Source organism: Littorina saxatilis, linkage group LG1 (assembly GCF_037325665.1).
Source record: "Littorina saxatilis isolate snail1 linkage group LG1, US_GU_Lsax_2.0, whole genome shotgun sequence".
NCBI lineage: Eukaryota > Metazoa > Mollusca > Gastropoda > Littorinimorpha > Littorinidae > Littorina > Littorina saxatilis.
The window spans coordinates 79,080,041-79,208,690 of record NC_090245.1 but is presented as its reverse complement, the minus strand read 5'-3'; the positions used below and the strand labels follow the sequence as shown (position 1 = coordinate 79,208,690).

General features: G+C 42.0%; 7 protein-coding genes and 1 non-coding gene across 8 annotated transcripts; 1 reads left to right on the top strand and 7 right to left on the bottom strand.

Moving 5' to 3' along the window:
• Positions 1–7,070: 7,070 nt before the first annotated feature.
• On the bottom strand, positions 7,071–16,884 carry LOC138980613 (uncharacterized). Its single transcript, XM_070353538.1, has 6 exons — positions 16,803–16,884; positions 16,056–16,250; positions 13,012–13,371; positions 12,589–12,795; positions 11,270–11,514; positions 7,071–10,797 (listed from the first exon to the last, which is right to left on the bottom strand). The coding sequence occupies exons 1-6, from the start codon at positions 16,827–16,829 to the stop codon at positions 8,664–8,666; spliced, it is 3,168 nt and encodes a 1,055-aa protein (XP_070209639.1). The 5' UTR covers positions 16,830–16,884; the 3' UTR covers positions 7,071–8,663.
• A 3,277-nt stretch (positions 16,885–20,161) lies between these two features.
• On the bottom strand, positions 20,162–33,887 carry LOC138980622 (uncharacterized). Its single transcript, XM_070353549.1, has 6 exons — positions 33,716–33,887; positions 32,969–33,163; positions 29,918–30,277; positions 29,495–29,701; positions 28,198–28,442; positions 20,162–27,726 (listed from the first exon to the last, which is right to left on the bottom strand). The coding sequence occupies exons 1-6, from the start codon at positions 33,740–33,742 to the stop codon at positions 25,575–25,577; spliced, it is 3,186 nt and encodes a 1,061-aa protein (XP_070209650.1). The 5' UTR covers positions 33,743–33,887; the 3' UTR covers positions 20,162–25,574.
• Positions 33,888–36,800: 2,913 nt separating this feature from the next.
• LOC138980606 (uncharacterized) lies at positions 36,801–51,509 on the bottom strand. The gene is made up of 6 exons (XM_070353525.1): positions 51,250–51,509; positions 50,026–50,220; positions 48,656–49,114; positions 48,135–48,341; positions 42,751–42,995; positions 36,801–41,868 (listed from the first exon to the last, which is right to left on the bottom strand). Exons 1-6 carry the CDS (start codon positions 51,274–51,276, stop codon positions 39,735–39,737), a joined length of 3,267 nt encoding a protein of 1,088 aa, XP_070209626.1. The 5' UTR covers positions 51,277–51,509; the 3' UTR covers positions 36,801–39,734.
• A 2,029-nt stretch (positions 51,510–53,538) lies between these two features.
• LOC138980600 (uncharacterized) lies at positions 53,539–77,226 on the bottom strand. Its single transcript, XM_070353513.1, has 6 exons — positions 76,134–77,226; positions 75,146–75,340; positions 70,763–71,224; positions 70,225–70,431; positions 66,759–67,003; positions 53,539–66,459 (listed from the first exon to the last, which is right to left on the bottom strand). Exons 1-6 carry the CDS (start codon positions 76,158–76,160, stop codon positions 64,659–64,661), a joined length of 2,937 nt encoding a protein of 978 aa, XP_070209614.1. The 5' UTR covers positions 76,161–77,226; the 3' UTR covers positions 53,539–64,658.
• Trnar-gcg (transfer RNA arginine (anticodon GCG)) lies at positions 54,954–55,027 on the bottom strand. The gene has a single exon. It is a non-coding gene; the product is annotated as a tRNA-Arg (tRNA).
• Positions 77,227–89,699: 12,473 nt separating the features above from the next.
• LOC138949087 (uncharacterized) lies at positions 89,700–104,798 on the bottom strand. Its single transcript, XM_070320863.1, has 6 exons — positions 104,657–104,798; positions 104,005–104,199; positions 95,175–95,543; positions 94,589–94,795; positions 94,052–94,296; positions 89,700–93,520 (listed from the first exon to the last, which is right to left on the bottom strand). Exons 1-6 carry the CDS (start codon positions 104,681–104,683, stop codon positions 91,492–91,494), a joined length of 3,072 nt encoding a protein of 1,023 aa, XP_070176964.1. The 5' UTR covers positions 104,684–104,798; the 3' UTR covers positions 89,700–91,491.
• A 2,386-nt stretch (positions 104,799–107,184) lies between these two features.
• On the bottom strand, positions 107,185–114,355 carry LOC138980592 (aquaporin-7-like). The gene is made up of 6 exons (XM_070353500.1): positions 114,160–114,355; positions 112,261–112,387; positions 109,840–109,977; positions 109,306–109,424; positions 108,474–108,691; positions 107,185–108,113 (listed from the first exon to the last, which is right to left on the bottom strand). Exons 1-6 carry the CDS (start codon positions 114,232–114,234, stop codon positions 107,879–107,881), a joined length of 912 nt encoding a protein of 303 aa, XP_070209601.1. The 5' UTR covers positions 114,235–114,355; the 3' UTR covers positions 107,185–107,878.
• A 3,967-nt stretch (positions 114,356–118,322) lies between these two features.
• On the top strand, positions 118,323–127,899 carry LOC138980585 (geranylgeranyl transferase type-1 subunit beta-like). Its single transcript, XM_070353487.1, has 9 exons — positions 118,323–118,506; positions 119,483–119,607; positions 120,250–120,317; positions 122,046–122,197; positions 122,893–123,025; positions 124,224–124,269; positions 124,735–124,919; positions 126,145–126,253; positions 127,469–127,899. The coding sequence occupies exons 1-9, from the start codon at positions 118,406–118,408 to the stop codon at positions 127,612–127,614; spliced, it is 1,065 nt and encodes a 354-aa protein (XP_070209588.1). The 5' UTR covers positions 118,323–118,405; the 3' UTR covers positions 127,615–127,899.
• The last annotated feature ends 751 nt before the right edge of the window (positions 127,900–128,650 follow it).

Genomic DNA, 128,650 nt, shown 5'->3' with positions numbered 1-128,650 from the left:
ATGCAGAGCAAAACGACGTCACAACTTCTGTTAGGTCCAAATTGGTTGGGGAGCTGTTCTTCTCGTGCACGAGCACTGTATATTATGAAATAAGCAAATGCAGTCGGACGTGAGTTCTATGCACGCTACACAGGTCCTCTGGCATTCATTCGGATTTCTCTTCCTTCTTTTCGTGTTGCGCATTCTACTTTAACAACAAAACAGTTAGCAGAAGGCGTAAGAAGTAACAACGAGCCATGCATTTTTACACGTATGTTTATTCTGGCAACTTGTCACACCGATACAAAAGGTAGCCAGTTCTATCGTGCTGAACCCAGTCAATCTGAATGAATGATGGACTATGACAGGCAATAACTATACACCCTGACTGCACATGTTCGCCTTGACCTACCATTTCCCTTTGTGCTTTATGGAACGATGTACTGAGAAATCATTGTTCAATTGTGAATTTCAAACGTGCTGACAAATAACAGCGTCCTATACAAATCACACTGTTATCGGACGGTAGGCGATGACCTTAAGGTGGTCAGAACATCCCTCGTACTTCACGTCGAACACTGCCACTTTGCGAATATTCAAGGGACATAATTCAAATAAAAACAGAATGGTTATCGAACTCACGCAGTGGTAAGACGTCGGCCTCCTAATCGGAAGGTCGCGAGTTCGAATCCCGACCGCGGCTGCCTGGTGGGTTAAGGGTGGAAATTTTTCCGATCTCCCAGGTCAACTTATGTGCATACCTGCTTGTGCCTTATCCCCCTCCGTGTGTACACGCAAGCACAAGCCCAAGTGCGCACGGAAAAGATCCTGTAATCCATGTCAAAGTTCGGTGGGTTATAGAAACACAAAAATACCAAGCATGCATCCTCCGAAAGCGGCGTATGGCTGCCTAAATGGCGGGGTTAAAAACGGTCATACACGTAAACCCTCAATCGTGCAAAAAAACACGAGTGTACGTGGCACACACACACACACACACATACACACACACACACATTTCGTCCAATATATGTTTATTGAAGCTTACAAAGACAATTGTTTTCAAACACAAATGAAGCACAAAGTGTAAAGCAGTTAAGGGGAGTTTTCTTTGAAAACAGCATTATATGTCAATTCCTGCATTTATACTTTTAAGGGCTATATTTATCATCAATACAAATACCTATGTACAATCGTCACACGAAACAATTCAGCTGCAGAGTATAACCTAGCCTTTGGCAGAAAGAACAGCAAATAGGCAACATTTACAGAGCACTCTCCCACAAATTAGTAAAATGAAGTACAATTGATGACTGACGTCGCCCTTCCCCCAAGCTACACACACTCCCGCTAAAGGTTTATTAACAACAGTGAGCACATTTGCATGCAACTAGCTGTTTGAAAATGTAATGCCACATCATGTACGGGTGGTTGCTTTCAGTGTTGCTGCATGGCGTAATGTGCCCTAAATAAAACGAACACAACAGCTCGGTAAAATCAAGTCAACATTGCGCTTATTAGAATTTACAGTCTGATATCAACTGACTGTAAACACTATTAGAAAACAATGAAATAATGAGATAATGTTGTGACAGTAACAGTATTGGCAAAAAGTAACAAACACTATACATTCTTTTCGTTCTAGAAATACAACTGGTACAGTCCTTCCGTACAAACAGTTCTGCTCGCTATCTCAGAGCCTGCCAAGCTTTTACATTAAAGGCACAGTAAGCCTCCCGTAAACCATCACAGATACTGTCAGGCTTTTACACACAGTACAAACACCCTTCCATTTCAACGCTCACCAAACGGGAACATCCTGGGTGCCCTACGTAAAGAGCGAGCAATTTTTAAAGAATTAATTTTGCGGATTGTGTCAGAGACAATCGGACCGTGGTGCGTTTTGGCGCTAGACCTAACTTTTAAAATCTAAATAATAAATTGACAGCTTGTTACACAAACATTCTTAAATCATAAAAGAAATCTTTTTTCATCAAAACAAGATCAGTACAATTCGAAGTTTGGAAAGTTTGAAAAAAGAAAAGCCCGGAAGCAGGGTCACGCAAGGTCGTGGTTCTCGAAGCAGACGACGGTTTATGCCTATCGCCAGTTCCTCTGAACAGTCAAAAGCCATCTCTGGAGTTCTTGTGAACCACAGCCGTTTGTTTCGTGCATATTCAGAGGTATTTAATAACGTGCTATTGCAGATAAGCTCACAGCGAGTCGCATTCAAATTACTAACTGACGACTACATTGTGAAAAAGGGAAACTTGATCACACGGGTTCACGATGGCTCAGGGGTAAGATAAACCACGCAAAAATACATTCTTTGAAAATTGCTCACTCTTTACGGAGGGCACCTAGGATGTTCTCAAGCGGTGAGTGTTTAAATGAAAGCGTGTGGTAGACTGAGGGCTATGGTTGCTAGAACGTCACGTTTCCGCAATTCTTTTGTTCCTAGAGCTATCCATGCTTTCAACCAATCACATGTTAGAGGCCTCTATCATGTTTCTCTGTCATAATTACTACTGTACTCTGTTGCTGGGTTATCTGTAATGTATGTATTTTTAGTAACTGTATTACCGTAGTTCAAATGTGCGGTGTTCTAGTCGACATGTGGTGCTTTGTATACCTTGTGTGTGCGTGGATGTGGAGGTGGACTCTTGGACGTCTTTTTGTTATCGGAATTATGGTTTTTGTTAAATTGTATTGCTGTTGCTGTTGTTGTTGTGTGAGTGAGTTGTGTGTTGGCAGACTTGACTTGACGGATGACTGTTTGCGTTAGTGAGACTGTCATCATACTCATAATAATCATACTCACTTATTTTCTTGTGATGTTTTTATTTTTATTATGCATTCTTATTCTTTTGATTGGAAATGAGTATTGTTACAATTTAATTTCCATATGGATTAATAAAATTGAGTTGAGTTGAGTTGAGTGTGTGTACTGTGTGTAAAAGCCTGACAGTATCTGTGATGGTTTACGGGAGGCTTACTGTGCCTTTAAATACAAGTCGCGTAAGGCATTTAGTCAATAAAACTGAACGCATTGCATTTTTTTCACCAAGACAAAACAGCTTCTTCAATCCCCACGGCAAGGAAGTCGCTCAATTTTCCCGTGCAACACGAATAGACTCGAAGTGAAACTGACATGCAAGAATAGCAAAATAGCGTAATGCGGTAAGCAGGGAAGCGCGCTTTTCTTTTAACTTTCTGAGCTTGTTTCGAATACAACATATTATATTTATATGTTTTTTGGAATCAGGAAATCATAAGGAAAAAGATGAAATAATTTTGGGATCGATTTCTTAAATAATAATCGAAGTACTTAACACAGTATGTTCGTTAATCGTGATCACATTTTAAGAGTAAACATGACATATGTATCTATATGTTTAGATTCACAATTTGATGAAGAATACGATGCAATCAATTTTAAATGTTTTCAATGTTTGCGAAAAATCGATTTTAATGACAACTTTAATGAGCAAACTCATTAATTAATTTTTAAGCCTCCAAGTTGAAATGCAATACCAGAGTCTGGGCTTCGTCGAAGATTACTTGACCAACATTAAAATCAAATTGGTTGAAAAATGAGAGCGTGACGGTGCCGCCTCAACTTTCACAAAACGCCGGATATGACGTCATCAAAGATATTTATCCAAAAACTGAAAAAAGGTCTGGAGATAATATTCAAGAACTCTCATGTAAAGTTTCATGAAGATCGGTCCAGTAGGTTCTCGGAATCGCGTTACACACACACACACACACACACACACACACATAAACCACACCCTCGTCTCGATTCCCCGTCTATGTTAAAACATTTAGTCAAAAACCATGCGTATCCCTCCACTTGAACTTATACCAGCAATCAATAGTTCTACTGCTTTCTGTGCAGAATCGGATGTTTTCTTAAAAAGCTGAATGGCTTTCCCAAACCAATTCATTCATCCATCCCCCCCACCCCACCCCCCCCCCCCAGCCCCCCAAAAAATGTGCACAGAAAGCATACATGAAGTTGGTGTTGTCATTTTCTACCGGGATACTAGACTAGCCAATCGCTAAGCTTTCTGTTCTGTAAAATTCTACCATCTCTCTGGCTTCCATTGGCTCAATTTATACCACTATTTTTAAGGGGGCCAATTAAGTGCAATGATACCGGTAGACTATGCTGGGATATAAAAAACATCCAGGCAAAAAGTCATCTATAGCGTACCATAGAAACCTATTGGTGATACGTACTTTGGAATACCTCGATCAATATGAAAAATTGCTACACTGTAAAATGTTTGATGAATAGGGGAAAGGATCTGCATGTACACAGCATAGTGTTAAAGCTCAAGTAACCATATAATGGAGCAATACATATTGACAGGCTAAAAAAACTCCAACTGTGGACAGCTCCACGATTCTCAAGTCACACATTTGGACAGCCCTCTTGTTGACAAACCCCCAAAGCTTAAGACTCACAATTCTCAAATCTCACAGTATCATAGCCTCACATTTTTATTGTCAAGAAATGCTATAGGATCACAGTAATTGAGTCGAAAAGTGCAACAGGCTCACAGTAATCACGTCACATAGTGCCAAAGACTCGTATTTTTTAAGTCACAAAGCACCCCCGACTCGCAGTTCACAAGTCCCAGAGTGCCACAGAATTACAGTATTTAAGCTAGTTACAAAGTAGCACACACCCATAGTTCTCAAGCAACAAAGCCCCAAACAGACGCGCAGTTCTCGAGTCACAAAGTGCCAGAGCACTAAAATTCAAAAATGCCAAAGTGCCACAGATGCCCAGTTCTCACGTGACAAAGCGCCACAGCCTTGCAAATCTCAAGTCACACAGCTCTTTGCACCACAGTCCCCAAGTCACAAACATCCACAGCTCTACAACTACTATATCCCAAAGATTTTCATCCCCACAGTTCCCAAGTCAAAAATCTCAAAATCCCTGCATTTTGCAGCTCTCACAGCAAAACAACACCAACAGTTCACAAGCCCGAAAGCTATACACCCCGACAGTTGTCAAGCCCAAATTCTACAACTCCACAGTACAAACCCACAGTTGTCAAGTCACAAAGCCCTACATTTTAAAGTGTGAAAAACGCTATGCACAGCCGCTCATGTCCCAAGTCCCAAAGCTGAAGCTCTGTTGAAAAATATCAGATTCGGCCTAACACTACATCACAAACAAGAACAAGACACAAATGGCAATTACAGTATCAAACAAGTCGCGCAAGGCGAAAATACAACATTTAGTCAAGCTCAGTCGAACTCACAGAATGAAACTGAACGCATTGCATTTTTTCCGCAAGACCGTACACTCGTAGCATCGTCTGTCCACCGCTCGGGGCAAAGGCAGTGAAATTAATAATCCAGAAAAGCGCGGTAGCGGTTGCGCTGAGGAGGATAGCACGCTTTTCTATATCTCTATTCTTTTTAACTCTCTGAACGTGTTTTTAATCCAAACATATCGTATCTCTATGTTTTTGGAATCAGGAATGGACAAGGAATAAGATGAAATTGTTTTTAAATCGATTTCGGAAACTTAATTTTAATCATAATTTTTATGTTTTTAATTTTCAGAGCTTGTTTTTAATCCGAATACAACATATTTATATGTTTTTGGAATCAGAACATGATGAAGAATACGGTAAACGTAATTTTAGATCGTTTTTTAAACAAATAATTGTAATTACAATTTTCAGATTTTTAATGACCAAAGTCATCAATTAATTTTTAAGCCTCCCAGCTGAAATGCAATACCAAAGTCCGGCCTTCGTCGAAGATTGCTTTACAAAAATTTCAATCAATTTGATTGAAAAATGAGGGTGTGACAGTACCGCCTCAACTTTTACAAAATGGCGGATATGACGTCATCAGACATTTATCGAAAAAATGAAAAAAAACGTCTCGGGATATCATACCCAGGAACTCTCATGAAAAATTTCATAAAGATCGGTCCAGTAGTTTACTCTGAATCGCTCTACACACACACACACACACACACACACACACACACACACACACACACACACACACACACACACACACACACACACACACACACATACACCACGACCCTCGTCTCGATTCCCCCCTCTATGTTAAAACATTTAGTCAAAACTTGACTAAATGTAAAAACAAGAAAGGTAGGTTGTTGGAACGTTTGTTATTGACAAAACAATACATTCAATAAAATACTGTAAAACGGGCATTTACAGTAGGTAGAGATGCCTAACACGTTGAACTGTATTGGACAAGAACTCGTCTATTGTTGTTGCTGACGTGTTTAGTATTTGCCTTTCTGGCAATGTTTATTGGATTTTAAGTTCTCAACCTTAGTGTTAAGTCCAGCCGAATTTGGAGACGTCCTGAGTTGAGAGAATGTCATTTGATGCTCATGGCAGCTATGGTAGAAAATAGAAAAGCTTCACTGTGAAATGTGAGCTGAATTTGGAAAACATGTGAATTTTGATCTTGTTAAAAGCTTTCATAAGACAACTACCGTTTGCATTTAAGCTACTCACAAAAAGTTAAGGATCACTTGCACACAAATTCATAACTTTCCAAATAAGAAAGCCAATGCGTTGGTATTTGGCAAACGTTTAATTCAATGCTTTAGTGATAACGATACAACATTTCCTTTAATTTCGAGCAATCGTTTGGTCTGTACATTTTATCAAAGTGTGTACGTATCGAAATTTAATTTCACAAAGTCGTTGAAATCACAAGACATGGCATTCAGATGCTTCCAAAAGTTCAGTAATGCGTGTAACCGCCCTGGCTGTTCTGGCACTCGACGCAGCGAGACCCCATAGAGTTGACCAGGATGGTGAAGATCCTGTGTAGAAGCGCCTGCCTCTCTGCCTGCAGCATCTGGTAGAGGTGCTGGACATCCCTGAGAGGGGAGTGGTTGCTCCTCACTTTGCGATCCAACTCATCCCAGAGGTTCTCAATCGGGTTGAGATCAGGACTGCATGCTGGCCACTCCATTCTGTTGACTCCAGACTGCTGCAGGAAGTCGTTGACCACCCTTGCCCTGTGGGGGCGAGCGTTGTCATCCCGGTAGACAGCCTGCGGTCCCATCTGCTGCAGTGTAGGCACAGCCAGCGATCGAAGGATCTCATCCCGGTATCGGAGGCCAGTCAGGTTACCCTGTACATGAAACAAGGGTGTTCTGTGGTGAAGGCTGAAGGCCCCCCAGACCATTACAGAACCTCCACCAAAGGCCACCTTTTCTTGGACAGTGGCGTCAATGTAGCGTTCCCCCTGGCGCCCCCAGACCCTCAGTCGGTCGTCGTTGTGGTTCAGGGTGAAGCGTGATTCATCACTGAACAGGACCTGGGACCATTGCTGACGTGTCCACCTCGCGTGACGTCTGCAGAAGGCGCGGCGTGCTGCCCAATGGGCTGGAGTTAAGCGTGGCCGTGCAGCTGGGCGACGAGAACGGAGGTTAAACCCATAAAGGCGATTCCGTATGGTCTGCTGGCTGATGTTGGTGTTAGTAGCCACCCTCAGTTGCCTTCGAATAATGCTGAAAGAGGCTGTTCTTGTTTGCAAGGCTAGTCGTTCAATGAGACGATCTTCACGTGGAGTTGTCTTCTTTGGTTGCCCAGGTCTGCGTCTTTCCTGGACCCTCCCAGTGGCTGTGAAACGTTGAATCAGTCTGACAATGACCGAGATGGACACGTGAAGTCGCCTGGCCACTTCTCGCTTGGGGACACCATCTTGGAACCTTGCAACAGCTCGTCCCTTCTCAAACTCGTTCAATTTTCGTCGTGGAGGCATTGTCAGATAATGCCTAATACTGGTGGTATGGCTTCTCAAAAAGCCAAGCAAGTGACAGCATCTCACACATAAACAGCAGTGCTTGCGCGTGCATAATGGTTTTTCCATGTGGCTTGTGCAATGTGTTCGGGCTGAACGGTCCAAAACAAGGTCCTTTTTCGCAAGTTTCCGCTTTTTCTTTTGCTACCAAGCTCAGTAGTAGAGAATCTCATGCAATGTTCCCACTAACACAACATCGCCCACTTACAGCTGAACAAGAATTCATAACAATTTGGTTTGACTGAGAAAGAAATAACAGTAGCGAACTGATTTTATTGAGCACCTGTTTTCTCTAAGTGATCCTTAACTTTTTGTGAGTAGTGTATATTCTGAGCTACATAAGTTGTCTACTGATTTCTGACAGATTTGACATTTGTAAGTCTGTTGAAACACAGAGCTACAGAAACATGGACACCATCACTCACGTGTGGGAGCATAGAGCTTTCCGGCGCGATGCGTTCCCAGGTCCAAGCTCTACAGTTCTCAGTTCCAAAGCTCCAGATCGCCTGAGCGCTCAAATTCTTTCTCTCAAAAACTCAAAAACTTACTCATTCTACCAGTAATTGTTTTCAAAGGCTTTCTTATCATTTGTCGCCAGGTCACTCTACAATTTTGATGTGATGTGTACGTAGTGTTAGACGAAAAATGGTTGGATACTGAATTTACTGTGAATTTCAAGTATGAATTAAGTGAGTACTCTTAGTAAAGAGAACAAGTGAATAGAAAAACAACCTCAATTACTTGAAAGTTACGAACTAATTCCGCAAAAACGATATCTTTCAAAACTCACTTAGCTTGAGCGTTCAAATCTCGCCTTCATCCTGTGGTATCCAGTAAAGGAGGGATGACTATCAATGAATGAACACTATAAGCTGTGAGAGACACCGCGAAGCCGCCAAAAATACCGAGTCTTGGTCATCCATAGACAGTGAGAACATGGCTTCTTGGATTCGATGCCGTTCGGCCAGCAGTAAAGTATCCATCTTTTCTCTCTCGCTTTCTCTGTCGAAACCCTTCTTCTTTTCGTCAGGCTGGCTACTTTCTTGTTGTATGCAGCTTTCTTTGATGCTCTCATCCTCATTTTCAGTCACTTGGGTCATGTGATCTGCCACTGTTTCGTTTTTGTGAAGCAACGCCTCATTTGTGAAACTTTTTCTTTCTCCGCACTCATCTGTGTGGTTAGATTCTTTCCTCTGTCTTTCTTCCTCAGCACACCTCTTTTCTTCGTCGCATTTCTGTCCATCCATATGACATTCTTTTGGCTCAAAGTCTGGCACTGAAAACAACGACTGGCTAGAGGTACTTCTTGGGCCATTTCTGGCTGAACAGGCGGGGGCATTTAATCCTATCGTCTTCTCTTGGTCTTTAAGAGCTGCCAAAAGCCCGGGTGAGTCTCCTCTAGCCTCCATTGCCCTTCTTATCTTAAGTCCAACTTTGTCTGTTGAGGATGGGGTGTTCGGAAAGTGCTTGCCCTCAAACCATTGAGCATTGGTTTTAACCTTCAAGTTACAAAAGATCTCCTTGATTGTCTGTCTAATGTCCTCCTTTGTGGCTTTAATGATGTTTGGGAATGCGATCCGACTTTGCTGCATAGCTAACAGAGAGTGCACCATATTCACTGCAGCATCTTCCATGGAGGTGTTCATTTCTTTTCTACCAGCTTGGTTATCTCCAGCATTGCTTGAATGGACCTCGTCTTTGCTGTTCGGCGAGGGGGCCGCATCAGTTTCTTTTCCGAACGTGTTTTGAAGGAGCTTGACTGCCATGCTGACAGACGTACTGCCCACCTCTTGGTCAGTGAATGCTTCCCCGCCCGACATGAAGATGACCACTTTTCGCTCAAGGCTAGGCACGGACAGCACGTCAGTGACGGTAATCTCGTCCTTGGTGGGCAGAGCAATGTCAGGTGACGTCATGTCCAGCGCAAACTTCATCGGGACACCCTGCTCCGACAGTCGCAGTAGAAACTTGCAGCGTAATTGGTACAGGATGCATTTGATCATGTCTGGAATATCCGTTTCCCACCGGTGTTCTCCTACTTGCTTCCAGTACGCAGGAGGGATGCTGTACAAAAAGAGCACGTCGCGGAAAGTTAAAGGAGCTGCATCTACAGACGTTGCTTTCTTAGCTCTTCTATGAGCTGTGGGAGGCTGCGCGTCTTGCGCTGATATCTCACAGGGAAACACAAGTCCCAGGTTGTGAAGGATATCCACTAGCCTGTCAGCACATTGCACGCAGTCGGAGGCCCGAACATCTGTGTTGTGGTCTTTGTGGTAAATGAAGATGCAGGGAGGACCGTCACATGGCAGACCTCGAACCGCGCTGCGCGTAGTGTACACCCCTTTGTTTAATGGGTTCAGGTCCAGTTCTTTTAACAGAAGCTGCACAGACGGAGGACAGCGAAGGCAGTCAGTGAGTCGGTACAGGCAAAATCCTTCAGGTACTCCACGGCAGTTCATGTTGCTGCACCAGATGGTAGCATTTGGGAATCGTTCTCTCAGCTCTGTGACAAGTCTAAAGGTATTGCGGGTCAGTTCGTCCAGGAGGAAGCCCAGGTTGTCAGTGGAGTCCAGTTTCAAATCAGCAGCAAAAGTTTCCATTTTAAAGTCATCAAGAGCATGGTCATACCGCTCGACGCTTCCACTCTGGACCTCTTCTGTGTGTCTTTTTATGGCCTCCTCCAGAAGGAAGCCAGTGGGTCGTCCCCTGGCCGAGTTCCTTACGTTGAGAATTATCACTCTCTTCCTCTCACTTGCCCACTGTCTGCCCTTCAGTTGCAGCATTAGTGTCTTCCCTGACCCCATTGGACCGGACAGCACCACGTGAGTGCTTGCCCTGTCGGCCAGGATGGCGGTCTGTGTCGGCGTGAGAACGACCTGAGAGAAGCATTCTCCTACCTGGCTGATGGCCTGGGCAGCTGTGCGAACCTCCACACGCGGCTTGGTCCATGTCCACACTCTCACTATTGAGAGCAAACCGCATGTTCTGGGAATAAAATAAATAGGAAAATAGAGTATTTGGTCAGTCTGTTTGTAAGATTGATAAAAACGGACTGAGAGGAACTAAAGCCTTATTTTATATCTTCCCAGTACAAAAATGAAAAAAAAATACAATTGATGATGAAGAGCTGTCTTCTCTCGAAATAAATCAAAAGTTTCCAACTCATTGAAAAATCACGAAGATATATCAACGAGAAATGATGTATTGGTTTTGGAGCACTGCCCATCTATGAGCAGATGATGATGACGACGTTCACCCAGTGGCAACTGTGATGAAATGACATCCTTGGGACGAGCCAAAAATGTCTCTGCATTGCAAGTGGCCTAATATGACAGGTATGTTATGGTAAAGATAATAGACAAAAGGACAAAACAAGTTGTCCTCAACAGAGGGCCTTGAAATCACAAGTACCACTGCAATGAACACAAATTTTCGATCTCAAGGCGAGGTGACATACCTTCCAACAATGGTTCTTATGTCCTTCAGCAGCAAATTCTTTTTGCTGTTCCCCAAATTCTTCATCCACCAGTCATACAGAGATGCTATCGATGCTTCCGTTGTGGGCATGTGCTTCGATGCTGCAGCAGTACCATAAACATATCGGTGTCCTTGTTTGCATCCTCCGTGCTGTTGCTCCTCCTCACTGAGGTCATTCTTGCAGAGAAACACGATGTCTTCACCGCTATGGTCACCTTCCAATGCCTGTGAAAAACAAAAAGATACACTGTTAGGTAGATAAGAAGATAAGGAAGACGAACTCAGTTTCCTATGATGGATGTTTTTAATAGCTTGCCTTTTTTTTGGGGGGAGGGGGGGGGGTGATAAGCGCTCAAACAAACCTATAATGATAAAATTGAACAACAGTTTGTTTTACGTAGGTTCTGAGAAATGTACAGCTCTCACAGACACTTTAAGTGTGTCATACAGGAAAAAGAGTCTTGACTTTGTTTGAATTTGATGCCATCTTTAGTGTGGGTATCAAAAAATGCAATTAGAGTATATATTCTTTTTTTCTACCTAATGCCTCCCAAAGCGCCGAATATCGACCGCTAGGGATTCCATATACAGATCCCAGAAACGCCCACAATGCACCATGCCTCTGACTTTTAGCTTTTCAGATTATAAATGTAAGATGCAAAATAACACATATCTGTTTCTATATCTTGCTATCCACTCTCCTGCTTGGTTAAAATGTCTTTAGTTTAAAGAAAACAAATTGCTCACTGTGGTTACTTTACTACGATTTTGTTAGAGTTTGACTTTGGCAGAGTTACTTCCCATGTGATGGGAACTGCGTGAAATACGGTGTCATTCTGTACGTGAGTTATAGTGTTAAGACACAATAACACAGTTCTGATAATACCCTGCCCTGTGGACACACACTCCGGCACTTTCAGTGGCATTCCCGAGAGCCAGATTTGCTAAGTGGTCAGCGCGAATTTCTTTCACAAAGGCGGACAAAGTTCACACCCCATGGCCCACCTTTGGCACAGGCGAACGCTCATTTTTGTGTGTGGGTGTTGTTTGTTGTGTTTTTGTGTGCTCTTCAATTCAGATAGACATGAATACCTAACTTTATTTAAAAACAACAAATGACAGGATACAGTCACCACCTCGAGGGAAGGTGAGATTTCTATCATTTTGATGCTCAGAAAATCAGAAGGCGTTTCGACAACCTTTACCTGTATCTAACATGCGCCCAAAAGACTCTCCATTTATTCAAGAAAGTATACATGTAATGATGTTGCATAAACAAATTATTTTCTATTACCCCACCATGAAAATCTCTTGCAGTTGTTGTCGGTCAATGTAGGGAAGGGCGACAACCAGTGTGACACACTGGGGAAGACAACTGAGGTCGGGCATGATCTTGTGAAACAGACGACTGCACTCCTTCACTTGCTGCATGGCCTGCTGCACTCTTCTGCGTTTTTCTTCTTCACTGGTTTGCCACTTGCTGTATGGTGACATAGTGGACTTTACCTGCGTGAAAGCCAGTTGATATTAAGGGCTACCATGTAACCAACACGAACACACTAAATGCGAACACACACAAACATCAGTTTACATAAATAGAAATATGGTATCAGAGATACTGACATGCATTTAAAGTGAAACATCAGATTCTGCGAGCACACTGAAAATTTCCATTCGCTCAATATTTGTGCGATAGCATTTGATCCCTTTACCAGGCCTTACCTCCATTAAAATGACTCCCCATTTCGGACTTAAGATGACAACGTCGATCTCTCCACGTTTCCCTGCTCTCGGGGGCTGCTGTTGTGACGGACAATCCTTTCTTCCTCCTCCTCCTCGTCCTCCCCTTCCTCTACCTCCTCTTCCTACACCTCCTGAAGTGGAACCCTCAGTCGCTGGTTCAGCTGCTTCGCTTTTCTGCCTTTTGCTCGAGGTTTGTGGCTTGGGGATCTTGGCCAGGTAGTTGTCAAAGTCCAGAGAGCTGATGATGAAGAGGGGTGTTCCATGGTGTTCTTGCAAGTGATGGCCCAGGCGTTCAAAGTGTTCCACAACTACCGTGTGGGCGAGATCGCCCTGTAGTGTCTGAGGAAACAGAACAGATGGATCACCTATTGACGTTAGCCAACACTACAATCGTGCATTCGACTACAGAGTGCGGGTGATGAGGGTCGTGGAAGACACACAATTTTGTGACTAAAAGAAAATATTAACGTAAAGGGGATAGGGGCCGTTCACGAACCACGCAATCTGAAAAGGAATTTAGCTTTTCTGCCACTTTTAGAGTTCTGCACAGTCCAAATTACCTCACAGTTCATTTTCTTTACCCGTTTGAGACATAGTCGGATGATATATTTACCAGCAGTTAGTATCGGGATGCCAACTGGATGTTGGTCGTGGGGTTTACGTAACAAGAGCAGATGTCAGCTATATGTTAGATTGCATGAAGTCTCACGAAAATATTCCAAATACAGTAGTTTCAGATATTTAGCCCCCTTCTACCTCGTACAGGACCCACCATGAACGTCTAAGGTTACTCAAAAGTGACTCTTTGTATCCAGGGTTAGTCTGTGCTTGCAGCAGCGCCAGCAGCTTTCACTCATTTATCGGCCTAAAATCGTATTTGTTTTAAATCTCTGTAGCACTGTTTCAATGTATACGTATCATCTTTTTGTGGCCCAAGCAGGGTTTTAATCATAAAGATGTTATCGTTCGTGCTTTAGAAAACATCATGGAAAAGTGAGGCACACTGGTATTTGCAAGAACTTTTTGATTGCATGGTCCCTGTTTGATTCATTGCGTTAGTGGCGAAAGAAAGCGTCGACCGTCTTCATATTCTTCGAAATCTCAAAGCGCATTTAAAATATTTCTGATGCTGTATCATCATTTGAAACAGGAAATTCTGTATCCGTGCATAAGTTTCGGTGACATGGAACTATACAACGAGAAATGTCCCAACATTCTGGATTTTCAATTGTGTGATAAAACTGCATAGCTTAAGAGATTAGTTCTTATTTCTAATTGAGCTTTTTTTGTATGTGTCAATAACGCGTTTTGAATGTGTCAAGTAGAAGAGGAAAGGGGGCCATGGGGCTGGTCGAATTAGTGTGATCAACAGGAAACTTCCTTGTATAATTATATTTCAAGGTCACTGGTTGCAACACGACACAGTTGATACTTTCCTGTTACATTGCAAACATTTGCATGACTGTAATAACAATCATATGTTGACAACAAAGAGTGGTAGCAGTAATGCAAGTAACTCTATTTTGAAAAACCTGCACACCTGCTAAGCCTGATCCAAAATGAAATCGCGGATTGTACTTAAAGAAAATGTGGAAAAGTGACAAAAACAACTTGCTCTGTCCATTCTCCATTTCTTGCAGGCTTCAGCCTATCCCCAATGAAACAAAAGACACTGACTGTCAAGCCTCATGAAATAAACAAAAACACATGTACACGCGTTAAAGAAAACGTTTATCATGCGTTTACAACAACAAATAATCGTAAATGTAGCATTACTGAAAATAGTCACTGTGCAAACCAACAGACGTTTTGTAAGTTTCTACAAGTAAAACGACGTGGGCTTGATATTAAACTTCGGTAAACAGAAACAAGCATAATTCTCAATATTGCTATTTCATATGTTACGTGGATTTCCATTGGTCAATTGGGCAAAACTGAGCTCATTGTAAAAGTGATATCGACGACATTTCCGTCGATATCAGTTTTGATATCGACGACCTCTTTATTGCTTCCCCACTTCAAAAACAAAAACACCTGAATTTAAAAACAAACAAATATATATGAAAATGTAATGATCCCAGAATTTAGTTGAGCAAGTGACTAAAGACTCTTTGAAAGAAAAGACATTTTTAAATACTGAAAAGTACAAGAAAAGAGTGAACAAAAAGAAATAATAATCAGAGGGAGGGATATGGAACAGCCAAAACTGAGACAAATACTTTTGTAATTTCTTTACAGTAAATACAAAATGTCCAGAGAATTAGCAATATATCTAACATTGACTGACTGTGTGATGATATCTTCTGCTATTGGTCTGTTTCGACAGTGATATCAAAATCTCGACCTCCTGTCTCGATTTTGATATCACTGTCTCAACAGACCATAGCAGAAGATATCATCACACAGTCCGTCAATATTGGGTAATGTCACCTGTCTCATTGATGTGTGACTGGTACACTTCAAAAAATATTATCACACAATACACTCATTTTAATGAGAGGCCCAACTCTAGCCTGCTTTGTAGACAAAATTAACAAATTCCAGAATGTGTGTTTGTAATGTTAAAAACTTGGAAATGAGGTTGTTGTTGTTTTTTTGCTTACTCGTTTATTTTGTCATTGTTTAGTTTGTTTGCTTGCTTGTTTGCTTTTTCGTTCGTTTGTTCACTTGTTTGTCCGATTGTTCCATTTGTTTATTATTTATTAGATTTTTCAACTGTATGTAAGGAAAGGTGTAGCCCTAAACCTCTATCCTTGTAAAATAAAGTTCCATCATCATCACCATTATCGTCTTCGTCATCATCATCATCATCATCATCATCATCATCATGAACACCTCTCTCTCTTTCTTTCTCTGATTCTCTCTCTCACACTCTCTCTCCCTGCCCCCGTCTCTCTCTCTCTCTCTCTCTCTCTCTCTCTCTCTCTCTCTCTCTCTCTCTCCCTGCCCCCGTCTCTCTCTCTCTCTCTCTCTCTCTCTCTCTCTCTCTCTCTCTCTCTCTCTCTCTCTCTCTCCAACCTTACAGGCTTTTCAAGGAGAGCCCCCTCGCCATGTGCTATCACACCCTTTGTGTTCAGCAGCTGCTGGTTTAAATGCAGGGCAGGTACGCGGTAGCAACGCTGGTGTAGGTCAGGGTAGTACCTGTCCACGAAATCTTCTGTCCACTCGGCGAATGTTCGGGTCACTCCGGAGATGGTCAGCTTGAAGTCATTGAATTCCTATGGACAGAAAAATATCAACCAGAGCCGTGTTGGAAAATAATGTATAATCAGATGTTTTTTTGTGAGAGTGAGCATGTTAGCAGAATCTGTAGCAGTATTAGCATTCGTGGCTGTACCATCAGAATCAACAGGAGCAACAGAAGAAGTAGCAATAGTAGTCATATTTGTGGAGTAGAAGGGGTTTGGAGGGGTGGGTTGGCAGACGTAGCAGTTGAAGCAGAAGCCACCGACATAGTAGTGAATGGTAAGTTGTAGCCAAAAGCAACAGTAGTTAGGCCTATACACAAGACCACCTCAAGAATGAAGACCTCACAAGCGCAAAGACGCATGATTTTAAGAAATTATTGGAAAAGCAGCCGACAGTAGAGTTGGCATCTGTGAGTACATTTACAAGCTGTCTAGATTAAAATAACTCCAAACAAAGACAGTGCTTGTTTGTTCGTCCAAATTTCCTTCTTTCCCTAAAGCAACCTCAGCGAGTACATTTCATTGTATTTCTCCATCAGTGAGTCAAGTAATCTAATATGAAAATATAACTGTCATACTTACCCCAGCCTCTGCTTGTGGATTGGCCATTTTACCGCAGTTGCGACATGCCCAGACATTACCAACCCCGCAGCAGAGCTGACTTGTTTTTAGTTGAATGACAAATGGGAAACTAGGACCATTCCACTTCCTTGTTTGTGCGTGTGTGGAAATCCCATTCAGCCGTGAATGGCTGCGTAGCGCAAGCCGAACAAAATCGTTGAAAAGAGAGAGGAATTAATTAAGTGGCAGTGAGAATGTTGACAAGTAAGCAATGTCAGCTATTGCTATTCATATCCTGTCCGCTGTAGCAGGTTTCAGGAAGTCGATGTGATTAACAGCGTTTGGAAAACAGGGACATAAGTCGAGCTACACACTTTTGAGTTACGTTCTAAAACAGTGGGCAGATAAAAAAGAAATTACAAATATTTATATGTTGACCTTCTTGTACTCTACGGGATGAAACCTTTGTAGTAACAAAAATTGTTTAACTGAACAGGTTTATTTGCTTGCAATTGTGTACTGCTTACAACTCTATATTCCTACGCACAGTTTCTGTAAATCCTACTCGTTCTGAGTTAAATTCCCAGGAACCCTGGTGCTGGCCGATGTGCATTCGAAGCCTTAAACTGTCTAAAGCAAGGAAGAATGAATCTGTTTTGTGCATCTTTTCCTCTACTGGCTCTAGTTCACGATATAATAACGCTCATTGTATCAAAAGAAAAGAATATGCACTTTTTTCTTGTGCACTGTCGCCTAACTTCAAACCAGATTGCATTTAGCTCAATCAGACCTAAACATTCATTGCTCTCACATTGCTTCTTTTTTAATGTATTTAAAGCTTTCGGCTGGTAATCATCGGCATGCATTTGACAATTTCGTAAACTGTTCTTTAATTCACGCTATCAAAAGGCAGTTCATGGCCATAGCTTGATTTTCCCATATTTCTTTGACTGCAAAGAAAACTCTTCTTGCTGATCTGAGAGGAGAACTAATGTTTGGAATATGATGTGACAGTGTGTCAAGATTATGTAGTTTTGGTATTTGTTTAGTTTATTTAATGTCTCCAAGATAAATGTATGTTTCTGATTTGTTTGTAACATATGACGTCGTTTAGTATTTATCGATGATGTCACGTGTAAGGTTATACCTTTTGTCTTAATTTGTTTCCTTTGTATGGTGGTATGTTCTTCATATTGACTCTTTATCCAATTTACCATGTACGTAGATTGCATTTGTTTAATTTGTGCATGCTGTGAGAATAGACGAATTACAGTGGAAGATATTACACAATATATACCCAACCAATATTCTCCTCTTAAAAATGGGACTCGCAAATAATGATAAATGTCCATACTGTATTGAACAAGTTGATTATATTGAACATTTCTTTTTCTATTGCAGTAAAATTCACCATTTGTGGAAGCATGTTGAAACATTGTTCTACAATCGATATAACATAGCAATTATTTTACAAGCAACAGATGTGCTGATTTATGTGCGAGATAAGAATGGTTTGACACATGAAATGTTTAAGTATCTTACCCATTTAATCTTGATTGGAAAAATGTGTATAAGTAAATTTAGATATGGGACACCCCTTGAAATATTATTTATTTTTCAAAGGGACTTAACTCTCAGGGGTCTGGTATAAGTTGAGTGTTAAAAAAGATTTGGTGTATTGGAAACTGAGCTGAACATTAGGAATAAATTTATGTTATGATTATTTTTGTTTATTTATTTATCTGAACATATTAGTTTACTGATAAGGTTTATTGATTTAAAAATTGTACACATTTGAAAAGAAAAGACATATGAAGAAGGTTTGCTCCAAGCCACACAAAAAAAAAAAAAAAAAAAAAGAGAAAAAAAAAAAAAAAAGACGAATTCCGGAATGAAACCTAGCCTGTAGCGATTATATGGGTTGGGGAAGGGTTGCTTTTCCTTGGAAAAATGTAGGCAAATAAACCCACGTGACACTATAGGCCAAACAAACGTGACCTGAGCACTGATCGATGCACGCGATCGTATCGGCACCGAATAGTCAGCTCCGATGTGCATACTTTCGAGCAAAAAGAACGTAGTATTGAGTGGACAGTGCAGAAAACACAGATCAGAGCTCATTTTCATTGAGGGATGTTGACAGAGTGAGGGCGAGAGAGATAGAGTGTGTATGTGCGAGTGTGTGTGTGTGTGTGTGAGTGTGTGTGTGTGCCGTGAGAGACTGATTAGGATTTTTAGATGTGTTTTAGTGCAACTCTACATTTTTAGTAAATGTGATACGGTTTAGTGATGTTAGTTTTAAGTGCAACCCTTAATTCTTAGTAAATGTGACGTATTTTATATCTGTGATCACCTGACACTGGTCACCGCATGGCAATTTTCCTTGTTTTTAAAAGGACAGTACAATTTTGAGTCTTGAATCTTGACCAGTCGATCACTTGACTCCAACGTCATGTGATGTAGGTTTATTTGCTTCAGTTATTCCAAGGAAAAGCAACTCTTCCACAACCCATGATAATCCGACAGAGTTGTTTTTGTACATCGTCTATTTGAGAATGACTAATATGCTGAATACGGAAGTGACATTTAAGTTGCAACAGTGTCAGATCGCAATTTGAACTCAAAACGAGTTCAAGTTCAAGTTGTGTCAGATCGTTTCTGTTCCACTAATTCTTCATTTGTTGTGTCTGCAGTGAGTTGCATCGGAACAAACATCTGAAGTCTTCTTCTTCTTCTTCTTCTTGTCGTTCGCCAATGTTAAACTTGGAGTCCAGCTCTGGTAATGAAGCTGGTGGTCTTATGAAGAGCCTCCACAGGTCCATGCAGCTTCTCATGAAGGGGCACCGGCCTGGTCCAGATCTCTCTCCTCAGGGGCTGGAGATTTCTGCAGTCCTGCAGGATGTGGGCTGCATCCTGCTCTGCGTCTCCACAGGGACACATGGGGGAGGGCACGGCTCGCAGTTTTTTGTGCAGGTGTTGTTGCATTAACATCTGAAGTGATTGCAGGCATGACCTGACAGTCATTCGGTCGGCTACCCCTATATGAAATGGTACTGGACCCAGCTTTAATGCTATGACGGAGGAGGGGGGTGGGGGAGGGTTCCTTAATACCGGTAAAATATATGAATGCATCAGCGGCAAAACAATTTTGCATGACAGTTCCTGTCAGAATTTTTTGTTCATAGACAGTAACATTTTTCTGGTCACTTTCATGCTGAACATCATAAGACCTTTATATTTACTAATGGAAACACGGGACAGCATTTAAAATGCAAAAGAACACACACACACACACACACACACACACACACACACACACACACACATACACACACACACACACACACACACACACACACACACACACACAAACACACATGTTGTATCATCCGAGGCAGCATTTATTCAATCTTCATTCAGCCAACAACAGTTTCCTAAGCACAAATGAAGCACACTTATTAAAGTAGTTAAGAATGGAAAAGGATGTAACATTCCTGACAAAACACCTTTTACATCGTCAATATGACATATTTACTGCCTAAATTCAACCATGTCAAATTACAAAACATTGCACTTAATGAATGCAAAAATTAACCAAATCAACTCCACTTCAGACCGAATTTGTAAAAATCAATCCAAAATGTACGGTCAATGTACTGTTACTTATAACATTCGTTGTTGTAAAACAAGTATAAAATAATCTTAAATAAATAAATAAAAAGAACAATAAAAAAGCAAGAATACCCAGATTCCATATTTCATCACACTGATAGATGGAACAGAAAAGAGACATTGATACCACTAATGTTAGTACTGAACAAATATCTATATCTGCGCATGGGTTACCGGTGTTTCCGCCGGAGTGTCAGTTTCAAAGTCAATAGCAACATCCCAAACAAACTAAATGAACTAAAAACAGGGGGGGGGGGGGGGATTTGTTTTTTAACCTCAGTTTCATGCTGCTACATGTACCGTTAGTTATATTTTTGCCTTCTCGCTCACTTGTTTTTTCAAGCGGAGAGCATCCTTCTTCATTGGGTTTTTTTTCTTTTCTCAATCAAATGTTTACATTTTGAAATTAACAAACTTTATCAATGTCGCGAATATAGTAACAGCCCTGCCGAAACAGCATTACTGCTGTATGTAGTTAATTTCACGTTGTTGGTTTTTTAACCTCAGTTTCATGTAGGTTGCTGCTACATGTACCGTTATTTAGTTGTTTGCCTTCTCGCTCACTTTTTTTTCAAGCCAAGAGCATCCTTCGTCATTGTTTTTTTTTCCTTACAGGTCTATAGTAACAGCCCTGCTGAAACAGCATTACTGCCGTATGTAGTTAACATCGCGTAAAACTTGGGTTTCATGTGCGTGTGTGTGAGCTCCTTTGTACAGGTCTGCGCTATGTCCAGAGGTCAGTCTGCCTGTTTTACCTGTTGGGGTACATCGCTGGATGTATGATACACAGACTCGACTAGACTAGACCCTTGGACCGAGGACCTTGGTGAGCGAACTGTTTTATTATTGAATGTATAGGTAATTCTTTAGTGTATATATGCCATCATTTACAAACCGCTTTACATTTTTGTAACTGTTTATCATTGTTCGGTTACTTAGAAGATATTCTAGATTGTGTTGATATTATCATACCTGTGTCACCGGTAGTATACTTACGTATGTCCGTGTAAGACTGGGAATTACTTATCGATTTGAGTTATTCATATTGTATTTGTGAGGTCATAGCCTTTTTAGTCTACTAGTTTTGTTTTAGGGTCTGGAGGTGATGACGTAGGCAGCCGGAGGGTTCTGCTGCCATTACGAGGGACACCGGTGCTTGCACTTGGGCAAACCGCCCTGTAAGTGGACTTGTTTAGTCAAGTCTTGGTGTCATCGTATTCGACATAGTTTCTTCGGCAGTTGTCGCCGTTGGTGATATGCCGCATGAGGCATATTTGTAACCTGACTTCATATCTAGTATTATTGTGTAGTTGTCATCGACACTTGAAAGAGGATTCGTGTGAAGTTCAACGACTTTCCGCTCATCATCGTCGAGACTACATTGTGTGTGTGTTAAGTGTTCGTGGATACCGTGTCAGTTGTCTATAGTCTTCCTCTGGAAACTACTTATGTTTATTGATTGTGCATTTATCACTTAGGCCTAAAAAAAAATAGGTGTGGTTACGGTAACCCGACCTACCCTATTTTTAGGGGCCGATCCTATAACTTTTTATTACATTTGTCAAAAAAACAAAAAAAAACGAGTGCAAAAAACGCAATGAAAGCGAAAGCGCCCGTGTCGCACACTTATTTCCCTGTCAAGTACCGTACTTTCCGGGTCATAAGGCGCGACTTTCTTCCTCGAGTTCGACCCCTGCGTCTTGTATATTAACGAAGCGCCTAATCCGTGTATGAAATACGAAAAAAATCAAAGAGACCGCTTGAGTACCAGTCAAACAACTTGTGATAATGCATGTTTCAGCTACGAGGTACTGCCCTGCCTTTGATCTGGCCGCACACACAGATTTCCACTCTGTTAAACTCGGTCACTGACCGGTCACTGACCCCGATGCAGGAAGTGTTTCCTCTCTCAGATATGACAGGGGAACCACCTCTCATGGCAAAAACTGGGTCATTGACCCCTGGGAAGAAGGTCGTGTCTTTTAACAAGGCCACCCAGCTATCACAATGCCTTTGGTCACTGACCGGTCACTGACCCCGATGCAGGAAGTGTTTCCTCTCTCAGATATGACAGGGGAACCCACTGCTGTGCAGAGCTCACTCTTTAGCTGGGCTGGCCTGGCAGCGTGAGATTGTCTGGCAGTAGGCCCGCTATAAATAAAACACTTGCTCCACTGCTGTCTGCTAGTGCTGGCTGCTACAGCCAGAAAGTAGGGTAGTGTGTATTTTGACTAAGCACACACAACTGACACGATCAAATAGACTCGGGCAACCCATGGCATAATAGGGAATACATTCAGCTTTAAAATGATACCAAGCATGAAAAGGTCGAGAGTAGATGCAAAGAGTGTGTGGTGTATCAAAGAGACAGAATACAAACAGAGCATTCCTGTCCGAGCACAATCTCTTCCAATCTCCACTACATTCACACCCCAATTACTCAAGCTGTCCACTTCCCACAAGCAATGTTAGTAATGCAGTGTGAAGTACAGCATGCCAGCATGCAGAATCACTCACCACCAGTCTTGTTACCAGGTCCTATTCGCCCACAGGAAGGGGTTAATTACTCCACTGTGGGGGGGCCGCGCGCCAGGCAAGATAGCAGCTAACGGTACTCCTGTTGCTTGTGTAAACACTTAGAGAGAGAGAGGGTTCTCACATTCACTGTTTGTGTCTATAAAACTCTGGTTATTCTATTAGTCAGTCACTGAGCCAGTTGCTGACAGTGAATTCTTTAAAACTGTATCACAGAAGCAGGCTGAGATCTTTTTTAGTACATAGTATTCAGACTTGTTTCACAAAAAAGACACTTCTCAAAGAAGGAAATAAAACACCTTTCTGTTGTCTCTGAAGGAACATACACACTTCTACAAAATCACAACCATGAAGAGACACCGTAATTTAGGCCAGTTTATACAGGTTAATTTGCATTACTTTGGACTTGACACTGCTGTTCTAAGAAGGGGAGAGACAATGGTTAGCTGTTCCTTCATGAGCACTCTGATCTTGTCTTCATCATTGGTTATTCCCAGAACTCGGCCCTTGAGAGTGTGCTTCTTTTGTATGAAGTTTCCATCACGAAGTGTGCTGAACTTAAACAACTAAAAGATCCACACCCATCTTTCAAGTCCCTTTGCCAGTCAGAAAATGAACACACACATGCACAAATCACAGTTTGTCCTTATAGAAACTATTTTTCTTCCAAAGTTAAGTCCTACACATCATTGCTCATGACAGTTCAAAATACAGACCTACAATCAGGTACCACAAAACACAGTAGGAATAGTATGTTAAAACCCATGTAACAGCATCAAAACTGTCAACTGTGAATAAAACTCAGAACCCTGCTCTCTTTCAACAATAAAAACTCCATTTAGAATACTGGTAACTAAAACCATTTTTGCTCTGGTGCATACTCTAAAGTTTCAATTCACTAACACAGTTAATCCTGGGAAACCAAAAAGGTCCAAGCACTTGCAATAGATCACTGAAAATTGTAAACATCCAGGGTTTTTAATAGGGGCCAAAGAAGGGCCAGCCTGCTGGTGCCAACAGCTGCCACTGACTGACCCTTCCCTGTGGGAGTGGAATGTCTGGCAGCAGGGGGTATCTGGTAGCAGCTGGCCAGCAGCTAAAGGGGAGGATTTTGCCTGTGCTGCACAGCAGTGAACCACCTCTCATGGCAAAAACTGGGTCATTTTGGTGCGCCCTATTGGCCCCCTGCGTCCAATGGGTGACTGGATTACAATTTTTTTTTTAAAAAGAAGGGGGTGCGTCTTAGATAACAAAGCGCCTTGTCACCCGGAAAGTACGGTAGGTTTAATTTGTACACATTAGAAAAAAAAGTTAAAAAAAAAAAAAGTGATTGTCTACCTACCTACCCTATTTTTTTTGGCTATGTTACCGTAACCACATCTATTTTTTTTTTGGCCTTATTGTATATGTCAACATTGTGTTTAATTGTGTGTATGTACGTGATATAGATGTGACTTGGTGCATAATACACTGATTATTATTTATTTCTGTGTTTGGGTTGCGGTTCCTGTTTGTGAGGGAATGAACATGCATGGGAGTCAGATGTGCGTTTGAAGTGTTGCATTCTGCAGGAATCGAATTCATGACAATCAATAAACTAATATCATGTTAACCAAAGATTTGAAAAACTAATTCCTGCCTAAAATTAATGTCAAAAATCAATATTGATATTCCTTACAGCGTATTCTCTTGCCCATGAAGAAAATAAACAAAAATAAACAAATGACAAAGAGTAAAACAAATAACGGCCAGATGGTGATTTGAACTCGGCTCAATCGCGTATCAGGCAAACGCGATAACCGTTCGGCCACGGTATCAGCTTACACTTCTCGACACTGTAATGCATTGAAGAAGACGCTAGCAAGCTTTCGCCACAAAGCCGGTATGATCGAGCATCGGTTGAAATCTTACGCGAGCAATATCTCGTATTTGTTCGCAATGCATTGGTGCTTAAATGACACCATAGTGTGACCATGAGGGACATAAACCTACAAACAATATTTGAACAACATTTATTTAGAATTGACGGTTTGAATAACGTATGAAAAGGGTGACATGGACAGCGTTGGTGAAGTTACCTGACAGGTAGCGACTTTAGAGGAGGGGGATGGGTCCTCTAACTTTACAGCTCGGTGACACGCCGGTAAGGCATTATCGGAGTTTCATAAATAACACTTAGCGGACTTATCGAGCAGAAGTGGTTTTACAGACCGGTATATATATGAGTTGCAGATTTTTCAAAAATAGGGCCCCTGGTCTTCTTGTCGGACCGATCATTGGGACGTCCCTATTTGAGATTCTGTCGAGTGACCCGTGGAAAACAACTCAATCCAAAAAGTTCAGCCGATTAGGCAAAACAATAGTCGTTTGATTCAAATCACACGGGCATGAATATTGTATTGAACTTCCTATAACATTTAGATATTTTTTTCTCTTTCAAAAATCCCATTAATTTAGTTAGTGATTACAGTTAAGAGACCTGTAGTTATGAGCTCGTACAATTAAAACAATATCTCAGAGTTGCTTTGCTAAGGCCTTAAAATCTGTCCATCACAATGCGGCCTTAAAGTCTTTGAGACTTGACAGTTAAGGAATAAACACTACAAGCTGCGAGAGACACCGCGAAGCCGCCAAAAATACCGAGTCTTGGTCATCCATAGACAGTGAGGACATGGCTTCTTGGATTCGATGCTGTTCGGCCAGCAGTAGAGTATCCATCTTTTCTCTCTCGCTTTCTCTGTCGAAACCCTTCTTCTTTTCGTCGGGCTGGCTACTTTCTTGTTGTATGCAGCTTTCTTTGATGCTCTCATCCTCATTTTTAATCTCTTGGCTCATGTGATCTGCCACTGTTTCGTTTTTGTGAAGCAACGCCTCATTTGTGAAACTTTTCCTTTCTCCGCACTCATCTGTGTGGTTAGATTCTTTCCTCTGTCCATCTTCCTCAGCACACCTCTTTTCTTCGTCGCTTTTCTGTCCATCCATATGACATTCTTTTGGCTCAAAGTCTGGCACAGAAAACAACGACTGGCTAGAGGTACTTCTTGGGCCATTTCTGGCTGAACAGGCGGGGGCATTTAATCCAATCGTCATCTCTTGGTGTTTAAGAGCTGCCAAAAGCCCAGGTGAGTCTCCTCTAGCCTCCATTGACCTTCTCGCCTTAATTCCAACTTTGTCTGTTGAGGATGGGGTGTCGGGAAACTGCTTGCCCTCAAACCATTGAGCAGCGGTTTTAACCTTCAAGTTGCAAAAGATCTTCTTGATTGTCTGTCTAATGTCCTCCTTTGTGGCTTTGAGGATGTTTGGGAATGCGATCCGACTTTGCTGCATAGCTAACAGAGAGTGCAGCATATTCACTGCAGCATCTTCCATGGAGGTGTCCATTTCTTCGTTTCTACCAGCTTGGTTATCTCCAGCATTGCTTGAATGGACCTCGTCTTTGCTGTTCGGCGAGGGGGCCGCATCAGTGTCTTTTCCGAACGTGTTTTGAAGGAGCTTGGCTGCCATGCTGACAGACGTACTGTCCACCTCTTGGTCAGTAAATGCTTCCCCGCCCGACATGAAGATGACCACTTTTCGCTCAAGGCTAGGCACGGACACCACGTCAGTGACGGTAATCTCGTCCTTGGTGGGCAGAGCAATGTCACGTGACGTCATGTCCAGCGCAAACTTCATCGGGACACCCTGCTCCGACAGTCGCCGTAGAAACTTGCAGCGTAATTGGTACAGGATGCATTTGATCACGTCTGGAATATCCGTTTCCCACCGGTGTTCTCCTACTTGCTTCCAGTACGCAGGAGGGATGCTGTACAAAAAGAGCACGTCGCAGAAAGTTAAAGGAGCTGCATCTACAGACGTTGCTTTCTTAGCTCTTCTATGAGCTGTGGGAGGCTGCGCGTCTTGCGCTGATATCTCACAGGGAAACACAAGTCCCAGGTTGTGAAGGATATCCACTAGCCTGTCAGCACATTGCACGCAGTCGGAGGCCCGAACATCTGTGTTGTGGTCTTTGTGGTAAATGAAGATGCAGGGAGGACCGTCACATGGCAGACCTCGAACCGCGCTGCGCGTAGTGTACACCCCTTTGTTTAACGGGTTCAGGTCCAGTTCTTTTAACAGAAGCTGCACAGACGGAGGACAGCGAAGGCAGTCAGTGAGACGGTACAGGCAAAATCCTTCAGGTACTCCACGGCAGTTCATGTTGCTGCACCAGATGGTAGCATTTGGGAATCGTTCTCTCAGCTCTGTGACAAGTCTAAAGGTATTGCGGGTCAGTTCGTCCAGGAGGAAGCCCAGGTTGTCAGTGGAGCCCCGTTTCAAATCAGCAGCCAAAGTTTCCAAGAAGTCATTAAAGTCATCAAAGTCATCAAGAGCAAGGTTTTTCAGCTCGACGGTTCCACTCTGGACCTCTTCTGTGTGTCTTTTTATGGCCTCCTCCAGAAGGAAGCCAGTGGGTCGTCCCCTGGCCGAGTTCCTTACGTTGAGAATTATTACTCTCTTCCTCTCACTTGCCCACTGTCTGCCCTTCAGTTGCAGCATTAGTGTCTTCCCTGACCCCATTGGACCGGACAGCACCACGTGAGTGCTTGCCCTGTCGGCCAGGATGGCGGTCTGTGTCGGGGTGAGAACGACCTGAGAGAAGCATTCTCCTACCTGGCTGATGGCCTGGGCAGCTGTGCGAACCTCCACACGCGGCTTGGTCCATGTCCACACTCTCACTATTGACAGCAAACCGCATGTTCTGGGAATAAAATAAATAGGAAAATAGAGTATTTGGTCAGTCTGTTTGTAAGATTGATAAAAACGGACTGAGAGGAACTAAAACCTTATTTTATATCTTCCCAGTACAAAAGTGAAAACAAGTACAATTGATGATGAAGAGCTGTCTTCTCTTGAAATAAATCAAAAGTTTCCAACTCATTGAAAAATCACGAAGATATATCAACGAGAAATGATGTATTGGTTTTGGAACACTGCCCATCTATGAGCAGATGATGATGACGACGTTCACCCAGTGGCAACTGTGATGAAATGACATCCTTGGGACGAGCCAAATATGTCTCTGCATTGCAAGTGGCCTAATATGACAGGTATGTTATGGTAAAGATAATAGACAAAAGGACAAAACAAGTTGTCCTCAACAGAGGGCCTTGAAATCACAAGTACCACTGCAATGAACACAAATTTTCGATCTCAAGGCGAGGTGTCATACCTTCCAACAATGGTTCTTATGTCCTTCAGCAGCAAATTCTTTTTGCTGTTCCCCAAATTCTTCATCCACCAGTCATACAGAGATGCTATCGATGCTTCCGTTGTGGGCATGTGCTTCGATGCTGCAGCAGTATCATAAACATATCGGTGTCCTTGTTTGCATCCTCCGTGCTGTTGCTCCTCCTCACTGAGGTCATTTTTGCAGAGAAACACGATGTCTTCACCGCTATGATCACCTTCCAATGCCTGTGAAAAACAAAAAGATACACTGTTAGGTAGATAAGAAGATAAGGAAGACGAACTCAGTTTCCTATAATGGATGTTTTTAATAGCTTGCCTTTTTTTTTTTTTTTTTGGGGGGGGGGGGGTGATAAGCGCTCAAACAAACCTATAATGATAAAATTGAATAACAGTTTGTTTCACGTAGGTTCTGAGAAATGTTCAGCTCTCACAGACACTTTAAGTGTGTCATACAGGAAAAAGAGTCTTGACTTTGTTTGAATTTGATGCCATCTTTAGTGTGGGTATCAAAAAAAGCAATTAGAGTATATATTCTTTTTTTCTACCTAATGCCTCCCAAAGCGCCGAATATACAGATCTCAGAAACGCCCACTATGCACCATGCCTCTGACTTTTAGCTTTTCAGATTATGTAAGATGCAAAATAACACATATCTGTTTCTATATCGTGCTATCCACTCTCCTGCTTGGTTAAAGTGTCTTTAGTTTTAAGAAAACAAATTGCTCACTGTGGTTACTTTTCTACGATTTTGTTAGAGTTTGACATTGGCAGAGTTACTTCCCATGTGATGGGAACTGCGTGAAATACGGTGTCATTCTGTACGTGAGTTATAGTGTTAAGACACAATAACACAGTTCTCAAAATACCCTGCCCTGTGGACACACACTCCGGCACTTTCAGTGGCATTCCCGAGAATCAGATTTGCTAAGTGGTCAGCGCGAATTTCTTTCACAAAGGCGGACAAAGTTCACACCCCATGGCCAACCTTTGGCACAGGCGAACGCTCATTTTTGTGTGTGGGTGTTGTTTGTTTGTTGTGTTTTTGTGTGCTCTTCAATTCAGATAGACATGAATACCTAACTTTATTTAAAAACAACAAATGACAGGATACAGTCACCACCTCGAGGGAAGGTGAGATTTCTATCATTTTGATGCTCAGAAAATCAGAAGGCGTTTCGACAACCTTTACCTGTATCTAACATGCACCCAAAAGACTCTCCATTTATTCAAGAAAGTATAATGATGTTGCATAAACAAATTATTTTCTATTCCCCCACCATGAAAATCTCTTGCAGTTGTTGTCGGTCAATGTAGGGAAGGGCGACAACCAGTGTGACACACTGGGGAAGACAACTGAGGTCGGGCATGATCTTGTGAAACAGACGACTGCATTCCTTCACTTGCTGCATGGCCTGCTGCACTCTTCTGCGTTTTTCTTCTTCACTGGTTTGCCACTTGCTGTATGGTGACATAGTGGACTTTACCTGCGTGAAAGCCAGTTGATATTAAGGGCTACCATGTAACCAACACGAACACACTAAACGCGAACACACACAAACATCAGTTTACATAAATAGAAATATGGTATCAGAGATACTGACATGCATTTAAAGTGAAACATCAGATTCTGCGAGCACACTGAAAATTTCCATTCGCTCAATATTTGTGCGATAGCATTTGATCCCTTTACCAGGCCTTACCTCCATCAAAATGACTCCCCATTTCGGACTTAAGATGACAACGTCGATCTCTCCACGTTTCCCTGCTCTCGGGGGCTGCTGTTGTGACGGACAATCCTTTCTTCCTCCTCCTCCTCGTCCTCCCCTTCCTCTACCTCCTCTTCCTACACCTCCTGAAGTGGAACCCTCAGTCGCTGGTTCAGCTGCTTCGCTTTTCTGCCTTTTGCTCGAGGTTTGTGGCTTGGGGATCTTGGCCAGGTAGTTGTCAAAGTCCAGAGAGCTGATGATGAAGAGGGGTGTTCCATGGTGTTCTTGCAAGTGATGGCCCAGGCGTTCAAAGTGTTCCACAACTACCGTGTGGGCGAGATCGCCCTGTAGTGTCTGAGGAAACAGAACAGATGGATCACCTATTGACGTTAGCCAACACTACAATCGTGCATTCGACTACAGAGTGCGGGTGATGAGGGTCGTGGAAGACACACAATTTTGTGACCAAAAGAAAATATTAACGTAAAGGGGATAGGGGCCGTTCACGAACCACGCAATCTGAAAAGGAATTTAGCTTTTCTGCCACTTTTAGAGTTCTGCACAGTCCAAATTACCTCACAGTTCATTTTCTTTACCCGTTTGAGACATAGTCGGATAATATATTTACCAGCAGTTAGTATCGGGATGCCAACTGGATGTTGGTCGTGGGGTTTACGTAACAAGAGCAGATGTCGGCTATATGTTAGATTGCATGAAGTCTCACGAAAATATTCCAAATACAGTAGTTTCAGATATTTAGCCCCCTTCTACCTCGTACAGGACCCACCATGAACGTCTAAGGTTACTCAAAAGTGACTCTTTGTATCCAGGGTTAGTCTGTGCTTGCAGCAGCGCCAGCAGCTTTCACTCATTTATCGGCCTAAAATCGTATTTGTTTTAAATCTCTGTAGCACTGTTTCAATGTATACGTATCATCTTTTTGTGGCCCAAGCAGGGTTTTAATCATAAAGATGTTATCGTTCGTGCTTTAGAAAACATCATGGAAAAGTGAGGCACACTGGTATTTGCAAGAACTTTTTGATTGCATGGTCCCTGTTTGATTCATTGCGTTAGTGGCGAAAGAAAGCGTCGACCGTCTTCATATTCTTCGAAATCTCAAAGCGCATTTAAAATATTTCTGATGCTGTATCATCATTTGAAACAGGAAATTCTGTATCCGTGCATAAGTTTCGGTGACATGGAACTATACAACGAGAAATGTCCCAACATTCTGGATTTTCAATTGTGTGATAAAACTGCATAGCTTAAGAGATTAGTTCTTATTTCTAATTGAGCTTTTTTGTATACATGTGTCAATAACGCGTTTTGAATGTGTCAAGTAGAAGAGGAAAGGGGGCCATGGGGCTGGTCGAATTAGTGTGATCAACAGGAAACTTCCTTGTATAATTATATTTCAAGGTCACTGGTTGCAACACGACACAGTTGATACTTTCCTGTTACATTGCAAACATTTGCATGACTGTAATAACAATCATATGTTGACAACAAAGAGTGGTAGCAGTAATGCAAGTAACTCTATTTTGAAAAACCTGCACACCTGCTAAGCCTGATCCAAAATGAAATCGCGGATTGTACTTAAAGAAAATGTGGAAAAGTGACAAAAACAACTTGCTCTGTCCATTCTCCATTTCTTGCAGGCTTCAGCCTATCCCCAATGAAACAAAAGACACTGACTGTCAAGCCTCATGAAATAAACAAAAACACATGTACACGCGTTAAAGAAAACGTTTATCATGCGTTTACAACAAAAAATAATCGTACATGTAGCATTACTGAAAATAGTCACTGTGCAAACCAACAGACGTTTTGTAAGTTTCTACAAGTAAAACGACGTGGGCTTGATATTAAACTTCGGTAAACAGAAACAAGCATAATTCTCAATATTGCTATTTCATATGTTACGTGGATTTCCATTGGCCGGTCAATTGGGCAAAACTGAGCTCATTGTAAAAGTGATATCGACGACATTTCCGTCGATATCAGTTTTGATATCGACGACCTCTTTATTGCTTCCCCACTTCAAAAACAAAAACACCTGAATTTAAAAACAAACAAATATATATGAAAATGTAATGATCCCAGAATTTAGTTGAGCAAGTGACTAAAGACTCTTTGAAAGAAAAGACATTTTTAAATACTGAAAAGTACAAGAAAAGAGTGAACAAAAAGAAATAATAATCAGAGGGAGGGATATGGAACAGCCAAAACTGAGACAAATACTTTTGTAATTTCTTTACAGTAAATACAAAATGTCCAGAGAATTAGCAATATATCTAACATTGACTGACTGTGTGATGATATCTTCTGCTATTGGTCTGTTTCGACAGTGATATCAAAATCTCGACCTCCTGTCTCGATTTTGATATCACTGTCTCAACAGACCATAGCAGAAGATATCATCACACAGTCCGTCAATATTGGGTAATGTCACCTGTCTCATTGATGTGTGACTGGTACACTTCAAAAAATATTATCACACAATACACTCATTTTAATGAGAGGCCCAACTCTAGCCTGCTTTGTAGACAAAATTAACAAATTCCAGAATGTGTGTTTGTAATGTTAAAAACTTGGAAATGAGGTTGTTGTTGTTTTTTTGCTTACTCGTTTATTTTGTCATTGTTTAGTTTGTTTGCTTGCTTGTTTACTTTTTCGTTCGTTTGTTCACTTGTTTGTCCGATTGTTCCACTTGTTTATTATTTATTAGATTTTTCAACTGTATGTAAGGAAAGGTGTAGCCCTAAACCTCTATCCTTGTAAAATAAAGTTCCATCATCATCACCATTATCGTCTTCGTCATCATCATCATCATCATCATCATCATGAACACCTCTCTCTCTTTCTTTCTCTGATTCTCTCTCTCACACTCTCTCTCCCTGCCCCCGTCTCTCTCTCTCTCTCTCTCTCTCTCTCTCTCTCTCTCTCTCTCTCTCTCTCCCTGCCCCCGTCTCTCTCTCTCTCTCTCTCCATCTCTCTCTCTCTCTCTCTCTCTCTCTCTCTCTCTCTCTCTCTCTCCAACCTTACAGGCTTTTCAAGGAGAGCCCCCTCGCCATGTGCTATCACACCCTTTGTGTTCAGCAGCTGCTGGTTTAAATGCAGGGCAGGTACGCGGTAGCAACGCTGGTGTAGGTCAGGGTAGTACCTGTCCACGAAATCTTCTGTCCACTCGGCGAATGTTCGGGTCACTCCGGAGATGGTCAGCTTGAAGTCATTGAATTCCTATGGACAGAAAAATATCAACCAGAGCCGTGCTGGAAAATAATGTATAATCAGATGTTTTTTTGTGAGAGTGAGCATGTTAGCAGAATCTGTAGCAGTATTAGCATTCGTGGCTGTACCATCAGAATCAACAGGAGCAACAGAAGAAGTAGCAAGAGTAGTCATATTTGTGGAGTAGAAGGGGTTTGGAGGGGTGGGTTGGCAGACGTAGCAGTTGAAGCAGAAGCTACTGACATAGTAGTGAATGGTAAGTTGTAGCCAAAAGCAACAGTAGTTAGGCCTATACACAAGACCACCTCAAGAATGAAGGCCTCACAAGCGCAAAGACGCATGATTTTAAGAAATTATTGGAAAAGCAGCCGACAGTAGAGTTGGCATCTGTGAGTACATTTACAAGCTGTCTAGATTAAAATAACTCCAAACAAAGACAGTGCTTGTTTGTTCGTCCAAATTTTCTTCTTTCCCTAAAGCAACCTCAGCGAGTACATTTCATTGTATTTCTCCATCAGTGAGTCAAGTAATCTAATATGAAAATATAACTGTCATACTTACCCCAGCCTCTGCTTGTGGACTGGCCATTTTACCGCAGGTGCGACATGCCCAGACATTACCAACCCCGCAGCAGAGCTGACTTGTTTTTAGTTGAATGACAAACGGGAAACTAGGACCATTCCACTTCCTTGTTTGTGCGTGTGTGGAAATCCCATTCAGCCGTTAATGGCTGCGTAGCGCAAGCCGAACAAAATCGTTGAAAAGAGAGAGGAATTAATTAAGTGGCAGTGAGAATGTTGACAAGTAAGCAATGTCAGCTATTGCTATTCATATCCTGTCCGCTGTAGCAGGTTTCAGGAAGTCGATGTGATTAACAGCGTTTGGAAAACAGGGACATAAGTCGAGCTACACACTTTTGAGTTACGTTCTAAAACAGTGGGCAGATAAAAAAGAAATTACAAATATTTATATGTTGACCTTCTTGTACTCTACGGGATGAAACCTTTGTAGTAACAAAAATTGTTTAACTGAACAGGTTTATTTGCTTGCAATTGTGTACTGCTTACAACTCTATATTCCTACGCACAGTTTCTGTAAATCCTACTCGTTCTGAGTTAAATTCCCAGGAACCCTGGTGCTGGCCGATGTGCATTCGAAGCCTTAAACTGTCTAAAGCAAGGAAGAATGAATCTGTTTTGTGCATCTTTTCCTCTACTGGCTCTAGTTCACGATATAATAACGCTCATTGTATCAAAAGAAAAGAATATGCACTTTTTTCTTGTGCACTGTCGCCTAACTTCAAACCAGATTGCATTTAGCTCAATCAGACCTAAACATTCATTGCTCTCACATTGCTTCTTTTTTAATGTATTTAAAGCTTTCGGCTGGTAATCATCGGCATGCATTTGACAATTTCGTAAACTGTTCTTTAATTCACGCTATCAAAAGGCAGTTCATGGCCATAGCTTGATTTTCCCATATTTCTTTGACTGCAAAGAAAACTCTTCTTGCTGATCTGAGAGGAGAACTAATGTTTGGAATATGATGTGACAGTGTGTCAAGATTATGTAGTTTTGGTATTTGTTTAGTTTATTTAATGTCTCCAAGATAAATGTATGTTTCTGATTTGTTTGTAACATATGACGTCGTTTAGTATTTATCGATGATGTCACGTGTAAGGTTATACCTTTTGTCTTAATTTGTTTCCTTTGTATGGTGGTATGTTCTTCATATTGACTCTTTATCCAATTTACCATGTACGTAGATTGCATTTGTTTAATTTGTGCATGCTGTGAGAATAGACGAATTACAGTGGAAGATATTACACAATATATACCCAACCAATATTCTCCTCTTAAAAATGGGACTCGCAAATAATGATAAATGTCCATACTGTATTGAACAAGTTGATTATATTGAACATTTCTTTTTCTATTGCAGTAAAATTCACCATTTGTGGAAGCATGTTGAAACATTGTTCTTCAATCGATATAACATAGCAATTATTTTACAAGCAACAGATGTGCTGATTTATGTGCGAGATAAGAATGGTTTGACACATGAAATGTTTAAGTATTTTACCCATTTAATCTTGATTGGAAAAATGTGTATAAGTAAATTTAGATATGGGACACCCCTTGAAATATTATTTATTTTTCAAAGGGACTTAACCCTCAGGGGTCTGGTATAAGTTGAGTGTTAAAAAAGATTTGGTGTATTGGAAACTGAGCTGAACATTAGGAATAAATTTATGTTATGATTATTTTTGTTTATTTATTTATCTGAACATATTAGTTTACTGATAAGGTTTATTGATTTAAAAATTGTACACATTTGAAAAGAAAAGACATATGAAGAAGGTTTGCTCCAAGCCACACAAAAAACAAAAAAAAGAAAAGAGAAAAAAAAAAAAAAAAAAAGACGAATTCCGGAATGAAACCTGTAGCGATTATATGGGTTGGGTAAGGGTTGCTTTTCCTTGGAAAAATGTAGGCAAATAAACCCACGTGACACTATTGGCCAAACAAACGTGACCTGAGCACTGATCAATGCACGCGATCGTATCGGCACCGAATAGTCAGCTCCGATGTGCATACTTTCGAGCAAAAAGAACGTAGTATTGAGTGGACAGTGCAGAAAACACAGATCAGAGCTCATTTTCATTGAGGGATGTTGACAGAGTGAGGGCGAGAGAGATAGAGTGTGTATGTGCGAGTGTGTGTGTGTGTGTGTGTGTGTGTGAGTGTGTGTGTGTGCCGTGAGAGACTGATTAGGATTTTTAGATGTGTTTTAGTGCAACTCTACATTTTTAGTAAATGTGATACGGTTTAGTGATGTTAGTTTTAAGTGCAACCCTTAATTCTTAGTAAATGTGACGTATTTTATATCTGTGATCACCTGACACTGGTCACTGCATGGCAATTTTCCTTGTTTTTAAAAGGACAGTACAATTTTGAGTCTTGAATCTTGACCAGTCGATCACTTGACTCCAACGTCATGTGATGTAGGTTTATTTGCTTCAGTTATTCCAAGGAAAAGCAACTCTTCCACAACCCATGATAATCCGACAGAGTTGTTTTTGTACATCGTCTATTTGAGAATGACTAATATGCTGAATACGGAAGTGACATTTAAGTTGCAACAGTGTCAGATCGCAATTTGAACTCAAGTTCAAGTTGTGTCAGATCGTTTCTGTTCTACTAATTCTTCATTTGTTGTGTCTGCAGTGAGTTGCATCGGAACAAACATCTGAAGTGATTGCAGGCATGACCTGACAGTCATTCGGTCGGCTACCCCTATATGAAATGGTACTGGACCCAGCTTTAATGCTATGACGGAGGAGGGGGGTGGGGGAGGGTTCCTTAATACCGGTAAAATATATGAATGCATCAGCGGCAAAACAATTTTGCATGACAGTTCCTGTCAGAATTTTTTGTTCATAGACAGTAACATTTTTCTAGTCACTTTCATGCTGGACATCATAAGACCTTTATATTTACTAATGGAAACACGGGACAGCATTTAAAATGCAAAAGAACACACACACACACACACACACACACACACACAAACACACAAACACACACAAACACACACAAACACACACATACACACACACACACACACACACACACAAACACACATGTTGTATCATCCGAGGCAGCATTTATTCAATCTTCATTCAGCCAACAACAGTTTCCTAAGCACAAATGAAGCACACTTATTAAAGTAGTTAAGAATGGAAAAGGATGTAACATTCCTGACAAAGCACCTTTTACATCGTCAATATGACATATTTACTGCCTAAATTCAACCATGTCAAATTACAAAACATTGCACTTAATGAATGCAAAAATTAACCAAAACAACTCCACTTCAGACCGAATTTGTAAAAATCAATCCAAAATGTACGGTCAATGTACTGTTACTTATAACATTCGTTGTTGTAAAACAAGTATAATATAATCTTAAACAAATAAATAAAAAGAACAATAAAAAAGCAAGAATACCAAGATTCCATATTTCATCACACGGATAGATGGAACAGAAAAGAGACATTGATACCACTAATGTTAGTACTGAACAAATATCTATATCTGCGCATGGGTTACCGGTGTTTCCGCCGGAGTGTCAGTTTCAAAGTCAATAGCAACATCCCAAACAAACTAAATGAACTAAAAACACCGGGGGGGGGGGGGAGGGATTTTTTTTAACCTCAGTTTCATGCTGCTACATGTACCGTTAGTTATATTTTTGCCTTCTCGCTCACTTGTTTTTTCCAGCGGAGAGCATCCTTCTTCATTGTTTTTTGTTTTCTTTTCTCAATCAAATGTTTACATTTTGAAATTAACAAACTTTATCAATGTCGCGAATATAGTAACAGCCCTGCCGAAACAGCATTACTGCCGTATGTAGTTAATTTCACGTTGTTGGTTTTTTAACCTCAGTTTCATGTAGGTTGCTGCTACATGTACCGTTATTTAGTTGTTTGCCTTCTCGCTCACTTTTTTTTCAAGCCAAGAGCATCCTTCGTCATTGGTTTTTTTTCCTTACAGGTCTATAGTAACAGCCCTGCCGAAACAGCATTACTGCCGTATGTAGTTAACTTCGCGTAAAACTTGGGTTTCATGTGCGTGTGTGTGAGCTCCTTTGTACCTGCGCTATGTCCAGAGGTCAGTCTGCCTGTTTTACCTGTTGGGGTACATCGCTGGATGTATGATACACAGACTCGACTAGACTAGACCCTTGGACCGAGGACCTTGGTGAGCGAACTGTTTTATTATTGAATGTATAGGTAATTCTTTAGTGTATGCCATCATTTACAAACCGCTTTACATTTTTGTAACTGTTTATCATTGTTCGGTCACTTAGAAGATATTCTAGATTGTGTTGATATTATCATACCTGTGTCACCGGTAGTATACTTACGTATGTCCGTGTAAGACTGGAAATAACTTATCGATTTGAGTTATTCATATTGTATTTGTGAGGTCATAGCCTTTTTAGTCTACTAGTTTTGTTTTAGGGTCTGGAGGTGATGACGTAGGCAGCCGGAGGGTTCTGCCGCCATTACGAGGGACACCGGTGCTTGCACTTGGGCAAACCGCCCTGTAAGTGGACTTGTTTAGTCAAGTCTTGGTGTCATCGTATTCGACATAGTTTCTTCGGCAGTTGTCGCCGTTGATGATATGCCGCATGAGGCATATTTGTAACCTGACTTCATATCTAGTGTTATTGTGTAGTTGTCATCGACACTTGAAAGAGGATTCGTGTGAAGTTCAACGACTTTCCGCTCATCATCGTCGAGACTACATTGTGTGTGTGTTAAGTGTTCGTGGACACCGTGTCAGTTGTCTATAGTCTTCCGCTGGAAACTACTTATGTTTATTGATTGTGCATTTATCACTTATTGTATATGTCAACATTGTGTTTAATTGTGTGTATGTACGTGATATAGATGTGACTTGGTGCATAATACACTGATTATTAGTTGTTTCTGTGTTTGGGTTGCGGTTCCTGTATGTGAGGGAATGAACATGCATGGGAGTCAGATGTGCGTTTGAAGTGTTGCATTCTGCAGGAATCGAATTCATTACAGTCAATAAACTAATATCATGTTAACCAAAGATTTGAAAAACTAATTCCTGCCTAAAATTAATGTCAAAAATCAATTTTGATATTCCTTACAGCGTATTCTCTTGCCCATGAAGAAAATAAACAAAAATAAACAAATGACAAAGAGTAAAACAAATAACGGCCAGATGGTGATTTGAACCCGACTCAATTGCGTATCAGGCAAACGCGATAACAGCTTACACTTCTTGACACTGTAATGCATTAAAGATGACGCTAGCAAGCTTTCGCCACAAAGCCGGTATGATCGAGCATCGGTTGAAATCTTACGCGAGCAATATCTCGTATTTGTCCGCAATGCATTGTTGCTTAAATGACACCATAGTGTGACCATGAGGGACATAAACCTACAAACAATATTTGAACAAAATTTATTTAGAATTGACGGTTTGAATAACGTATGAAAAGAGTGACATGGACAGTGTTGGTGATCGTGAAGTTACCTGACAGGTAGCGACTTTAGAGGAGGGGGATGGGTCCTCTAACTTTACAGCTCGGTGACACGCCGGTAAGGCATTATCGGAGTTTCATAAATAACACTTAGCGGACTTATCGAGCGGAAGTGGTTTTACAGACCGGTATACGAGTTGCAGATTTTTCAAAAATAGGGCCCCTGGTCTTCTTGTCGGGCCGATCATTGGGACGTCCCTATTTGAGATTCTGTCGAGTGACCCGTGGAAAACAACTCAATCCAAAAGTTCCGCCGATTAGGCAAAACAATAGTCGTTTGATTCAAATCACACGGGCATGAATATTGTATTGAACTTCCTATAACATTTCGATATTTTTTTCTCTTTCAAAAATCCCATTAATTTAGTTAGTGATTACAGTTAAGAGACCTGTAGTTATGAGCTCGTACAATTAAAACAATATCTCAGAGTTGCTTTGCTAAGGCCTTAAAATCTGTCCATCAGAATGCGGCCTTAAAGTCTTTGAGACTTGACAGTTAATCAATGAACACTACAAGCTGCGAGAGACACCGCGAAGCCGCCAAAAACACCAAGTCTTGGTCATCCATAGACAGTGAGGACATGGCTTCTTGGATTCGATGCCGTTCGGCCAGCAGCAGAGTATCCATATTTTCTCTCTCGCTTTCTCTGTCGAAACCCTTCTTCTTTTCGTCGGGCTGGCTACTTTCTTGTTGTATGCAGCTTTCTTTGATGCTCTCATCCTCATTTTTAATCTCTTGGCTCATGTGATCTGCCACTGTTTCGTTTTTGTGAAGCGACGCCTCATTTGTGAAACTTTTCCTTTCTCCGCACTCATCTGTGTGGTTAGATTCTTTCCTCTGTCCATCTTCCTCAGCACACCTCTTTTCTTCGCCGCTTTTCTGTCCATCCATATGACATTCTTTTGGCTCAAAGTCTGGCACAGAAAACAACGACTGGCTAGAGGTACTTCTTGGGCCATTTCTGGCTGAACAGGCGGGGGCATTTAATCCAATCGTCTTCTCTTGGTGTTTAAGAGCTGCCAAAAGCCCGGGTGAGTCTCCTCTAGCCTCCATTGACCTTCTCGCCTTAATTCCAACTTTGTCTGTTGAGGATGGGGTGTCGGGAAAGTGCTTGCCCTCAAACCATTGAGCAGCGGTTTTAACCTTCAGATTACGAAAGATCTTCTTGATGGTCTGTCTAATGTCCTCCTTTGTGGCTTCAATGATGTTTGGGAATGCGATCCGACTTTGCTGCATAGCTAACAGAGAGTGCAGCATATTCACTGCAGCATCTTCCATGGAGGTGTCCATTTCTTTTCTACCAGCTTGGTTATCTCCAGCATTGCTTGAATGGACCTCGTCTTTGCTGGTCGGCGAGGGGGCCGCATCAGTTTCTTTTCCGAACGTGTTTTGGAGGAGCTTGACTGCCATGTTGACTGACGTACTGTCCACCTCTTGGTCAGTGAATGCTTCCCCACCCGACATGAAGATGACCACTTTTCGCTCAAGGCTAGGCACGGACACCACGTCAGTGACGGTAATCTCGCCCTTGGTGGGCAGAGCAATGTCACGTGACGTCATGTCCAGCGCAAACTTCATCGGGACACCCTGCTCCGACAGTCGCAGTAGAAACTTGCAGCGTAATTGGTACAGGATGCATTTGATCACGTCTGGAATGTCCGTTTCCCACCGGTGTTCTCCTACTTGCTTCCAGTACGCAGGAGGGATGCTGTACAAAAAGAGCACGTCGCGGAAAGTTAAAGGAGCTGCATCTACAAACGTTGCTTTCTTAGCTCTTCTTTGAGCTGTGGGAGTTTGCTCGTCTTGCGCTGATATCTCACAGGGAAACACAAGTCCCAGGTTGTGAAGGATATCCACTAGCCTGTCAGCACATTGCACGCAGTCGGAAGCCCGAACATCTGTGTTGTGTTCTTTGTGGTAAATGAAGATGCAGGGAGGACCGTCACATGGCAGACCTCGAACCGCGCTGCGCGTAGTGTACACCCCTTTGTTTAACGGGTTCAGGTCCAGTTCTTTTAACAGAAGCTGCACAGACGGAGGACAGCGAAGGCAGTCAGTGAGTCGGTACAGGCAAAATCCTTCAGGTACTCCACGGCAGTTCATGTTGCTGCACCAGATGGTAGCATTTGGGAATCGTTCTCTCAGCTCTGTGACAAGTCTAAAGGTATTGCGGGTCAGTTCGTCCAGGAGGAAGCCCAGGTTGTCAGTGGAGCCCTGCTTCAAATCAGCAGCAAAAGTTTCCATTTTAAAGTCATCAAGAGCACGGTTATACCGCTCGACGGTTCCACTCTGGACCTCTTCTGTGTGTCTTTTTATGGCCTCCTCCAGAAGGAAGCCAGTGGGTCGTCCCCTGGCCGAGTTCCTTACGTTGAGAATTATCACTCTCTTCCTCTCACTTGCCCACTGTCTGCCCTTCAGTTGCAGCATTAGTGTCTTCCCTGACCCCATTGGACCGGACAGCACCACGTGAGTGCTTGCCCTGTCGGCCAGGATGGCGGTCTGTGTCGGGGTGAGAACGACCTGAGAGAAGCATTCTCCTACCTGGCTGATGGCCTGGGCTGCTGTGCGAACCTCCACACGCGGCTTGGTCCATGTCCACACTCTCACTATTGACAGCAAACCGCATGTTCTGGGAATAAAATAGGAAAATAGAGTATTTGGTCAGTCTGTTTGTAAGATTGATAAAAACGGACTGAGAGGAACAAAAGCCTTATTTTATATCTTCCCAGTACAAAAGTGAAAAATGTACAATTGATGATGAAGAGCTGTCTTCTCTCGAAATAAATCAAAAGTTTCCAACTCATTGAAAAATCACGAAGATATATCAACGAAAAATGATGTATTGGTTTTGGAGCACTGCCCATCTATGAGCAGATGATGATGACGACGTTCACCCAGTGGCAACTGTGATGAAATGACATCCTTGGGACGAGCCAAAATTGTCTCTGCATTGCAAGTGGCCTAATATGACAGATATGTGATGGTAAAGATAACGCCCCCCCAAAAAAATAGTCTGATTACGGTATCCCGACCGACCCTATTTTTTTGCGCGACCCTAGCCTTTTTTTTTGGCATTTGGGGAAAAAAAATCGTTGTTTTTTGGCAAAATAACGTAAAAATATAGGTTTTTTGGGGGGAATTTTTTTGTAAAAATCCCGACCTACCGACCCTATTTTTGTTGCCTATGTTACCGTAAACAGACTTAAAAAAAATTGGCCTATTAGAGTTAAAGCTAATAAGATGCCGCCTTAATTAATCTTTATATTTGAAATAACTGAAAGTTGGGTTGAGGGAAGCTAAAACATCTGTCCTTTCTGCTCTGTTTTCATGCACGAACAGATACCATTGGTTCCCTGTGCAATTAATTAAAAGTTTTGGGCTCAGCACATATCAAGAGAAAGGTTGTCTTTGGCACATCACTCATGCATGACATTTTTTGCTATGATCGTACCATCTTTATAACAAGAATAATTGATTATAATAGCAGTGAAATAGGAAGTAGATGATATACCTCCCAACCATGGTTCTCATATCCTTCAGAGGCAAAGGCTGTTTCCCTTCTCCAATTGTCCTCTGCCACCAGTCATAAAGAGGCGGTGTCCAGGCTTCCGATGTGGGCACATACTCCTTGGTTTCAGTTGTATCAACACCTGTTTCGTGTCCTTGTGTGTTTGCTGCCTCCTGTGTTCGCAGGTCCTTCTCGTCTAAATCATCTTTGCAGATGAACACTACATCTTCCCCAACATCGTCTTCATCCTTAGAAAAACAAAATTCATGTATCTTTGACTAAAGGTATTTTTTGTTTTTATTTGTGTTTTGCTGTTGTTTTTGTCAGAGGCAGTTCAATGGCATCGGCCGCCATCTTCAGATGTTTTTCAGAAATAAAATAAAAAGTTCAAAGATTGTGGCAAAGGACAGATGCGAAACACAAGAGAGAAGCAGTGAGAGAAGTCGTGACTTGTATTTAACTGCTTTTTATGAATAAGGCTCAGCATTTTCTATTACTTTTACTATACTTAGCAAACAAATTGGTTGGAACATTTTTTGTGCCCAAACTGAAACATTCATTCGATTTAGGAAATAAATCAGGGTTAAGAATTAATATTGACAAAACAGCAATTGTTTGGTTAGGATGTAATATAAATAGTGATGTAAGGTATATGCCACACCTTGATTTTGAATGGAACCCCCCCAAAGTTTAAAGTATTGGGTATTTGGTTTACGAGTGATTTAAAGAATTGTGTACAAATGAATTTTGATATGCAGTTTCAAGCAGTAAAACGATTATTTTTGATTTGGTCTAAGAGATTGATAACCCCTATAGGTAGAATAGCAGTTTTGAAATCCTTGATAGTGTCCAAGCTTGTATATTTGTGGATGCTGTTGCCAAACCCTCCAGACAAGTTTATAAATGATTTACAGACTAGGATTTTCGACTTTGTAGAAATGTTGCAGTTAAAAGTGTTAAGGATGGTGGCCTTGATGTCCCTCACGTTAAGACTTACATGTCAGCCCTTAAATTGAGTTTGATAACAAAAAGTTGAGGTTTACGGTCCACCAATGGAAAGTTATAACAACTGTTTTATATCCTGATGTGGACAACATTGATCTGTGTGGTCCTAGTCTGTATAGTGGTAAACAACATTGTAATAGTTTTTGGAAGGACGTGTTTAATGTTTATGAACAGTTTCGATATAAAATAGATTTAGAAACCTCGAAAGAAATATTAGCAAAACCACTTGTTTTTAATAATAATATAAAGGGGTACATCACGAAGCGTCCCGGTACCGAAGCGTCCCGGTGCCGAAGCGTCCCGGTACCGAAGCGTCCCGGTACCGAAGCGTCCCGGTGCCGAAGCGTCCCGGTACCGAAGCGTCCCACTATAACGCGTCACAGGGGTACCGGGACGCTTTGGTACCGGGACGCTTCGGGACGCTCCCGCGCAGTAGGGCACGAAGCGTCCCGGTACCGAAGCGTCCCGGTGCCGAAGCGTCCCGGTACCAGTCACCACGCACATCCTCGGCTCGCATGCCAATGTATTATATAGCAAAGGGAATGCCTGTAATTCACACAGAGCAATCACTTGGTCTTAAACGTGCACAAGACAAAAACTTTCATACTGGGGGAGCGAGCCAGTCTGAAGAGTACTCGGGTCCAGCGCGAGGGTTCTTTATTACCCAAATGAACCCAAACAAACCCAAATTAACCCAAATGATACAATTTAAAAGTCGGAGGCAGAACTGAAAAGATTTTTTCCGACGCTCACGCTTAGTGAAGCCAGAAAGCGTGTGTGATAACAGACATATCCCTCTTGTAAACGGAAGCCTACGGACTTTTCCCCCGAACTTGTCCACACGGGTACAGTATTTCCAAATTGGTGTGTTGTGAGTACAGATCTAAAGTAAAGTTGGGGAAAAGTTGGACAAAAAGTGATTTTTTTTTACCGAAAGCAAATCAAGGTCTGTGCAAAATTAAAAAAATCAGTGAAGTCAAGGTCAAATCAAGGTCAAGATTAAATTTAAAAAAAATAAATATGGTTAGTCAAGTCAAGGTCAAATCAAGGTCAACAAGGGCGGATCTGGGGGGGGGGTTACATGGGTTACGTACCCCCCCCCCCCCCCACCCCCCCAAAAAGAGGTAATTTATTGGCTCAGGATGCACCAGATAGCTCTATTTTGCTTCTTTGGATAAAAAAAATTTTCGGGGGGGCATCCGGACCCCCCTAGAGGCTTAGGCGCCTTCGGCGCCGTCAACTTGTATCTTCGCAGTCATTTTGTAACTCCCCCCCCCTCCAAAGTGAATTGATCCGCCCTTGGTCAAGGTTTAGAAAAAAAAAGTCTAAGTCCTGTGACGCGTTATAGTGGGACGCTTCGGTACCGGGACGCTTTGGTACCGGGACGCTTTGGTATCGGGACGCTTCGGTACCGGGACGCTTTGGTACCGGGACGCTTTGGTATCGGGACGCTTCGGTACCGGGACGCTTTGGTACCGGGACGCTTCGGTACCGGGACGCTTTGGTACCGGGACGCTTCGGGGTGTCCCCATATAAAGATTGGGAAAAATACTTGTTTTTTTCAGAATTGGTTTGATAATAACATTTATTTCATTGGTCAGTTGGTTAATGACGATGGACGTTTTTATACCTATAACGACTTTTGTGAAAAGTATCAAATCAGAACGCGTACGATTTATTTAAAGTTATTTAGGATGTGTGGGAGCAATTAAAAATATATAAGAACGTTTGATATTGTTTTGGAGAATAACAGTATGATTGATGGTATTAAATCCGTGTCAGTCATTCATTCCCAAATGAAAGGAGCAAAACTGTATTATGAAAAATTATTACAGGATGGAAAGCGTCCAAATTTTTGTACAAAATGGGAAGATAAATTAGAAGGCAATGTTGATTGGAAATTATGTTTTAAGTATGTAACGAACATTTCTGAAGTGAAACTTAAATGGTTTCAAATCCGAGTATTGCATAGGATTTTGGCAACAAATGTGATATTAAAACAAATGGGAGTAGTTGAAGACGTGATGTGTCATTTATGCCGAGATGAGAGGGATAGTATTCAACATTGTTTATGGGCGTGACAATATATACAATCATTTTGGAATGATCTGTTAAATTATGTTAAAAATGAATGTCACAATGTGGAGAACATTTCCTTTAATGAAAAGTTTATTTTATTTGGTATTGATACATTTTTTTCTGGAGTGGTACCCATTTAAACCTCTGATATTGTCAAACCATTGATTGTTTTTTTGATTGAACAAGATAAGGATATTTTATGTTGATCATTATAAAAAAAAAATTCAGATTATTAATTATGGAGAGAACAGGATTTTGTAGTTATGAGTAGTTTTATAAAATAATTAAATAGTAAGATAAGAAAGGAAACGAGGATTATGTTCATATAATTTAGAAATGTATTGAATATGGGCTATGTAATTGTACGTTTTATTGTGCCTTCCTGTTGTTTTTGTTGTTTTTAATTTTGAAGATGTATATAGCATAGTCTTGTATGGCTGATGTTGTTGTCATGTTATTAACAGCTATTGTGTTTTCAGCGTAGCAATAGGGTCCGATATTTAGACGAGACAAGTATAATGCCGACGAGTCGAAGACGAGTCGCATTATACTTGTTCGAGTCTAAATATCGGACCCTATTGCTACGCTGAAAACACAATAGCGATTATATAGCTGTTCTGACCTTTATTTGTTGTTCCAAACTTACAAAATGACAGTTTTTGCATCGATGCGTTGATCTCAGGTTTTGATAGCAGACGCCGTTTCTTATGCGCATTAGTTTTGCGCAGGGGCCACACTGACTTTGGAAAAAAACTCGATTTGACAACACAGCTGTTAAACAGCTTTTTATTAGTTCATTCGTATACAACAAAAAGAAGTTTGAGTTTTTTTTAATTTTGAACAAGACTACTTATGAAGAAGACCAAAACACAACATCAACGGAAAACTAGAAACAACTGAAGAACTAGGGGAGGAAAAGAGAACAGCTAATCCGTACAAAGCGAGCAGACGGCAGCGACGTTTTCAGTTTGGGTGAATGGCATTTATACTTGTCTCGTCATGAAGCGAATTTTTCAACCTCAGTTATAAACGACTACATGAATGTTAGTGCCATGGGTTGTACATCAATACTTCAGAGGGGAAGTGGGGTATTTAGTGTGGAGTTACGAGATAAAAAAAAGCCAAATGCGAAAGTTTGTGTCAGTCGGCAACTGTGAACTAAGCTCACAGGCACACAAAAACGGCTGTTCCGTTTTACTCCCCTGTTTGTACTACATCTTTCGTTTTAGGCATTTTGTGGTGTTTAGGGACAGAAAATAATAGGTTTAGTCCTGTTTCATCGGGAATTTAGCAGAAAAGGGTATGCTATCGACATTTGTAAAGCTGAAAAACATTCCCGAGAAGAATTTCAAGTTGTCAGTGTATGCTGTTGTCGATCAGTGAAACATTGTGTGTTACAGATGGGTAAACCGGAACCACGCGTCTTTGTTATTGACAATATGCTTTTGGATATTGAGAAAAATAGCCGACTTCCGTAGCATTATGCTTTGATGATCGAAAGAGACCATCCAATCACAGCCCCCGAATTCCCCCACATGTCCATCAGAATAGCTATATATATATGTACCAAAAAGAAATAAAACCATGTTGAAAAAAAATGAGAAAAAAAATTCATTCCCGAGTCATTTTATTCAAACTTTCTATGCTAGTAAAGGTACTCAACTTAGCTATCAGGTACACTTTTTGGATCAAAGTTTTCTGTTACAGGGGTTGCGTGACCGCCGCTCAAATCAGGCTACCTTTCAAAATTGACCTGGCAAAAACGTAACTTACCAATTAAAATGTCAACGGAAATTCAGAATAGGCACAACTTGGCAACGTGTCCGTACGGTAGAAAGCCACATCCATTATCTATCCAGAGTAGATTGTTTCGTTTTGTTATTTTGTGAATGTCTTTTGTTATGTCATTTCTATTGAAGTACTTTGTTCATATGTTATGCAATCTTCCAGAAAGAGTGTTAAAATCCGTCATAGGTTTGTGGACTTAAACCCCCAAAATTCGTGACTTCGCATGCATACAGACAAGAACATTTACTTTAAAAGTTTCATTTCAGTATGAACACTGGTGTAAATGTGCTAGATCAGTAACCTTGCTTGACATTTTTTAAATGATTGCTGTGCTACAGCGATGCCCAGTCGAATGCGAGTCCTATGAACATTTGATCCTCTTCATTACTCACAAATGAAATCCCTTAAGTGTTTCTTTTGTGAATTCGGGCACCACAGAACCTCGACCCCTAATAGTTCCCGTCTAAACAAGTCAAAATATAACATCCTATAATACATATTTCCTATCCTCTCACCAACAAGACTTGTTGCAGTTGCTCTCGGCTGATGTAGGGAAGGGCGACGACCTGTGTGACACACTGGGGAAGACAACTGAGGTCGGGCATGATCTCGTTCACCACTCGGTTGGATTCCTTCACTTGCTGAATGGCTTGCAGCACGCGTCTGCGTTTTTCTTCCGCGCTGTGCTGCCATGTGTTGTGTGGTGACATTGTAGACTTTACCTGCATGAAATCAAATTGTTCTAAAACTTTACCCTGGAGGTGGATATTTAATCCCATGCAGAAAACGTGTACACAAAGACAGACATGCCCAAATGCACCTTGCGAGCAGAGAGACAGGCCCAAATTGAAACCCGGAGATGCAAAGAACGACAAAGAAAGAAAATCTGAATGGTATGTATGGTAACAAGGAGAAACACTATGCACACAACGACAAAAGTACAACAATACACAGATATGCACTTCAAGAAAGCATACTTAAGTAACAAAACCTCAGTATTTACTCTTGACAATGGGATGTAATTTCTTCACCTCACCTCCACCAGAATGACGCCCCATTTCTGACTTAAAATGACGACGTCCATCTCGCCGCGCTGTCCCGCTCTCGGGGGCTGCTGAGGTCGAGGGTCATCTCTTCTTCCTTCTGCTCTTCCTCCTCCTCCTCCTTCGTTCCATATTCCTCCTCCTCCTCCTCCTCCTCTTCCTCCTACTCCTCCTCCTCCTTCGTTGCCTTTTCCTCCTCCTCCAGCCTTTTCTGTGACCAACGTTGGTTCCCTTTTACCTTGATCAGCCACTTCTGTTTCATTTTTCTGCTTTTTCTTGTGATAACGTTTCTTTTTCTTGGGATTTTGCGGATTGGGGATTTTGGCCAGGTAATTGTCAAACTCCAGAGAGCTAATGATGAAGAGAGGTGTTCCACGGTGTTCTTGCAGATGATGACCCAGCCGTTCAAAGTGTTCCAAAATTACCGTGTGGGCGAGGTCGCCCTGGAGTATCTGAGGAAGTAAAACAGATTGGTTAACCGTTGATGTTAGCTCAGGACGTGATGGAAAGGGTAGCCTAGATGGAATGGTTTGTAGGCATTTTGTCATTGTTCTCTGCTGGCCATTCTGTTTAATGCGTGTGTCTTTTGGTGTGTGTAACGAATCTCCGCTTAGCCGTTGTTCTTGGTACATAACCGCAATCCTATCTTTGCTAATTCTAATTTACATACTTCCTCTTGGTACTCGTACGATTGAACGAACTATAATAGAACTCACTTTCAGATCAAAACTCAGGAAAACTTATTGCGACATTTTTGTACCCCTACCCAAAACTTGAAATGTAGGCTTTTTCAGCCAAACTTTATATGCCTTTTACAGCATATAAAGTTACACGTGTCAGATGTTCATTGCATACCAGACTGACAGTACTCGTCACGTGCATCACGTGACGGCCTGTCGAATAAGATTACCCCTAAAAATCGACCTGACAAACACCTAAGTCCCATATTTTTACATCTGAAAAAAAATCAAAACCAGAAATGTCTACCCATCTTCTAAACACAAAGCCTCCAGACACGTCATCATATTCACCTTCACGCACCCCCCTCCCCCCGTCCCTAAATCATATTGTGCATTTGATCTCAAAACTAAAAGCAAAATCCAATGCCAAGAATAAAATTAAAAGCCTATACGAAGCGAAGCATTCTATGGCTCATGGGGGTAAGCTCTCTTCAGTGCTGCATAATTATAGTTATTTCGTCACGTGGTAAGAAGACATGTCTGCAGAAAATGACACAGCAGTCAAACGAAGTATATGCTTCCAGTAGAATCCCTCTTATTTTTCTAGGTATTATTGGCAAAATCAAACACGCATTGAAAGTCACCGTTGGATCATGAAAATGAAAAGTTGATCGCCGTCTTACATGACTTTTGAGAAAGACTCCTTCGCCATCTTCTGTCACGCTTTTTGTGCTCAATTCCTGCCGGTTGAAATGCAGGGCAGGTACGCGGTAGCAGCGCTGGTGTAGGTCAGGGTAGTACCTGTCCACGAAATCTTCTGTCCACTCGGCGAATGTTCGGGTCACTCCGGAGATGGTTAGCTTTAGTTCTTTGAAGTCCTGTATACACACACAATGTTATCGTACATACGTCAGAGAGACCACCCATGTGACAAATATATCATCTCGTCACACGTGTGTATGTCATAAAAATTAGGTCAAACTACAGTCTGGCAGGGACCACACAAGTAATGTTCTACTGCTCATGATGACCACATCACTGAGGCAAACTTCATTCTCGAAATACTTTTTTTTAAACTACGCGAGACGCTGTAATCCCTATTGTAGCGTCTTTTCGCTTTTGACATGAGAGATTCCACTTTGGATGAGATAGAGGTTCAAGAAAATGCTTCATCAATATAGACACTTCGGCTCCGTCTGAAAATTTGAAGAAGAAGTCATGCAAGTACAAAATGTGGAATAAACAGAGTAATACGTGGCTCGCTGTGTGATACCAGGTTGACACTCGTTGCTTTTTCAATTATCGAACAGCTCGTTATCGCTTGCATTTCGTTTTTCTTTGTTTTAAACTCTTGTGAACGTGATATCACACACAGCAAGCCATGTAGTATTCTCAATATGTATAATCACGAACAGTAATGCGTGATCAGGATCATGGTTGTGGTTCACATTAAGAGCGCCGTTAGCAAAAGTAGCAACAGGCAGGAGCAGGAGCGCAGTGGTAGTAGCACTGAGAACCTCTAATGGAGCAGAGGTGGTAGGATGGGGAGCTAAGGCGAGAGGTAGGAGTTGGGTGTACTGCTGAAGTAGCAACAAAGTCTTGACAAGCAGCAGAGGTTACAAAAGAGAGCTCATGTTTTAAAGCCTCACACGGGCAAAGACGCATTTGTGCAAGATATTTTAGGAAAGGCAGCAAGTCACGTAATGGTTTGCAAATTGAAGTAAACGACAAAACGAACTGGCACTATTTATAGAACACCTCCAAAACAAGATGTCAGCCTACTTGTTTGTTCACCTAAAATTCAGTTCACAATGACTTCTTTCTCCAAAGGTAACCTTACCAAACGTATGTTTTCTTCCAACAGTGAGTCAAACACTTTAATTCGAGATTACACCATTCATACTTACCCCATTCTCAGCTGGCGGAGCGGCCATTTGAAAACAAAATGGAGACTTCACCGACCCAGCAGCAAAGCTAATACCTTACGTTCCAGCGAATGACACGAGGAGTATGTGTTATCAATCTTCGGTGTCACGCGTGTGTGAAAAACCCAATGTGAATAGCTGCCGGGCGTTACGAAAGTAAGGTCATTGAAAAGAAGAAGGGGAAACACATGTCAACTGGCTATGGGAATACGAAAGGGAAGTAGGAAAAGTGCTGAACAGCTATATTTGGATCACATCCTCTTCGCTCTTTTCTAATGCAAAGTGGATAATGCTCTCAACTCACTGCACACAGCACAAGTATTCCTAGCAATGTATGGGTCTTTGTTTACACTCACATTGTACCCTGTTTGAGCTTTGGGCGGGCAACCATTGACAAACACATGACGACAGTGTCACCTGAGCTTGCATTCGTGCTGACAGGCAGTCCATGTCCCTGGTTTGTGTTTTCTCGTTGATCTCTTTTCCATAATCCTTTGACGGCAAAGAAGAATCTATTCATCGACCTGACTAGAGAACCAATGTTTCGAATATGACGTCATTTTAGTTTTAGTGTAGGGATTTATTTGTTAGGTATTACAGTATGTCTGATTCTTTTACATTTCCCTTTGGTTGCTCGAAAGGAGAATGTTAATTTTATTTACTCTTTTTTTTTAATCTACTTTGACTAGTACAATCATTACATTGCATTTATTTAATCAGTGCATGCTGCTAGAATTTGGGAATGAGCGATACGCTAAATGCGAAAGAATTGTCTTTTATTAGCTACAATGTCAAATCACAATTTGAACTCAAAACTTGTCAGTTCAAGTTGTGTCAGATCGTTGTGTTGCTTTCCCCCTAAGCAAAAACTCCGTTTTTAGACTTTGGTTTTTCCCAATTAATGTACGTTTTTGTAGTACAGACACTTTGCAATAAACAACACTTGGTTTAAAAAAAACATTGCTTGCGTCAATTGCATGCGTAGGAGCTTTTCCTAAACCCTTTTAACGCCGTCTAACTGATCTATGTTCACTTTGGTAAATATATAACGGCGGATAATTACATTAAATTAAATCATGGAGAGGGATGAATTTCCTCCACGGCTGTCTTTACCTGGTTGAAAAATATGCATTTTCACGATTTTTGTAGCATGTCAAAGTGCCACGTTTAACTGCGATCACGACTCACCTCACCCCTACCACGTATTACACAATTCATGCAGAGGTGAAAAACTTTTTTTTTTAAGACAGTTAAAGACTATGCACCACTGGGACAGCCAGTAAAATATCCTCCACAGATTTGTGTTTTACATTCAGTCAAGAAATAACTGAATGTTTTAACGAGTGCGGCGTGCAAGGTTTGTCTCTCTGGGTACGTGTGCGTGTGTGTGTTGGGAAGGTTTGATCAACTGAGTTTGACGTTTGACAGTGCTCGACTGTCATCGCTTCGCCGCTGGTGTGTCTGGCTTCCGTGCTTGACTGAATGGGTAATCACGCTTTGAACGTTATTGTTTCTTGTGGGTGTTCCTTATCTGGTTCATATTTAACAGCAGTTTGAACACGACGAAAAAAAATCACTTGCAACAGTGGCCGGGGCTGTGGCGCGTTTCGTTTGCCTCCTACTGTACCGTGCGTGTGGGGGAGGGGCAGCTGACCGAAACTCTGAAGTGACTGTAGCCATGCTTGGACCTGATGCTTCTTCTCTGACTGCAAACCCTACGGTGACGTCAGAGATCTGGTCGGCTATTTCCATATGGAATGGTACCAGAGCCAGCTTTGATACAAGAGGAGTTTTTCTGTACCTTAATATCGGTTAAAGAATTTGAATGCAACAGCGACAAATTATTTTGCTTGGTACTTCCTGTTTTTGTGTTTGCTTTGTTGTTGTTGTGTAACGTCAATAACAGTAACTGTTCTATGATCGCATTCCCGATTGACATAAACAAAATCTGAACACAGGACAGTATTATTAAAGGCCCAAGAACTCATGCACAGCAGCAAACACACTCACACACACACACACACACACACACACACACACACACACACACCATTCATACAAGATTGTATTTTTTCAATCTTCAATCACCTGTTTCCTAAAGGCAAATGAGGCACAGCGATTGAACAAGAAAGAAAGGTTTTATTTTCCCCAAAGCCGATATATATATATATACATGTAACGTGGAAGCAAACATTTGGTTCATCAAAACATATTCCATATTCATCGCCAAAACTTTCGAGGAGGCCTCCCGTGGGGGCGAAAAAAAAAAAATTTTCATCGCTCTTACACCTGTTCCTTTGTTCCGTTGTGCTCTCACACCGCCCCGTCCCTGCACTCGCTGCTCCAACCACCTCTGAATTTCGTTCCGCTGCCAGACTTGTCGATTTTACAGGCGCTCCAGGGAGGGATGTCGGGTCGCTGCGGTAGGCTACCCTCGGAAGATGACACTGCACTTCTGCTGAGTCACTTCGACGGTGTTCAGTAGTGGGTCTGTCCCGAGCTAACGGACGCAGCCCACTACCTACTATGCCCCCTACAAACGACATTGACTTTAAGTCGTGGAGCCAGACTGAGTGAGCGTCCCCTCCAGAGAGCAGACCGCCACCACGTCCCCCCGTCGACTCCCCAGAACGTCACACGTTGAAGACTGACAGCAGAACTTCAGGGAAAGATCGAACAGGAACACTGAGACCAAGGTCACAATGAGAGCTCCGGGCATGAAGGGCCACAAGAGCAAGGGCAATTTATATTTTGGATGATTAATGAGATGAGGATGATTATAATGATGATGCTTTGGATTTCCAATTTGGTTTGAGACTACGTGACAGGGCAGCACTCTACGCTTACTGTCATAATATATCCTGGCGTCAACCAGGCCCGAGAACTGCCGCACCTGCGGTGTTGGTCAGGTATACAGAACCTGAGCACGCTCAAAGTCGCATTCGTTAAGAGGGCCGTCACACATGCGACTGAGTCGCGCGATTTACCCTGTCACACAGCCGACTCAGTCGTAGAAAACAGCTACGACAAGTCTGCGACTCAGTCTCATGCGATTCCCTCGTAGCTTTGAGGTTTAGAACATGTTCTATTCCTCCGATCCAGTCGTCGGTCAATCGCAGGGGCAGAGCCAACAGAGCCAATCAGAACGCGTTGTTGCGGCCTTGACGCCGTGACGTAAAATAATGGCGGACAGTGGCGTACAGCCTCTCTTCGTCGATTCAAAACTTTTTGGAAGAACAGTTTTTACTCAGATATAAAGGAGACGTTTTAGGCGTGTACAGCGGTCGGGAAACATTAATTGCAGCTGTCTGGGAACTTCATTTCTTGCAAAGGCGTAATGCTGAAAGGAATTTTTCAGAAAGGTAGAGCGATGTTCGAACATTTAGCGTCTGCTCTCGCAAAGCGCGCTTGCCGTGTTCACTGTGACACGTCACTTCCGCCCCGCTCGCGTGGAGTTATCGTTCGTCAGTCGTTCGTCTATCGTTCATCGTGTGACGGGTCAATGGCCTACGATGTGATGTGCGATCGGCCAAAGACTGAATCACGCAACTGAATCGCGACGACTGAGTCGCATGTATGACCGCAGCTTAAGTGAATGACACTCGGCTGTGTGATCCCAGCCTTCCCATAGGAACCATAGCACTTCCACTCTGGGTAGGAGCCGACCGTAGCCCGAAAAACCCACATGACCCTGATGGGATTCGAACCCACGACCTCCCGGCCCGCAGCCCGATGCGCTAACCACTGCGCCACGAGGGCCGGTGTGGGGGAGAAAATTGGATCATGAAAAGATATTCCATATTCATCACCAAAACTTTTGAGGAGATTGTTTTTAAATATTTGCCTATATATATAACATCAGAAGTTGTGAAAGAAACAATTGAAAGTCAGAAGAGACTTTCTTCTCAGTTTCAGTAAAAAAGGAAATTTAATCATTCGTTCGAATTAACTGTTGGTAGAAATGGACAAAGGGAAAGCATGAGACATTACATTATATAAACATGGACTTGTGGGAGCATAGAGCTTTCCGGCGCTATGTGTTCCCAGGTCAAAGTTCCGTAAAAGGTCATACCCCTATGCTTATTAACCGCACATTTCTAACGTCTAAACTTCTTCTTGCCTCCTAAACTCTCTTCGCACAACACTCCTGAAGTCAGAAATTGGTTTCAATCCCACAGTTCTGAGTCCCACATCTCTGCATGCAGTCCCAAAGCTCTGAAGTCTCACAGCTTTGCATGCATTACCCCAGCTCTGCGGTCCTACAGCTTTGAGTGCAGTCCCTCAGCTCTGCAGTTTCACAGCTCTGCATGCAGTCATAAATATAATGGCTAGTATGCTGTTGTCTCCCTTTGACCAGTTCATTGCATGTACGGTACCTATGTACTCTCGGGGTTCTATGTTTGCATCAGTCATGCGCACTGATACTTCCGCACAGCAAGTCTGCCATGTGGTCACCGAATAAATGACTGTTGCACCTCACCCTTTTTGTCCGTAGGTTTGTCCGTATAACAACCCCAAGACATTACATTTGGCGACGAGGATAAACGTGAGTCATTCTTCTAAGAACTATGCAGCAGCCGAGAGCTATATCGATAACCGTTACACCAGTGCAACCGTTTGACCCACATGGGGAATCCGCCGCCGTGCACCAGCGCTGGGAGCGTTGGCTGCGAAGTTTTGAACTTTTTGCCGCTGCATCAGGATGCAGTAATGACACACAAAAGCGTCAACTTCTTCTACATTGTTCAGGCGCAGAAACTCAAGACATATTCTTTACGTTTGACCCTGAGCCAGCAGACTATGCCGTACCAGCGCCATTTGTTTCGCCAAGCGAAACAGCAGGAAAGTGAGACTGTCGCACAATATGTCACTAGACTTCGCCAATTAGCAAGAGACTGCGACTTTGGTAACGGGACAGATGATTTCATGTTCCTCCGAAAACGGCGTATGGCTGCCTAAATGGCGGGGTAAAAAACGGTCATACACGTAAAATTCCACTTGTGCAAAAAACACGAGTGTACGTGGGAGTTTCAGCCCACGAACGCAGAAGAAGAAGAAGATTTCATCCGAGATCAGGTGATCGACAAGTGTTCATCAACTCCGCTGAGAACAAAGCTACTCGCTGAAAAAAACTTAACTCTGGCAAGATGTATTTCACTGGCCTCTGCAAAAGAGCTGTCTGAGCAGCAGGCATCAGCAATTGCTGCTGACGAGAAAGTTTTTGCTGCTAAGCACTCATACAATCGACAGAATCAGCGACACCGTCCAGCACGACATGATTCATCTCCATCTTACAGTCAACACCGCAGTCAGAATCCAGCAGTCCAGTGTGATCGGTGTGGTTCAAAGACACATTCAGGTTCCGAATGCAGGTGTGCGCGTCAAATAACCTACTACAAGTGTCGTAAACTTGGACATTTCACTTCGATGTGTAAATCGAAACCAGTGAACAAACCTCCGCAGAATCGCCGTACCCGCAGACCTGTCCACTTTCTCAATGATGGTGACCAGACTACAGACAACGTCGGCACGACATCAGAAGAGGAAGATGAGGACTATGTTTTCACTATCGCACCAGCAGACGGTACAGTGAAACTTCTCATCGAAGAAGAACCAGTCAAGATGATCGTTGGCTCTGGAGCCTCCTGCAACATCATCAACTCTGCCGTAGCAGCCAAGCTGAAGCGCCGAGGCCTTGAATTCGAGTCCTGCCACAGAACCATTCATCCGTATGGTTCACCGCTTATCATCGCACGTAGGTGCACCACCGCTGCTGTTCAGATTGCAGGTCGTACAACAGTTACTGCTGAGTTCCTGGTCATTCCTGGATCTTCATCTCCTCTACTTGGAAGATCGACGTCTGAAGCGCTAGGTGTTCTTCACATTGGCGTTAACCACGTTCGTCAAGATCAAGACCCTCTCAGTCAGTACCCAGGTATATGTGATGGCATAGGGAAACTGAAAAACTTTGAAGTAGCTCTCCATATCGACAAGACGGTGCCACCAGTAGCCAGAAAGCACAGCGGAATTCCATTTCATTTGCGAGACAAAGTTGCAGCAGAACTCAAGAAACTCGAAACAGAAGATGTGACCGAGAAAGTTTCAGGACCTACAGAGTGGATGTCATGAATAGTAGCCGCTCCGAAACCCAAAAATCCGAACGACATCAGAATTTGTGTAGACATGAGGGAAGCCAACAAAGCAATTCTCAAAACACGTCATGTTACACCCACTCTTGAAGAAGTCGTCTCTGACATGAACAACGCCACTGTCTTCAGCAAACTCGTTCTCAGACCAGAGTGCCGCTACATCACTACCTTTTCAACTCATTGCGGACTCTAGTATCGCTACAAACGTTTGAGTTTTGGTGTGAACTCTGCCGCAGAAGTTTTTCAGCACACCATACAAACTGTCATCGAAGGCGTCACAGGTGCTCGCAACGTCAGCGACGGCATCATCATCTTCGGTCGTGATCAAAGAGACCATTTGTTTGTTTGTTTGTTTGCTTAACGCCCAGTCCACCACGAAGGGTGATATCAGGGCGGTGCTGCTTTGACGGTTAACGTGCGCCACACACAAGACAGAAGTCGCAGCACAGGCTTCATGTCTCACCCAGTCACATTATTCTGACACCGGACCAACCAGTCCTAGCACTAACCCCATAATGCCAGACGCCAGGCGGAGCAGCCACTAGATTGCCAATTTTAAAGTCTTAGGTATGACCCGGCCGGGGTTCGAACCCACGACCTCCCGCTCACTGGGCGGACGCCTTACCACTAGGCCACCGTGTTGCAAAGAGACCATGATCGTGCGCTGCATGAAACGCTCAGACGCATTCGTGATTCAGGTCTGACACTCAATCAGAAGAAATGTGTTTTCAGTCAACCACAAGTCGAGTTCTACGGCTTCATCTTCAGTGGTGAAGGACTGAAACCAGATCCAGCGAAAGTTCGCGCTCTTCACGAAGCAGCCACGCCCGGCAACGCCACAGAATTACGTTCTTTCCTAGGCATGGCTCAGTACTGAACACGCTTTATCAAGAACTTCGCCACCATCACAGAACCTCTTCGTCAACTGACGAAGCAGGACACTGCTTGGTCGTGGGAAGAACCGCAAGAAACAGCTTTCAAGACTGTCAAATCCGCTCTATGCAAGTATGCAACTCTTGCCTACTTGGACATCAAGAAGCAAACAGAGATCCTGGTAGACGCAAGTCCTGTAGGGATCGCCGGATTGTTGTCACAAGACGGTAGACCTGTATGTTACGCAAGTCGCGCCCTATCTGATGTAGAACAGCGCTACTCCCAGACGGAAAGAGAGGCGCTCGCAATAGTCTGGGCATGCAAACATTTTGACATATACATTCGAGGAACAAGCTTCAAAATGATCACCGATCACCGACCGCTGCTTAACATCTGGGAAAAACCATTTCCACCTGCACGCATTGCCAGATGGTCTCTACGTCTCCAACCCTATGACGTACACATGGAGTACAGGCCAGGAAAAGACAACCCTGCAGACTATCTGTCTCGTCACCCTTGTCCCGCCACAGCGTCATCTCATGAAGAAAAGATAGCGGAAGAGTTTGTCAACTTCACTGCTATGTCGTCCACTCCTGACGCCATCACGCTTGAAGACGTGCAAACAGCAACTGCAAACGATCCAGTCCTTCAAGCCATCATGAAATGTGTAAACAGTGGTCGCTGGCATGAAAACACTCATGGTATTGCCAAAGAAACATTCACATGTTTTTGCAACGTCAAAGACTCGCTGTGTGTAAACGCTCAGCAAAACATTCTTCTCAAGGGCTCACAGCTTGTAATACCCTCTTCCCTTCAAGCTCGTGTCGTTGATCTAGCACACGAAGGACATCAGGGAATGAATAAAGCCAAGGCCCTCCTCCGAAGCAAAGTCTGGTTTCCTGGAATCAACGCCGCTGTTGAGTCAGCTGTGCGCAGTTGCATCCCATGTCAAGCCAACAACAACCGTCGTGAACATCAACCGCTGCTCATGTCCAACCTACCATGCGGTCCATGGCAAGAACTCAGCATCGACTTTTGTGGTCCTCTACCATCTGGTGCATCACTTCTAGTCATCACAGATGAGTACTCCAGGTACCCAGTAGTTGAAGTTCTCCAGAACACTACAGTTGAGGCTGTGATTCCTGTTGTCGACAAAGTGTTTTCTCTGTTTGGCTACCCTGCACAGGTGAAAACTGACAACGGCCCACAGTAATCAGTAAGCTGTGTGAAACACCGACGCATTACTCCTCTGTGGCCGAAAGCAAACGCTCAAGCAGAAACGTTCAACAAACCCATGATGAAAGCTGTTCGCTCAGCCCACGTTGAGAGAAGAAGCTGGCGACAAGAGCTCCACAGATTCTGCAGAGTCTACAGAGCAACACCACACTGCACCACGTCGTTCACTCCTTACTTCCTCATGTTTGGCCGAGAACGAAGCTGCCAGAAATCCAGTCTACCAGTTCACAACATCCTGCTGATGCAGAAGTGTGCCTGAGAGACACATTTGCAAAGCAGAAAATGAAGTGTGCTGCCGACAAGCGACATCATGCCAAAGACTACAATATTGAGCATGGTGACAGTGTTTTGGTGAAGCAGATGAAGCAGTACAAACTCTCCACTAATTTCAATCCAACACCTCTTCTTGTGACTGATACCAAAGGTTCCATGATCACCGCACAGAAGCCTGATGGGTCGACCGTCATAAGAAACTCTTCCCTTTTGCGTCGACTGCCGCCTTCTGTCACACCACAAGTGGTCTCCATCAAAGAAGACGTACCAGTTACAGAAGCTGAAGAGACAACCAGGACTGACCACGAAGAAGCCCCAACTGCTGGTAAAACTGATGACGATGTTCCGCCAAGCACTACACCTTCTTCGCACGCTCCAATTCCGCCTGCCAGTATTAGCCCACGTCGGTCCAAAAGAAGTCGCACTTTTCCACAACACATGAAAGACTATATGTGTGTTTAAAGACTGAAGTGCAAGATGTGAAAACATTTCCAGATAACAATCTAGAAATCCAAGTTTCAGTGTGTTAATATTCTCTTATCAAGAAGACGAACAACAAACAAGAGACAGACAGTAATCATGCTGTACAATTAAGTTGTTTTCTCAGTTCAGTTTGAAGTGATATCAAGACAGATGTGTTTCTTTTCAGTTTTCGGGTATTATCAGTCAAATGATGAACAATGAAGACAAACTTTGTTTTCAATAAGTTTATTGAACTGTAATTGGCAAAGGATTTTATTTTGGTTCTCCGAAGTTTGAAACTAAGCTACTCACAAAAAATTAAGGATCACTTACACACAAATTCATAACTTTCCAAATAAGAAAGTCAATGCGTTGCTATTTGGCAAACGTTTAATTCAATGCTTTAGTGATAATGATACAACATTTCCTTCAATTTCGAGCAATCGTTTGGTCTGTACATTTTATCAAAGTGTGTACGTATCAAAATTTAATTTCACAAAGTCGTTGAAATCACAAGACATGGCATTCAGATGCTCCCAAAAGTTAAGTAATGCATGTAACCGCCCTGGCTGTTCTGGCACTCGACGCAACGAGTCCTCATAGAATTAACCAGGGTGGTGAAGATCCTCTGTGGAAGCGCCTGTCACTCAGCCTGCAGCATCTGGTAGAGGTGCTGGACATCCCTGGGAGGGGGGTGGTTGCTCCTCACTTTGTGATCCAACTCATCCCAGAGGTTCTCAATCGGGTTGAGATCGGGACTGCATGCTGGCCACTTCATTCTGTTGACTCCAGACTGCTGCAGGAAGTCGTTGACCACCCTTGCCCTGTGGGGGCGAGTGTTGTCATCCTGGTAGACAGCCTGCGGTCCCATCTGCTACAGTGTAGGCACAGCCAGCGGTCAAAGGATCTCATCCCGGTATCGGAGGCCAGTCAGGTTACCCTGTACATGAGACAAGGGTGTTCTGTGGTGAAGGCTGAAGGCCCCCCAGACCATTACAGAACCTCCACCAAAGGCCACCTTTTCTTGGACAGTGGCGTCAATGTAGCGTTCCCCTTGGCGCCTCCAGACCCTCAGTCGGTCGTCGTTGTGGTTCAGGGTGAAGCGTGATTCATCACTGAACAGGACCTGGGGCCATTGCTGACGTGTCCACCTCACGTGACGTCTGCAGAAGGCGCGGCGTGCTGCCCTATGGGATGGAGTTAAGCGTGGCCGTACAGCTGGGCGACGAGAACGGAGGTTAAACCCATGAAGGCGATTCCGTATGGTCTGCTGGCTGATGTTGGTGTTAGTAGCCACCCTCAGCTGCCTTCGAATAATGCTAGAAGAGGCTGTTCCTATTTGCAAGGCTAGTCGTTCAATGAGACGATCTTCACGTGGAGTTGTCTTCTTTGGTCGCCCAGGTCTGCGTCTTTCCTGGACCCTCCCAGTGGCTGTGAAACGTTGAATCAGTCTGACAATGACCGAGATGGACACGTGAAGTCGCCTGGATACTTTTCGCTTGGGGACACCATCTTGGAACCATGCAACAGCTCGTCCCCTCTCAAACTCGTTCAATTTTCGTCGTGGAGGCATTGTCAGATAATGCCTAATACTGGTGGTATGTCTTCTCAAAAAGCCAAGCAAGTGACAGCATCTCACACATAAACAGCAGTGCTTGCACGTGCATAATGGTTTTTCCATGTGGCTTGTGCAATGTGTTCGGGCTGAACGGTCCAAAACAAGGCCCTTTTTCGCAAGTTTCCGCTTTTTCTTTTGCTACCAAGCTCAGTAGTAGAGAATCCCGTGCAATTTTCCCACTAACACAACATCGCCCACTTACAGCTGAACAAAAATTCATAACAATTTGGTTTGACTGAAAAATAAATAACAGTAGCGAACTGATTTTATTGAGCACCTGTTTTCTCATACTGATCCTTAACTTTTTGTGAGTAGTGTAGTTTGAATAACTTGATTTTTCTAGCAGTTACCATTAACAGTAATTTTAAAAGTGTGTTCTTTCATTCAAAGAGGGGAGAGATATATAATAGCTAGCATGCTGTTGTCTCCCTTTGACCAGTTCATTGCATGTACTATGTGCTATCGGAGTTCTATGTTTGCATCAGTCATGCGCACTGATATACTTCCGAACAGTAAGCCTACCATGTGGTCACCGAATAAATGACTGTTGCACCTCACCCTTTGTGTCCGTTGGTTTGTCCATAAAACAACCCCAAGACATTACAGATACCACTAATGTTAGTACTGAACACGTTATCTATATTTACAAACGTCGACTTTTTCAATCGGCAGCCGAAGGATCGTGGCGGCAGTGATTGTGAACTCCCATGTGCGTATTTTCGAAAGAAAAGGGCGTCATATCGAGCGGTAAATACACAAAACGAACATCGGAGCTAAATTGTGGGTGTACGACAAAAGGTCGAGGTTCAAAATGTTGAGGCACAAAAGGTTGAGGACATCTGGTCGAGAGTCAAAAGGTCAAGGGTGACAAAAGGTCGAGTGTGACAAAATATTGAAAGCAAAACGTCGAGGGGACAAAAGGTCGAGGAGTGAAACATGTCGAGGATTTAACAAGGTCGAGGTTTGACAATATCTAATTCATTTTCTGTTCGTACACCACTGTCTGTGTCCGTGTGTGCTAAATTCATTATCTCTGATTATCCATACTGTGATGATTCTGATCGCTTGACACAATTTATCAGTGTCGAAACGTTTCCACAGTGTGTTTAAAGGTCATGACTCTATTCACCATCTATTCACCGGATTATTGCTATAAGTGCTTTATGTTGCACTGCCCCTAAAACTGACGTTCAGCCTCGCAGTTGATACCTGCCTCAGTTGGAAAGCCGTGATATAAAAAGTACTGTGACAGATAGCCATAACAAAAAATCCTGTACTAGATAGGTAATTGATAACATCTTCCACAACATTTGCAAATATTGCTGAATTGTACCTATTCTGAATTTTGTCAATGTTTTAATCCAGGTCTTCTTGTCGGGCAGATCACTGGGACGTCCCTATTTGAGATGCTGTCGCGTGACCCGTGAAAAAAACTCAATCCAAAAGAATCAGCCGATTGGGCAAAACAAGGGTCTTTTTAGACACAGTCGTTGGGTTAAAATCACAAGGGCATTAATATTGTATTGAACTTTCTATAATATTTTTACAGAGTTGCTTTGCTAAGGCCTTAAAGGTCCTTGTCTACATTTTTATACCGAAATCGCCATTTGACCATTAAAATGCAGAGTCTATTATCTACAAATATCAACAATACACCCGGGTACCCCCTTTCGATCAGGAAAAACGAAGCCAGTGTAGCCGTTTGAAAATTCATTGTAGTATTCCAGCGTAGTACTCATAGTAGGATATCCTTATTTGGAAAATGCCAAGCGCAAAACTCCTCTCAAATCCCGTGCATTTCGTGCGTTTAAAAAAAACCGTGGACAGCGCTCCAGTGTCAAACTGTTGCTGCACTTGTTTGGGCGTGGCTATAAGGCCCACAAAAAAAAAGGTGTGGTTACGGTAACATAGCCAAAAAAAATAGGGTAGGTAGGTAGGCAATCACTTTTTTTTTTTTAACTTTTTTTTCTAATGTGTACAAATTAAACCTACTTGACAGGGAAATAAGTGTGCGACACGGGCGCTTTCGCTTTCATTGCGTTTTTTGCACTGGTTTTTTTTTTTTTTTTTTTTTTTTTTTTTTTTTTACAAATGTAATAAATAGTTATAGGATCGGCCCCTAAAAATAGGGTAGGTCGGGTTACCGTAACCACACCTATTTTTTTTTTAGGCCTAAGCATAGTGACATGAATTTGATTGGTCAGTATGTTTAGGCAAAGCACATGTTCTCAGCAAACAGAAAACAAAATATTGGAAGCGTGAGTCACGCTACCCCAAAATAACATCTTTTTTTACATATATTTTTTTTTTCTATAACTTTTTTCCCCATGGTTCATTCATCATTTGACATAATTTTGTATCTAAATCTATCCATAAGATTATTTTAAAAAAGCAAAAATGTAGACGACCACCTTTAAAATCTGTTCATCAGCATGCGGCCTTAAGTCTTTGAGACTCGACAGTCAAGGAATGAACACTATAAGCTGTGAGAGACACCGCGAAGCCGCCAAAAACACCGAGTCTTGGTCATCCATAGACAGTGAGGACATGGCTTCTCGGATTCGTTGCAATTCGGTCTGTAGCAGAGTATCCATCTTTTCTCTCTCCCTTTCTCTGTTCAAGACTTTCTCTTTTTCATTGGTCTTGTTATTGTCTAGCTGTATACTCCTTTTAATGCTCTCATCCTCGACGTCAGCAGTCTCTTGGCCCTCATCTTTCTTAAACATTGTCTCCTTTTTGAAACTCTTTGCCTTTCCGCACTCGTCTGCATGGTTCATTCCTTACCTCTTTCCATCTTCCTTAGCAATCTTCTCTTCCATGTGGCATTTCTGCCCGTCAGAATCACAGACGTCTGGCTCATAGTCAGGCACATTGAAAGAATGGTTCGAGATACTCTTTCGGCCATTTCTGATTGAAGGATCATGGGTATTGGATCCTAGTTTCTTCTCTTGGTGATTAAGAGCTTCCAGAAGCCGGGGTGAGTCTCCTCTAGCCTCCATAGCCCTCCTTACCTTAACTCCATTGCTGTGTGCTGATGATGGGGTTTCTGGAAACTCCTCGCCCTCAAACCATTGAGCAGTGGTTTTAACCTTCATGTCACGAAAAATTGCTTTGAATGCCTGCCTAATGTCTTCCTTTGTGGCTTTGATGATGTGCGGGAATGCAATCCGACTTTGCTGAATAGTTATCAGTGTGTGCAGCATGTTCACTGCAGTATCTTCCATGGAGGTGTCCATTTCTTCGTTTCTACCAGCTTGGTTATCTCCAGCATTGCTTGAATTGACCTCGTCTTTGCTGGTCGGCGAGGGAGCCGCATCAGTTTCTTTTCCGAACGTGTTTTGAAGGAGCTTGACTGCCATGCTGACTGACGTACTGTCCACCTCTTGGTCAGTGAATGCTTCCCCGCCCGACATGAAGATGACCACTTTTCGCTCAAGGCTGGGCACGGACACCACGTCAGTGACGGTAATCTCGTCCTTGGTGGGCAGAGCAATGTCATGTGACGTCATGTCCAGCGCAAACTTCATCGGGACACCCCGCTCCGTCAGTCGCAGCAGAAACTTGCAGCGTAATAGGTAAAGGATGCATTTGATCACGTCTGGGATATCCGTTTCCCACCGCTCTTCTGCAACGCGCCTGTAGTACGCAGAAGGGATGCTGTGCAAAAACATCACGTCGCGAAAGGTTAATGGAGCCGCATCTGCGGACGTTGCTTTCTTGGCTTGTCTGGGTGCTGTGGGAGGGTTCTGGCTTTTCTCTGATCCGTCACCTGGAATCACAAGTCCAAGGTTGTGAAGGATATCCACTAGCCTATCTGCACACTGCACGCAGTCGGTACTCCTGATGTCTGTGTTGTGGTCTTTGTGGTAAATGAAGATGCTTGGAGGACCGTCACAAGGAAGGCCTCGAGCCGCACTTCGTGTAGTGTACACTCCTTTGTGTAACGGGTTCAGGTCCAGTTCTTTCAACAGAAGCTGCACAGACGGAGGACAACGAAGGCAGTCAGTGAGACGGTACAGACGAAAGCCTTCTGGGACCTCACGACAGTTCATGTTGCTGAACCAAATGTCAGCACTGGGGAATTTATCTCTCAATTGCATCACGAGTTTGAAGGTATGACGGGTCAGCTCGTCTAGCAAGAAACCCATGTTGTCAACAGAACCCTGTTTCTCCAAATCAGCAGCAAAAGTATCCATGTCAAAGTCATCCAAAGCAAGATTATGCCTCTCGACGGTACCGCTCTTGGCTTCATCTGCATGTTTTCTCACGGCCTCTTCAAGAAGGTATCCAATGGGACGTCCCCTGGCCGAGTTCCTGACGTTGATAATCACGACTCTCCTATTTTTGCGTACCCACTGCTTGCCCTTCAGTTGTAGCAGTAGTGTTTTGCCGGATCCCATTGGACCGGACAGCACCACGTGAGTGCTTGCTCTGTCGGCCAGGATGGCGGTCTGCGTTGGGTTGAGGACGACCTGAGAGAAGCATTCTCCTACCTGGCTGATGGCCTGGGCTGCTGTGCGAACCTCCACACGCGGCTTGGTCCATGTCCACACCTTTACTGTGGACAGCAGACCGCACACCCTGTCCAAAAAGTGTTAAAGCTTATAAGATGCCGCCTTAATTAATCTTTATATTTGAAATAACTGAAAGTTGGGTTGAGAGGAGCTAAAACATCTGTCCTTTCTGCTCTGTTTTCATGCACGAACAGATACCATTGGTTCCCTGTGCAATTAATTAAAAGTTTCGGGCTCAGCACATATCAAGAGAAAGGTTGTCTTTGGCACATCACTCATGCATGACATTTTTTGCTATGATCGTACCATCTTTATAACAAGAATAATTGATTATAATAGCAGTGAAATAGGAAGTAGATGATATACCTCCCAACCATGGTTCTCATATCCTTCAGAGGCAAAGGCTGTTTCCCTTCTCCAATTGTTGTCTGCCACCAGTCATATAGAGGCGGTGTCCAGGCTTCCGATGTTGGCACATACTCCTTGGTTTCAGTTGTATCAACACCTGTTTCGTGTCCTTGTGTGTTTGCTGCCTTCTGTGTTCGCTGGTCCTTCTCGTCTAAATCATCTTTGCAGATGAACACTACATCTTCCCCAACATCGTCTTCATCCTTAGAAAAACAAAATTCATGTACCTATGACTTAAGGTATTTTTTGTTTTTATTTGTGTTTTGCTTGTTGTTTTTGTCAGAGGCAGTTCAGTGGCATCGGCCACCATCTCCAGATGTTTTGCAGAAATAAAATAAAAAGTTCAACGATTGTGGCAAAGGACAGATGCGAAACACAAGAGAGAAGCAGTGAGAGAAGTCGTGACTTGTATTTAACTGCTTTTTATAAATAAGGCTCAGCATTTTCTATTACTTTTACTATACTTTTATGCCACACCTTGATTTTGAATGGAACCCCGCAAAGTTTAAAGTATTGGGTATTTAGTTTACGAGTGATTTAAAGAAGTGTGTACAAATGAATTTTGATATGCAGTTTCAAGCAGTAAAACGATTATTTTTGATTTGGTCTAAGAGATTGAGGTACAATAGCAGTTTTGAAATCCTTAATATTGTCCAAGCTTGTATATTTGTGGATGTTGTTGCCAAACCCTCCAGACAAGTTTGTAAATGATTTACAGACTAGGATTTTCGACTTTGTGTGGAATCGAAAACGTGATCGGATAAGTAGAAATGTTGTAGTTAAAAGTGTTAAGGATGGTGGCCTTGATGTCCCTCACGTTAAGACTTATATGTCAGCCCTTAAATTGACTTGGATAAAAAAAAAGTTGAGGTTTACGGTTCACAAATGGAAAGTTATAACAGCTGTTTTATATCCTGATGTGGACAACATTGATGTACATGTGGTCCTAGTCTGTATAGTGGTAAACAACATTGTAATAGTTTTTGGAGGGACGTGTTTAATGTTTATGAACAGTTTCAATATAAAATAGATTTAGAAACCTCCAAAGAAATATTAGCAGAACCACTTTTTTTTAATAATAATATAAAGATTGGAAAAGAATTGGTTTGACAACATTTATTTCATTGGTCAGTTGGTTAATGACAATGGACGTTTTTATAACTATTACGAGTCTTGTGAAAAGTATCAAATCAGAACGATTTTTTTTAGTTATTTAGGATGTGTGAGAGAAATTAAAAAATATATAAGAACGTTTGATATTGTTTTGGAGAATAACAGTATGATTGATGGTATTAAATCCGTGTCAGTCGTTCATTCCCAAATAAAAGGAGCAAAACTGTATTATGAAAAATTATTACAGGATCGAAAGCGTCCAAATTTTTGTACAAAATGGGAAGATAAATTGGAAATTGATTGGAAATTATGTTTTAAGTATGTAACGAACATTTCTGAAGTGAAACTTAAATGGTTTCAAATCCGAGTATTGCATAGGATTTTGGCAACAAATGTGATATTAAAACAAATGGGAGTAGTTGAAGACGTGATGTGTCATTTATGCCGAGATGAGAGGGATAGTATTCAACGTTGTTTATGGGCGTGACAATATATACAATCATTTTGGAATGATCTGTTAAATTATGTTAAAAATGAATGTCACAATGTGGAGAACATTTCCTTTAATGAAAAGTTTATTTTGTTTGGTATTGATAAATATTTTAAAAGTAGTACAGTGTTTGATTTTATAATATTGAATGCGAAAGTTTTTATTTATAAGTGTAAGTATGCAAAAGTTGCTCCTACACTGGTTGCATTTAAAAGAGATTTGAGAAACAGATATTTGGCAGAAGAATATTTAAGTAAAATTAATTTTACGTGTGATACATTTTTTCTGGAGTGGTACCCATTTAAACCTTTGATATTGTCAAATCATTGATTGTTTTTTTGATTGAACAAGATAAGGATATTTTATATGTTGATCATTATAAAAAAAAATATCAGATTATTAATTATGGAGAGAACAGGATTTTGTTGTTATGAGTAGTTGTATAAAATAATTAAATAGAAAGATAAGAAAGGAGACGAGGATTATGTTTATATAATTTAGAAATGTATTGAATATGGGCTATGTAATTGTACGTTTTATTGTGCCTTCCTGTTGTTTTTGGGTTTTTTATTTTCAAGATGCATATGGCATAGTCTTGTATGTCTGATGTTATTTGATGTTGATGGCTGATGTTGTTGTCATGTTATATATGTACCAAAAAGAAATAAAACCATGTTGAAAAAAAACAATTCATTCCCGTGTCATTTTATTCAAACTTTCTATGCTAGTTTGGTTTGTTTTTTTGCTTAACGCCCAGCCGACCACGAAGGGCCATATCAGGGCGGTGCTGCTTTGACATTTAACGTGCGCCACACACAAGACAGAAGTCGCAGCACAGGCTTCATGTCTCACCCAATCACATTATTCTGACACCGGACCAACCAGTCCTAGCACTAACCCCATAATGCCAGACGCCAGGCGGAGCAGCCACTAGATTGCCAATTTTAAAGTCTTAGGTATGACCCGGCCGGGGTTCGAACCCACGACCTCCCGATCACGGGGCGGACGCCTTACCACTAGGCCAACCGTGCCGGTTTCTATGCTAGTAAAGGTACTCAACTTAACTATCAGGTACACTTTTTGGATTAAAGTTTTCTGTTACAGGGGTTGCGTGACCGCCGCTCAAATCAGGCTACCTTCCAAAATTGACCTGGCAAAAACGTAAGTTACCAATTAAAATGCCAACGGAAATTCCGAATAGGCACAACTTGGCAACGTGTCCGTACGGTAGAAAGCCACACCCATTATCTATCCAGATTAGATTGTTTCGTTTTTTATTTTGTGAATGTCTTGTTATCTCATTCCTATTGAAGCAGGTGTTGATCACATTAGAGGTCGAAAACGCGTCCATTGTGAGAGGAGCCATGACAAAACGCGCTGTTTTACATATGCTTTGAATGATTTGGGATCTTATGCTTGCACACGGGATGTACTTCTGGTACATTTTCGGTTTGTTACAAGTACTTGTTCATATGTAATGCAATCTTCCAGAAAGAGTGTTAAAATCCGTCATGGGTTCGTGACTTCGCATGCATACAGACAAAAACAATTACTTTCAAAGTTTCATTTCAGTATGAACACTGGTGTAAATGTGCTAGACCGGTAACCTCGCTTGACATTTTTTAAATGACTGCTGTGCTACAGCGATGCCCAGTCGAATGCGAGTCCTATGAACATTTGATCCTCTTCATTACTCACAAATGAAATCTCTTAAGTGTTTCTTTTGTGAATTCGGGCACCACAGAGCCTCGACCCCTCACAGTTCCCGTATAAACAAGTCAAAATACAACATCCTATACTCTATATTTCCTATCCTCTCACCGACAAGGCTTGTTGCAGTTGCTCTCGGCTGATGTAGGGAAGGGCGACGACCTGTGTGACACACTGGGGAAGACAACTGAGGTCGGGCATGATTTCGTTCACCACTCGGTTAGATTCCTTCACTTGCTGAATGGCTTGCAGCACGCTTCTGCGTTTTTCTTCCGCGCTGTGCTGCCATGTGTTGTGTGGTGACATTGTAGACTTTACCTGCATGAAAACAAATTGTTCCAAAACCTTAACCTGGAGGTGGATATTTAATCCCATGCAGAAAACGTGTACACATAGACAGACATGCACACATGCACCTTACGAGCAGAGAGACAGGCCCAAATTGAAACCCGGAGACGCAAAGAACGCCAAGAAAGAAAATCTGAAAAGTATGTATGATAACAAGGAGAAAAACTATGCACACAACGACAAAAGTACAACAATATACAGATATGCACTTCAAGAAAGCGAAATCGTCAAACCACATGGGCATAAGTAACGAAACCTCAGTATTTACTCTTGACAATGGGATGTAATTTCTTCACCTCACCTCCACCAGAATGACGCCCCATTTCTGACTTAGAATGACGACGTCAATTTCGCCGCGCTGTCCCGCTCTCGGGGGCTGCTGAGGTTGATGGTCATCTCTTCCTCCTTCTGCTCCTCCTCCTGCTCCTCCTCCTTCGTTACCTATTCCTCCTCCTCCTCCTTCGTTGCCTTTTCCTCCTCCTCCTTCTCCTTTGTTGCCTTTTCCTCCTCCTCCAGCCTTTTCTGTGAGCAACGTTGGTTCCCTTTTACCTTGATCAGTCACTTTAGTTTCATGTTTCTGCTTTTTCTTGGGATAACGTTTTTTTTTCTTGGGACTTTGCGGATTGGGGATCTTGGCCAGGTAGTTGTCGAACTCCAGAGAGCTGATGATGAAGAGAGGTGTTCCATGGTGTTCTTGCAGATGATGACCCAGCCGTTCAAAGTGTTCCAAAATTACCGTGTGGGCGAGGTCGCCCTGGAGTATCTGAGGAAGTAAAACGGATTGGTTAACCGTTGATGTTAGCTCAGGACGTGAGGGAAAGGGTAGATGGAATGGTTTGTAGGCATTTTGTCATTGTTCTCTGTTGGCCATTCTGTTTGATGCGCGTTTCTTTTGGTGTGTGTAACGAACCTGCGCTTAGCCGTTGTTCTTGGTACATAACCGCGATCCTATCTTTGCTAATTCTAATTTACATACTTCCTCTTGGTACTCGTACGACTGAGCGAACTAAACTGAGCAAAAACATTATTGGACCCATTTTTGTACCCCAACTAAAACATTAATTCACGTGTCATTTTATTCAAACTTTATATGTCATTAAAGGCCCTTCACTTTGGATACCTTGCACACTTTTCGGATTAAAGATTTCTGTTGTAGGTATCACGTGACCGCCGCCGAAGTCAGGGTACCCCCAAAATCGACCTGACAAAAACCATAGTCCCGTATTGTAAAATCTCTTGATTTGTGCTTCTAACTTGATTAGTCTTGATACAATCTGTTTTCAAATGAGGTGGAGCTTAACAGTTTCAAAGGCCCAAAAGAGCACGTTTTGCGTGATTTTGACTATCGCGTCCATACCTCCAGCAAATTTCTGCTAGTGCTCAGATTTGCCTTAAACTTTCGCAAATACTGATATAACCATTATTGGCCCTGCATGCAAAGTTGCGAATTTTTGGCATAACACCCTGAAATAGTATGAATATTTTTAAAGTTCTTTGGAAACGTTACGTAACTCTACCTGTATTGCTAATCTATTCACAAAAACTTATGGTGATCTTTATTCACCTATTGGTCATGTTTTCTGGAAGTTTGAAACGTTTTCATTGAGACATTTAGGATATATTGAACTTTCAGAGGAGGACCCCCTAAAAAATTACATCCCAAAAAAAATCAAAACCAGAAATGTCTACCCATCTTCTGATCACAAAGCCTCCAATCACATCATCATATCATCATATTCACCTTCACGCACCCCCTCCCCCCCGTCCCTAACTCATATTGTGCATTTGATCTCAAAACTAAAAGCAAAATTCAATGCCAAGAATAAAACAAGTCGCGTAAGGCGAAAATACAACATTTAGTCAAGTAGCTGTCGAACTCACAGAATGAAACTGAACGCAATGCAACGCAGCAAGACCGTATACTCGTAGCATCGTCAGTCCACCGCTCACGGCAAAGGCAGTGAAATTGACAAGAAGAGCGGGGTAGTAGTTGCGCTGAGAACGATAGCACGCTTTTCTGTACCTCTCTTCGTTTTAACTTTCTGAGCGTGTTTTTAATCCAAACATATCATATCTATATGTTTTTGGAATCAGGAACCGACAAGGAATAAGATGAAAGTGTTTTTAAATTGATTTCGACAATTTAATTTTGATAATAATTTTTATATATTTAATTTTCAGAGCTTGTTTTTAATCCAAATATAACATATTTATATGTTTTTGGAATCAGCAAATGATGGAGAATAAGATGAACGTAAATTTGGATCGTTTTATAAAAAAAATATTTTTTTTACAATTTTCAGATTTTTAATGACCAAAGTCATTAATTAAATTTTAAGCCACCACGCTGAAATGCAATACCGAAGTCCGGGCTTCGTCGAACATTACTTGACTAAAATTTCAACCAATTTGGTTAGAAAATGAGGGCGTGACAGTGCCGCCTCAACTTTCACGAAATGGCGGATATGACGTCATCAAAGACATTTATCAAAAAAATGAAAAAAACGTCTGAGGATATCATACCCAGGAACTCTCATGTCAAATTTCATAAAGATCGGTCCAGTAGTTTGGTCTGAATCGCTCTACACGCACGCACGCACACACACACACACACACACACACATACACCACGACCCTCGTCTCGATTCCCCCCTCGATGTTAAAACATTTAGTCATAACTTGACTAAATGTAATTAAAAGCCTGTACGAAGCGAAGCATTCTATGGCTCATGGGGGTAAACTCTCTTCAGTGCTGCATAATTATAGCTATTTCGTCACGTGGTAAGAAGACAGGTCTGCAGAAAATGACACAGCAGTCAAACGAAGTAGGCCTATATGTTTCCAGTAGAATCCCTCTTTTTATATTTAGTCAAGTTTTGACTAAATATTTTAACGTAGAGGGGGGAATCGATACGAGGGTCGTGGTGTATGTGTGTGTGTGTGTGAGTGTGTGTGTGTCTGTCTGTCTGTGTGTGTGTGTAGAGCGATTCAGACCAAACTACTGGACCGATCTTTATGAAATTTTACATGAGAGTTCCTGGGATTGATATCCCCGAACGTTTTTTTCATTTTTTTGATAAATGTCTTTGATGACGTCATATCCGGCTTTTCGTGAAAGTTGAGGCGGCACTGTCACGCTCTCATTTTTCAACCAAATTGGTTGAAATTTTGGTCAAGTAATCTTCGACGAAGCCCGGACTTCGGCATTGCATTTCAGCTTGGTGGCTAAAAAATTAATTAATGATCGGAAAATTGTAAAAAAAAAATAAAAATTTATAAAACGATCCAAATTTACGTTCATCTTATTTTCCATCATTTTCTGATTCCAAAAACATACAAATATGTTATATTTGGATAAAAAACAAGCTCTGAAAATTAAATATATAAAAATTATTATCAAAATCAAATTGTCGAAATCAATTTAAAAACACTTTCATCTTATTTCTTGTCGGTTCCTGATTCCAAAAACATATAGATATGATATGCTTGGATTAAAAACACGCTCAGAAAGTTAAAACAAAGAGAGGTACAGAAAAGCGTGCTATCCTTCTTAGCGCAACTACTACCCCGCTCTTCTTGTCAATTTCACTGCCTTTGCCATGAGCGGTGGACTTGAAGATGCTACGAGTATACGGTCTTGCTGAAAAATGGCATTGCGTTCAGTTTCATTCTGTGAGTTCGACAGCTACTTGACTAAATGTTGTATTTTCGCCTTACGCGACTTGTTACATTTAGTCAAGTTTTGACTAAATGTTTTAACGTAGAGGGGGGAATCGAGACGAGGGTCGTGGTGTATGTGCGTGTGTGTGTCTCTGTGTGTGTGTGTGTGTGTGTGTGTGTGTAGAGCGATTCAGACTAAACTACTAGACCGATCTTTATGAAATTTGACATGAGAGTTCCTGGGTATGAAATCCCCGAACGTCTTTTTCATTTTTTTGATAAATGTCTTTGATGACGTCATATCCGGCTTTTTGTGAAAGTTGAGGCGGCACTGTCACGCCCTCATTTTTCAACCAAATTGGTTGACATTTTGGTCAAGTAATTTTCCACGAAGCCCGGACTTCGGTATTGCATTTCAGCTTGGTGGCTTAAAAATTAATTAATGACTTTGGTCATTAAAAATCTGAAAATTGTAAAAAAAAATAAAAATTTATAAAACGATCCAAATTTACGTTCATCTTATTTTCCATCATTTTCTGATTCCAAAAACATATAAATATGTTATATTTGGATTAAAAACAAGCTCTGAAAATTAAATATATAAAAATTATTATCAAAATTAAATTGTCGAAATCAATTTAAAAACACTTTCATCTTATTCCTTGTCGGTTCCTGATTCCAAAAACATATAGATATGATATGTTTGGATTAAAAACACGCTCAGAAAGTTAAAACAAAGAGAGGTACAGAAAAGCGTGCTGTCCTTCTTAGCGCAACTACTACCCCGCTCTTCTTGTCAATTTCACTGCCTTTGCCATGAGCGGTGGACTGACGATGCTACGAGTATACGGTCTTGCTGAAAAATGGCATTGCGTTCAGTTTCATTCTGTGAGTTCGACAGCTACTTGACTAAATGTTGTATTTTCGCCTTACGCGACTTGTTTCTAGGTATTATTGGCAAAATCAAACACGCATTGAAAGTCACCGTTGGATCATGAAAATAAAAAGTTGATCGCCGTCTTACATGATTTTTGAGAAAGATTCCTTCGCCATCTTCTGTCACGCTTTTTGTGCTCAATTCTTGCTGGTTGAAATGCAAGGCAGGTACGCGGTAGCAGCGCTGGTGTAGGTCAGGGTAGTACCTGTCCACGAAATCTTCTGTCCACTCAGCGAATGTTCGGGTCACTCCGGAGATGGTCAGCTTTAGTTCATTGAAGTCCTGTACACACACAAAATGTTATCGTACATACGTCAGAGAGACCACCCATGTAAAGTTCTACTGCTCATGATGACCAAGTCGCCGAGGCAAACTTCATTCTCGAAATACTTTTTTTTAAACGTAAACGAGACGCTATAATCCCTATACATGGCTTGCTGTGTGATAGCAGGTTTGCTCATTGCTTTTTCAAATATTAAAAAGCTCGCTTTCGCTTGCATTGCTATATTTTTTTTAACTCTTGTGAAAGTGATATCACACAGCAAGCCATGTAGTATTCTCAATATGCATTATCACGAACAATAATACGTGATCATGATCATGGTTGTGGTTCACATTAAGAGCGTTAGCAAAAGTAGCAACAGGCAGGAGCAGGAGCGCAGTGGTAGTAGCACTGAGAATCTTTAATAACGCAGAGGTGGTAGGATGGGGAGCTAAGGCGAGAGGTAGGGCCCGTTGGGGTTACTGCTGAAGTAGCAACAAAGTCTTGACAAGCAGCAGGGGTTACAAAGGATCTAGGAGAGCTCTTATGTTTTAAAGCCTCACACGGGCAAAGACGCATTTGTGCAAGATATTGTAGGAAAGGCAGCAGGTCACGTCATGGTTTGCAAATTGAAGTAAACGAGCTGGCGCTATTAAAAGAACACCTCCAAAACAAGATGTCAGCCTACTTGTTTGTTCACCTAAAATTCAGTTCACAATTACTTCTTTCTCCAAAGGTAACCTTACCAAACGTATGTTTTCTTCCAAAAGTGAGTCAAACACTTTAATTCGAGATTACACCATTCATACTTACCCCATTCTCAGCTGGCGGAGCGGCCATTTGAAAAAAAATGCAGACTTCACCGACCCAGCAGCAAAGCTGATACCACCCTTTCAAGCAAATCACACGAGAGTATGTGTCATCAAAACCGTCGGTGTCGCGCGCGTGTGAAAATCCCAATGTGAATAGCTGCCGGTGTAACACGAAATTTTTACTCCACGAAAATGTTACTCCGGAGTAAAAATTTCGTACGAAATTCTTACTCCGAGTACACCTTTCGTACGAGAAAAGAACTCCCCAAGGCACGAAAAAATTACTCCCTCCACGAAATTTTTACTCCCCATTTTTTTGACTTCCAGTAAAAATCTCGTACGCGAAAATAGGATGCGGGTGAAAGGATAATGCCAATATGTGATCTCGCGCAAACGAATGTCGCGCTACCCTCCCTCCACCCCTTCCACCACCAAGACTAACAGGGAACAAGGGAGTAAAAATGTCGTACACCTGGCATGAGAAGTTAAATTGCTCGTGTTAGGGTGAAGTAATTTATTCATTATTTATTCGTCAGGGGAGTAACATTTTAGTACGAAATGTTTACTCGGAACTCACCTGTCGTGGGGAGTAATTTTCTCGTGTAATGGGGGAGTACTTTTTTCGTAAAGGGAGTTACATTTTTGTACGAAATTTTTACTCCGGAGTAAAAATCTCGTGGGAGTAATTTTCTCGTGTTACAGGTCGTTATATATGTAAGTAAGGTCATTGAAAAGAAGAAGGGGAAACACATGTCAACTGGCTATGGGAATACGAACGGGGAGTAGGAAAAGTGCTGAACAGCTATATTTGGGTCACATCCTCTTCGCTCTTTTCTAATGCAATTTTTTTATTTATTTTTTTTTTTTTTTAAGGAGGTCAACTTTTTACATTTAGTCAAGTTTTGACTAAATGTTTTAACATAGAGGGGGAATCGAGACGAGGGTCGTGTTTTTGTGTGTGTGTGTGTGTGTGTGTGTGTGTGTGTGTGTGTGTGTGTGTGTGTGTGTAGAGCGATTCAGAGTAAACTACTGGACCGATCTTTATGAAATTTTTCATGAGAGTTCCTGGGTATGATATCCCCAGACGTTGTTTTCATTTATTCGATAAATGTCTTTAATGACGTCACATCCGACATTTTGTAAAATTTAAGGCGGCACTGTCACACCCTCATTTTGTAATCAAGTTGATTGAAATTTTTGCCAAGCAATCTTCGACGAAGGCCGGACTTTGGTATTGCGTTTCAGCTAGGAAGCTTAAAAATTAATTAATGACTTTGGTAATAAAAAATCTGAAAATTGTAATTAAAAGGTTTTTTTTTAAACGATCCAAAATTACGTTTATCGTATTCTTCATCATTTTCTAATTCCAAAAACATATAAATGTGTTATATTCGGATTAAAAACAAGCTCTGAAAATTAAAAATATAAAAATTATGATTAAAATTAAATTTCCGAAATCGATTTAAAAACAATTTCATCTTATTCCTTGTCCGTTCCTGATTCCAAAAACATATAGATATGATATGTTTGGATTAAAAACACGTTCAGAGAGTTAAAAAGAATAGAGATATAGAAAAGCGTGCTATCCTCCTCAGCGCAACAGCTACCGCGCTTTTCTGGATTGTTGATTTCACTGCCTTTGCCACGAGCGGTGGACAGACGATGCTACGAGTGTACGGTCTTGCGGAAAAATGCAATTCGTTCAGTTTCATTCTGTGAGTTCGACTGAGCTAGACTAAATCGATGGGCTAAAACCAGAACCAATTACCTCAAAATAACATGTTTTGCAACTTTATAGTTATTTGACTTATGGTAACATGATTCTCACTTTCTGTGCAGGATTCTTGAAAATCTTGCATAATTGCGTATTTATAAGTCATAATTTGTTCTGGCTCCAAGCATTTCTCCTGCTCATCTTGGAAGCAGAACCCTCTAACTCCATCCAGGTTGGAAGCAGAACGTGCTAAGTTCAGTTTAGTCTGTTCTGCTACTGAGGCCTGTGGGGAAAGGGGAATGTTTCACTGCGAGCCAGATGCAGCCATCGTAACCTGACCTCTTCTGCTTGCCTTTGTCACAGTCACTTTTCCTGTTTTCAGCGCAGCCAGATAAGGGCACAATCATATGATAGCGGTAGTGGTATCTGGTCATGACCCTTTCTGTGTGATGTAGGATTTCCTCCAGCACACAGAATAGTGTAACTAGCAGTAGTAGAGTCTGCTGTCGACAGAAGAAGGAATTTGATAGACTGTGGGAACTAAAACAGGTCAGTGACACCTGTCAAGTGTCAGTATCCGAAGTCCTGACTCCGGATGAACTGTAAACAGCTGCAGTCTCCAAGCAGGGTTTAACACAATTAACTTTCCTGTGTGAAAGAGTGAATGAAGAGTGAATGAAGAATGAATTGGGAAATATATGCATTCCCTTGAGGGAGGAGGGTGGTAATAAGGGGCAGGGTCCCCACTGGTTTTTAGAAACAAAATTCCATGACTTTTCCATGACTTTCCATGAGCCTCAATAACATTTTCCATGACTAGATCCACAGGTCGCCATTTCCGAACACGCAAACTTTTTACGTCTTGTCACTGCCAGTTTTGACACTGGCTTGCTTTGCACTGAATTTGAGTCAGTTTCTACGCAGTGTCTCTTCGACAAGCAAGTCAAGCATTTGCTACGCAGTCAGATTATCGGTAATGTTTGCTGGTCCTGTCATTTCACTAAACTGGACCACAGGCGGAAGGTATCGTTCACTGGACCACTACTTTCATAGAAAGACTTTCTATGAAAGTAGTGGTCCAGTGAACGATACCTTCCGCCTGTGACTGGACCAGCCACTGTTTGTATCCATCTGCACTTTCGTAAATTCCGTTTCGTAACCGTCACTGTGACTTGACGAACTGTCATTTTTTTCACCGCGATACACAGTTCATTGCGAAGATCTTCCTTGGTAATTCGTTCCAATTCCGCATACTTTTTGTTGTCAAGAAACAACTCGAAAGAAAGTTTCAAACTCATCATCCTCCATCTTGCTTGTCGAAGCGCTAAAGTACTTTATCGATGCAAAAACAAAAGCAGAAAACTTCGACGAAACCGACTCAAATGCAGCGCAGACGACACGACGAGATAACGGAAGGAAGTGAGCCTCGCTTTGGCTCAAGTGCCGTTAAAAATATCGTTATTTTCGTATGCAAATACGAACGAGAAGTTGGTCATACGAACAAGCCTTGTGCTGGCGACGCAAATCGCTGCTTGCTGGCAAAGGGGGGGGGGGGGGGGATGGCTGGGTGACGGCTGGGCGACAAAAATAGCCGCTGGCGTGCTAAAGGTTAATTTTTTTTTCTTTCTTATTTTTGTTAAATTCCATGACTTTCCATGACTTGAATTGAAATTCCATGACTTTCCAGGCCTGGAAAATTAAAAATCAAATTCCATGACTTTCCAGGTTTTCCATGACCTGTACGAACCCTGAAGGGGGTTGGGGAGGGGGGTTGGTGGTAAACTGAGTGGGTGCAAGGGGGGTCCTAAAACTGACAAAAGGATGGTCCACTTTCTGAAAACACTGGAACAGAGAACAGCTCTCTGCCATTTTTACATCTGCTGCACAGTCAATTTGGCTGTTGCTCGAGTCAGGACACAGATTCAAGTGAGTATCTTCATGTATTATGTTTTTTCCCCATTTGAACAGACCATAAAAGCTGAAATTCAGATTCCTTTTTTAAATATATAGGGGATTAACCTTCTGATTCAGTCTAAATCCTGTATCTGCAAACTGATTCCTAGCTTTTTGTGTTTTGTTTTCCTAATTGTAAAACACAGGCAGGTAAATGTGTTTGTTTCAGCGTGAATGTTCTTGCGCGCGTGTGTGTTTGTTTGTGTCAGTGTGTGTGTGTGTGTGTGTGTGTGACGGTGTGTGCATGTGCTCATGCCTTAATGTTGTAGTGTATCCATGCAGCTCTTTAGTGTTTGTTAAAAAATTTTAAAAATGTTAGTGAGTGTTTACATTATTTGTGTATGCTTGTAAAGATGGATAGATGAATGATTTGGTTGATGGATTTTGTCAGTTTAATTGACTCTAATATATTTTGTTATTCAGAGGTTATCACAATGTCAAACTGATGCATAAGTGGTCAGATGAGGATTTGCTTCAGCAAATAATTCTTGAAACCCAAGAAACTGAGTCTCCCTGTACAAAGTCTGGTAAGTACCAACACACACACACACACACACACACACACACACACACACACACACACACACTTACTTACTTACTTACTTACTTACTTCAGTACTTACTTACTTCTTACTTACAAAAGCTTTTGGTTACTTTCAGGATATTCAGTGTAATCAAGTACTAATGTTTCATTTGTTTGTGTGAATAGAAACACGGAAAACTATCCAAAGTTTTAACGCAGAAGAGATAATACGGAGGCAATTACCTTTTTTTAATTATCGGTTAATAATTTTTAAATAGAAGTACATGTAGTAATTGCCTGTTCAAAGGAGATAACATTCATAGTATCCATGTCTTTTGCAGACGCTGTTTGAAAGGAGATGAATCAGGCCGTCCAGGCAAGTAAGAAGCACCATGCATTTCAGGAGACTGTCCTTCGGATTCACGGATTACGGTTAGATAGATAGATAGATAATTTATTGCCAAGTGTACAATACATGAATGAACATAAAAAATACACGAGAAAAGCAGCTTGCTGTGTGATAAAAACAAAAATAAATAGCATTCATACATCACTGGCGCATAATCTCCTTTCTGCCAATGCTAAAAGTGAAACCTGATGACTTTGATGCGTCTCCATTGGCAAAATCTACCCCAAAATATGACGATTGAGCTGTTTCTTCAATCGAAGATCCTTTTGAGAACATGGTGAATGGGGTTTATCCTCCTGTTCGAGTCATGCATCAACTCCAATACTTGCTGATTGTGATTCCACCCCTCAAAAATGAATCAAGCTACCCAACTCCTGTACATCTTTCTCCTGTGTGTGCTTCCACAGTTTGTGTTACCCTGTAGGTGTATTCACATCAGCTTGTAGTATATATGTCAGACACTGCTCCTCAGTTTAGGTGAAACTACCACAGCATCTCTTCCATCTGTTTATGGAACCCCAACAAAGAAAATTCTGTCATCGATGAAGGAAGCATGCTATGTGACACCTCATGAGAAGAAGTTCAGCCGAAAAAGACTCTGCAACCCGGGACTACGGGAAAAAGTATGTTCGAAAAGCGAAGACACTCAGAGATGAATTTTACACAGGAATAACTGGTCAAACGGCTAAGACAAAAGCAGTACAGGAGGTCGACTGTTAAAAGTGCAAAATGTGTATTATTTATTTCGACCTTTGTGCACAACATTTTTGTGAAGAGGAAAGTACAACAAAAGGTAAGAATGCCAATTTGTTTTCTTGATAATGAACAGAGTAGCATGCAGTCAGGATCTAAAGCTCGTGATGTTGTTACCATTTGCATTGTGTGGTTATAATGCGCCTTCAGCCTTGTGTTTATTTGTTTGTTTGCTTGCTTGTTTGCTGCTTTGTTCGTTTGGTTTGTTGTTAGTGTTATTGGGTTTGTAGTTTTGTGCGTAACGCAAAACGATATGAGCTGATACAACATAAGGTTACCGATGGGCTTTCTTGAAAAACACAATAAAAAAAAGTGTAATGATTTCAGAGAGAGTTTTGTGGTTTTGTTTTTTTTTAGGTGGTTTTTTTCGCTATGAAAAGTACCGGCAATTTAATTTTTATTTATGCGTGTTGCGTTCATTAGGCCACACAATGAATGAATACATGAGTCCTTGATGATATTTTTGCAAGTGACTTGACATTTGTTTGTTTATGACGGTAATAAACTTTGAAAGACGATTTGAACTAATGTACAGTATAAGCTTTGCTTGGAAGCAGAACATGCTATGTGTGAGGAGGCTGCTTCTGACTGCTGTAGCACAGGCCACAGTGGGGTCTGTGTGGAAGTCAGAAGCAGCTATGGTGCACTGGGCTTTTCTAGCTCCAGAACTGACAAAAGAGCAGGAGTGTATTCTGGAAGCAGAACAAATTATACCTTTTTTGCATATGAAAAAGTTGTTCAATTAAATTGATTACTAGTGTGCATGACCAGTGTTTCCTCTAAGTCAAGTGTGTAAAATATGAGGGCTACAATCCTGTGTTTACTATTTTTTATAAGGGGTTGAAATCTTCAAGTGGCCATTTCTCAAAATGGTGGAAATCCAGTTACAGTACTCCCCGGTTAACGTCACTACCGTTTAAGGTCACACCTCTGATAACATCAATCAGGGTGTTGGTCCCGACCTAAAGCCTTCTTTGTATGACTAAGAAAACCTCGCTTAGCGTGACCTCGGATACGGGAACACCTCTTTTTAGGTGACCCCCGTTCCGGTCTCTAAATGCAGAAGACCACCGCTTAAGATCAAGCGAAACGAAAACGGAAAAAAATCTCCCGATATCAAAGATATTACACGATTTGCTTTGCGCGAAACAGTTGAGAAGCAGACGATCTCTGAGATCTCTGTTCATCTCGTGATAACGTTATTTTGTATGATAACGATTCACTTGCAAACTAAAGTATACAATTTGGTGTGTCAGTGGTAAATGTAAATAGAAATGTGTAATACAGACAAAGCAAACAAATAAACGTGTTTTTCTCGTAAAAATGTTGCGTTGTGCGGATGTTTGGGTGGCCACGTGATGTACACAAAACAAAGTGCGGGACGGACTCAGTGCAAGTTCAAAACACGAGAAAAACGATTTCGTTATGAGGGCAGCCACGGGGATGTATGTATTTTTCAAATGGTTGTAAACTAAGTCTTGTATCATTTTATCACCGTACTCAGGCCCCGTTCTTTTGTTCGTCACACCTAAAACCGTTATTTCTTGTGAGCGACGCAGCGTTATTGATCTCTTTTTCCATAATCGTTTTACTGCAAAGAAGAATCTATTCATCGATCTGACTAGAGAACCAATGTTTCGAATATGACGTCATTTTAGTTTTAGTGTAGGGATTTATTTGTTAGGTATTACAGTATGTCTCATTCTTTTATATTTCCCTTTGGTTGCTCGAAAGAAGAATGTTCATTCTATTTACTTTTTACATTTAGTCAAGTTTTGACTAAATGTTTTAACATAGAGGGGGAATCGAGACGAGGGTCGTGGTGTATGTGTGTGTGTGTGTCTGTCTGTCTGTGTGTGTGTGTGTGTGTGTGTGTGTGTGTGTGTGTGTGTGTGTGTGTAGAGCGATTCAGACCAAACTACTGGACCGATCTTTTATGAAATTTGACATGAGAGTTCCTGGGAATGATATCCCCGGACATTTTTTTCTTTTTTTCAATAAATACTTTTGATGACGTCATATCCGGCTTTTTGTAAAAGTTGAGGCGGCACTGTCACACCCTCATTTTTCAATCAAATTGATTGAAATTTTTGTAAAGCAATCTTCGACGAAGGCCGGACTTCGGTATTGCATTTCAGCTTGGTGGCTTAAAAATTAATTAATGACTTTCGTCTTTGGTCATTACAAATCTGAAAATTGTAATTTTTTTTTTTATATACGTTTACGTTCATCTTATTCTACATCATTTCCTGATTCCAAAAACATATAAATATGTTATATTTGAATTAAAAACAAGCTCTGAAAATTAAAAATATAAAAATTATGATCAAAATTAAATTTCCGAAATCGATTTAAAAACAATTTCATCTTATTCCTTGTCGGTTCCTGATTCCAAAAACATATAGATATGATATGTTTGGATTAAAACACGCTCAGAAAGTTCAAACGAAGAGAGGTACAGAAAAGCGTGCTATGCAGCACAGCAAAACCACTACCGCGCTGAACAGGCTCGTCAGTTTCACTCCGTTTTGCACAAGCGGCGGACTACGGTCAATGTGAAAAAATGCTGTGCGTTCAGTTTCATTCTGTGAGTTCCACAGCTTGACTAAATGTAGTAATTTCGCCTTACGCGACTTGTTTTTAATCTACTTTGACTAGTACAATCATTACATTGCATTTATTTAATCAGTGCATGCTGTGAGAATTTGGGAATGAGCGATACGCTAAATGCGAAAGAATTGTCTTTTATTAGCTACAATGTCAAATCACAATTTGAACTCAAAACTTGTCAGTTCAAGTTGTGTCAGATCGGTGTGTTGCTTTCCCCCTAAGCAAAAACTCCGTTTTTAGACTTTTTTTTCTCCCAAATAATGTACGTTTATGTAGTACAGACACTTTGCAACAAACAACACCTGGTTTAAAAAACATTGCTGGCGTCAACTGCATGCGTAGGAGCTTTTCCTAAACCGTTTTAACGCTATCTAACTGATCTATGTTCACTTTGGTGAATATATAACGGCGGATAATTACATTAATTAACTCATCGAGAGGGATGAATTTCCTCCACGGCTGTCTTTACCTGGTTGAAAAATATGCATTTTCACGATTTTTGTAGCATGTCAAAGTGCCACGTTTAACTGCGATCACGACTCACCTCACCCCTACCACCAATTACACAATTCATGCAGAGGTAAAAAAAATAAAAAAAATAAAAAAAATTGAAAGACAGTTAAAGACTATGCACCACTGGTACAGCCAGTAAAATATCCTCCACAGATTTGTTTTTTACATTCAGTCAATAAATAACAATGTTTTGACGAGAGCGGAGAGCGAGGTTTGTCTCTCTGGGTATGTGTGCGTGTGTGTGTTGGGAAGGTTTGATCAACTGAGTTGGACGTTTGACACACACACACACACACACACACACACACACACACACACACACACACACACACCATTCATACAAGATTGTATTTATTCAATCTTCAATCACCTGTTTCTTAAAGGCAAATGAGGCACAGCGATTGAACAAGAAAGAAAGGTTTTATATTTTCCCCAAAGCCGATATATAGTTATATACATGCAAACATTTGGTTCATCAAAACATATTCCATATTCATCGCCAAAACTTTTGAGGAGGCCTCCCGTGGGGGCGAAAATTGGATCATTAAAACATATTCCATATTCATCACCAAAACTTTTGAGGAGATTGTTTTTAAATATTTGCCTATATATACACACACAATCAGAGTTGTGAAAGAAACAACTGAAAGTCAGACTTCCGAGATTATAAAAATCTCTTAGCAGAGCAAAAGAGAGAGGGAAAAGTGTCCCTTCACAGATAGCTCTATAGGGGAAATCAGACCCTCCTCGGACGGGACCAAGATTTCAAAGAGAAGCTAACACCCCCGAAGGGGAGAGCGTATCAACAGAGAAATCTAGTACAGAGGAGGACCATTGTTTTACTACCGATACCAGACACGTGTTTCGACACTAATGTGTCTCATCAATGGTCTGATGGTAGAGATGGCGAGAGCCGTTGTCAACCCATGGTATCCAACTATAACGGAACCTCTCTCGGAGAGGTAGCTTCTGTTGGCATGGGAGACCACCCTCATCTGACAATCCCAAGAGGACATCTGTGAAGGGAAACACTTTGATTTAAGGTCAAAGTGTGTAAAACGCAATTGTAAAAAAAATAAATTGAAATTTAGACAAGTTTTAGACAAGGCAAATATTTAAAAACATATATATATATATACGTTGAAAGGAGAAGGCAAAGAAAACAACAAACTAGCTCTGTTTATATATATGTTATATTATATTATATATATTATATATATATTTTGATAATTAATACATCGATAATTTGTTAACCCCAAATTTCACAGCAATAGTTCAAATTTGACAGAATTATCTTATAGAATAAATGACATCCAGCAGGAATAACAATCTAATACAAAGTTTCAATAAAACAAACAATGCTCGCAAGGAACGATCATACAGGTTCTTGTGCGCTACATAAAATGTCTTAACATCTTTTAACCGGCTGCACCTCTTAACACCAAAATCAACAAGAAATTCCTCCGAGGTAGGAAAAACACCCCCGTCCTTACCATTCTCACTGCCACCAACTGAGAAGGCACTGCTAACAAGTGTGGTTAAAATACTATAGTGCACCATACGAAGGAAGGGAGGTAAACGCTGAAAACATGGAGAAGATAAGGAAGAGTTATGCCGTAGTTGATCCCCCAAAAAAACCAAAATCCACCAATAATTCCCTAACCGTGTGTTTGACTGGTCCCAATTTTTGTAAGGACCGTCTCAGGAATGTATAGAACCTGTTCACCAAGTTTGGTGACGATCGGTCCGTTCATTCTTGAGATCTACTTGCGAACACAAACACATCGAGTGAAACCTATACACACCCCTATACCGGGGGTGTAAATACAAAAGCAACGTGCTTTCCTCAGAACTGAGACTTTACTTTCATCCTAAAAAAATTTTTTAAAGACACACTCTTTCCCGTGCAAACAGTACGGCTCTAGATCTCAGATTTGGCCAGGCTTTTACATGGGGTAAGACCATCCCTCCACTTGGTCACATACCAAAAATCAACACCCTGACAGTTTGTTTGGGTGAGTTGGAATTTTTTGATAAATACATTTCTCCTAAATTACGAAATCAAATCATCAAAAAACAAGAAATTCCTCCGAGGTAGGAAAAACACCCCCGTCCTTACCATTCTCACTGCCACCAACTGAGAAGGTTATTTCCCTTTGACCATTAATATGTCCCTCTATAAGTCCTTGTAGAATCTTAATCCACCAATAACTCCCTAACCGTGTGTTTGACTGGTCCCAATTTTTGTAAGGACCGTCTCAGGAATGTATAGAACCTGTTCACCAAGTTTGGTGACGATCGGTCCGTTCATTCTTGAGATCTATATGCGAACACAAACACACAAACAAACAAACACATCGACCGAATCCTATACACACCCCTATACTGGGGGTGTAAAAAAGTCCCACTGTTAGCGGAGAGCACCAAGGCTGTTATTTTTTTGGTATGTGACCAAATAAAAGGATCGTCGTATCCCATGTAAAAGCCTGGCCAGATATGGGAGAGTGAGTCGAACTATTTTACACGGGAAAGAGAGTGCCTTTAGAAAAAAATGAAAGTGTTATGTTTGCTTACATTTAAAACTAGAGTCGACTTATTACAATAATTCTTCATTCTCTCCAATCATATTTGTAATGTGGGCAACCGTTTCTGCGCAAATAACCTTATGGTCAGCATACAATAAAAGATGCATATTTCAAAAGAGCATTTATTTGAGATTCACCCTTTCTAACATTATGAGCCTCTTTTGCTGAGGTACTTAAACCTCCAAGATTACTAACTAAGTTTTCTTTTAAATAATGTAGAAATAAAGCATACAAAAACAGTAATAAATGTTTCACCCTGCAGCATTTTAAAATCAGAAGAAATAGGCGTGTATTTTTTTGGTATACACTGTATTGTTTGTTTGTTTGTTCGTTCATGGGCTGAAACTCCCACGGCTTTTACGTGTATGACCGTTTTTACCCCGCCATTTAGGCAGCCATACGCCGCTTTCGGAGGAAGCATGCTGGGTATTTTCGTGTTTCTATAACCCACCGAACTCTGACATGGATTACAGGATCTTTTTCGTGCGCACTTGGTCTTGTGCTTGCGTGTACACACGGGGGTGTTCGGACACCGATTGGAAATACATTTCAAACTCACACTGATAGCAATGAACTAGTTATAAAGCCAGCTCTGACTGAGCTACATCTCCGCTCCTAACATCTTTTCTGCTTCAGCTTTCAAAAGCTTATCATAGGCCTTTGGTCAACAGCAATTGCTTTACTATTTGTCAAGTTCTTAATAGAGGAAAACAGTTATGTTTCGGTAAAAAGGAAATTCAACAATTCGTTCGCATTGACTGTTAGTAGAAATGGACACAGGGAAAGCATGAGACATTACATTATAGAAACATGGACTTGTGGGAGCATAGAGCTTTTCGGCACTATGTTTTTCCCAGGTCAAAGTTCCTTAAATGATCTTACCCCAATGCTCATTTACCGCACAGGATTCGTCTCAACATATCATTGCCTCTTAAACCCTCTTCGCACGACACTCCTGAAGTAAGAAAGATTTTTCAATCCCACAGTTCAGAGTCCCACAGGTCTGCATGCAGTCCCAAAGCTCTGCAGTCTCACAGCTTTGCATGAATTATCCCAGCTCTGCGGTCCTACAGCGCTCTGCAGTTTCACAGCTCTGCATGCAGTCATAAAGAATACAGAATATTGTCCCAAGTCCCAAAACTTTAAAATCCCACCCCTGTCATGTCCCGAAGGTATACATCCCCAGATTGTTCTTCTTCTTCTGCGTTCGTGGGCTGAAACTCCCACGTACACTCGTGTTTTTTGCACGAGTGGAATTTTACGTGTATGACCGTTTTTTACCCCGCCATTTAGGCAGCCATACGCCGTTTTCGGAGGAAGCATGCTGGGTATTTTCGTGTTTCTATAACCCACCGAACTCTGACATGGATTACAGGATCTTTTTCGTGCGTACTTGGTCTTGTGCTTGCGTGTACACACGGGGGTGTTCGGACACCGAGGAGAATCTGCACACAAAGTTGACTCTGAGAAATAAATCTCTCGCCGAACGTGGGGACGAACTCACGCTGACAGCGGCCAACTGGATACAAATCCAGCGCGCTACCGACTGAGCTACATCCCCGCCCTCCCAGACTTTTCAAGCCCTAAAGTAGCATACTGTGATACAGAATTGTTCAGATTCTAATGTAACTTTGAATTACAAAATTAAACAAGTCGCGTAAGGCGAAAATACAATATTTAGTCAAGTAGCTGTCGAACTCACAGAATGAAACTGAACGCAATGCCATTTTACTCGTAGCATCGTCAGGCCACCGCTCATGGCAAAGGCAGTGAAATTGACAAGAAGAGCGGGGTAGTAGTTGCGCTAAGAAGGATAGCACGCTTTTCTGTACCTCTCTTTGTTTTAACTTTCTGATCGTGTTTTTAATCCAAACATATCATATCTATATGTTTTTGGAATCAGGAACCGACAAGGAATAAGATGAAAGTGTTTTTAAATTGATTTGGACAATTTAATTTTGATAATAATTTTTATATATTTAATTTTCAGAGCTTGTTTTTAATCCGAATATAACATATTTATATTTTTTTTGGAATCAGCAAATGATGGAGAATAAGATAAACGTAAATTTGGATCGTTTTATAAATTTTTATTTTTTTTTACAATTTTCCGATTTTTAATGACCAAAGTCATTAATTAATTTTTAAGCCACCACGCTGAAATGCAATACCGAAGTCCGGGCTTCGTCGAAGATTACTTGACCAAAATTTGAACCAATTTGGTTGAAAAATGAGGGCGTGACAGTGCCGCCTCAACTTTCACGAAAAGCCGGATATGACGTCATCAAAGACATTTATCAAAAAAATGAAAAAAACGTTCGGGGATTTCATACCCAGGAACTCTCATGTCAAATTTCATAAAGATCGGTCCAGTAGTTTAGTCTGAATCGCTCTACACACACACACACACACACGCACGCACACACGCACGCACACACGCACATACACCACGACCCTCGTTTCGATTCCCCCTCGATGTTAAAATATTTAGTCAAAACTTGACTAAATATAAAAAGAATTATAAGTAGAAGAAAGCTGGAATTTGTTTTGATTTTATTTTGCAAATGGACTTTGAAACAGTCCAGAAAGATTCATTGAAAAAAAGTGGTTGACGTTTTCAGCATCGTGGCATGTATACAATTACAAGAAAACTCTGGTAAAATAAAACCAGACATTCGAACACGGAATCAATACTTTGTGCGTGTCTATTGTCAAAACCTAGCTGTAACCTGTTCCAGTATCAACATGCAATTAACAGATGCATGTGCAGTGAGCATTGACACACAGACAGTATTACTGGATTGTATACCACCTGATATCCGTAAACGTTCCACTTTGCTTGCTTCGAATGATCAATTGTGGGGAAAAAACACAAGGAAATCCTGACAGAAATAAGTGTTCTCATCGAGAGCGCCACAATTATTAACTGGTTCTTGCTATGCATTTCTGAAAAATCAACAAGTGAAGGAAAGTTTCTACGACGTACTGTGACATTCCTTTTTACTCATAAGCAATCTCTTTTGCATGATACGACGAAGGTTCAAGTTTTTGAATTTCATCTATCCCTTAAAAACAAAGCAAACTGAACAACGATCCGAAACTGTCTGTCTTCCGAAAGCATTCGTAACTCTCATATGTACTCGTTGGTGGAGAGGGTAGGTCGGGTTCTGCTCCCAAACGTAGCCCTTTGCGGGAAAATCTGCATTTTGTTGTTGTTTTCGCTTCCTTTGAGAGATGGGATGTCTGTGGATGTGAAAATGTAAATACCTCAGTGTTGCCCTCTCACTGAAGCAAACATTATTTTTTGTTTGAGTCAAATTAAGTTCTCTTTGGGATTTTTGGGATTTCTGACGACCAAGTATTTGATGCACTAAAAGTTATATTTCTTTACTCTCGTCGTTGATAAATTTTTTGCATGGACTAGCAGTCACAACGGTAAATCAATCAATCAATCAATATGAGGCTTATATCGCGCGTATTCCGTGGGTACAGTTCTAAGCGCAGGGATTTTTATTTTTTTTATTTTTTTTTATGCAATTTATATCGCGCACATATTCGAGGCGCAGGGATTTATTTATGCCGTGTGAGATGGAATTTTTTTTTACACAATACATCACGCATTCATATCGGCCAGCAGATCGCAGCCATTTCGGCGCATATCCTACTTTTCACGGCCTATTATTCCAAGTCACACGGGTATTTTGGTGGACATTTTTATCTATGCCTATACAATTTTACCAGGAAAGACCCTTTTGTCAATCGTGGGATCTTTAACGTGCACATCCCAATGTAGTGTACACGAAGGGACCTCGATTTTTCGTCTCATCCGAAAGACTAGCACTTGAACCCATCACCAAGGTTAGGAAAGGGGAGAGATAATTGCTAACGCCCTGACCCAGGGTCGAACTCGCAACCTCTCGCTTCCGAGCGCAAGTGCGTTACCACTCGGCCACCCAGTCCACAGTGGGCCGTGACCGGACCCATATCTGATTGGACTCTAATAAGATCCCGAATTTTCGACAAGGCGTTGCTGACCATAAGGGTGATCTCCCTCGAGCTTGCCCCATTCAAAGTTTTTACTCGTTCCACAGTTCCTACAGCTCAACGTGTTGCAGCTTCAGCGCTTCAATCCCAATGATCTGCCTGCACTAAAATGCTCTGAGATCGACCTGATCTACATCTCTCAAGCCACGCGAAGAGCTCTACTTTACCCTGCAGGTACATTTTCCAGGGATCTTCTTACAAAAAGATCCTCAAAATCAGGTCATTCTTCGGTCACAGGGGAACGAGGTCAGGAAATCAAGGAATGAAGGTGACAAACTGTGAAAGACAACGAGAAGCCGCCAGGAATACATGATCTTGGTCATCCATAGACAGTGAGGACATGGCTTGTCTGATTCGGCGAAGTTCGGCTTGCCTGAGGGTGTCCATCTTTACCTTCTCATTTTCTGTGTTGAGGTTTCCCTGTTTGTCCTCGGTGCCACTGCCCTCTTGCTTCGCAGCGTTATTTTTTATTGTCTCGTCTTTTTCATCGGCCGTCTGTTCACAGAAAGTATCACCCCTCTCTTCATCTTTGCTTCTAGCTGCTGCGTTGTTGAAGCCCTCCTCTTTTCCAGCCTGCTTTGCGTGACTCTCTCCCTTTGGGAAATTCTGTGGGTCAGAGTTACTTTCCTCTGGGTCGCAGTCTGGCATGGAAAACAAAGACTGGGATGAGATGTCAAGCTGTCCGTTTTTGAGTGAAGAGGTGTGGGTGTTAGATGCCCCTGTCATCTCCTGGTGACTAAGACCAGTCGGGAACTCAGGTGAGTCTCCTCTTACCTCCATTGCCTTCCTTATCTTCACTCCGCTGTTGTCCTCTGAATCGGTTTTGGAATGCGGATGAATTTTTATCTTGACCTCACGAAAGATCGCTTTGGTGAGCTCCCGTATGTTTTCTTTGGTAGCGTTGGTAAATTGCTTTAGGGCGAATTTACTTTTGTGCATTGTAATCAGCGTGTGCATCATGTCCACTGCAGCATCTTCAATGGAGGTGTTGTTTTCTCCTTCCCCGCCATTCTGGTTACCCTCATTTCTACCAAAAGTATTCTGAAGGAACTTGACTGCCAAGTTGATTGCCTTGCTGTCTGCCTCTCGGTCAATGGCCGTGTCCACACCTGCCATGAAGATCACCACTTTTCGCTCCAGACTGGGCACCGATAGTACATCTGTAAGGGTCATCTGATCTTTCTCGGGAAAAGCAATCTTCTCGGACGTCACCTCCACTGCAAAATTCATGGGTACACCCTTCTCTGTTAGTCGAGCTAAGAACTTGCAGCGAACCAGGTACAAAATGCCTTTGACCATAGTTGCCGTGTCCAACTCCCATATGTTTTCGCCAACTTGTTTGTAGTACGTGGGAGGAATGCTGTACAGAAACATCACATCACTGAAGGTTAATGCAGCCGCATCTACAGATGTTCCTTTCCTGGCTTGAATTGGAGTTGTGGCAGGTTTCTGGTCTTGAGCTTGGTCCTCACTGGGAAAAACCAATCCTAAGTCGTGAAGGATGTCTACTAGCCTATCTGCACATTGCACGCAGTCGGAGACCGGACCATCCGTGTCGTGATCTTTGTGGAAGACGAAGATGCTTGGAGGGCCGTCACATGGCAGACCTCGCGTTGCGCTGCGCGTAGTGTACACCCCTTTGTGTGACGGGTTCAGGTCCAGTTCTTTCAACAGAAGCTGCACAGACGGAGGACAACGAAGGCAGTCAGTGAGACGGTAGAGGCGAAAGCCTTGAGGTACTTTACGACAGTTCATGTTGCTGCACCAGACTCGTGCTTTGGGGAACTGTCCCCTGAGCAGCGTCACCAGGTGTATTGTGCTGCGAGTCAGTTCGTCCAGCAGGAAGCATATATCCTCGGTGGGTCCGCCTTTCTCCAATTCAGACGCGAAATTCTTCAGGTTAAAGTCATCCAGGGCGACATCACACCGCTCAACGCTTCCACTCTGCACCTCATCTCTGTGTCTTTTTAACGCCTTTTCAAGAAGGTAGCCAATGGGTCGCCCCTTGGCCAAGTTCCTGACGTTTAAGATCACCACTCTTTTATCCTCCCGCACCAACTCCTTGCCCTTCAGTTGTAGCAGTAGTGTTTTGCCGGATCCCATGGGACCGGACACAACCACGTGAGTGCTAGTCTTGTCGGCCAGGATGGCGGTCTGTGTCGGGGTGAGGACGACCTGAGAGAAGCACTCTCCTACCTGGCTGATGGCCTGGGCAGCTGTGCGAACCTCCACACGCGGCTTGGTCCATGTCCACACTCTCACTATGGACAGCAGCCCGCACACCCTGTTCAGAAAGTGGCAATGCTAATGAGAAAAATTGCTTTGCGTCATCGAGCTCTTTTATAAAATAGCTTAAAGTAGGATAGATAAGCGCTATGGCAATGGTGTTCCCAGGCCTCGGCCTTTGGTCACTGATGCATACCTTTTTGATCTGAAGCATTGTTTTGGCCTCTCGCTGGTCGACAGTTTTGACATGAGCTCTTCTGATTAAACAAGTGTTTAGTAGTCAGGACATTTGGACCTGTACATATTTTCAGTCCAGGTCCACATGAGCTATTGTCCTTTTAGTCTGGGAACAACATTGCTATGGTATATTCACTTTACACAATTTTTTTTAATTCGGAAAAAATGCCGTGCTTTCCTCCAGTCATAATCAAAAGGTTCAGGTCCAATAAATAAGAACGTAGGACAAGTTATAACTGATACGTGTATTCGTTTTTATTATTTTTCATTGATGGTCTACATAACGAACATGATAACGATGGAAGTGAAATAAATGCAGAAGAGATCACGACTAGATACCATAATGACATACCTTCCGACGATTGTTCGCATATCCTGTAAAGGCAGGGGCCGTTTCCCCTCTTCCATCGTGTTCTGCCACCAGTCATAAAGAGGCGGTGCATTGGCTGCACACACACCTCCTGAAGCTGCAGTATTATCAGAAATCCCGTGGCATTCTTGCGTGTCAGCTGCAATTCCCAAATGCGGGTCCTTCCCATTGAAGTCATCTTTGCAGATGAACACTACCTTTGTGTCGCTATGGTCGTCGTCCAGTTCCTAAAACACAAACAAAATCCCTTCTGAGTAAGAACCTTGTGAACATTTTGTCAGGGACAACACAATGGCAATGCCACACAAGCTAACCATTTCTTTCAAAAGTTTTAATTTTGTGGAAAACAAATATTACAACAAATGATTGTGGTAAAACTGAACGTGGTTCGGGATTTGTACAAGACAAGCACCACCCGGACTGGGTATGTTAATCTACTTCCACACACAGAGGGTGTCAGGAATGTCTCTGTGACTTTAAAGCAGACGATCTGGCAAATTCGTTTTCACATTCTCTTACCGAAAGAACTTGTAGCAGATCATGTCGACTGATGTAGGGAAGGGCGACAACCAGTGTGACACACTGGGGAAGACAACTGAGGTCGGGCATGATCTTGTAAAATAGACGACTGCATTCCTCCACTTGCTTCATGGCACGCTGCACTCTTCTCCGTATTTCTTCTCTGCTGTTTTTCCACTTGCTGTACGGTGACATTGTGGACTTCACCTGCGTAATAAGGGAATTTGTAAAGTATGCACAAACACAGCCAGGTGTAGATACACTGTGCACGCAAAGTGTGTGTGTGTGCGCGTGTGTGTGTGTGTGTGTGTGAGAGAGAGAGAGAGAGAGAGGGGGGAGATGATCGACTTATACACCCAGACTATTACAGGCATTCGGAAGGGAATACCGACAGAGACAGACCGAGTGACAAACAATAACACTTGCATGGAGTAGCATTTTTCAAACAAGAAAAATAAAAGAGTACAAAAATACTAAGGTAAAGTCAAAACGCCAGGAAATATTTAAATTCACCATTTTCGTACCAGCAACTTATTTATGTTAACGCTGACAAATAGGGATAAACTTGTCTATACGGCCGCCTCACCTCGACCAGAATTACGCCCCATTTCTGACTGAGAATGACGACGTCAATCTCTCCGCGATGTCCCGCTCTCGGGGGCTGCTGAGGTCCGTGCTCATCTCCTCCTCCTCCTCCTCCTCCTCCTCCTCCTCCTCCTCCTCCTCCTTCACTCTCTCCTGCTGTCGATGGTCCCTTTCGATCTTGACCTTTCGACGCTGCTTCGTGTTTCTGCTTTTTTCTTGCGGTTTGTGGCTTGGGGATTTTGGCCAGGTAGTTGTCAAAGTCCAGAGAGCTGATGATGAAGAGAGGTGCTCCATGGTGTTCTTGCAGGTGATGACCCAGGCGTTCAAAGTGTTCCACAACTACCGTGTGGGCGAGATCGCCCTGTAGTGTCTGAAAATAAAACAGACTCATTCAAGACACTCTCCTTCCCGCATGCATCACCTTGCCAATCATAATAGACGCGTCCAAGCTATTAACTGGGATCAGAAAACCAATAAGAACATCCTTCTTGCATAATTGTCCGTGTGTTCGTTTGTTTTGTTGGTTTATTGATTTGTTGATTTTGTATGGATTTTGATTTTGTTTTTGTTTTTGTGTTTTTGTTATTTTGTTTTGGGGGGCTTTTTCTGGATGCAAATAAAGCACAGCTGTTCATTTTTAGGAGAACATTACCAACGAAGTTTTCCTTGAAGCAATATGAAAACCTTTAATAGCAAAGTACTCCTGTGTGTGCGGTACAGGAAGGCAATTGACCGCAAAATGAGGAACGTTGTGGCGGCTCACGATCTTGAATGCATTTTACAAGTGCTTGTGTACACATAGTTTAATTGCCTACACTTGGAAAAACCGATGACACACTTGGTCTGTAAAACGGATATGATGGCGAGTATGAACTCAAAACTTCACAGCAGTGAACGGAAACAAACGTTACTGTCAAGGCCGACATCAAATATAAAATCGTAACAGGATATGTCTGTCTGACAACGTCTGACAGATCATGAATTCAAACAGCCTAGCACATTGTGAGAAAGGCGCTAACGGCTATAATTATGCTCGAGGGCATCCATTTAGTGTGTAAAGATTTACAGTACTATGGAAGCAATCATTTTAGTAAAACTTTTTCTGCCGAATTTAATCTAAAGAAGCTCAATACACATTCGCTTTGCAATAATGTTGCATATTTGCATACACTGCAATGATAAACTCGGAAATGCTTCGTAACTATACTAAATAACTAAATCATTTGAATTGTGTATTGTGTACGTGATTGTGTTTCCATTTATTCAAAGTTTATTTGTTTTTAATGTGTATTGTTGCTGTTATTAAGATTATTATATTTAAGATTGATTTAAGGCGCTTGTGTTGTGTATTGTTGCTGTTATTAAGATTATTACATTTAAGATTGTAAAGCGCTTGGAACTACTTTAGAATTTGCGCCCTATGAATACCCTTATTATTATTATTATTATTATTTAAGTTATTAAGACATCCCAGTGCACTAAGGGATTTATAGAGCAAATCGAGAAAATTCATTATTGAACGAAGCGCATAGCACTGAGTTCAATAATTACTTTCGAGATTTGCTCTATAAATCCCTTAGTGCACTGGGATTGTTTCAATAACGATATTGTCAGTACCGCCAGAGAAAAAAGAAGATTCAAAACGCACATTTTGCAACGCGCATTTGGATAGGCGTAACTGTGTGGTCAGGTTTGTGTCAGATCTACTTTTGTGTGGGCTGTCTCAAGTGTGTCGTGCTTTCGTCACACGCAAACTTTTGTTTTAATTTCTGTTGGTAAATTCCAGAGTAGCGTTAAGCTAAAAAGTGATGCTCTTTCATACAGACCTCATTTAAACTCGGAGAAAGGACTGTGCTCTTAGTTATTTGCGATTCGAAACCTTCATCAAGCTTCGACAGATTGACTGTGCAGAGTGTTGCCCCTTGAATTGTCTCCAAGGCCACGGTTAGCACATAAATGTGGTATGTTTCTCGTGTTGTATCTTCACTCATCGGGGAGTCTGGTACTATATATGAACGGTAAGAATGCTCTGAACTCTACACGTATTATATCCCCATCGTTTGTTTGTTCACATTTACCCAACATGTTAATTTGCGGGGTTTATGTCGTCTGCTAGGCGGCCAGCGCAATCGAACCACTGAACTGCAGTCTCATTTCAAAAACAAAAATTGCTCGTCTGCACGCATAAGGCAGGCTGGTAATAAGTTTTACACATGGTAAGAACGTTCTTAACCCTACACGTTTTCGATTCCGATTGTTGTTGCCTTGAAATAATAATTCGGAAACCATTCATTTACTGAACTGATGCAGTCGTATTTCAGTGTAGTCTACTATAACAGAGTCGACTTTCAAATGCTGGTCTAGCTGTAGTACGTTATCGGAATAACACTTGTGTTTTCTGTTTGCCGCTGGGAATTTTTATACTAACTCATCATTTGGTAATGTGGTTAATAAGCTACATGCCAATAACACGGCATATGAGAAGAATCTTTGCAAGTCAAAACGAGAAGAGACCATTGTGGAAGAGACACAGCCGCTTCTATTTTTAGATCAGTGGGATTCACTGTGGCACAGGCGCCTGCGGTCTGTCAGAAAAAAAAACTTCTGCTTTGAGCCGCAGGAAATGTATGGTTATTTTTTGGTAAAGTGGAGAATATAAGCTACATATGTCATTAATTAATTTTGAGGATGAGAGTACAGTCTCGCTTTGGCAAAGGGCGTAAGAATACGCTCTGTGGAAAAGTTAGCGCACTCCAAGAGTGCGCTAACAGATTTAAGCGCATCGCCATTGGCAATCAACTGGTTCACATCAGTCATGTGACACCAGTACTTACTGACAATTATTATTATTATCATTATTATCATTATTATTATTATTATTTAAGTTATTGAGACATCCCAGTGCACTAAGGGATTTATAGAGCAAATCGAGAAAATTCATTATTGAACGAAGCGCATAGCGCTGAGTTCAATAATTATTTTCGAGATTTGCTCTATAAATCCCTTAGTGCACTGGGATTGTTTCAATAACGATATTGTCGGTACCGCCAGAGAAAAAAGAAGATACAACACGCACATTTTGCTACGCGCATTTGAATAGGCATAACTGTGTGGTCAGGTCGTATAGAAGATCTACTTTTGTGTGGGCTGTCTCGTGTGTTGAGCTTTCATCACACGCAAACTCTTGTTTTAATTTCTGTTTGTAAATTCCAGTGTAGCGTTAAGCTAAACAGTGATGATCTTTCTCTCATTTGAACTCGGAGAAAGGACTGTGCTTTCAGTTATTTGCGGTTCGAAACCTTCATCGAGCTTCGACAGATTGACTGTGCAGAGTTGTGCCCCTTGCCAAGGTCGACGGAAAGCCCATTTTCAAAATAAACGTGGCATGTTTTTCGTGTGGTATCTTCCCTCATCGGGGAGTCTGGTACTAAATATGAACGGTAAGAATGCTCTGAACCCTACACGTATTATATCCCCATCGTTTTATCGTTCACATTTGCCTAACATGTTAATTTGCTGAGCGGGATTTATGTCGTCTGCTAGGCTATTGCACTGAGTCTCATTTCAAAACCAAAAATTGCTCGTCCCGTTGCACTGAGTCTGCACACATAAAGCAGGCTGGTAATAAGTCTTATATGTGGTAAGAACATTCTAAACCCTACACGTTTTCGATTCCGATTGTTCTTGCCTTAAAATAAACGGAAAACATTCATTTACTGAACAGATGCAGTCGTATTTCAGTGTAGTCTGCTACGACTACGTGCTGATCTAGCTGCGACGTTATCGGAATTTAACACTTGTGTTTTCTGTTAGCTGCTGGGAATTGTATACTAACTCATCATTTGGTAATGTGGATAATAAGGTACATGCCACCAACATGGCATAATTATGAGAGGAATCTTCGCAAGTCGAAACTGAAAAATTAGACACAGCGGGTTCTATTTTTAGATCAGTGCAACTGTGGGCGGCACAGGCGCATGCAATCTGTCAGAAAAAACCACTTCTGCTTTAATTGAAAAGCAGGACATTTATGGTCATAATCATTGGTATTGTGGAGAATATAAGCTACATGTCATTAATTAATTCTGAGGATGAGAGTACAGTCTTGCTTTGGCAAAGGGTGTAAGAATACGCTCTGTGGAAAAGTTAGCGCACTCCAGGAGTGCGCTAACAGATTTAAGCGCATCGCCATTAGCCAATCAACTGGTTCACATCAGTCATGTGACACCAGTACTTACTGACAATTATTATTATTATTATTATTATTATTATTATTATTATTATTATCATTATCATTATTATTATTAAAATAAGAATGTTTTTTGTTGACAAGCGCTTCGGAGTCAAAGACCCGATTCATCAGCTTTATTTTCTGTGCTTGCATTCACCCACAACGCTAGCAGACAACACGCGTACAAATTAAGGTACTCGTATCTGTAATCTAGCAAATGCGTGCACACGGGGGATAACCGGTCAAAGGCCGAACAGAAGCCGAAGGCCGCTCATGACACGTGTGAAGGCAAGTTTTGTCTGTTTTCTAGGTATTGTTTGATTTATGTCGGGATTTAAGGTAAGCTACTGATTCAGCGATGACTAAATTTGTTTCTCGATGCATAAAAAGTCAGGGAGCGATTGATATTTGCCCGTAAATAGCCTTCAAAGCTGAAAATGTCCGCGATCGAGCACCGGAAATGGCTGTTCGATGGGTTTTGCAAGTAGAAATGTGCTTTATTTCACCAAATCAGCTCGTATTTGGTGTGGATACGGGATTCTAGAGGACGAAGGAGTCATAAGAGGTGCAAAGAAGTGCTATTTGGGAGTAGAATAAATCTTCCGAGACAGTAGACAAGAGAAGGTCATATTTGAGAGATGCGCGTAGGCCGATTGTCTTTCCGACAAGCGAATGATACAGCAGATTAATCATTCGTTTTGACCAGAAACCTAGTCTCTAGTTTTTATGAATGAGTTTTTTAATTAAAACAATCACGAGAACTCCCTCGCTTAGCCTAATGGCTGTTCGATGGGTTTCGCAAGTAGAAATGTGCTTTATTTCACCAAATCAGCTCGTATTTGACATCGGTTTGGTATATATATATATTTTCTAATCCTACCGCGAACTGGATAGCAGACGCGGCACGACTGTTGCACCACACTTTGAAGTAATCCCACACTTTGAAGTAAATTACTTCAAAGTGTGGGGATGTGCCCCACACTTTGAAGTAAACCCATTTTTTACTTCAAAGTGTGGGGGGATCTTCCCACACTTTGAAGTAAACTCAGTTTTTACTTCAAAGTGTGGGGGATCTTCCCACACTTTGAAGTAACTTACTTCAAAGCGTGGGACTTTTGCATCGCCTGTTTGAGCCTGATGGTTTTTGTCAAAAAAAATGGCAAAGTCTTTTGGATGAGTGAACAGAAAAAGTGAGCGAGCCAAGAAACATAGTGATGTTTGTTATCAGGCTTTAAGCAATGTCCAAGGACCCTTTAGTAGTCCTTGGCAATGTCCCATTGTTGAGTGTGACGAAAAGTCGTGGTGACGATTTTAAAACATGTTGGGTCACGCATGGTCCAATCTTACATGGTCCAATCTTACATGGTCCAACCTTACATGGTCCGACCTTACATGGTCCAATCTTACATGGTCCAATCTTACATGGTCCAACCTTACATGGTCCAATCTTACATGGTCCAATCTTGCATGGTCCAATCTTACATGGTCCAATCTTACATGGTCCAACCTTACATGGTCCAACCTTACATGGTCCAACCTTGCATGGACCGGCACGGTTGGCCTAGTGGTAAGGCGTCCGCCCCGTGATCGGGAGGTCGTGGGTTCGAACCCCGGCCGGGTCATACCTAAGACTTTAAAATTGGCAATCTAGTGGCTGCTCCGCCTGGCGTCTGGCATTATGGGGTTAGTGCTAGGACTGGTTGGTCCGGTGTCAGAATAATGTGACTGGGTGAGACATGAAGCCTGTGCTGCGACTTCTGTCTTGTGTGTGGCGCACGTTATATATGTCAAAGCAGCATCGCCCTGATATGGCCCTTCGTGGTCGGCTGGGCGTTAAGCAAACAAACAACAAACAAACAAACCTTGCATGGTCCAACCTTGCATGGTCCAACCTTACATGGTCCAACCTTACATGGTCCAATCTTACATGGTCCAATATAACATGGTCCAACCTTACATGGTCCAACCTTACATGGTCCAATCTTACATGGTCCAATATTACATGGTCCAACCTTACATGGTCCAATCTTACATGGTCCAACCTTACATGGTCCAACCTTACATGGTCCAATCTTACATGGTCCAATCTTACATGGTCCAACCTTACATGGTCCAATCTTACATGGTCCAACCTTACATGGTCCAACCTTACATGGTCCAATCTTACATGGTCCAACTTTACATAGTCCAATATTACATGGTCCAACCTTACATGGTCCAACCTTACATGGTCCAATCTTACATGGTCCAATCTTACATGGTCCAATCTTACATGGTCCAATAATATATATATGGACCATGTAAGGTTGGACCATGTAAGGTTGGACCATGTAAGGTTGGACCATGTAAGGTTGGACCATGCGTGACCCAACATGTTTTAAAATCGTCACCACGAGTTTTCGTCACACTCAACAATGGGACATAGCTTAAAGCCTGATAACAAACATCACTATGTTTCTTGGCTCGCTCACTTTTTCTGTTCACTCATCCAAAAGACTTTGCCATTTTTTTGGACAAAATCATCAGGCTCAAACAGGCGATGCAAAAGTCCCACGCTTTGAAGTAAGTTACTTCAAAGTGTGGGAAGATCCCCCCACACTTTGAAGTAAAAACTGAGTTTACTTCAAAGTGTGGGAAGATCCCCCCACACTTTGAAGTAAAAAATGGGTTTACTTCAAAGTGTGGGGCACATCCCCACACTTTGAAGTAATTTACTTCAAAGTGTGGGATTACTTCAAAGTGTGGTGCAACAGTCGTGCCGCGTCTGCTATCCAGTTCGCGGTAGGATTAGAAAATATATATATATACACCAAACCGATGTCAAATACGAGCTGATTTGGTGAAATAAAGCACATTTCTACTTGCGAAACCCATCGAACAGCCATTAGGCTAAGCGAGAGAGTTCTCGTGATTGTTTTAATTAAAAAACTCATTCATAAAAACTAGAGACTAGGTTTCTGGTCAAAACGAATGATTAATCTGCTGTATCATTCGCTTGTCGGAAAGACAATCGGCCTACGCGCATCTCTCAAATATGACCTTCTCTTGTCTACTGTCTCGGAAGATTTATTCTACTCCCAAATAGCACTTCTTTGCACCTCTTATGACTCCTTCGTCCTCTAGAATCCCGTATCCACACCAAATACGAGCTGATTTGGTGAAATAAAGCACATTTCTACTTGCAAAACCCATCGAACAGCCATTTCCGGTGCTCGATCGCGGACATTTTCAGCTTTGAAGGCTATTTACGGGCAAATATCAATCACTCCCTGACTTTTTATGCATCAAGAAACAAATTTAGTCATCGCTGAATCAGTAGCTTACCTTAAATCCCGACATAAATCAAACAATACCTAGAAAACAGACAAAACTTGCCTTCACACGTGTCATGAGCGGCCTTCGGCTTCTGTTCGGCCTTTGACAGGTTATCCCCCGTGGTGCAAGACTTCCGGCTCTCAGGGGCAATAGTAGGACGTTAACGAAAACAAAGACAAACATTAAACAAGTCGCGTAAGGCGAAAATACAACATTTAGTCAAGTAGCTGTCGAACTCACAGAATGAAACTGAACGCAATGCAACGCAGCAAGACCGTATACTCGTAGCATCGTCAGTCCACCGCTCATGGCAAAGGCAGTGAAATTGACAAGAAGAGCGGGGTAGTAGTTGCGCTGAGAAGGATAGCACGCTTTTCTGTACCTCTCTTCGTTTTAACTTTCTGAGCGTGTTTTCAATCCAAACATATCATATCTATATGTTTTTGGAATCAGGAACCGACAAGGAATAAGATGAAAGTGTTTTTAAATTGATTTCGAAAATTTAATTTTGATCATAATTTTTATTTTTTTATTTTTCAGAGCTTGTTTTTAATCCAAATATAACATATTTATATGTTTTTGGAATCAGGAAATGATGGAGAATAAGATGAACGTAAATTTGGATCGTTTTATAAAAAAAAATTTTTTTTTACAATTTTCAGATTTTTAATGACCAAAGTCATTAATTAAATTTTAAGCCACCAAGCTGAAATGCAATACCGAAGTCCAGGCTTCGTCGGAGATTACTTGACCAAAATTTCAACCAATTTGGTTGAAAAATGAGAGCGTGACAGTGCCGCCTCAACTTTCACGAAAAGCCGGATATGACGTCATTAAAGACATTTATCAAAAAAATGAAAAAAACGTCTGAGGATATCATACCCAGGAACTCTCATGTCAAATTTTATAAAGATCGGTCCAGTAGTTTAGTCTAAATCGCTCTACACACACACACAGACAGACAGACAGACAGACACACATACACCACGACCCTCGTCTCGATTCCCCCCTCTATGTTAAAACATTTAGTCAAAATTTGACTAAATGTAATTGTTGTTGTTTGTTTGTTGTTGAGTTTTGTCCAAAATATCTCTTTTAACTCAGAAGTGTTTTCTTAGGCCACAACAAATTTGTTTTTCGAATTTCCAGGTGTGTGGGTTGTGGTCAGCTCGATTCATCCACTAATTGAGCCCTGTCTGGAATCTGTCGACCAGGAGATCCAAATCTATCATACATTTAAACTCACAAGGAGTTTACCATGCGTAACAATTAGTCTTAACCTTACTGGCTTTTCAAGGAGAGCCCCCTCGCCATGTGCTATCACACCCTTTGTGTTCAGCAGCTGCTGGTTGAAATGCAAGGCAGGTACGCGGTAGCAGCGCTGGTGTAGGTCAGGGTAGTACCTGTCCACGAAATCTTCTGTCCACTCGGCGAATGTTCGGGTCACTCCGGAGATGGTCAGCTCAAGGTCATTGAAGTCCTGAATACAAAAATATTTGCATATTTGCACACACTGCAATGATCAACTCAAAAATGCGGGCTGACTTATTGGTGTGTGATAAAATGCAATTTAAAATAACCATTCTCAAACAATACACCTTTTCATTTTTTTTAACTTTTTTGACAAGATGCACTATTTACAACGAATAACAAGAAGAAGACTAACTTAGCTTGGTTTGTTTGCTTTCTCTAATTAGGACAGGAGCAACGATGAAGTTATATGTACAAAAATAAATACACAACAAAGGAACGCGGGCGCTCTGGTCGATCGGATCGTCTTAAAAATGATTTAGATATCACCAGACGAATAATGATTGAAAAGGAGAAGACGGGTTTGAAGAAGTAGCGTCAGTATTTTGCAGTATCAATTTTCGCAAAGGACACAGACTGAGAACGTCATCGTGCATAATTTGATCCAATTATATTTTGGTACTTACCTCAGTTTCTGTCGATTGACTGGCCATTTGCACAAAGTGCACACTTCATAAGCCAAGTGACTGGTCTCATCGTTGCATTGAAGCGAATAAAACTATGTAAGGTCTTCATTAAACTTCCCTGTTCATTAATGCATGCATCACAAATGACATGAAATTCTCCTCGGTGAATCAAGCCACGTTCATGGAAAACAATTAAAGGTTACATCCTGGTTGCGCGCGCGCTCGTGTGTGTGTGTGTGTGTGTGTGTGTGTGTGTGTATGTTGTGTGTGTTGTGTGTGGGTGTGTTGTGTGTGTGTATGTGTGTGTGTGTTTTCAAGGAAAACAATCAAGGCCGTGAAATAAAGCAAAAAGTTACATCCTGGTTGCGCGCGCGCGCTCGTGTGTGTTTGTGTGTGTGTGTGTGTGTGTGTGTGTGTGTGTGTGTTTGTGTGTGTGTTTGTTTGTGTGTGTGTTGTGTGTGTGTGTGTTGTCTGTCTGTGTGTGTGTGTGTGTGTGTGTGTGTGTGTGTGTGTGTGTGTGTGTGTGTGTGTGCAGGGCCGGACTACCGGGGGGGTTATGGGGGTTGCGCAACCTCCCCCCCCCCCCCCTAGCCTAAACATGTACCTCACTTACTTGAAACATTTTTTATTTTATGCCGTTTCATGCAAGGACCATTTTCCTATCTCAGAATATGACCTACCCATCAGCTTCAGGGGGCCCCCTGACCCCCACAAGGGGCTCTGCCCCTTGACCCCGCCAGGAGGAACATCCCCCTGGACCACCACTGGCAACCCCCCCTCCTCTTAGCCTAGTCCGGCCCTGGTGTGTGTGTGTGTGTATGTGTGTGTGTGTGTGTGTGTGTGTGTGTGTGTGTGTTCAAGGAAAACAATCAAGGGCGTGACTTAAGAAATTGACTTAAGAAATAAACCAAAGGTTACATCCTGGTTGCGCGCGCGCTCGTGTGTGTGTGTGTGTGTGTGTGTGTGTGTGTGTTGTGTGTGGGTGTGGTGTGTGTGTGTGTGTGTGTGTGTATGTGTGTGTGTGTTTTCAAGGAAAACAATCAAGGGCGTGACTTAAAGGCATACTAACGCACTCCCGTGTTTACAAAGTGTAGTTTGCCCACAATCGATGTCAAACGCACCATAAGACCATATAATGACGATACGTCACCATGCGCGGACCATAATACATGCATTACAGCTTGTTCTAGCCTCTGAAAAAGTGAGGATGTCAACAAAGCCGCGGTGTTCTCTCCTTTGCATCAACGTTACATGTGTTGCCAAATCTATAAATAGGACGATCCAGATCAAAATGAAAATTCAAATATCTCAACATTTAAGGGGTCCTAGACCACAATATGTTGCAGGGAACTTAATTTAGTCTGTCTCCAGCTGTTGGTAAAGCACAGGGGCGGATCAGTTCATTTTATGGGGGGGGTTTCCAAAAGTATATTGTGAAGATATGGGTGTGAAGGCGCGAAGCGCCGAGCCGACGGCGCGAAGCGCCTAGCTTGCTAGGGGGGTCCGGGGGCATGCCCCCCCGGAAAATTTTGAAAAAAAGGATGCAAAATGGTGCAAGCTGGTGCATTCTGAGGATGATCATTACCAGTTCCAGGCAGCAGATTTTGTCACTGATTAATACCCACAAAATTGAAACTCAACCCAAAAAAACACACAAAAATATTTTTATTTTTTGGCTGGGGGGGGGGTTTCCGGAAACCCCAGAAACCCCCCCCTCGTCCGCCCCTGAAGCAATTAGCGTGTATAGTCATCGAGTACATATGGCTTTAAGGAAGAAAGCTAAGGTTACATCCTGGTTGCGCGCGAGCTCGTGTGTGTGTGTTGTGTGTGTGTGTGTGTGTGTGTGTGTGTGTGTGTGTGTGTGTGTGTGTGTGTGTGTGTGTTTGTCTGTGTGTGTGTGTGTGTTTGTCTGTGTGTATGTGTGTGGTGTGTTGTGTGTGTGTGTATGTGTGTTGGTGTGTGTGTGGGGGGGGGGGGGGTTGTGTTCTTCCTCTTCAAAGAAACAAGTGGCTATTTACAATTATGCATCTGACTGACATTTTCCTGGTTATCAAATTGAATGGCTGTGACGTGCATGGCTCAGGAAGTGCTGCGGATGCACGTTTGTGACATACATTCACTACCGTGATTCGTCTTGACAGGCTGTTTCATATAGAACATCATTTGTGTTTGCTTAAACATTTTTAAATTATAACAGAAGAATTATTATTATCAAAGGGGAAACAACAGCAGAAAGTAGCTTTTTGACTTGCAAGAAGCTGAGACTATGTAGCCTCGCACACATGCACTCGCGCACACAAGTACACACACACACACACACACACACACACACACACACACACACGCATAGACTTACGCACACGTACACACACACGTACACACACACCCACACACCCACACCAGAGACACACACACACACACACAAACACACACACACATACACACACACACACACACACACGTGCGTGCGTGCACAGAGTTAACATCTGTACCGACCACTGTGATAAAGTACCATTCCAAAGACATAATTATTTAGATGACAATACGTTTTATTAACCATTGTCATACTAACTGTTTAGTATGTGAAAGGATGCCCTGCCAGCGACGATTTTACTCTTCGAAAACGAAATAACTGTGGTCACATTCTCCATCAAGAATGACTAACATAAGCTATAAACTCTCTTCCTACATTCTCAGAACTATCTGACTGGCCGGTCATGACAAAACTATCACAACTGAGAGCTGAAAAAAAAGGCAGATGATAATCACTTATCAACTTGTTCCTGTGTGCCTTCTTCTATGAATATCAGTTCAATTGTGTGTCTCAGCCAACTGACAGAATTGACAAACGTGACTATAGCCGCGAGAGTAAAGTAAATCCCGTGTAAGAAGATAAGTTTAGACACGATATGATCAGATAAGATAGAATTGCTTGTTCTTTATTAACACGGGTAACGTAATAAGCAAAATCGGTTGTTGTTGGTGGTGGGTGGTGGTGGTGGTTGGTGGTGGTGGTGGTTGTTGCTGCTGCTGTTGCTGCTGCTGCTGCTGCTGCTGTTGCTTTTGTTGTTTTGCCCTTGCCCTAATGATGTATTGCACTCGCACTGATATTACATAATCATTAGCTAAAAATTACGATCAGTGAGTTGAACCTACCACTGGTTAAGCCCAAATATAAACAGTCCTTGTACCTGTGCTATGCCTAGTCAGTCAAATTTCTAGTTAACTGCTGTCGGCGTCTGCATTCTGCCTTGATTTCTCTGCAGTCTCCCCTCTATATCTGAGTACTTGGCTGGACATGGCCAGAAGAGGCTCCGTCTGGCTCGCGGAGTCACTTTTCTGTGCGTCATCGTGGATCCAGTGCCGTCCCACAATTCCCTGATAAATGGCGGCACCCAGCAGCGCCCCAATGATTGGTCCGGCCACCGGGACCCACCACCAGTTGTAGTTCCTGAAACTGCAATCGAAACAAAGCAGTTCGCATTGTTTGAGTGTTGACGAATGCTGAACTGCATAACATCGGTTTTAGACGTTTGATAAATTAACTACTTCTTGCGCTCTAAGCCTCACAAAGAGCTTGGAGGCTTCTGTTAGATTGATGTACATACTGTATGTCCTCATGACATTCGCCACCACTATACCTATCATCATCACCACCCCTACCCCCACCCCATCATCATTATCATCATCATCATCACCATCACCATGATCATCATCATCATTATCGATTCAGTAATGATGACGTCATCGTCGTCATCATCATCATCATCAGCGTCGTCGTCATCGGCATCATCAAAAATGGCATCATCATCATCACCTGAAAGGCGCGGTGCCCCACCCAGCTACAGCTGTGAAGAGACGAGGGGCAAGGTCACGCGCAGGGTTCATGGCATTGCCACAGTTCAAGGCCAAGGTCATGTTGGTTGCCACGACAATCAGACCAAGACTGATAGGGGTCAGTCCTGACTGAGGACCCATGTTACGTCGGTCGGAGATCGCCAGGATACAGACCAGGAGAAAGCAGGTGCTGAAAACCTGGAATGAAAAAGTAAATTGCAAGTGTGGTAAGCCATTTTAGGGTGTTTCAGATTGAAGAAATGTCTTTACACTGAAATTGACAGAAGCTGGCGGAATCTCTGAAGCTGACAGAGCCAAAATGGAGAAAAATAACAGTCGACTAAAACCTACGGCTGCATATGACCTAATTGTCACCCCAAGAATGCGTGTCGTTTGCGTTCCCCCAGTGACGTCAGAATTTATTGTTCATATTTTAGGCTGAAGTCTAAGTCTAAAGCACTGCGCTGGTTTTGTCTGCAATAGTGTTGGACGGATACATTATGTCACGCGAACATGGGGGTAACCTCACAGCACTATGTAAAATGTTATCCTAACAGTTTAGATTATCAGTTTACATCAAATTGAGCTGGCTGTCCGTCCGTGCGTTTGTTCATCTGTGCGAGTGTCCCAGCTTCTCAGGCGTCCGTTTGCTACAATTGTTTGTCTGCCATTCTGTCAGTCTTTCGTGTCCTCCCTCCTAACCGGCGTACCGTCTAGTTGAGACCAAGCACACAATTATTGTTTCCCACATACATCAGTGTACAGAGTTACTACCCACAGTGTCAAGCATTTGAATGTGGGAGGAAGCTTACCTGGTCGAGTAACCCAGACCAGGTGGACACGTAGGGCTGAGGGTAGGTGGCCCAGATAGCACCTGTTGCCTTGTCTCCTAACACTTTTCTCTCTCCCCCGTCATATTGGTTGAGCGCATCTAGAATACAGACATCATGTAACTACAATCGTCTCAAATGTAAAAATAAAAAAAATAAAAATCGAAAGTGTATAAAGCACAATTTGACAAGGAGACACTTAAATTTTTGTTCGCAGGTTTTAGTGCGGCACTGTTAGTCTGTCTTTATCATGCCCTATCCAGCTATCATTGAGTGTAGTGTTGGCGCTGCTGCTGTTGCTATTGCTGGTGTCTGTATTTTCGTTGTTTTGCAGACATTGATGTAACTAGGCCTATTTCAATGCCGAAATTCCGAAAGTGTTGGACACGCAGATTCGTGTGTTTTACGATAGCTCGAAATGTCTGTAGGCCATAGCCTTACAGGGGCCACGGTTGGAAGAAAAAAAACATGAAATGTTCAGGAGCAAAAAAAGGGGGATAAAAGTGTTGAAAATACCTGTATAAATGAAGAAGACCATTGCCGAAGCCAGAAAACTGCCTATCAACTGTCCCAGAACGTACACCGGAACTTTGTACCAAGGGAGACGACCTAGGGCCCCCATGGCTACGCTCACTGCTGGGTTGATATGGCCTCCTGAATATAAATATTGTAAGCAGAAGTGAAACATGTCTTCTTTTTTTTTTTTTTTCTTCGCCGTTTTCGTTACCCGTCCCAACATGGGTTTGAGATTCCGGTAACATTTTGACCTAGTTTTGCCCAACCAGAGCTCCAGATGACCATTTTCACTAACGATTGTTTTGTCATCTTTTAAACTTAGTCTATCTTGCATAGAATATAAACATGGCAAAGCAATACTTGTGGGACATCTACAGCCTGAGGCAACCATCCAGTGCTGCCCGTGGTGTCACCGAGGTTAGCAATGTTGGTTGGGGATGACCAAGTTCTGCTGGAATTCATCAGCACATGAAGTGCAGGGATATTTGAAGTAGCATATAAGTGTGTGTGTGTGTGTGTGTGTGTGTGACGGTGTGTGTGGGGGGGGTGTGTGTGTGTGTGTGTGTGTGTTCAGTTTGTCTAGGTTTCAAGTTCTTCTTCTTCTTTTTCTTCTTCTTCTTCTTCTTTGCCTCACCTCTGTATACCAGTGTTCATACATGTCACCTAGTTCCCCGCCCCCCCCCCCCCCCCTATCCACCTGTGACTGCCTTCCCGCTCTCTCTTACAACACACTCTCTCAAACTCACCCACTATAGATAATACTACTTCTGAAAGCAGTGCAAATGGTTAGGGTCCGGTTGGCCGTATCTCGTTTGACCGTATGATTGATGTAGCCGCCGCCCAGTTAACCGTGACAGTAACCGAAGCGTTGTAGCGATGGACCGTATTGGACAGTCTCGTTTGACCGTAGGATTTTACCTGATCGTGTTGTCTACAGGCTCTGAAACCTGCTGAGGAAAGAGCAAGAAAAAAATGAGGTAACACTCCGCCTTTTGAGAGCTGGGCTACCACCACAGCCGCGCAAAAGGCGATACGTTCACGCATCAAAGCGACTTCAACGGTTGAAAGAAGAGCTGGACACAGTAAAAAGATACACTACAAGTTATATCGATGCCTGTGCAGCTGTTGTGAGCTTGGGGTAATCTCACTCTGTCTCAGTTTCACGTCTCAACCTCTATAGAACAACTGTTAGTCGTTTTTATTACGACGTGTGACATTGAGTAGCATGGCATATTGGTTTTCTTAATTGACAAACATGTTTAATTGAAGAACACAATGTTATCTCTGTGTTACTATTTATTGTTATTAGCGGATACACCTGCCATTTAACAAAAGTTGAGATTTGTGTGTGTGGGTGTGTGGGTGAAAAACAAAATGAAAAACAACGAAACATGAGCAAATACGGTCAAACGAGACTGCGAGTCCGTTCAAATGAATGCATACGGTCAAACGAGACACGGTCAAACGAGACTGATACGGCCAAACGAGATACGGCTAACCGGGAGTACACCGTGCAAATGTCCCAACTGGCTTGAAAGCTGTTTTTTTGCAGCCTCTCATTTTTCTCCACTCTCCCACTAGCGCATTCTGATAAGCATCGCTCCACGGCTATTGCCAGTTGTCTCTCTGACCGGACGCTACAGTCCTACGCGAATCTATCAAAACTAGAAATACAGAGTTATCTCCCATATGTTTTTCGCGAGCACTGATCTAAATTTGAGATCAGTGTTCGCGAGACGAGAATGATTGCAGATTGGCCGACTTCGACAGTGATCTCCGCCGTTCTGTTCTTCACAGTTATGATAAAGACATCGTTCTAAGGTCAAAACAAGTCGACATTTTGGGACTGCTGTCGGAAGGAGACCGTAATATATATGGTTTCATCACTTTCAACTAGTTACAGAAAAAATCGTCTGCACCAGTTAGCGCCGAAACCAAACGGTTGATTATCACGTGACACTTTTGCCATATTTAGAGTTGTTTGCACAGTAAATACAGCCGCGAAAAATAGCTCGCTTGAAACTGTCTTGCATATCAATTCCTTTGTAATTTAAAAATTACAAAATACCATGAAAAATCATTATCGACGATCGCGAATCTGCTTATATCAATAATACATTGCAAAAAGCTCTAAATATGTAAAAAAAAAAATATTTAAAAAAAAATAAAAAATCGGTTTCCTTGCCAGACAAGGAAAACTCAAGGCATCCTGTTAGGGAGAGAATGATCCGAACTCATTTTGACCTGAGTTCAGGATGCCACTAGCGTTGATAACGAACTGACCCCTTCAACTTACCAGACACCCCACCCCCTCCCCTGAATGTTAGACACCAAGGCTGACACAAGTACCAGCTGACCGTGGCTTGGCCCCTTGAATGGTTTTTCCCAACATCCGCCCCCAATCTCCAGTTCTTTACGTACCGGACACGCCCCCGGACACATAGACACCCAGAGTGACACCGATACCAGTGGCCCAGCTGACTGTGGCCTGTGAGCCTGCTGCTTCCCCTCCAAGAACACGCTGGGCTATGGCCGTCAGTGCCATGCTCTGAAAATACCAACAGACCGCTTATTAACGCGGAACGTTTTGGCGTGTAAGTATATATGTTACAGTAAGAACACGTACCTAGGGATTACGCGTAATCCCTGAATATTTCAGTGAATACGCGTAATCCCCGTTTCACTCAGGGATTTCACGTAATCACTGAAATTTCCAGTGATTACGGGTAATACCTGAAAAATTGTCCCAGTAATTACGCGTAATCCCTGATGCTCATTTGATCCATCATTGCGACTATTATGGCAAACCTGGTTTGGTCTGGTTAAAAAAAATGCAAATATTGACATATAATACAGTATGCAGATTTTTATTGGTCAAACATTCAGAAAGGTAAAACAGACTGACTCTCTCCCCCTCTCTCTCCCTCTCTCTCTCTCTCTCTCTCTCTCTCTCTCTCTCTCTCTCTCTCTCTCTCTCTCTCTTTCACTCATACTCACACACACACACACACACAAACACACGTGCGCGCACGCATGCATGCATGCACACACACACACACACAACGTAAACTGCTCCACGACCTAAAACAAAGCATTTAAAAATTCTCAAGAATGGCAGAAACCATTGGCATAATCATTCCTTGTTCGCCAGCTCGCAGAGTATACGCAACTTCTTTTAACCATCCTTTCTGCTTGAGAAGTTTGTGCATCGGCTGCTTCGCGACGACGCCTGTTGATTTCGTTGATGCGTTCTGCCAGAATGGCAGAAACCATTGACATTTTTACTTGTTACAACAATTGAGGCTGCTATGACAGCGTGAGTTACACAGAAGCCCAGCTTTAAGGCATTTACATCGCCTTGTCCTACACTTTTTGGCGCCAGTACAGTTGCATCTTGTCCACCTGAAGCGGATTGAGAAATCACCGCCGCCGAACGCAATGAAACGGTTTTTTTCAGTGTTCATCTCGTCAGCGTTTAGAAGGCGCTGAGGGCACAGATCGAATTGATTTCTGGAATACAGACCACTGAGAATACCAGCTTTTACGGCTATCCTGTATTGGTCTGCGTCTTCTCGTCTGTCAATTATGTCATAGGTAATGTCGGTGTTCAGAGATGAAGATTACGCGAATTCACTGAATGCTCAATAGTAAGAACCCGTAAAATGACAGGTCTAATTTCAGGGATTTCGCGTAATCACTGGGAATTTCAGTGATTACGTGAAATCCCTGAGTGAAACGGGGATTACGTGTATTCACTAAAATGCTCAGGAATTACTCGTATTCCCTAGGTACGGGTTCTTACTGTAACATATATAATATCATTGTCAGAATGACAAAAGGACATTTTGGATTTTGAGCTTCAGCGGTAGCAGTGTACCACTCAACGAACGAACGAACCAAGGAACGAACTTTGTTTTACAAGGAAAAGGTATAAGGCACATTGCCTTGTCTAACAACCTGTCCAGCTGAAACAAATACTAGACATGAAGCAGAGAAATGAAAAGAAATGTTTAAAAAAAAATGCGTAATACAATCAGAATATATATAAAAATAAAAAATAAAAAAGAATGATGAAAATGAAAAATGAAATGAAAAATGATTTGCCACTGAGGCAAACAGAAAAGACAAATACGAAGGTCTCTTCACAACACAAAGGAAGGTAGCCTACATGCAGTCATCGAATATCAGTGAGTTAAACGAACGTGACATACAAAGATAACAAAATGCTGGACGGGGTCAGTTACTGGGAAGATAAGGGAAAAACACAAAGGTGAGGAATAGTGTTTAAAGAAGGATTTTTTTTGTTAATGAAATACATACCATCAAAACGAATGTTCCCAAACATTCTGCGCAGAACTCTCGGATTAGTCGACTCTTCATCAGGCTAAATTTCATTTTTATCAAACACTGATGCGAGCCGAGGCTGTTGGTGAATCACGGATTATTTTACACACCGTTTAAACACACCTGAGCACAAAGAAGGGTGCAGAGTGTGAAAGGTGTCGTCGGATCGACGTACGCCTGCTGTCCGGGGCCTGTATGTGAGGCGATGACACTGATGCATAAAATCTATATCTATATACGGCTTGTGTGTGTGTGTGTGTGTGTGTCTGTCTGTCTGTCTGTGTCACTTCGCGATGCACGGCCAAAGTTCTCGATGGATCTGCTTCAAATTTGGTGGGCATATTCAGGTAGATCCCGGACACAATCTGGTCGATGAAAAATTTCAACACGTGCTCTCAGCGCACAGCGCTCAACCGATTTTGGTTTTTCTGTACATCCATTCCCAGTAACTCTTCCTTATCTTCTCCAGTGTTTTGCGCGTTTATCTCCCTTCCTTCGTACGGTGCGCCGGCAAAGCCGGCGTATGGCACCCGGCAAGGCCGGGTCCCCGGCGAAGCCGGGTATTCGGCTCTACTTCTTCCCGGCGAAGCCGTACCCGGCGAAGCGGGTATTCATCTAGTTCAACATAAAGCTCCTTGATACACATTTCGACGATCTCAAAAGCTTGTTTGTTTCCCCTCTCTTTCTTGTCTATATTGTTTTTATTTTGTGTTTCATTCTTTCTTTGTCCAAATTCAGTGGCAACTGCGTGTTTGTGTAACCATGCTATAATAATGCAACTATAGTACACACTGATGATTGTGTTCTTGATCCGATATCAGCGTAGCCTACATTTGATAACTCGTCTGGTAAGAATCGGCTGTCTCTTACTTATTGAGGTTATGGTGCAAACGGCCGTATGCCCCGCAGTGAGCGTTACTTTGGAAGTTCCATGCTTCCTTCTACTTTTTAGACTTAGGATACCACAGCAAAATTGAGTGACAGATATCTGAACTGACTAGACCCCATGCATACTCGGTTGTTGAATGAGTGACAGGTAGTCAATTCATTCGTTCGATCGCTTTGTTGTTTCGTCCATGTTTTTTTGGAGGTTTCTTTGTGGGTTTTGTTTTTTGCCTGCTTATTTGTTTTGCCAGATTTGATTTTGTTTAACTAAGTTATTTTGTTGGTGAATAACGTATTATTACCTGTCTACAGTACGGTAATTCACTCAATAGTAGGCCTATGACTCTGTTAATGATGTGCCACGGTGTGTGTGTGTCTGTCAGTGTCTGTGTATGTATGTGTGTTACTATCTGTTGTCGTGTACCCCCTGTTAGCTTGGTGTTTTTTGTCGTTGTTGTCTCAGATATGTGTATGCTTTTGTATGTTCGTTAAAATTCGTGCTTGTTTGTTTTAAACTGAAATTTAAAGCGCCAGGAGCCAATTATTGGCCGGCCGGGCCGGGACCCGCGCTATAGGCCGAAAGTCAAGTTATTCAGTTTAACTTGAAGTTCATTTGAAAAAAAAGTAATAATAGCCGATATTGGGTGAATGAGACAGAAGTGAAAGTGAAACATCTTTTAGATCAGTGTGGAACTGACGGGCGCAGTGGCGTGGTGGTAAGACGTCGGCCTCCTAGGCTTCAGTGATTGGGTCAGTGGTCAGTCAGCCTGCCGACGGTTCAGTCGAATCCCGGTAGCTGCCGCCTGGTGGGTTAAGAGTGGAGATTTTTCCGATCTCCCAGGTCAACTTATGTGCAGACCTGCTAGTGACTTAACCTCCTTCGTGTGTACACGCAAGCACAAGACCAAGTCAGTGCGCACGGAAAAGATCATCTGTAATCATGTCAGACGAGTTCGGTGGGTTATGGAGGTCTCCCTATTGACGTCATCACTTCGTGCGCACCGGGGCTTGGAGGGCAAGAAGCCACCGCGCCGCTTAGCGAAAACATGGAAGCGTGGTGCCGATCGCGAAGTTTCGCTGCGGCGATTCCGTATTTGCGTCGACGATTTGGCTAAATTTCATTCAAGATGGTGAATACTTGTTGCATAATCGGTTGCACAAGCCGAAGCAACAAAGAAAATGCTCTTGCATTTTTCAGAATTCCGAAAGTCGACGCTGGAGGAAGACACCGAGATTTACTCAACAGCAGTATTAATTTTGCTAATGATTGAAACACCGATTCACTCGCTTTTTGACTGAAATGTGCAGTTTGAAACAAGATTCAACACTGCTTATGTTAATGCCATAGCTTTTTGACTCAAGTGTGTGCCTTATTCAATGCTGGTTAGCATGTCTGTATAGTTTATTGACAAGTGTGTGATTTAAAACAGAAACAAAACTGTTTATGTGGATGCCAAACCTGAAACACAGTATTGATTTGACTTGTGTACAGTATCTGTATGACTTGTGCTGGCTGGCATGAGTGTAGTTCCTTTTTTTGCTTCCTGGCTCAAGTGTGTATAATTCAAAGCATTTTCAAGACTCAACACTATTCCTTATTTGATTTTGAGATCTGATGCCAAGTGTGCGTGTGTACAGTTCTTTTCTTTTTTTTCACTTTTTTGTCAGTTTTTATATGTAAACAGTTACCGTTCATTGATTGGAAACACTAATTCACTCATTGTCAGACATGTGATTTTTGACTGAAGTGTGCAATTTGAAACAGATTCAACACTGCATATGTTGATGCCATAGCTTTTTGACTGAAGTGTGCAATTTGAAACAGATTCAACACTGCTTATGTTGATGCCATAGCTTTTTGACTCCAAGTGTGTGCCTTAATCAGTGCTGGTTAGCATGTCTGTACAGTTTATGCTTTTTTTTTATTGAAGCATGTGATTTTTAGTAAGAACTAATAAATACATTGTTGTTGCAGTAACGTTTTTGTTCTTAAGACTTTTTTTTTTAAGCTTGCGTGTGTCTTATCTGAGACATTTCTTAATTGTGAAGAATCTGGTGAGTGATTGTCAGAATGAGTGTGTATCTGTGTAATGGCTCCTTTGTTTAGTCAACAAAGTTAATATGTTGAGCCCAGCTGTCCCAAACGGAAAAATATGTGTCTGGTTTGTCTCAAAACAGTAACGTTTCACAAAATTGAACAAAACTGTTGAAAACACACCTACTGGAGCTAACAAAGGCAGAGATTAGGTACAAATCAAAAGTAATGTGTTAAATATCACACTCACACCAGCTTCACATTCACAGAGTGACAGATTGGTAAAAATTAAAATACATATAATGTGTTCAACGCTTTATTTAACTGAACTGTCATTGTCAACATATATATAAAAATTAAAAACAAAAAACACGTAACACTGAATTCAGGGAAATTTTTAGTTACTGTCTTCAGCAGCACTAAAGTAAAAAGAAATAGAAAAAATAAAAAAGAAGAACAAAAAACACACACACACATTACACATTTACAGGTTCACAATAAATGTTCTAAGGTAATATCAAAGTAAGCACTAAAGCAGACACCAGACTTGATCCCAAAAAGGAAAAAAGAATCGCTTCTCCAAACGTGACATACAAAGTTAGAAATACCATTTCTCGAATAACAATGAAATGAAAACTCACACACACTGAAGCAGAAATAATAGGTAATCTAAAACTAAAGAGCTTCACACATAAACATACAAAGTTAGAAATAGAACTACAAGTTCTTGAATAATAACAAAATGAAAACTCATGCACACACACTGAAGCAGAAATTATATGTAGTCTGAAACTAAAGAGCTTCGGTCAATTTCTCCAAGTATCGCACTTTAGCAACGTCACTCAATGATGTAATGTACTTCTCTTTTGGCTGGTCGACCGTTTTTGTTCCTGATTTTGACATTATTCAATTAAAACACTCCCGAATCATCGAGCGGCGCACTGACGCTACTAGCCGTTCCGCTTCTTGCCCTCCAACCCATTTCTGCGTATCACGTGACACCGCTCCGAAGTACGCAAAAGGGAGACCTCCATAGAAACACGAAAATACGCCCAGCATGCCTCCCCCGAAATCGGCGTATGCTGCCTGAATGGCGGGGTAAAAACGGTCATACACGTAAAAATCCACTCGTGCTAAAAACACGAGTGAACGTGGGAGTCTAAGCCCATGAACAAAGAAGAAGAAAAAGAAGAAGTGTGAAACATCCTATAAAGGGAGGTCAGCACCACACACTTGATAGAGGGACACACCCATTTTGGTGCGAGTTACTCCCCTTACCCCGGTGTTCTGCACTTCCTGACAATGGCCGATACGGGAAAGCTACACAGAGAAAAACATGTCAAGTACTTCAAGCGGATGCTTCAGATCATCCCGGGACAGTTTGCGTCGCTGGACACACACAGGTTTGTAAACAGGTCGAATTTAGATCATAAGTTGTGGGCATTTCTCCCTGATCGTGAAGGAAAGGTGTTCCAAACAGGGCTAACTTTCTTCTCATCATCGTGTGTAGTTTTTCTTTCGTTTGAGTGACTTAGTCATTTCGCTGTTTTCTTTCGTGATAAAATTCTGAGTTCTAATCAATTTTCAGATTGTTTTATTGTTTTCTTTCCCCACTGCGAGATTGAAATGAAGAGAGGCAAGAGCATCCTCGGATCGTTCAAAATTATGCAAAGTCTCAGATTGATTGTTCTCGTTGTTTTCATTGGTAAACAACGGTGTCACTATGGCAGCTGACGTCAAAATCGGATTTGTTGTTGTAGCTGTCATTGATCAGAGTTAGATAACTTCCACTTGGAAGAAAAGCTTTTCATTAAATGTTCAATCATGCATACCTTTTCTGGAGCCCACGTACGCCCACTCCCCCGGCCTTCTCTCGAGATTGCTCTCTCTCTCTCTCTCTCTCTCTCTCTCTCTCTCTCTCTCTCTCACTCACACCCCCTGCCTATCTCCTGCTCTGTCTAAAGGAATTGGTTAATTCAAAACAAAAGTTGTATACAATTTTAATTGAACAATTTGGATATATACCTATGGCAAAGTTAGTGCTGTTCCCTCCAAAGACCTACAGTACCTGTCCTACTATCTCAAAGTATGTCATTATTGATTATAGGCGTCGGACATCGGTCATAGTCTGAATAATTGCCACAAATGTCCAGTCAGGTGTCGGTCAGATCATACTTCATAAAGCTGGGGCGGAGTCCCACGATTAACGTTTTGCATCGGCCGAAGCGCTTAATGTGCACTGCAGATCGCAGAGCTGGGTGCCAGATGGAAATTTGCAGTACATTATAACATGTGCAAGGAGCTTGCTTCGCTGTTGGCTCTCAATTACATGAACAATCTTAAACACTATCATTATTGTTACGTACATTGTATGTGCAGAATGACCATTGCCTACTTTGCCTTGTCGGGGCTGGATCTTCTGGGAGCATTGCATGAGGTTGAAAAGGAAAAGCAAGCCATCATAGAATGGATCTATTCTCTCCAAGTGGTCCCCAACAGCTCAGGTATGAAAGTAGCAAACTTTTCTAGCATGAAACTTGAAATGAACTGCGCGTAAGGGCAAGAAATAAAAAGAAAAGACAAATACTGTGCTTTCTAGTATGAGTTCATGAAGATTGAATCGATTCATTTATTACAATGGTAACTAAGATGTGAGGCCCCTCCAGTGAGAGGACACCTCCCAAAAAAGGACATTTTCACTGATACATGAGCTGATTAGTGATTTTTGTGTGAAAAGCTGATGTAAATTCAAACAGCAGGATGTTTTTGAAAATAAATTTTCTTGCTTTTGTTCTGCCCTGGTACTTTTGTAACATGACTGACTTTGGTTGATAAGAAGACGTACCCTAGATTAATGATAAAACCAATGGGACCGAATTTTTGGGTTGGTGGGTGGGAGATTTGTTCCTCTCCTTTCACACAGTTTCATGTGCTTTCTGTGCACTGTATTGGGAATGTTTTAATGGATTTTTTTTTTTTTTAAGTTCCTATGTAAAAAAAAGCCTGGGCAGATCTGAGATGGTGAGCCACACTGTGTTTACGGGGAAACTGTAAAGAATATTATTTTACTGTGACAGCATAGTTGCACACATGTGAATATGTGTTTATTCAATTATTGTGCCAATGCTTCCATCTTTTAATTTCAGGAACAAATTTACTACATTGTGGGTTCCGTGGGTCTTCAACATTAGGGCATTCTTTTGATACAAAGAAGGTAACTCTCTCTCTCTCTCTCTCTCTCTCTCTCTCTCTCTCTCTCTCTCTCTCTCTCTCTCTCTGTCTCTCACCTTCTCTTTGTCTCTCTCTCTCTGTCTCTCTCTCTCTCTCTCACCTTCTCTCTGTTTGTCTCTCTCTCTCTCTCTCTCACTCTCTCTCTCACCTTCTCTCTCTCTCTCTCTCTCTCTCACCTTCTCTCTGTTTGTCTCTCTCTCTCTCTCACTCTCTCACCTTCTCTCTCTCTCTCTCTCTCTCTCTCTCTCTCTCTCTCTCTCTCTCTCTCTCTCACCTTCTCTCTGTTTGTCTCTCTCTCTCTCTCTCTCTCTCTCTCTCTCTCTCTCTCTCTCTCTCTCTCTCTCTCTCTTTCTCTCTCTCTTCTTGCTATTCTTTTATTACTCTTTTTGTGTAATGGTACAGTGAGAGTCGGAGTGGCGCTTGCCTCTCATGCTGGAGGTCGTGGTTTGTCCCCCACTCGTGGCAAATACAAATATACCCCATTTTTCCAAACACTCTCCAGTCCACCCAGCTGGAAATGGGTACCTGACCCTATTCAGGGCCGGGGAAGGCAAGGGAAGCGAGGAAGAGGAGATGGGCACCGCCCTCATAAAGCTGGCCCCAGAAAAGTTGAGATCTCTAACATCTCTCTCCCCTACGATCAAATGAGGTTATGGGAATACCTTTACCTTTTTTACGTAACTTTTGACATAAAAAGAGTAGTCCAATCTTGAGGATGAGGGCTTGATGTTTTGTCTTTTGACCCAACCTTTTTGGCTCACGTAAGTGTAGCCTATGCGATCGTAACTTTGTCTGTCTGTGCGTGCGTATGTGCGTGCGTGCGTGCATGTGTATGTCTGTGGTAGAAACTCTAACATTTGAAGACGTCACATTACATTGACGTCACATTATGACGTAAGAGGGTTAGACGTCACGCGAAGGAAGTACTGAAAGTCTCGGTCATTATTATTTTGAGCGGGCCGAGACTACATGCAGACAGACAGATCTAGATCTAGTGTCTCGCTTTCTTGCACAGTTTCACCTATGCTCTTTCTCTGTGTGTGTGTGTGTGTGTGTGTGTGTGTTACTGTTTGTCGATTTCTTACGTGAGCCTTGATGGCTTCGCCTCTTGTTTAGATAAATATTATATATATATATCTATATATATATACGACTTGTGTCTGTGTGTGTGTGTGTGTGTCCGCGATGCACGCCCAAGGTTCTCGATGGATCTGTTTCAAATTTGGTGGGCATATTCAGGTAGACCCCGGACACAACCTGCTCGATGAGATATTTCAACACGTGCTCTCAGCGCGCAGCGCTGAACCGATTTTGGTTTTTCTCTGGCTCCATTCCCAGTAACTCTTTCTTATCTTCTCCAGTGTTTTCAGCGTTTATCTCCCTTCCTTCGTGTGGCGTCAATCCATATTCCCGTTTCTATTTTTAGAAGGTCACTGTCGACAACGCTCAATCCATATTCCCGTCATACTATTTTTAGAAGGTCACTGTCCCGGCGAAGCCGGGTATTACTCTTCTCCAGTGTTTTGCGTGTTTATCTCCCTTCCTTCGTGCGGTGCACCGGCAAAGCCGGGTCCCCGGCACAGCCGGGTATTCGGCTCAACTTCTTCCCGGCGAAGCGGGTATTCATCTAGTATATATATATATATATATATAAGTCAAACTGTTGTCGCTAAAAGAATTTAAAAAAATTAATGTTGTGTTAATTGTGCAGAGCCAGCAACAAAACATAGCATACGACAGCGGCCATGTGACCATGTCCTACACGGCTCTGGCGTGTCTGCTGATTCTGGGAGATGACCTGTCGCGTGTCAACCGGCCGGCTGTAGCCGCTGGACTTCGCAGTCTGCAGCAAGAAGATGGAAGGTACAGTGGAACCCTGCGTTTAAGACCTCCACAATTCTGAGATAGTCAGCTATGTCTTAAAAAGGAGTGGGTCAGATGGATGGTACTCTGGAGCCCTGCGTTCAAGACTTCAACAAATCTGAGATAGTCATGTCTTTTAAAAATAAAAAGTTTTTCTTTTAACGGAGGGAATTTTATAGAGGTTATGAGTTGAACGTATGGAAAGAAAGAAGGGTATTATAAGTGAGGTGGGGGGGGGGGGGGGGGGTCGGTCACTGTACTTGTGTTGGGCTGCTACACAGAACAAGCCTACAGAAGTGTTCAGCAAAGTACATAGATGAAGGATCTGTTTTTGAAATGACAGTGTGTTTCGAACCAAAACGATGGTTTACCTGTCACATTTCCCTCACAAGATACAAGGGTGCATCTGCTGCATGTTACACATTAAGGTTTGTGAACTGTGCATGCTGTGTCAGGCACATGTTGAACAGTTTTTCTGTCTGTTCTTACAGTTTTAGCTGTGTACCAGAAGGCAGCGAGACAGACATGAGGTTTGTGTACTGTGCATGCTGTGTCAGTCACATGTTGAACAGTTTTTCTGTCTGTTCTTACAGTTTTAGCTGTGTACCAGAAGGCAGCGAGACAGACATGAGGTTTGTGTACTGTGCGTGCTGTGTCAGTCACATGTTGAACAGTTTTTCTGTCTGTTCTTACAGTTTTAGCTGTGTACCAGAAGGCAGCGAGACAGACATGAGGTTTGTGTACTGTGCATGCTGTGTCAGTCACATGTTGAATGACTGGAGCGGCATGAACAAGGAAAAGACCATCAGCTACATCCTGAACAGTATAGTAAGTATCTTATCCCCGAGTACGCTAGTACAAGGGTCCAGCAGACTTTAATTGTCTGTGTGTGTGTGTGTGTGTGTCTCGACTTAACAGCTTATTGCTGGGAAACTACTAGGCGCAGTTCGTTCAAAAGTTGATACACTAACTTGATAATAGGTCCGATTGATCGTATTAAAACTTCATAATGTTACCTGGGACCTAAATGCGAAATAAACCACAAAAAAACGACTTGGCGGCGGGGGGAATTCGCGGAGCCACAGCCAGCCAGGCAGTCTCATAGAACAGCCGAACGCGTCACACATTGACGAGAAATATAGCGTCATAAAAAGATTACGTCACGGTCAAAAGTCTTTGACGTCTTTTTCTCTCGCGCGGTGTGTGTGTGTGTGTGTTCATTTTGTGCACATGTGTTAGTGTTAGTGTTACTGTGTGTGTGTGTGTGTGTGTGTGTGTGTGTGTGCGTGCGCGTGCATGAGTCTGTACTCGTGTGTGTGTGTGTGTAAGAGAGAGAGATAGAGAGGAAGAGAGAGAGGGAGTGAGGGAGAGAGAGTGTGTGTGTGCATTTTCACTGTGATCAAATTACAAATAAAAGAGAAAGGCCAGTCACCACGCACATCCTCGGCTCGCATGCAATGTATTTATATAGCAAAGGGAATGCCTGTAATTCACACAGATCAATCACTTGGTCTTAAACGTGCACAAGACAAAAACTTTCATACTGGGGGAGCGAGCCAATCTGAAGAGTACTCGGGTCCAGCGCGAGCGGTTTTTATTCACAACACACTTTTTATAGCTATTTCCATACTCACACATAGTGATATGTAAGAACCATGATTATGACTTGGGTTATTAACTTTGAGGCAGAACTTGTTGATTTTGTCACAGTAATAATTGGTTATCAAGAGGAAGGTGGCTTTATGCTAGGCAGGTAAGGGAGTGTGTGTGTGGTCAAAGTTTATTTGATCTCTACAGACGGCCTTGAAAGATCAGAAGTACCTTCTATATTACCCACAGACTGTTGAAACAGAACCTCTTGTCATTGTTTGTCAGCCGGTATGAGCACCATTTTAAATTCTGTACACAATCATTTTTCAAGAGTTTGACAATTACCTTCTGAACTGAAGTCAGCATGTGGGTGGGGGGGGGGGGGGTTGACCTATACCTTAAAGATTATGATCATTGCTTCTTTTCTTTTCTTCAGAGTTATGAAGGAGGTGTTGGACAAGGACCAGGGGGAGAAGCACATGGTGAGTTCTGTTTTTTTGTTTACATAATAATAGTAATAATAAATTGTTTATCTATAGCACAAGTCCCGATTCACAGCTCCAAGCACTACAATTCCAATAAACATCTCACACATACACACAGAAACGCACGATATACAAATCATGACATTAGAAAATACAAACAAACTTGTGTGAAGGAAGCAGATGATTTTTCCTCTCCAGAAACTTCTCCAAAAGTTTTGAGTAAAAATCGTTATTTGACAACTGGAGGATTTTCAACAGAATACATCTGGGAAAAGTACTTTTAATTGATGATTTTGTTGTTACATATATAATTATATGCTTTAGTTTTTTTTAAAATCTGTCAAGGGGATCCAACATTTTCGGTTTCTTTGAACCCCGCCCTATGTTTGAGGGATGAACTCAACATGAGCTTATAATACTACAAGAGAAGAAGTTGAAGTGAACGTGTTTTCTTTGTCACAGGTGGTCCAACGTTTTGTTCCATAGCTTCCCTGTTTTTGATGGATGAGCTAGACATGAGCTTAACGCTACAACAGAAGGAGAAGTTGAAACGATGGTGTATCTTCCGTCAGCAGTCGGGCTTTCAGGGACGTCCCAACAAACCTGTTGACACCTGCTACTCCTTCTGGATTGGGGCAACTTTACAAGTGAGGCATCTTGGCATACTCCAGAATTAGCCCCGCGGTAGCGCATGATCAGTTTGAGATTCAATTGTAATGGATTGACGGGCGCAATGGCCAAGCGGAAGGTTGTGGGTTCAAATCTCAGCCGTGTCTGGTGGGTTAAGGGTGGAGATTTTTCCAATCTCAAAGGTCAACTTATGTGCAGACCTGCTAGTGCCTTATCCCTTTCATGTGTACACGCAAGCACAAGACCAAGTGCGCACGGAAAAGATCCTGTAATCCATGTCAGAGTTCGATGGGTTATAGAAACACAAAAATACCCAGCATGCTTCCTCCGAAAGCGGCGTATGGCTGCCTAAATGGCGGGGTAAAAACGGTCATACACGTAAAATTCCACTCGTGCAAAAACACGAGTGTACGTGGGAGTTTCAGCCCACGAACGCAGAAGAAGAAAGAAGAAGAAGGTTGGTTAATAGAAACACCAAAATAGCAAACATGCATCCCCCGAAAGCAGTGTATGGTGCCTAAATGGCGGGGTATAAACGGTCATACACGTAAAAATCGTGGGAGTTGCAGCCTATGAACGAAGAAGAAGTGTGATGGCGAACCTAACACGTGTCTAAATCAGGCCATTGCTGGCATCTTTTTACAATTTAGTCTATCTTTTCTTCCTTTGTACATTTTTCATTTGTTTACTTATTGATCTATTTGATTATTTATTATTTTGTCGCTGAGTGTTGAATGTCCACCTTAAAGAAATACTAGTGCAGATCGTTTTCACAATGCAGTCCATTTTTGGCACAGACTGTGTAGACAAAAAGACTGTTATAGGGTTATCTCCCTTCACCTGTGATCTGGTGCATGCAGAGACCGCTTCTTTCTTTTTTAGCTGAAAAGGAACATGTATTTGCAGGGACACAAAGAAAGGTCCAAGAGTTTTTGTTTTATCTACAATCACAATAACCATCTTGTCAATTTAAAAAATGAAAATATTTATTTAATTTTTAATGTTGCCAAGCACATCACTGTGGGGCGTTTAATCAATGAACCATTCTTGTTTCCATTTTTCAGAGTAATTTTGATGTGATGCTGTGGTAGCAGTTTCTTGTGATAGATCAGCTAACAGAGTTTTTTTTCTAAAAGCATGCTTGTGGATTTTAATTGAGAAAGATGCATTATACATGCACTCTGTTTATGATGTTTTCTTCCATCTTATACTGAGACTTTTGCCTTTTGGGTTTGTTTTCAGTTATTGGGTGTTCTAGACTTGACCAACTTTCTCTGCAGTCGCACCTTCATTCTTAGCACACAGTCAGCCATCACTGGTGGCCTTGCCAAGTGGCCTGATATTTCACCAGGTTGGTTTCTTCAGTTTTTTTCTCTGCATTATGTTTCTGCCCTCTTGTGCATCTTTTTATTGCGTGTCTGCCCTCTCATGCCCTTGTCTGTCTGTCACTTGTTAATGGCTCGGGTTTTAGTTTGTTTGGTCATCCTGTACATGAATTTGTTTTTCAGTTTCTGTGCTGCAGTTTCAGCCGCTTTACCTGGCACAATGTCACTCGCTGCGTTCATGTCTTTTGGGCATAGTATTCTTTCTGCCTGTGATTTGTGTTTAGTTTGTTAATTCAACAGAGATATATATAAGTGCGTATAGCTCCTCTGAATGTACACCTTTGTCTGCATGTCTCTCAATCTGACTGTCTGTCACCTTGTCTGCCTGCATTATAATAATAGCAATAATGATAGTAATAATAATAAACACTTATTAAGAACCCTCTCGCAAGAACTCACGGCGATGTACAATATCAAAAATACACACACACACACACACATTGACACACACACACTGACACACACACACACACACACTCACACACACACACACCTACATACATGTCTTTGGAGAGAATTATTGACATCAGTTCGTTGAAGCCTTGTGACTTTTAGAGACAAAACGGCTCTGGGGCGATGAAAACGTGTTTGTTATAAGAAGGGTTCGTTATGCAAATGAGTTCAAAAGGTTCGTTGTAGCCGGAAAGTAACAAGTAAGAAATAGAAGGCTGTCTGCCGGGAAATCAATGGCTGTTCGTTAAAAGCAGGATTTCGTTATACCCAGGTTCGTTATAGCTGGACTCCACTGTACATACATACATACATACATACATACATACATACATACATACATACATACATACACACACACACAACACACACACACACATACACACTCACACACACAGACACACAGAGACACAAACACACACACACACACTTACACACACAGACATACATACATACACACACACACACACACACACACACACACACATACATACACACACACACACACACACACACACACACGTACACATAAATACACACACACACACACACACACACACATACATACACACACACACACACACACACACACACACACACACACATACATACATACACACACACATACACACACACACACACACACACACACACATACATACATACACACACACACACACACACACGCATGTTTGGTACGTTTCATTCATGGCAGAACATTGCACTTTCAGACCCACTGCACACATATCTGGGGATCTGTGGGTTAGCCCTGATGGGGGAGCCAGGACTGGCCGCCGTCCATCCAGCCCTCAACATCACTCAGCGGGCAGCTGACCATCTCTTCAACCTCCAAAAAGTGTGGGAAGATGGCTCTTAACGCTGTGTACAACTGTAGCTGGTTTTATACCCTGTGTGATTTGTCTGTTGTCTCTAGATCTGTTTCCGTGCATGCATATTTGCTGCTGTGAAAGCGTGACGAGAAAGTTATTGGCATTATGGAAAGGAAAAAAGATTAGAAATGACACAGAGTGTTCTTTATATAGGGTGAAGAATTACAGGGGTTTACCTTGTCTAACACCTCCAAAATCAGAAATTGTGGTCTTAAACAAGGACGGAGTCCTAAGTTTGAAGCAAATTTATAGACATTTGGAACAGGAGGGGGGGGGGGGGGGTGATCGGTGTTCGGAATATATGTGATTTTTTTTGTGTAGATTAGGTTTCTATGCATGCATGTTTACTGCTGTGGGAAAATAAAGTAAAGAAAGGAAGTTATAGTATGAGAAAAAGGAGAAAGAGAGAACTGCCCTACTTAAAGTAACTTTTTACAGCATACACGCATTGTAAGATAATTAAAATATAATGAGGATTAAACACTGTTTTGTATCAGGTTTTGCAAATGAATGCATCGATGGCAAATAATGCTCAGAAGTAGGACGAGAACTCCTCATAACAAGAAGAAATTAAGGGGGAAACAACATGTTGTGTTATGTTGTTGTTGTGTGTTTTTTGTTGAGCAAATAGATTTTTCTCTTGCCTTTTGCTTTTGTCTATCCGTAAGATGTGTCGCATATAGTGAAGATTCTCAGAAACAAACAAAAAAATGCATTGCAGCTAGAGAGCGAGTGTGTGTTAACCTTTTACTTGTGATGTAGTCTCTAATGCCTCTTGTTCTTGTCTTCTCCATGTAAACGTAAGGATTTTGTGAAACTGTCGCAGCATTGGGGCAGGGGCATAGCCTAATGCGTAAAGCACTGGTACGAACGCGAGTCTTGGTGAGAAATTTATTTCCAAGAGTCAACGTTGTGCAGGGGATTAACACCCTCATATGCATGATAAAGACCCTAAGCTGATTGTGAAAATCTAAGGGCTTTTAAAACTCAAAGACATGCATGCAGGATGCAGGATACAAAAAT

Excerpts from the sequence above, each read along its gene's own strand:
- LOC138980613 (XM_070353538.1), bottom strand. The coding sequence starts at position 16,829 with ATGGCCAATCCACAAGCAGAGGCTGGG. Across the intron at positions 16,251-16,802 it reads ATCCACAAGCAGAGGCTGGG|GAATTCAATGACTTCAAGCT; the intron begins GTAAGTATGACA and ends TTCTGTCCATAG. Across the intron at positions 10,798-11,269 it reads ATAAGAACCATTGTTGGAAG|AACATGCGGTTTGCTCTCAA; the intron begins GTATGTCACCTC and ends TTTTATTCCCAG.
- LOC138980622 (XM_070353549.1), bottom strand. The coding sequence starts at position 33,742 with ATGGCCAGTCCACAAGCAGAGGCTGGG. Across the intron at positions 33,164-33,715 it reads GTCCACAAGCAGAGGCTGGG|GAATTCAATGACTTCAAGCT; the intron begins GTAAGTATGACA and ends TTCTGTCCATAG. Across the intron at positions 30,278-32,968 it reads GGGCTCTCCTTGAAAAGCCT|ACACTACAGGGCGATCTCGC; the intron begins GTAAGGTTGGAG and ends CTGTTTCCTCAG.
- LOC138980606 (XM_070353525.1), bottom strand. The coding sequence starts at position 51,276 with ATGGCCGCTCCGCCAGCTGAGAATGGG. Across the intron at positions 42,996-48,134 it reads AACTGCAACAAGTCTTGTTG|GATGAAGACGATGTTGGGGA; the intron begins GTGAGAGGATAG and ends TGTTTTTCTAAG. Across the intron at positions 41,869-42,750 it reads ATGAGAACCATGGTTGGGAG|AACATGCGGTTTGCTGTCAA; the intron begins GTATATCATCTA and ends TTTTATTCCCAG.
- LOC138980600 (XM_070353513.1), bottom strand. The coding sequence starts at position 76,160 with ATGGCCGCTCCGCCAGCTGAGAATGGG. Across the intron at positions 75,341-76,133 it reads CTCCGCCAGCTGAGAATGGG|GACTTCAATGAACTAAAGCT; the intron begins GTAAGTATGAAT and ends GTGTGTGTACAG. Across the intron at positions 66,460-66,758 it reads ATGAGAACCATGGTTGGGAG|GGTGTGCGGTCTGCTGTCCA; the intron begins GTATATCATCTA and ends CTTTTTGGACAG.
- LOC138949087 (XM_070320863.1), bottom strand. The coding sequence starts at position 104,683 with ATGGCCAGTCAATCGACAGAAACTGAG. Across the intron at positions 95,544-104,004 it reads GGGCTCTCCTTGAAAAGCCA|ACACTACAGGGCGATCTCGC; the intron begins GTAAGGTTAAGA and ends TTTTATTTTCAG. Across the intron at positions 93,521-94,051 it reads ATGCGAACAATCGTCGGAAG|GGTGTGCGGGCTGCTGTCCA; the intron begins GTATGTCATTAT and ends CTTTCTGAACAG.
- LOC138980592 (XM_070353500.1), bottom strand. The coding sequence starts at position 114,234 with ATGAAATTTAGCCTGATGAAGAGTCGACTAATCCGAGAGTTCTGCGCA. Across the intron at positions 109,978-112,260 it reads TGTGTCCGGGGGCGTGTCCG|GAGGCCATATCAACCCAGCA; the intron begins GTACGTAAAGAA and ends ATTTATATTCAG. Across the intron at positions 109,425-109,839 it reads GGTCTTCTTCATTTATACAG|ATGCGCTCAACCAATATGAC; the intron begins GTATTTTCAACA and ends TCTGTATTCTAG.
- LOC138980585 (XM_070353487.1), top strand. The coding sequence starts at position 118,406 with ATGGCCGATACGGGAAAGCTACACAGAGAAAAACATGTCAAGTACTTC. Across the intron at positions 118,507-119,482 it reads GCGTCGCTGGACACACACAG|AATGACCATTGCCTACTTTG; the intron begins GTTTGTAAACAG and ends TTGTATGTGCAG. Across the intron at positions 122,198-122,892 it reads CTGCAGCAAGAAGATGGAAG|TTTTAGCTGTGTACCAGAAG; the intron begins GTACAGTGGAAC and ends CTGTTCTTACAG.